Here is a 142,111-nt window from a genome sequence, read left to right as displayed (position 1 = left end):
TTACATATTGAAAGTTAAGTGGAATAATTTGATCCGAACATTTCTGTTGCTCAGGTGCCTCAATTTGTGTGGATGTGAGTACCATGCCTTGTGCTGGACAGTTCAGCATTGTCCAGGGGTCAAGCAATGTGACTCATTACCATCAGGTAAACTGCTAAACTTGAACAGAGAACTGTCCAGAAATGAGGTAGCAAAAGTTTATGGCATGTTGAATTTTTTATTTTTTAACCCTAAAGCATAACACAACTTTTCAGCCATACATAATAAAACTTCATCCAAAAAATCTCAGAAGGACACTGCAGCCAGTCTTGCAATATAAATATTTTTACAGTTCAAAAGAAATTACGGTATGGTAGAAATACACACATATATATATATATACATACATATGTATATTTGTAGAAAAGACAATCTATTCAATCTAGATATAAACACAATTTTGGATAAAAGGCGTTTAAATCTGTATGCACAAAACTAGCTGTACTGCATTGCAGGTGAGGATTAGCAATTACTGGGTTCCAATGGGACTGCTATCCATAAACACAAGAAAGAAAAAAGCCACAGTATTCTGCTTTGCTGTACTCAATCAAATGAAATAAAACAAATGGAGACCCAAGGGTCCTGTGTAGCCTAGTTCTACACTGCAGCAAAGGAAAAATATTGAAAAACCATCTGATAACTCCAGTAGGCCTTTGTGAGTCAAAATACTGAAGCCCAGGTCATTTTTTTGTGCACGAAGACAGCTGGTGAGACTTCTGTCCTGGCAGCATCAATATGTTGCCCTCTGAGCTTAAGAACAAAAAGAGAAGATTCTTAAATATGCACTATTTGATGTTGATAAAGCCATTAAAATACGTATGTAATGACTTATTGATTCAGGGAGCATCCCCTGAATTTTTCTGAATAAGAAAAAACGTTGGACCAGAGCTTTCCTAATTCTAGGATCTGGATAGACCATCGTTCTGCGGTACAGTATGTAGCTGGCTTTAAATAAAAGAGTGTATCTATAGAAAGTGGTCTGGCTGTTAAAGGAGAGAGGAGCTCTCACAGAACTCGGTTGCTGTTGCTGAAGTCACGTTTACAAAGCTTTTCCTTGCAGGGAGGTGGATTCTGCATTTTCCATTCCATAGTATCCACAGCAGGGGTTATGGTGTATGTACTTTCATGCTTTAGGTTTTGAACATGGTTAGTGGTAGCTCTGGCTTTTTGTTTGTGGAATTGTTTTTCATGTGTCTTTCTCTGAGAGACTGAAATGTTATGCCTAAGTGCTCAAACATAATTATGAAGGACTTCTTGCACTTTATGGCAAAACTGCATAATGAAACTGTGACCACCAAAACCCACCCCTTCCTGAATATGCCTCCTGATTGGAACTTTGGACTGGGGAGTTAAGCTGCCTAAGGGAGCATGAGATAAGATAACAGTGACAGTATTGTCCAGTTACCTCAGGGCCAGGGAGAAGTAAACAAGGCCTGGGAAGAAGGCATCCACAAGAAAGCCAGACCCAGTCCTGAGAATGTGCTCTGGCTGTGTTCGGGGTGGGGGAGGCTGTGGCCCCCAGACTCATCTGCAGTTTGCACACACCCTTACCCCAAGTACGGGGAGAGGAGAGTTCAGGGCTGTTGCACCATCTCTGGTCAGAGCGTGTAGCAACGAAAGACAGCCAGGATGATGGATCACATTGAAGGGATTTTTGAATAGATGTGTCTGAGTATACCCTCTGTAAGCGATGTATAATGACTATTCCTAAAGTCTAGGTAGTTGGAAGGGAAGGGAGAATCATTGTAACACTGTTGTAAGTACAACATTGCTGTACTTCTTCAGTAATTAGCTGCTCTTGGTGGTGTTTTAGGAGCCCGTGATGGAGTTCCCTGAAGAATCGTGTTCCCTGGGCTGTTGGGGTCCACTCCGGCTAGCTATGGAGCCTTGCCCACATGATAATTCATAGACCAAGGTAAAAGATTGGGAAGCGCTCTCCTCCACGTGGGAAACGTTCTCCTTTATTCCAAGACACACATTAGGTGGACAAACCATGGGAGAAAAGAGGGCGTTCCCTGGCAGCAGGGAGCTTTTATACCCCCCGGGATGGGGATAGAGAGAGAGGTCCACAGACAATGGATATCAGTGAGGAGTGGCGAGGGGAGGGGTAACCCAGGGGAGAGACCACCGGGGGGTACCGGGACAGGTAAGGGAAAGACCATGAGATGGGGGAAAGGGATAACAAACCATGTGATATAACATAAGCTATACAGTGCAATATAAAATTATTCTGTGCAGATTCCCAATCACCCAGTGCAAGAGAACAACTAAAACTGGTGCACCACAACAGTTTTTGCTATAGAACCCAATATATAATATAATTCTTTTTAAAGCTCTGCCATACGCTTCTTCTAGCTGTTGAAAACAGTAAATTCTTGCACATTTAATTGCGCTTAAACTTTTTCCTCTCCTTATTCCTTAAGCAAACGGCTTGAAAAATATAAAGAACAAACGGCAAACGCTTTCAGGAGTTCCCCCTGACGTCTCCCTGTGACGTTTTCGCTGCGGAGGGCGGCGGGGCAGCGGAGCCGGGCAGCGGAGCCGGGCAGCGGAGCCGGGCAGCGGAGCCGGGCAGCGGAGCCGGGCAGCGGAGCCGGGCAGCGGAGCCGGGAGCGCCGGGCATGAGCGCGGCCGTGCGGAGGGTGCGGGCTGCGGGCGGGGGCCGCCTGGTCTGCGTGCAGTGGGAGGACGGCAGCGAGAGCAGCTACCCCTGCGTGTGGCTGCGGGACAGCTGCCAGTGCCCCCTCTGCTTCCTGCCCTCGGCCGGGGCGCGCAGGCTGCTCCTCGAGCACCTGGATGTGGACATCGTGGTGAAGGAGGTTGCTCTGGCAGGCGGCGAAAAGGTATTTGAAGCAAACTTTCTCGTGGAGCTTGTCTAACAATGCTTATTAATCTAACTTCGAGACAATTCTGAGTTACGCTCTAATCAAGGTTTGCTTGTTTGCAAACCTTACCAGGTATTTGCAAGGCTTTCAGGAAGAATTGCAATTTGGGGAATCCAGATCTTTCCACCTTCATAACATCCAGAGGCTGCATAAACCCAAGCTTCAGCTTTTATCATAGAATAATGCTTTTTAAAATTCTGCCATATGCTTCTTCATCACTAGTTGTTGAAAATAGACATTTATTGCACGTTTAAACACACATTTTTCCTCTCTTTTTACTTTAACTAAATGGCTTGAAAATCTGAAAAACAAATGGCAAGATGATGATGACTTTAATCCATAACAAAAATATCAGCTTTATTAGCAAACTTTTGATGCAAAATAACCTTTATCTTGAATGGACACTCAAACCAAATTTGAATCCAATAATCAGGATTGGAGTAATGTCTGTATCATCCCTGTCTACTTGTTTACATTAACATTTCTTCCTGAAAAATGGAATCTTATTAAGCAAGAGAGGATAGGAGCTGCCCTACTTTTGAATTTCAATCTTTCCTGACATATAAAATCCTAGTATATTATTTAGGTTTTTTATGTTTTATTAAAAGCAGTACATGGCTTCTTTGGCAAACTCGTTTCCTTTGTTTTAGTCTTAAAGGTGTTTTAAACGTATTGAATATGCAGCAGTCAGCCCTGGGTCAGATGGGGCAGCCTTGCTGCAGGGGCAGTTTGCAGAGGCTGACTCACGTGTGAGTGCCTCAGCCACAGGATGAGGGTCTCTGGTGAGGAATTCTGGGCTCCCAAGTTGGTTGTAGACAAAATGAATGCAACGTAAATTCATTGTTTGATCAGGCAAGTTAGGAATTGTCTGCTTCCACTTATACTCAGAAACTGATAAAAGCACAGCACTAATGCTAAAATGATACTGGTAGTGTTTTATCATCATGTGAATGAGCAGAGCCGTGTGAATTGGGAATTGATACATATTCATCCACCTTAAAAATTCAGCTGAGGGTCTGTGCTGGACTGAGCTCTTCCAGTTCATGACAAGCAAAGCCATATGTTTTCTATCCATGTTTTTTTCAGGAATTGAAAAACCCAACACTTTTTAAAAATTTATTTGATAGAGGGAAGACTTCAGAAGTAGGAGATGGATTTCTCCCCTAGCACAAGATCCTTGTCTGTCTTGTTCTTTTTCTTTTCTCCTGACCTCTCAGTGTTTTGCAAGAAATTTTCGCTCTTCTGAGCTGGGGTGAAGTGTATTCCCCAGTGATACGTGCCAGTTTTTACAATTCCCTTCTTTCTGTTAAGTGCAGCTCCCACAGTGGAAACAGTCCACACAAACCAGCAAATTAGGTCATGGGTTGAAATGAAAATGAACATTTATAAAAAGTGTCAGAACTTGAATGATGTTTCAGCTGGGTTTTCATTACTTGTTTGCTATCATGCTTCAGGGAAAGTTTAACTCTGATATTATTGATCTAAGTATCACAATTTCTGTTGTTTCTAAGGGGCTTTGTTGTTCTGGATGATATTTTTCAAATATTTTTTTCCTAAACTCACCTTTTCCTTTGTGTTGAAAGATCTCTATTACATGGCCTGATGAGCACACAAGTGAATATGAAGCTGAGTGGTTGAAGAAACGATGCTTCTCTGAAGAAGCCAGAGCTGTAATGCGAGCAGATTTATTTTTACCAGGTAGGAATTAAATCCATGTCTGCCATGCTTGTGACCAAATGCAAGGGGTTTGACACTGACAGTCCTGGCTAGAGGTGCCTGTGTGGGGACTGGGCTCACCCAGCTGAAGCCGTGGCAGCAGCCCTTGGTGCCCAGTGCCAGGCTGTGCCTGTGTGACAGGGACCTGTGCTTATCTTTTCCCTCTTCTACCTTCTTTACCTGAGAGAAGTACACCTAACTGGGCTGCACTCGCTTTCTTAAAAGCTTTCTCTTTCCAGAAAGTGTTAGTAGCTCTCATAAATAAGCCATGGATCACCAGTGGTCTGTGACTATGCAAGTATGTAAGTGCTGTTTATACTATTTAAATTTTTATAAAAAGAAAGATTATTTGGAATTGCAAGGGAGTTACAACTGAAATATTTTCCCCCCTTTTTCATGGCCTTCTCGTTAAAAAGTAACTGTGTAGCATGGCAGTGTGTAGTGCTGAAGTTCAAGTTGTGTTTGCTTTGCTTCCCGTGCGTATTTTAGCGGTAGACTGTCTTTTGATCACGAAACATTTTGTACAACTGTCTTTGTAACATTTACCCTGTACAAATCACTTACCCTTTAAAGTGAATAATTATAAACCCACGAGGTTTGGCATGATGCATATCATCATTGCTTTGACAGCATTTCAGACTGAGCATGAAAGTGTGAAAGCTTGCAAGATGTCTGCGATTGCTCTTGACAGTGTTCCTGTGAGATCTGCTGCTGCAGAAAGCTGTGCATCTGTGTTCAGTGTTAAGAAACTATCTATTAAAATAGGACATTACTGGTTTAAAAGATAATTAATATCTCCATTCATTGCAGTGGATGCTGTAATAGACTCTTCGTAGTTCAGAATGGAACTATTTCCCCCTGGTAATATAAAAGTTTCTATCTACTTTACTTTTGGCAAAAAAAATGGTCGTGTTTACTATTTTGAAGAGTTTGGCATGCTTTCAGAGTGAATATACAAACCTCATTCAGGGAAACTAGACTTGATTTTTCAGATGGCAAGAACTTTTATTTGTGAAAATTAATATCCTATGAAAGCTAGCAGGATATTTTGTAGTCTTCAAAGGGGTCAATGTAAATTGCTTTAATTAATACCCAGACAAAATAATCTAGATCTCAGGTTGCGTTCATTGGCAAAGGTATTAATTATGGAGATTTCAGTATTTCAGATGTAATACTATGCTTTTCACCTATTATGAAGTCTTAACTGGCTGTGATTTGCCTTCACATGCATGCATTTGCACAGTGGTTACTCTTGGCATCTAAATACAGTGCATGTTTTTGAAGCCAGGTCTCTGCTCTGCCACTGCTCTTCTCCATTGGAGCCATCCAGGTAAAAATACACACGAAAGATCTGTTTCATTCTTTGGGCAATGCTTTTTCAAATTCTGTTTCACGTGGTCAGTCTAAAGAAATTAAGTGTATAAACGTTACACCAATTAACTGGCTTTTTTTTGGTGGTGTCATTCATCTCTTCCTCATGCTCTCATGCCCTGGCTCATTATGATTGACACCTTCTTGCAGTTTTCCCAGGTTTCAGTTGCAAAAAAAGGCTGTGAGTTTGCTGGCTGTTTGAGACCTGTTTTTGTTGTATATTTTGGTAAGTTTAGAACACACTTCCTTGTGGTGAGTGGAGATGCACAGTGCAAATTACATGCCCTTCGGCAGCTAACCATGCCCCAGCAGTATAATGTTACAGAGAGTGGTACGAAATGCCAGCCCTGCATGCTGATTCAACAAAGAGAAATGCAAGCTTGCCAGACTGCTGTAGTTAAATGTTAACCTTCACTGCTGACATTCACAGCTGTGGCTGGGTTTTTTTTTTCTTTTGCAAGTGGTTATTTGCTTTTAGTGCTGCTTTTTAAAAAATTGGTGTTCCATCATAGTTTCTGATTCAAAAAAGTAGATGTCAGACATTGTGTCAAGCCCAAAAAGAAGACTGTCAGATTTTCAGTGCATGATGAAGTGACTATAAATAGCTCTATGGCAGTATGTCAAGATTTCTCTTTTAAAACACTCCCAGATCCTATCCATACAATACACAAAATCAAAATCTGCTATTTGTGTATATCAAGGCTCATTTCAGCCCAGCTTACAGGGTGCTTCCCAAAGAACAGCCAAAGAGCCATATTCTGCTTCTACAGCTGTGATGTCTCAAAGATACTCTTTTTTCTTTCTGTTTACTTGAGTTCTACACAGCAGATGTCACAGGAATGATTTACCATGTCTGTAATTCAGATGCTGGGGGTAGTAGAGGGTGCTTGTGAGAGACACTGAGTAAGCCAGTATCCAGTATCTAACTCCATTGTGTTAGCTGGGGCTCATTTTCCAACATGCTGGCATTCCAATAACAGGATGGGGCTGGTGGGGTTCAAGGGGTGGATTTTGGATAACATCGCAATCATATTTTCCTGTTGGGTGAAAGAGAAGATTCTGCAGAGCTAATCTGTAGTGGTACCTAATATTTTTAACCTTAGGTTAGATTAGGGTTTAAACAGCAGTTTAAAGGTTTCAAATGATAATAATTCTTTAAAATGTGGTAATATGATATGGGATGTTTATATCCTGCACCGTAAAAGTTTGAATCAGGATGTTAACAGCATCAGTGCTGTTTTCAGTTTCTCTACTAGGTTCTGAGAGATGATAATTTTAGGAGGATGAAATTAAAAGTAGTTTTTTTTACTTAAAGTTTGGTAATTTGAATTTATACTTCAGTAATAGCTAATAAGGACTTAATGACGAGTTAGGCTGCCATATACATAACACACAATACAGCAAAAATACACTTGGCTTTCAACAAACATTAAAATACTTGCTGTAGGCAAAATAATTTTAGATGAAGTAATTTACTCTAGCGGGTCTAGACTCTTATATTACTCCAGAAGATTTGATCAGCATTGTCCAAAGTTGTGTAGTGAATGCTGGATAATTCCAGTTGTTGATGCATGCACACCATCTGCAGGTTCTGAATAAAGGGCATCTTCTCATTTTATGCAAACTGTAATGGAGTTAGGACTAACCTGGTATGATCAAGAAATGGGATTTTTGTTTTTTCTGTCTTTTTCCCCCCAGATTACTGTTCTGAAATTATTGAAAGAGGCATCAATTCTTTCAAAAGAGTCTCATTCTTCCCATTTGGAAAATCACTTAAGACTTATTCTATAAGACTTGGTTTTATCCTGCATGAGTTGTTCAGTTACATTTGCAGACAGACCTGGACATATTGGATAAGATGGGCTGAATCCAGCAGGGTGAGGTTTGACAAAACCAGTTGCCAGGTCCTGTGCCACAACAACCCCTGCAGCGCTACAGGCTGGGGACAGAGTGACAGGACAGCAGCCAGGCAGAAAGGAACCTGGGGCTGCTGACTGGAGGCAGGCTGAACGTGAGCCAGCAGTGTAGCTGGGTGACCAAGAAGGCCAATGGCACCTGGCCTGGATCGGGAATAGTGTGGCCAGCAGGAGCAGGGAGGTCATTGCTCCCCTGGGCTCGACACTGGTTGGGCAGCACCTCGAGTGCTGTGTCCAGTGCTGGGCCCTCCCTTTAGGAAGCACATTGAGATGTTGGAGCATGTCCAGAGAAGGGCAACAGGGCTGGTGAAGGGCTTGGAGCACAAGTCCTCTGAAGAGCAGCTCAGCTGTGGAGCCTGGAGAAAAGGGGGCTCAGGGTGACCCCACCACTCTCCACAGCTCCCTGAAAGGAGGTTGTAGCCTGGTGAGGGTCGGGTTCTGCTCCCAGACAACCAGTGACAGAACAAGAGGACACAGACTAAAGAAGGTCCAGATTGGGCATCAGGAAGAATTTCTTCACAGAAAGGGAGGTTGGGCATTGGAACGGGCAGCCCAGGGAGGTGGTGGAGTCACCGTGCTGGAGGTGTTTAAGAAAGGCTGGACGTGGTGCTCAGTGCCATGGTTTAGTTGACCAGGTGGTGCTAGCTCAGAGGGTGGGCCTGAATTTTAAGGGTCTTTCCCAGCCTAGTAGATTCTCTGATTTGCAAGTTGATTGTCTGATTTGCAAGCATAAAGATTTTTAATTTGGCAACTGCAGCTGTGCTGTGCGAGTGAGACCTAAGGCTGTCCAGACACTTCCTATCTTTCTTATCCCTTCAGCTTTCACAGCATATGTTCTAACACTTCTACTGTAGTACAATGGAAGCTGTATTTACTGTCCTAGCAGTGGGAAGAAATTGTTCTGTGATGACACAATAAAACAATGAAGCACTTGAGTGGGGTCAGTTACCACCAGGAAATACTGCCAAAGAGTACAGTCCCTGTGCAGTCCAGTGCAGCTCCTTGACAGATTTTCAGGCTGAGGAGATTTTGTGAATACAAATGGGTAGAAAGTTCCTGTTGTTTGCTATGTGGAAGAATAACATGCCATGGGGAGCATACAGTTTTCTAAGCCTTTCAGGCAGTCTTTTTAAAAAACACTTTTAAATGGAAGAACATAACTCTCTGCATAGTACAAGACCTTTTTTCCATTCTGAGTTTTGCTTTTCTGTCCTTTTCCAATTAATTATGGACCTGGTAATATATCAAATTGTAAATATTGGACAACACAGAGCATTTTCATCTGGAGCCAAGGTAAATGGTGCTTCTTTTAGCACAGACCTATGACTTGTCTCTTAGCTATTGCTGTTGTGCTCGCCTGGCTGTGATGCTCTCTGGGACCAGTCAGGAGAATTCCTTCACTGTTTTGTGTGCAAATATGATTTGTTTAAAAGCAGTTCATGTGTATATCAGACATAAGTGATAGAAATTAGACCTCAGAACTACTGCAGCTACTAGAAGGATCAAAATTGGCACTAGTCTATTTAAATAAAACTCTAAGAGCTCTCTGAAAAAACCCACAATTGCTAATATGTAAAGCAAAAATATTAAGGAGTCTGCAGGAGATTATCTGCTAAAATTGATAATTTACTTTGGGATATTTAGTATTAAATGTTGTGGTCACATTGATGTTACCACTTGGAGCTATATGTAAGGTTTCAGCTTCTAGTGTATTTACCATGGTGTCATTATAGAGTGCACTGGCAAACGTGAAGGGGGAAAGGCTGCTCCTGCAGTAGCTCAAGGGCCAAGCTCTTGACTGCATCAGCATGTCACTGAAGGGCTGGAAACTTGGATTCTTTCTTCTCTGAAATTTGAGGTAGGATTTACATGCATTTGTGTACCAGCTTGCACCTTTAAAAAGAGAGCTAAACCTAAACCATTAAGGATGCTGGCTACACTTGTCATTGGAATGGAATTTATATGAGAAAAGTGAAAGAGTTTATATAGCCTTGCAAGGCAGGATTGAACCATGTTTACTCTCTATCTTTTTTGTTTTGTTGTTCTTTAGGGACTATGTTTGTTTGTTGGTGTTTTTAAAATGCAAAGTGGTGAAACATTAAAGAAAAAAAAGTTCTTCAGCTTTATTAGCTGTTTTGGGAGTATCAGTGTAGAGTTCAGTTTCCTTGACACTTTGCAATTTCCACATTGTAGCAGTACGGTAGAGGTTAAATACCTCTTCAGTCAGCAGGCAATGTTATAGTATTATTCCCAAATAGATTTCAGAGGCTGGCAAAGGCTAAATACCCAGAAAAATTATTTCTCTTCAAGTTAAGTGATATGAGAAACATTTTGAATTTAGCTTTTGCCTCCCTTTGGCTGCATAGCTGTTTGGATGTGGGGCCAGATGACAGTGGCCAGTGCTGCGGGTCTGCTTGGGTGGAGGATGGAGGGTGCTGGTTCCACAGGCCAGCTGCAGGGGCTGGCAGGTCTGTCCTGCCAAAGTCCAAGGCAGTCCCAGCCTGGCATGCTGAGCATGTGCTGTTCTGCAGTGCTGGGACAAAGCACAGGTCTGTAACAAAAGCCAAACCCACCTGAAAACCCAACAACACAGGCAGACCCTGCTGCAGAAGGGTCATCCCAAATCAGGTCAAACTTCCAGCAAGAGCAATAGGCATTGGGAACTTGAACAAGAGGACACTACAGTCCATGTGCCCTTGGAAGCCTGGGACTCCTGGTGCTGCAGTTCAATTCCAGGTGCAGGTATTTATTTTCCGAAATGAAGAAAAATCTGTTGATATATTCCTTGAAATTCTACTTGTTGTTTCTGGAAAATTAGGAAAATATTTATTAGCAAGTCAGTAAGAAAACTGGGATGGGAAAGATGAAACTTAAAAATGTTCTGTTAGTTTTCACATGGTTATTCACCTGCTCTGTCTTTCAGAAGATATTCTTAGAATACTTATACAACATACTTAAGTCTATTTTAATTTCTTAACTTTTGATAAAGGGAAAACATTAATATTTTATTTTTTCACTGTCTTTTAAATGCATGAGAAGATGTATCTTAAGTTAAACACAATGGGGAAGTAAGTAACTGACCATGGAGTGGTATCAAAAAGGAATGTAATTATGTGAGATTATATGTCTCCTCAAGATTTGTGCTTTTTTATTTTGTGAACGTGTTACAAAATTCAACAGATTATTGAATCATAATGCTGCTTTTCTGAAACACAGGTAGACCATAAAAGATGCTCTCTGTGGATAGCTCTTATCTGGGCATGTGTTCTAATTCCTGGACCCTTCATCTCTAACTACCCTTAGCCAGATGAAAGAAGAACCCTTACCCTAACTCTGTAGTGTCTGAGTTCAGGGTTTTTATGAGCACATTGTATTTTGTGCTTCCTACCTATATCTAGAAAGAGGTAAAAAATAAATCCAAGCCTGGCCTTCACATTTGTTTGGACTATAGTATGTCCTTCAGTCACAAGGTAAAATTACCAGAGTTCTCAATTCTGAAAGCTCCTTGGAATTTGTAGTTTTTATTGGTCCTGTCCATTGAAGAGATGGAATAAATAGAGATACAGATGTTTTATAAGTGATGACACCTGCATAATTTTACAAATGTTGATGTGGTCTCATTTCTAGTGTGTGATCTCTGTGATTGATGATTGGGAAAGTTATCTGAATATTAGTTAAAATACCAAGTAAGGTAGTTGTGATTTAAACAAAACAATTATTCTAGATAAAATTTTTTCATGCTTTATAGTATACTGTTCTAAACTTCAGATTCACTGTTCTTAGCTTCAGATTAAATATATAATAGGAAGGAAAAACAAATATGTCTTTACTGTAAAAATAAAAGCCCTGATTCAATATTTAATAGAATGCTTGACTTAAACCAGTAATGTTTCAAGTTTTGCAAAAAACTAGAATCAGTGCTAACTTTATGCAAAAAAAGAAAAAGTTAGAATTAGCATCTTTGTCTTTTTTACCCATTACTATTTGCTATCTGACCGTGTGTATATGTTTATGCATACAAGCCAGTAAACTGAAGAAATTAGAAGATATTACTAAGGGAGAAATTAACCAGAAGGCAGGCAGTCTTACATTTGGGGAGTATCTGAAATAGGTCTTGTATACAGGAGAAAAAGTAATTACCCCACATCAATTTCCATGTGTTAGAGTACCTTCCAAAGGCCCATTTATCTGTCCAAGTGGTCTTTGGTATCTGCTGTCAGCACAGCTTTTCAGATCAAACGAGCAGCTCACACCTCATTTCCTCAGTCTGAAAGCTGACATGTTCCATTATTCATAGCCCACAAAAAGTCTGAAACATGTAAGACCCAAAGTTGGTATGAGAGAGCCTGAAGAGTCATAATCACCAGGATACATCACCAGAGTCAGTAACTTACCACTGAATTGTCAACAGTGTACAGAGTCCTTTCACTCAGCCCTCAAAGAGCAACCACAAAGCAGGCATCCCAAACTTTGGGGGGAAGGCGCCACGCATTTCCAGGGGATGTGCAGAAGACTTCTGCTTTGTGAACGTATGGTGTAGCTTTTAGAGTTTGTAAAGTGGGGTGTCTGTCAATTCCAATTTATCTTTCCACATCCGCTTCCACAGCAAGATGTTTATTGTCAGCTCAGGAATGGGAATCCCATGGTGCCAGAATAACTCATTAACTCAAAACAAGCTGTCCTGAGGGAGTTATTTCACCAGTTAGCAAACTCACGTGAGAGGTGAGATGCCCTTATTGCCCCAGCTGACAAGCTGTTCAGGGCAGGGGCCATGCCCTGCTGCACTCCACATGCCCTTCATGTGTTGGAGACCCCAGAGCTGGATGCAGTACTCCAAGTGGGGTCTCAGCAGAGCAGAGAGGCAGAAAATGAATGGGCATGAAAAGTGTTTCATGGACACAGGCAAGGGAAGCTGAAACGACTGGCTTGGGTTTTGAGAAGCTTCTTCACAGAGCTCTGCATGGACCAGCACAGTCCCAAGCCCCGAGTTTGACCTCGAGTAACTCCTACAGGCTAATTGGCTCAACTCAGGGAATCCCAGCGCAGTCCCAGCCAATGAGTCTGACCTCAAGTGACCCCTATAGGCTAAGTGGTTGACCCCAGCATTGTCCAAATTTATGAATTTGATCTCAAGCAGGCTAATTGGTTGAACGCAGATAGCACTGTCATGGTCCCAAGTGATGTGTCTGAAGTCAAGTAAGCCCTTCGGTTGACCAATGAGGGATGTCTCTGGGTGCTCCTTGATTTTCCCCTTAACAAGAAACTTTCAAAGCAGTCATATTTTCAAATTTTCACTCTTGTGGCTCATCAGTACAGCCAGAAAAATGAATACACACATTTCTGATGCACTGTTAGCAAAAAATGTCCCTTTCAAAATGTCCTTTCATTCAATTTCTGACCTAAAATTCTGATACTGCAGTGTCTTGCTGAATTTCATCATTAGTTTGCTTGTCATCGGTGCAAACTCAGGGACCCCATTTGAGATGGCTTGGAGGATTGAGGAATATTCACAAATCCATAGAAATACCACTAACTTCCTGCTTTGACCGTGTCCTGAGTTTTGATGCTAAAACAGCAAAGAACTTGTTTCTCTATTTCTTCCCTTTCAGAACGTCAGTACTGGGGCTCAGACCTTCAGCTTCCCAAAATACCTTTTGAAGAAGTCATGAGCAATGATGAAAGTGCATACAAGTGGTTGTGCACTCTAAAGAAAGTAGGAATTGTTCTGCTGACGGGAGCTGCTACAAGGCAGGGAGAACTGATTAGACTGGGCAACAGGATTGGGTTCCTGCGTCTCACATTTTATGGGTGAGTTTGTTTTATAAAATTTTTGTTTTGCCAGTGTTGTAATCACCGCTAATGTTCTTCATCTAAGCTTGTTGTATCTCTTTTGTGGATTTATATGTTAAAGCAAAGTGTATGTTTTTTTCTGTATATATTAGAAAATTTGGCATCAGGTTCATATACTGTAAAAGATAATTGCTTTGCTGTTACAGGTAGGGTATTAAAAGAAGAGCAGAAATAACACTAAAACTGCTGAGAGAAGGGCAAGTGCCTGAAAACAAATGTTGTTGAATATAGGGTAACAGTGAGATAGACTTACTTATCTATGCCATGAAACAAAACCAGAAATCCCTAATCCAGTCCTGTTCTGAACAGAGGAAGTTATCTGTTCTGAAACTTTTTCTTAGTTTGATTTTGAGTCATGGATATAGGCAAGACTTAGATGATGGTATCGTGGCCCAGATCACCAAGAAGATGGGCTGAGTACCCATTTTCCTGCTTTCTACAGAATATGCTCTGGAAAGCCATAGCCAATCCCAACAAGCGGAGTGCAGCCGGAGGGAGCACAAGCAGGCACTTGTAAATTATCCTTTTGATGCCAAGAACTGGCAAACTGAAGCTCTAGCTCTGCAAGCATCTACTAAATGAGCAGACAAACCATGACGGCAACTCTCATTTTGCTGAGCTGAATCGGTGACCTCCATCTAACTAAGAAGAAATGTTTGTATCTAATACTCACCATAATTTTCATCTCTGAAACAGAAGTTCAGTTCTTACTGGCATCCAATTCTGGATTGGTTTTTACAACTGTAATAAAATAATAACTCTGGGTTATTATTTCCCTGGTGTTTCACTGGGAGCCAAATACATGGCCTACAAAATATGATAAATAAAAGGATAAACTTGGAATTGGCAAACTTGCCAAATTAAACATTACCTCAACAGAACCCTGAGTTTTAAACTGAAATATAGCAGCAATGAATATAATTCTAATGCATGAAAGAAAAAAAGCCTTTCTTCTTGTTTAGATGTCTGCTTGGTGTGACCTCCCTAAAATGTCATTACTGTAAAAAGTGGAAACATTCTATCAGCCATATAACAACATCAAGAGTGTCCACGTTTTTAAATTAACCTTTTTCTTTCCATTGTGGAAACCCAACTGGATTAATGAAGTCTCCAGTCGTACCACAATTTGTTTCTCCAACTTCTCACGCCCTAGGCCTTGTGTTCCTCCATTCTGAAGCTTTGTTCAGTGCTTAGTGTGGTGTCAAGACCCTCCTTGGTGGCTCCAGCACTGCCATGCAAACAGCCAGTCCATCAGTATCACCTGGAGGTCTTCAGCAGCAGGAGAAGGACATGTGTCCCAAGTCTCATATGTATAAGACATAGACTTTTAATAAAATATAAGACCAAATGATTCAAATGTGGCTTCAGTTCCTAGTGCTGCACTTTGGCAGGACTAAGGAGGTAACATCTTGGTTTTCTACTGATGGAGACTGAACCCATATTGCTATCTAATGCAAAAAAATTGCTACACCTGTTTGGCGCCAATCTTCCTACTCTATCAAGCACCCTGAACAATGGGCTTTGAAATCTGACCCTAATTATTAAACCACAAACCATTCCAACCCACTTTGCTCTCCTTAAGGTCCCAGAGTCCTCTGACATACCCTTACTACCTGTGCACCCAACATGGCCAAGTTGATGCTTCAGCTCAGTTGAGACTTAGACACTAAGTAAGGTTGCTTTTTCCATATTCAGTGCTGAGATCCCCATTAGCCTCTTTGACTTCAAGTCAGTAACTTGGGCTTTGACTAAAGCCCCCTGTGTGGAAGGAAAGCTCCTGGGGAGCAGCTTCCCTTGCAAATCCTGACAGTACAAAAGCAATGATTGCTTTTACAAAAGCTTCTGATGATTCTATACAGTGTTATCACTCCAGTAATTTTATAGATTTTGTATAAATGAGACAGCTAAAATGTGTTAAATTGTTTTAGATCCATCAAGTGACACCATAGCCTATTAAAGATGGAGCAAATCTAGCTGCCTTCAGCACTAATTACAGGAATTATAAAAAGGGGCTATTTTTTAGCTGTCAAACTGTGGAAGTGTGGTTGAAATGATCATATTTGAGTACTGAAGTCATGTGATGGATGAATATGTGTTGTTAAGTAATGTACTGATGAATATGTGCTGTACCAAATAATAAAAACTATTTCTTCTAGGCAGTTAAACACATTTGCAAACACTCAAGAGGGTTTTCCCTCTGGAAACTGCAGAAATCTAATTTTAGCATTTTGCATAATTTCTATACTAAATACCATTCCTAAACCAAAAGCATTTATATACTATATATAAATAATTTTATCTGCATGTTCTTTAGCCTATTTTCTTTTTAAACTGTTATTAAGAAGTAAAACTAGGCGCACACCATCTGGAACATATTTTGTCTATAGTATTCCACAAGGGAAAATGAGTTTCATAATTTCTTTTTGGTCCCTTATGTGCGTGCAATTATACCATCTCTGTATGGTAAATTACACTTTTCCAGACGAACATCTGGATCTATAACGTGCATCTGCTGAGGATTGTCTTCAATCATGTGAACTTTGTGTAAATAAAACCTGTGGTTCTGGGTCTCAAATTCTCCTGCGTGGTGTGTCACTCAAAACACATTTTGTCTGTGCAGCAACATGAGGTATTCATGTCTCAGTCATATAGCTGTGACTTACTTTTTTCACTGCAGTTGTCAGAAATCTTTTTTTACTGAATTGTGCCAAATTCCAAGAGAGAAACTATGTAATAAAATAAACAGAGCTAGTTCTCAACAAGGGTGTCATAGAAAGGGGAGAAGTTTCAAAGCCTTTCATAATGACATTTTTCTCCAGAAGCAAATTTTCAACTTACAGGAAAGATCCCCCAGTAAAGGATACTCTGTATTTTCTAAGATTATGAAGCCTTAAAAATAACTTCTGGGGAAAGTTACATGGCCTTTACAAGTTCTGCATTTCATTGATAATGTGCTCCATGTGACAGAGGGAAAGTGAAAGGTTGATTAAAAAGAAACGAGACAGCTTCTACTCACTTATTTCTGAAGCATCTAGGATGATTTTTACTGCCAGAAGCTCTTGGTTAGTGTCTTCAGCTGGCCTTTGCCACCACTAGAAAGCCATCCTTCTTCTAGGTACTGCCCTGGTGCCAGATGTCCCTGGAAGTTTTATCTAGGACTGCTGAAATAAGCCTCTGTTGGGGTGGAGGGACACTGCTAAATCCTTATTTCATTATAATGTTACAATATTTTCATGTCTAAAGGTGAAGTGACTGTTGTACTGTTATTTCACAGTTTCAGTGTGTACTGTCTGGCATGCGGGCTGGATGTTCTAACATGTTTTCTCTTTTCCCTTTCATTACAAAGACCAACTTGGCAAGTACAAGACAAAGCAGATGCTAACAATGTAGCTTATACAACTGAGAGACTCTGTTTTCACACTGATTACCCTGTTCTGCAGCACCCACCTGGGGTAAGTTGAATTTACTGACTTTTTACTTCACAAAAAGGGAAAGGGAAATGTTCCTGTGGCATGAAATATGGTTGGTGATCAGTGGCTATGAATTTTGTCTTAAAAGAGCAATGTCAAAAATATCAATATGTTAATCTGCATATACTGATCTATGTACACACGGTGTGCAATTTGTACAGTATGATGTAAATTCAGCATGTCTCCCATATAGCCCATAATTTTAAAATTAAATTCACAAAGTGTTGAAAATATTACCATATGAGAAAACTTTCGGGTCCTTTATATGCTTTGAATACTGTTGTCATTATTTCACAAAAGTTTGGTGACTAAATGTTGTAGTCAGGTTGTGGCATTTTAGGACTCATCTCTTCAGCTCAGGAGGGGAACAGAGAAAGAAATACTATTAAGATGGTATATTCTGTTTTCTGTGAGTTGGTGCAAGATAAATACTTGTTTGCCCTTTCATAACAGACAAAAAATCAGGGCCATTCTGTAAAACTGGACAACCACAGAAAAGATGTTTTCACCCAGTTCCTGTCATATAAAACTGTAATCCACATAATTCACATCATTCCAGACAACTGGAAAGTAGTAGGAAGAGAAAGAGGGACTCAAAGGAAAGAAGCCAGACCTCTTTGCCACTGACTAACAGATTGCAAGCATTAGAAGATATCCCAATGTGCTGGATTTATGAACATGCTATTTTAATTTTCTGCCTTTGTGATACTGGTGGCAGAGAGTTGTGAAGCTGCAGTAAATGAGAGCTCAGTCTGTCGCTGGGAAAAAAAAAAATAAACAAACAACCAGGATAAAAGAACCACAGATGTGAGAGAACTGATACCAATAAATTGTTAAATATGCAAGCCAACTATTTTTTTAAAGAGCTCTTAATTCATTCCAGGTTCAGTTCCTTCATTGTATAAAGCAAACAGCTGCAGGAGGGGAAAGTGAAGTTGTAGATGGATTTCATGTGTCCAACAAGCTGAAGAAACAAAATCCTGAGGCATATCAGATCCTGTCCTCTACTGCTGTAGACTACACTGATGTTGGGGTGGATTACTGTGATTTTGCTATGCACTGTAAACAAAGGATTATAGAGTGAGTATTTTCAACAGCACCTGAAAAGAAAATCCCAGTCATCTGGTAGGTGATGTGTTGGTAGGAGAAGGTCTGCTCCTGCCACCTTGTGGGAAAACACTGGTGTAACTTGGCCTGTAGTCCTAGGTTTGGGTGGGGTTGGTTGATTGGGATATTTAGTCTGTTTTTTTTGGCGAATGTGTGACTTGTTCTGTGCATTGTGCTGCTCACTTGGTTTTGCCACACACAAACAAGAAGTGGTGGTAATTAGAGTAACTCCTAGGCACAGGTTAGCAAACAGCCAAATGCCAGCCAATGTACATGCATATATCATGCCAAGGAGAGGTCATAATTTGAAATATTTAAATAAAAAATTATATACTATCAGAAGATGGAATGCAAATTTTAATATACTTTTATGATTTAAAAAATATGATTTATTTTAAAAAGGTTGCAATTAAAGAGTGTATAATATAGACCTTTGATGAAATTAAGTGTCTACTTTTTCCTGCTTCTCCCTTTTCCTAGTTAGTCTTAATTAGCAAAATCCAATCCAATCTGAATTTTACTGTAGAAACATACTGATATTCCAGCAGGAGAATTCAGTTATTGTTTAATCATCTTGAACTGTTTCAGTAACAACAGGATACATTCCTTTTTTTTTTTCCTTTCTTTTTTCTCCCCTTTTCTTTGTTTTATAGCACGGATTCCAGAGGCCAAGCAATTCGCATCAATTTTAATAATGCAACAAGAGACACAGTGTTTGATATACCAACTGAAAAAGTGAGGCCATTTTATGCAGCTCTAAAGGAATTTAATGATTTATTGAACAGCACAGAACACAAGTTTACTTTCAAGATGAAACCAGGTAAGTAAGTTGCTTCTCCTCACAACAATTTTTCACAGGTTTTTCCTGACAGTCAAAATACTTGAACACTGCTAGCACTAGTACTGAGAGGAACTCCAAGTCTTTCTATCTATTTTGTTTCTTACTGCTTTCTTACATTCATCTCATAGATATCTTTTGCCTTTGTTACACTATAAAGAAGAAAAAAGTGGCAGGGGGGAATAGTCTACCTGTAGATTAGTCAAATGTATCTCTAAACTAAATACAAAACAGTATTTTATGCTACAAAGCGTATTGGAAATGGATGTATCAATAGCACCATAGATTGGCAATGCTATGTGTGATAGCATGTGTGGCCTTAATCTCTGTTCTTTCATTCCTCAGCATTAAAATAAATATAAGAATCTCTCAAGAGATGCTACAAAAGTAAATTCATCTTTGTATCTGACTGCCTCATATACTATGGTACTTGTGTCTAAAATGTCTGTGAGGAAATTAATCTCCCTCCATTGGTAACAAACAATAAAATAATGTGTACAATCACATTACTGGAAAAACAAAGTGCCTTATATTACATTAGTGGCATTCAATTTGTTGATTAACGCAAATGGTGGTAGAGGGAATGAGGAGATAAGAAAGATTGTGAGTTTATTTCATTCAAGATTTACCATAATGGTGACACACAAGGGAGAAAAATTAAATTGGTATGCTAGCGTTAATTATGTGATTTCCTAACTTTCAGTGTTTTTACTTTGTTCTCATGAAATTCTTTTAACATTTAATAAATGGGTAAAAGATAATTCTTTTATCTTTTAACAGGGATTATATGTATGTGTATAGTACAAATAGTACTAGACTGGTCAAATAAAATGTACCCTAGTGATTTTCACACATTTTATTTATTTCACCTCTATGGATTTGCATTCTCCTCAAGGCTTGATTTTCTCAGTACGGACTCCTCTACCACCCTGCTTTTTAACTCTTCATTATACAAGAAATGAAAGAGATGTCAAAGGAGAACTGGCCTCTCTGGTTGAGAAAGTTAAAATTACTGTGTTGTTGCTGTGTATCTCCAGCTGGGCTACGTAAAATTATTGCTCGCTAGCTGTTGATATGAATCTACCTCTGTATTTTTTTGAAGGAATCAGCTCTAACATTTGTGCAATCTCTTTACAGGAGACATACTGACGTTTGATAACTGGCGTGTGCTTCATGGTCGCCAAAGCTACCCATCCTGTTCAGAAGTGACACGTCACCTGGAAGGTGCCTACGCAGACTGGGATGTAGTCATGTCAAGGCTCCAGCTCCTTAGGAAAAGAGTCCTGAATAGGGATTGAGCTTTCTTCTAACTAGAATGAGCAAAACGTTGATTATCTAACCTCAATCACAAAAGCAATATTAAAAAAATGAGTCTTCTTTCCAGAAACTGACATCACTTTTGACAAGGGCTTGTCTTGGGACCAGGGTGAAGGTTTTGAGCTGACAGAGGGTAGGTTTTGGTGAGATATTAGGAGGACATTCTTTATTGTGAGGGTGCTGAGGTACTGCAGCACGTTGCTTGGAGAAACTGTGGCTGCCCAGTCCCTGGAAGGGTTCAAGGCCAGGCTGGGGGGGTTGCAGCAGCCTGGGAATAGTGAAAGGTATCCTTATTGCAGAGGGGGTGGAATGAGATGGTCTTTAAAGTCCCTTTCAACCCAAACCATTCTATGAGTCTGTCATAAATATATTTTTGATTTCTATAAGCTAAGAAACATTTTGTTCATAACAATTTAAGGTTTATCTGTGCCTTGGTCTTTGAATCTAGGAAATATATTGCTATGTCTGTAAGTTTATGTGCTTTTATAAAAGCAGTGTGCAAAGTGGCTTGAAAGATGATCACTTCGCTGGCCTGACTGCTGATCACAGTGCCTTCCTTCGCCTCTACATATCTACCTGCCATCTTATAGCAGCAAGAAAAGAATGCGCTGGCAATAAGTGTTTGCAAGACAACACTGAAGAAGCTTTTGGGCTGTAAAGGACATGATTTCACTCAGCTGTTGAAATCCAGAAGTTCTAATGCTGTGTTAGCTTTGTGCTGTTAATGATACATCAGCTAACTGGGCTGTGGTCGACAGGTGAAGAAGCAGAAAAAAAATACATACCCATTTTACTGTTTGAAAATGTTTTTTCTCTGTTGTCCTAGCTTGCTTCTCCTCCTATTGCGTTTTGTAGCAATGGATATTGGATCCAATCCCAAAGCACTGTTTTCATGTATACTTTGTAAAATCTTCTTTTATACAGCAGATTTCCAGCTATTGTTTAAAGTTTACTGAAAGTAGTAGCATCTTGGGTGGATCAGCACACTCACTTCTCTGTGGATCACTTCAGCACAGGCTCCACTCTGCTGCTGTTGAGCCACCTGCTGCATGGACCAACTAATTTTGGCTGGTAAACCAGAGTCCAGAGAAATCTCCAAATGCCTGTTGTGGGAAGAAAACTGGACTAGCTGCCTAGGTGTACAAGTTTAAATATATTTTAATTTTTATCTATATAAATATGTCCAGATACATCTAAATAGTTTTAGTGTATATATTTAGAATCATGTTACCCAGAGGCATGAAAGGAGATGCAGTCCTGTTTCATATTTGGGCTGTCTTGGCTGTGATAAGGTCGCACTTGTAAATTCAAAACAAATCAAATGCAGCTTTCCAGCACATGCCTAGTTTTGGATGAAAAACATGTATTTATTCTGTACTGTATTTTTCTCTGTCACAAATCAGAGAATAGACTTAGTGATCTTTTCTCAAATTCTCCTTAAGGTAAATGAGGTTTTACTTTAATCTACACCCTCATAAAGCCAGCTGTCAGGGCAAGTCCATAGTTAAAATTTTCATGTTGGAAATATGAAATCACTTGTGGTGAAGTCTAACATATTCTAGACACACATTTCAAACTTACAGCAAAACATCCCCCATGCTGATATGCCAGTCCAGTAGGACAAAAAAGATGGTAAAGATGCAGAAAGAACACTAAAATCCCCTTTTAAAGTAAACAAACTTAAACAAAAGTTGAAAGTTTAACGTATTTTTAATGACTAAGGGGCCAATAACTTTAAAGCAAGCAGAAGATTTTCTTTGTTGCTGTACCATTATACAAGTCTTTAGCCATTAGCTCAAGCAAAGTGTAAGGCAGGTCTAAACATTGGATGTGGATTGCAGAAGATGATTTCTCCATTATTCTTCTTTTCCAAGCAGCCATTTAAACCAATATCTATTCATGCTGGCAATAATCAAGCTATGCATCTCTTTCAAATTATTTTTGGATGCATTCAAAGCAGTGGAAATCGCAGAACAACAGACATGGAGAAGACACAGAATTTTTCAGACTATACCCTATCCTTGCCCTGTTTTTATTCAAACAGGAGTGTTGGTATGAAAATGTGCAAGAGGCCATACAATGCCCTTGCAGGGCAGTGGGTGAGAAGCAGCTGCAGCGAGCACTGGGGTAGGTAGGATGCCTGGAAGTGCTGCACATGAGGGAGGAGCTGGTTAACATCCCGCAGCACAGCTGGAAAGCAGCAGGACACAATTCCCCTGCTCCTGGTCACACCAGTCCACAGCTGCCTCCAGTCCTTTGCTGTCTTCAGCACTGTGCTCTCCACTGGGTTTTCCATGCTGCTTCCTGGCAACGTGTCTTTCACTTTGACATGCAAGCACGCAAGAACAGGGCAGGTAGGAGGAACATCCTATCTGTTCGCTTTCTTGGCTTCTCTACAAGATTGCCAAGTAAACCAAATGTTTTACAGTCACCTTGTGACTGGCAGCTGAAATCTTTTTGCATCTCTCACTGTTCATCCAGGGATAGGGACCACATAACTACCTGTGGCTCTACCTCTTCCTCTAGCTTTGTTGAAAGTTAGGAATTCTTTTTCCCCCTTTTTGTTTCCTTTTCTCTCAGGAAATTCTCTCCCATCTGTTGCCTAAGAGGTAGTAGCGACCAGTACTTAAGAGAGAGAAAAAAAGTGGCCAAGGTGGGGGCAAGGGGTGCAGCTGGCCACAGCCTCCTAGCCAGAGGCTTTTCTCCTGGGAAGGGCAGGGATGCCCTGAGGTGTTTGGCTGGGGGCTGAGGTGCTGGGCTCAGCTCCTGGCTCTCTCTCTCACTTTCGGGACAGGAGGGGATCGGTCGAGTTGCTGTTGCCGCGGGGAAAATTCGCCACCACCAGGGACTCCAGCCTGTCACTGACTCTTCTTTACCGCGGGTGAGCCTCTGCTCATAAGAGCAGCCAGTGAACTGGGACCTTATTAACACCCAGTTTAAGTAGAAAGGACTCTCACCATCTACTCCAGTGCCCCAGGGGAAAACCCGGGACCTGACCCCTCCTCCTTCCCAGAGGAACCTATCTCCCTGGCATCCACACCTGTTGCTGCCTCCCCAGTGGGGAGAAGAAACCCATGCTGGCACTTGCTGCCTCTCATTAGAAGTGGATGTTGCTCTGCTCTCAATGGCCTTAGGATGTGCAGAGCTCCACTCCCCTCACATCACTCTGGGCACACCAAAGCCCCAAGATGATGATGGTGCAGCTGACCTAGTGTGGACTAGCTGTGGCTCACATAGGTTAGAAAGGGGCTCTCAAGTCATGGGCTTAACTTGAAAAAGTCATGATAGCTCAGACTAAGGGTTAATAAGAGTTGCCACAGTGCTCTCTGACCTTTTTTACCTTTGTTGGGGTTATGGGCTGACTAAGGGGTTTGATCTGCAGCCAAGACCTCCTGGAGATTAGGCAGCAAACAGGAGTATGGCTCTGCAACTACCTCTCCCCGTCAGATCAAATGCTTCATCTCAGTAAGTGCATTTGTGTTCTATTTACCCATAGGTTTATTTATTCAGAGTAAGGTGAAGAATCATTAATCCTTGAGAAACCTCCTTTTTCCTTCCAAGAATTTTCATTTAGTCCATTTCATTTGGCATATAAATCTGGAAGTGTTTTGGACAGAGGCAATGCTCCAGTCAGCTTTTATGTATTCTGTGTTTCCAGTGAGTGATTTCAGCAGTATTTTTAGGCTCTTGTTTAAGAAAGGAGAGATGAGCTCACATTTTCTGCTGCCATGCACAGCTGTCATTGCTCATAAGCACACACCTTGCTCCTCCTCCTGTAAGGGGAAAAGTGCTCTCTCAGATAAGGTTGTTGAATATAGAAGGGGCATGAGTTCATGGATTCCTTTCCAGGGCATATTTATGATTATTAGGAATTAAAAAAAAATTTAAGAAAGGTCTGAAATAGCAAGTACCTTCCTCTCACCATTCAAGATCCCTCACGTTGCCCTTGCTTACAGAGCCAAGGACTTGTACAAGGATCACAACACTGCTCAGTAAATGGCAGGAGAAACACCATAAAACATCACAGTATTAAGCATAGATATTAAATCAGGAATGAAAAATCCTGTCTTCAAAACTCAACATGGCTGCAGCAGCCCTATTAATTTGGATATATCAGAGAGCTGGATGTAGAGGAGTCTCTATCTGTTCCAGTTCCTTTCTAGGTCAACATAACCTTTGGCATCAGGGTCCCAGCACAACCCTGAAGCTGGCTAGATGTACAAATAAGTACTCACAAAAACTTGCTTAAACTTCACTGAACCCAGTTATCACCACTGCAGGGAATATACACACAGTATATTTAAGGAATCTGCAGTACTCTGTTGCTGTTTCAACAATGGATGTATCTGTGAGAGGACATCACTCTCCTTGGGCAGTGGATGCTGGAGGACAAGCCCTTAGCTTAGCATTGTTGCAACCAAACAAGGCAAAGAGTCATGGGTTTTTTCCTCATTTTATTTCTTCACCCATTTGTCATTCAGACTGCCAAATGAAGACCTGTAAAATCCTAGCTCTGCCTTGTGTTTAATGTGTTTTTATTTCATATTTATGTTATCACAGAAAGCAAGGAAGGAAGAAATGTGACTGGTTCTCTCTATTGCTGTGTGAAGGCTTTTTTTAAGGGCTGGTGTACTTATGTCCTCTTTTTCCATTCTGAGCTTGACTTTCTCCCCTCCTTTTCTGAGGTCTGCTGCACTGGGTATCCCAAGGAGGGCTGGGTTCCTCAGCAGGGGTCTCAGGAGTTGGTGCTGATTCTGCTTTTTCTGAGTGTGTATCAAAGTGTGCTACCAAAGACTGTTTTCTCCACTGGAAAGCTTTCCCTCAATGACCATCAATGCATGTACGTGCTTTAATCGTGTAACCAGATGGACTAAGAAAAGTCAACACCCACAGGGGATTTCTCTTTGTTTTGTGTCTCTGGGAGGTGGGCTGTGTTCTGGAGAGGGAGGGGTGCTGTTGGTGCGTGGCAACAACCCCAGGTGTGAGCTGTGAGGATGATGAGGGCTGTAAGCAGCCCCAGATGTGAGCTGTGAGGATGGTGGCTCCTGCTGGAGGCTATTTTAGGGGGGAGAGTTTGCCTCAGCTCCTTTTTGCATGGAGCTGCTGGAGAAGAGGGGTCTGTGGGGGGCTCCCGGAGCTGCCTCATGGAAGGACCTTGAGAGCTTCTCACGGAGTCTGGGGGAACACCTGGATACGCACTTGGATGCTTGGAGCATTGCTTAAAGGAGGTGCCAAAGGACAAAGCTTCGTGCTGGGAAGCAGCAGCGGAACAGGTGAGCCGGTGTGGACTTGTAGCGGGGACTTTTGTCCTTTCCCTTTTCAATTTCATCTTGGCGATGCCTCCCCGGTGTCCCAGGGAAAGAAAAAAAAAAAAAAAAAAGGGGAGGGCGGTTATGAGGGCAGAAGAAATTAAAAAGAAGGAAGCGACTCTTCTTCCGTTATTGTCTGTGTGTGAACGGGGGTGGGGGTACCCCTTCATTTGTGGTTTTAAAGGTATTGATTTGGAGGAAAACCTGGCTTTTCTAGGGTGTTAGGGGTATCACAGGGGTGATAGGGAGTGCCTGTGTTCTATTTTAAATGGAAGGGTAAAAATGTTGTCATATTATGGTTTGATTTGAAGGTAGCCCCACCATTTTCATCATCCTAAGGTTTAAATTGAGGGGGCAGCCCTGTTGTCCCTCCTTTTAAAGGGTTTGAATTGAGGTAAAAATCCCTCTTTTACCATAATTTGAGGAAAACCTCTTTTTCTGCTATTATAGGGGATGAAATCAAAGGGGAGAGCACATTTATTTGCCCTTGTTGAAGCGAGGTGAGCACCATTTATGTCAATGTCATTTTTTGTTGTTATCAGCTTATGTGTTGTAGATTGGTGAAGGATTGTTTTTGTTTTATGGGAGGCAAAGAAGGATGCTCCACATGTTATTTCAGCAGCAGAGTATTTACTGGTGTGGCATTGGCAAAGGGATGCCAATGAAAAGCTGCAAAGAGAAGAAGCAGGTACTTCTTTATATCTTCCACAGACATACAGATTTTTTTGATTAGCAAGAGATGTCTGGAAATGAACTTTCCCCTTAAAGGCTAATGATTGGCACATGAATTTAAAACAAGGAATGAAGCTGCCTTCCTTCAAAGACTCATTTTCGTCCTTTGTCTCTCATGATTTTGCACTGATGATAAATTTCTGCTGTCCCCTGTGCAAAACTTTTTGCCATTGTAACTGCAAAAGTAGGAGCAATGCCACCAATGAACAAGGTAGCTGCAAAAGTTTCGGGGGTGCAGTCGAAGGAAGCTCCAGCTCTCGCAGTGTTAGCAGGGTAGAAATCGGGCTGTGCCGCTGCCTTTGAGGCGCTTCTTCTGCCCGTGGCCCGGCACCAAACGCTCCCATGCGGGAGCGCTCCTGGCATCGCCGGGAGAGATGTTGAGGTGGAAGGGGAATTTGGCTGGGCTGACGATGGGAGCCGTGCGGAGCCGTGCCGGGCCGGAGAGGCGGCGCGGGCTCTGCGCTGCTCCTGGCAGCTCCGTCCGTTCCCGGTGCGGGGCTTGGAGGAGCCGCTTTCCTGCCGGGAGCGCGGGTTTTAATTGTTGAAAGTCCTTTCATGTTGTGGTTTTGAGGTGGTTTTGAGGAATTTGTTGTATCGTTTCATTTTGTTTGTAGTTGATGTATGCTAAGTTATATGGTGACTTCTTGAATGTTATGGTTCTTGGTTCAGGTGCTGATGATAAGGTTTTTTTCGACTTGAGTTTTGTTGTCAGATTTTTTTTTTTTTTTTGGTGGGGCATTATGTTTTTAAAATGGGTTTTTTTAAGATATGTTTTTTAAGGTGTACTATGGTTTTTATGGATCATAGCACGAAGTAGAAGGTAGGTTTTAAATTCCGTTGCGGTGGCTTTCATTGTGGTGAGTTGAGTATGTAGCATTTGTTTCGGTTGGTTTGAGGTAGCGCCGTGTAGTTTATTTGTGAGGTTTAAAATATATTTATAATTGCATTATTGCTTAGCATATTATCGGGGTTTTATTTATTTGGTTTGTTAGATTGTAGCGTATGTTTTATGGTTACAGATAATTAGGGAGGTATTGTTTATGCTTACATTTATCTTTAGGCTTCGTGTTTATTTCTAGGTGGTATTTTTGTTTTATTGGATAGAGGCATTTTGGGTTTATTGAGTTAGGAATAATTTTTTTTTTTGTTAATTCTAGTTTATTTGTTGAGTTTTTTTGTAGTTTGATGTATTTTGTTTTTTATGAGCTTTATTTTTGGGGACGGGGTATTTATATGGTGGATTTTGTTAGGTAGTTATTTTGAGTAGTTATTTTTTAATTGTTGTTGATTTTTTAAATATTGGTAATTTGTTTGTTTTTTAAGTTAATTTTATAGAGTATTGGTTCCTCTTTGAGTTAGTGCAGAAGTAGAGTTTTGGTTATTTTTTTTAATAACACATGGGGTCTGTTGTACAATTTGGAGTTTAGTAAGTTGGTTGGATTTCTTTTTTTTTTTGTGGTTTCTGACATTTGCTCTGTGGGTTTCTATAGGGTTGGTTTTGAATTTTGTTTCATTTTTGTGATGTGATAAGAATTGTTAGTGAAAAGAGCATAGTGTGGGTTTTTTGTTTTATATTTTGTGATAAGGGTAGCATGTAATGGTGTTCACTAAGGTTTTATATTTTTATGGGTCTGAACTGTTAGGTTCATGAATTTATACAGTTTACAAGACATGGGTTTTTTGATTTTATTTGGTTAGAAGCAGGGCTTTTTTAGATTTAAGGGTATTTTTTTGCATAGATTTTAAAGGTTTTTTTAAGTGTATTGGACATGGGGTCTTTGTAATTGCATTTGGTAGTTTGGTTATGGGAAAATGGAGTTGACTTTTTTTGGTGGAATTTTTAGGTATTGTTCTTTTTTAAATTTATATATGTGTTCTTGATTGTAGCTGACCAAGGGACCACAGCGGTGACTGCAGGAAATTCCTAGTGAGAGAAGTGGCCTTCCTTCCCACCAGATGATGTGGATTCTCATCCCTGGACATCCGAGAGATAAGTCGAGGGCTATGACACCCAGAGGAATGAAGGCAAGGTGCTGGGAGGGCCTTTTCAGTAGCAGCTTAGGAGGCGGGGATATGCAAGAGGTGGTCCCTTAGGCCACATGAAGGAAAAGTCTCACAGTGCTGAGGTGCTCAGGGCACAGCAGTCCCGGTGCATGTCACTTGTGTCACTTGTCTGTCATGCCTTCTGTGTCTTTTGGGTGTCTCCTGTTGCATGTCTTTTGCTTTAGTCCTTTGAGAGGCTTATCAGAAATCCAGGTGTCCGTCTTTGCATCTAACATCTCTGTGCTACTCGGCCCAGTGCTGAGTTCTTCAAACTCTTGACTTGGGAACCTGGACAGTCATTGGCGTAGCATCTCTCTTTAGAAGCATCCAGTCAGATGTCTTTAAAGGTCTTGTTCTGAGCTCTTCTCGACAGCTGTGCATGGCAACGATCCATTCTAGTGCATTAGGTCTTGTGCAAATGCAAAGATAAAGCATTCTGACCGTAGGATTCTCAGGCATCCATCTTTGTGGTGCTTGGAGTAAGTCATTCAATTAGGATCTTGTTCCTCCAGGGTTCTCTGAGCCTCATTGGCTCGCCGTCAGTCTTACCTAGGTCATGTTGTTCCGCTTTGTCTCGTTCGTTGCGGGCCTTCTCGCCGAGAGCTTTCTTTCCCTCTTGTGTCCCCTCGTTTGTCTTGTTCTGTGTCATGGGTGTCTGGGTATTTGGGCTGAAGCTGCTCTGCCCTGCTGCATAGCCTGGTGTAGGTATAATGGGACAAGTCCCAGGGCCTGGAAATTTGTAATGCAGGGTGTAGATGGCCTCCAGATGAGATTTGTAGAATGACTGTAGATGTCTGGAGCTGTTGAGTTATCCTGCAGCACTCTGACTTCTGTCCTAACCTTCTTTCAGATGCAGCCAGATGACATACGTGGCAGAGCGCCCCACGCTGGGTGAGTGGGTTCCCCCAAGAAGTTCAGTCAGCGTTTGTTGTTGCAGGTTAAGCGTAAGTGGTGACTCTGTTTCACAGCATTGTTCTTTGTCTTTATTTTCAGGAAGTAAAGCCAGATGCCAGCAGTCAAGGTAAGTGGGCAAGGTGCACAGTGGCAGGTGGACAGAAGCAGTTGCTATTGTTCAGGTCTTAATTACTGGTGCAACTCTTAGCCTCCATTCTGCTTTGTGTGCTTTAGGTGGTCCACTGGCATTATGCCGAGACCCTCTCAGCAACTGGCCAACAGGCCCGGTTTGTTGCTCTTGTGAGAATTTGGGAAGTAGTACAGGGCTCCGTGATGAAGCCTTGACCATTTGACGGTGTCACCCAGGGAGCCTTGAGGAATGGCTGAGGAGTTGTGGAAGTTGTGAGGAGGAGCCAGGGTCCACTCAAGCTTCAGCAATGCCAAAACACCTTGTCTGTTCTTAACCCAGGCTGTCCCCCGGGACAACAGCGTCACCCTCTGAGCACGGCCAAAGCGTGCGGCCCGAGGAGCCAGGCATTGTTAGGAGAATGGCTAGTAGCAGAATTGTTGGGTTTCGGCCGCTGTGCAGCTAAGATGGTGCAGTGATGTTTGGTGTTCTCAGTTGTAGCTGACCAAGGGACAACAGCCCGGCGACTGCAGGAAATTGCCTGTGGGCAAGGCGGCCTTCCTTTGCACCCGAAGCGGAGACTCATTAGCATTCTCGTAGTGCATTATGACTTGCATAAATGTGATGACAGCTAGAGGTTTCTTACCTGTGAGTGGGCGGCTGCCTCCTCATATTCTGAAGTGTATCGCATGTCTCCCTGTCCCAACCACAAACAACCTCCAATGTGTGCTGCCCCGCACCTGTTGCAAACTTGAATCAGCAGTCTGGGCTGGAGATTTTTGCCGCCATGGGAAAAGGCCAGCATTTGTATTTGAGGGTCTGTGGCTCTGAGTGGCTGTCTACCTGCTCAGGTTCTGCATGGGGCAGGATGTCTCCCAGTTCTAAGCTGCCACCCCGGGAAACTAAGGCTGCTTTGAGAGTCCCAAGCGCCTTCTGCAAATTGACTCCACAAACCTGGGCCTTCCCAGGTCAGTCCTGTTAACGAAGGAAATAGCCGGCATTTTTATGCAGAGGAACGTGGCCCCGAGTAGCTGACTGCCTGCAGAGGTTCCACAGGGTGCAGGATGCCACCTCGTTCGAAGCAGACACCACGACAATCTCAGGCTGCTATCAGAGTACCAAGCACCTCGTGCAAAATGACAGCAAGAACCAGGGCGAATGAGTTTTGTTAAACAAATGGAATGCTGGGGTTTCTATTCAGGGAACTGTGGATCAGAGTGGAAAAATAAATCCTAAGGATGTGCAGGGTGCATGATGTATGTTTGTTTGAATATTGCAACACAGAAAAATAAGGCCACTATCGGAGACAAAAGTGACTCCTGCAAACTGACATAAGGAACCTGGGCTGCTGAGTTTTCTTTCCCTGTGAAAAGCCCCGGCGTTCGTGTCCTGGGGCCAGTGGCCGGGACTGTCCGGCTGCCTGCAGAAATTCCGAACGTCTCAGGATTCCTCCCAGACTCAGCCTTCCACTACTGTGTTTGGTTTGACGTCAGACAAAGGAAGGAAGTATGAATTTCACTGCGTGTTCTCATACGTCTAATTTATTATTTTAATTTACTATATTTTATTAAAATATACTAAACTAAACTGTACTAAAGAATAGAGAAAGGATATGTTCACAATTTTAAAAAGATAAAATGAAAGTTCATGCTTTTTTCTAGAGTTCAGACACACCTTGGCACTGATTGGCCAGTGAGTGGATCACTCACACCAGAAACCAGTGAAAAAATCACCTGTTCGTAAATGATCTCCAAACACATTCCACATGAGCAAAACAGAGGAGAAACAAATGAGACAATTGTTGTTTTCCTTTTTCTCTGAGGGTTCTCAGCTTCCCAGGAGAAAAATCCTGGGCAAAGGATGAATGTGAATGCCACACAGCCCCACACAGCTCTTCGCTCCCTCCCCCACAGTGGGATGGGTAAGGGAATCAGGAAAGGGAAAGAATTCACGGGTTGAGATAAACACGGTTTAATAGGTAAAGGAAAAACTGCACACAAACAAAGCAAAATAAGGGATCTACTCCCCACCTGCCATCTTCAGGTAGATGTTCAGACATCTCCAGGATTGCAGGGCTCCATAACATGTAATGGTGACTTGAAATGACAATTACCATCACTCCTGACATCCCTCACTCCCTTCTTCCTCCAGCTTTTTGTGCTGAGCACAATGCCATGTGGCCTGGGATATTCCTTGGGTTAGTTGGCGTCAGCTGTCCTGCCCATGTCCCCTCCCAGCTCCTTGTGCTCACCCAGCCCACTACCTGGCGGGTGGGGTGAGATGCAAAAAAAGCCTAGATGCTGTGTAAACACTGCTCAAGAATAGTGACAACATCCCTGTGTTACCAACATTGTCTCAGCTCAAATCCAAAACTATGCCCACACCAGCTTCTAGGAAAAAAGTAACTCTACTCCAGCCCAAGCAGCTCAGCTCAGTAGCTTCACAAAGTCTGGTTTCAGTAGCAAAATAATACTCAGTTGATCATGTTCCCTATTGTCAGGTGCTGAAAATTGCACTAATTTATGACAGTTTTCACTTTTGTTTTAGATTATAACAATTATTTCAGACCAATTTCTTCAGTTCAGTATTTCCACTGTTCATCTCTTGACAAGCAACCAACAACCAAACCTCCTTTGCAGCTGTTCTCAATTGTAGGTTCTGATGGCCACCAGCAGCTGCATCAGAAAACTTTTTTCCTAAAGAGATGACAGAACTCTTTTTGTCTCTCCTGAAGCACTGCAAACTGCTTCCAGAGCCTTGCTACCATCAAGGGTAAGGCCACCTCCCAGCTTTGGGATTTCTCAGGAGTCTCAATACACGCATCTTTTCTTAAACTCCAAGTTAATTTGGAAATGGGGTGATTCAGAGGGGTATTCCAATTAAGAGTCTTTTTAAAAAATGGGGCAGTTCAGCGCCTCACTTCAGTTACTTTAATCATGCTATGTCCTCACGTTTCTTCTTTTTTCTTTCCCCTGTATTAGCCTTAAAATATCCCAGGTAGAAGCCGGTAGGGCACTACAGCAGTGTAGCACTTCCAGTCCTTCCCATACTTGCTGCTGCAACGGTGCTCATCCCTAATGCAGCGGTGGGTCAGCAGAATGGTCATGTAAATGATGTAGAAGTAAGGCAGCATGTGCTCAAAGCCACAAGCCAGGCAATAGGCCAGTGAGCCCATCAGGTCCCCTGTGTAGTTGAAATGACGTGCCCAGCCCCAAAATCCTGAGGTCATCAGCTTGCTGTAGTACTTGGTGCCATCCACAGACATGTAGGAGCACTCAATGTACTCTGGCTTCTTCCCCCAGATCCTGCAGTTGCCATTGGTGCGACGGAACAGGTCCTTCTGGTGGTTGGTCATTCTGAAGATGTAATAACCCAGCAAGCCCAACATCAAGACCCCCATGGCATAAGCTGTGCACAGCTGGACGGGATGGTAAACCAAGTACAAACCCTGGGGAGCACAAAAACAATCAGCCATTTACTTCCAACAGAGGCTCAGCATGCCAGACTACTTCCTTGACTACAGTGATCCTCAACAGACTAGAAGAAGGAAGTAGAAAAATCTACTGCAATAGTAAAACTGCACAAAACTTTCAGAAAACTCTGCATCCTAGAGTGTCCTGCTTTCTTTCTCTCTCCAAAATTGCACTTCTTCGTTAAACAAGAAGAGAAAAGTTGCAAGGACGCAAACTGGACAGAAGGAAAAACCCAAGGAACAAAACCCAAACAAACCACCACTAACCAAAAGACCCCCAAGAAGCAGGAATAAAAAGAAAGGAAACTCAAAGGATGTAGAAAAGTATGTAGACACAATTGTCAATGACAGAAACAGGCACAAAAAAAAGGCAGGAGAGGAAAAGATGTCAAATCCATGCAGGGACAGGAAGCCTTCCTACAGAATTGTTACAAAGAATGTTGCTATAATTTCTCAACAGTGGGACTACATAGAAACATTTCAGGTACAAATTGAACTGCTAGAAAGAATGTTTCTGGAAAGCTTCACTCCTGTTAGCCCAAATACACAGTGTACACATATTTACCTGCAAAGTATAGAGGTAAGGCAACCAAACACAGTCACCCCAGCCCAAATACCATCCAAAATGATCATGGCAGATATCAATGGTTTTCAAGTACCAGGCTTCATTCCAAAAGAAGTCCAGAACATAAATACCCTGCAACAGAATAATTTCACATTAATAACGGAGCACTGTCACCAGTTACCCTGTTTAACAACATCAGCTTAATGTCTGTGCTGGCTTGTGATATGACCTCAAAATTCATTGGTGTTTTCACGTTAGCACTTCAAAACCAGACATTTCTGAACTCGGTTAAGAACTATCACATAAATAAAACCCACCTGGATACACAATTATCTATCTCTCTAGACCGATAAAGCAATAATGGGATGACTGAGGCAAGTATACAACTCAAGGACAAACACTTGGGAAGTGAGCTCACAACTGACCGTGATCTCTCTTCAGCTTACATTCACAAGGTTACAAAGAGGAGGGACAGAGTTCTCTTGAGCAGGCTTCCATTTACACAGATCAGGGAATAAATGCAAAGAAGTCCCATCACTGAATGAGCTTGTTTCAGGCCAGGAAAAAATGCCTCAGTTTCATTTCCATGGAAGTAGGTTTTTTTTTCTTACTTTCATACCAGCTTATTTCCAAACTTGTTTCTTAATTTCCTCCTCAGAATTTACCTGGAGGACATTGACAAGGATCATGGAGTTTGTCACTTCACCGTACAGCTCCTGTTGTTTGGCAGCAAAGGAAAGGTTGATTAGAGTCCAGGCCACAATCCCAGGGCGCCCATTGAAGAACAGCTTGAAATCAAACCACTTCCCTATTCGAGGGTTAAATTCAATCCCCATCATGTAGTCATAAAAGAAGTTGCCAGTAATTTTGCTGTAAAAAAAAATTAGAAATGCGTACAGTTACATACAAATACAGGTAATTGCTACTCTGTCTACACAATTCAGATTAATTTGATGCACTGATAATAAAAACCATAAAACCATGTAACATTGTGCAAGGTAACACAAACTGACCCAACCAAAGCATTGCATTAATAGACATAAATTGTAGAATTTCAGAGGTGCCTGAGTTTACTCTTGGTAACACTTCTGAACAGTCTAACTATTTTTAGGATGGGTGTATCTGTGACATTGAGGCTGCCAGACCCATGGTGTGCAGCATGAAACATAGGGGATGGTGCTGGTGAAGCAATCAATCACTGCCATAGGCTGGCTTAGCTCTCTGTGCCAGTGAAATATACTCTTTCATACAATTTATATACCTGATTTTTATTTAACAATTTTAATCTCCGTTACCTACTATTCTCTCACTCCTAAAATCCACATACCAGTCTTTTGCATTGGTAGGGAAAAAGTAGCCTTTGATCATTGCAAAGGTGGACACTGCATATCCCAAGATATTGGCACACCACAGGAGAGGAATCCAGTTGTCAAAAATGATGGTAGGTGAGAAGAAGTGGAAGCAAGAAGCATTGGCAAACCAAAGCACATGGGTAATGACCCAGGCCTGAAGTCCATTTATTTCATATTTATTCACGACACCTAAAATATGAAGAAAAAATGGAGTGTTAGTGACCCTGCATTAATAGAGCTTTTAATTAATATGGGTATGTGCAGAATATACAGAAGCTCAAACAAGTGCTCATGAAATGACCTCTCTCTCCTCATCGCCCAATTAAATACCTCGAGGCAATTTCCTGAAAGTTCCATTAGACTCTACTGCACCCATTAGGCTTTGTTATGCTGAGTTTTTCTCCTCACAAAGCTGAATTTAGACTTTTCCCACAAGTGACTAGAGTAACAAGCCACCAGTAACACTTCACATCACTTGGACACATTTTGTCCAAGTCCCTTGGGTTAATGGAGCTTGAGCAGGTAAAACTATCTTGTTAAATACCAGCAATAGTCCACTGACAATTTTAAGTGCCAAAACTATCAACAAGTACTTTTCCATTGCTGGTGTGGTGCCTACATATCAACAGTTTTATTAATTATAAGAGAGAGAAATGCTATAAGTTATTCTAAAAGATGACCTAGATTGCTTTCTAGTTTTGTTTGAACTGAACATGTGAGGAAGGCTAAAGCATTTATGTCCACGTTTCCTCTGGTTACACGTGGGTCATTAAAGATTCTAAGAACAGAAATAGTATAATTTCAGAAGATTGCATGGTGTGCATGTATTCCAAGGAAGACCTTACCAGCAGGGGTGACAGCACCTTCTTGTACACCTCCCACATATCCAGGGAGAAATTTATGGCAGAAATCAGGAATGGACATGTACAAAAACACCTAAAAGAGAGAGAATGTATTCACGGTAAACACAGACAAGACAAAACCCCTCAAAACACTATCCTTCACATACATATACCAAATATAACATTTATCTTAATATAAATCTTAATATAAAATGTTATTATATAACATTTATGCCAATACTAGTAAGTATTGGGTAAGCCAAAAAAGGAAAAGCTGTTGTGCTTTTAGACTAGTAATACATCTAAGCTACTCTACAGCTCTAAAGATGTATTTCATGTAAGGCTGTCATCCTTTTTTGGTGGGGAGGCAGGACAGTTGGTAACTACATTCAGATCCTTGTCCTTTTATTTTGATTTATTTCTTGTGTATTAATTTAAAACAAATGGGTATTGTTGTTATATAGCTGCTTTTTCTTAAAAACCTCATTAAGGAATATGTCACACAAGGAATATTTCTGTATATTCCCATTATACTTATTTTCCAAGTACATAGGCTTCATTTGGATTCCAAAACGCCTTGGAAATTGTGAAGCACCAAAGAGTAAATGCCAGTGGAACATTCCACCATCCTTTGTGTAAAAGGATTCATCCAAGAGCTGTGGGAGAAACCAGACACTGCATCCAGATCACAACTCAATAACGTACCTGGAAAGCGACCCAAAGGGAATAAATGGCAGCAGCCCTATAGGTCAGCATGGGAGTCCTGTTCCAGATGTCAGACAGATGCTTATTCCCTGTCAGCAAGTCCAGGAGAGGATCAGTCAGAGAGCACTGGTACTGGGCACAGGACATGATGAAGTAATACACAATCAGTGGTGCAAACATCAGCAGGAAAAGGATGCTTGCCAAGGAAAACCAGTCCACCTCCCTGTAATCCAAAACAGAGCATTTTGTCTCCCCGGGTTTCAGACAGATGAGTTACATCAGGCAACTTTTTCAGTGCACCTTCTAGATTTAACTGGATGAAAACTGAACATGTGTTCAGGACACAGACATGTCTGGGGAGTCAAACAGCCATGAAAAACTCAGCAAGGACCATTCTTTGCCACAAACTGTTCTAAAACTATGCTAGTTAATCAGAGCAAGAGATTAAATAAAATCTCCCCTCCAAAAACCAGATTATTATTACAGACTTCACATTTTTTGATGGCAATCACATCTCTAACTGGTGCCATTCAGTTGGAAGTGATAATGGAATCCCAAGAACATCAAGCAAAGCTTGGAAACTTGGAAAAGACAGACCTTGGACAGCCATACGTTGAATTTTCTGTGCCACTGTTGCTGTTCCCAGCTGCAGGACAATGCCCTACTCATACCTGCCCAACTCTTAGGTAACTGGGACATGAGTCATAAATATTGCTACAGCAGAACTTGTCAACTGGGAATGCCACAGATGCCAGAATGCCTGTTTTCCAAACCTCAGAAAATATTTATTTCCTTGAAGAAACCAGAAATTTTACCATTTTTTATGATCTGCTTTTCTTTTTTCCAAGGAGTGTGTTTTAACCCAAACTGTCTGGCAAACTCTCTGCCTTAAAAAACTTGAAGAACTCTTCTTCAGCACCTGTTGCTACGGCAAATTACCCATGAACTTTCCAGAGCAGGGTAACACAAAAATCTGTTATTAACAGAAGGAAGTTTAAAAGAAATACAGAATCTCTAAGAGTAAGAATGAAGCAGTTGGAAGTACAAGGACTACTTGGGGTCACTGGCTTCTCTCACCATGCTCTTCCCCACTGGCCTTGAGATGCTTTAGTATCATTTTGCATGTTTTGGTGTTTTCTTTCTTCAGCAAGTTTCTTCTCCTGATGGGCTGCCATTATGTCCTGTAGGAAAGAAAATATGAATCCTACTGAATCCTATGAATCCTTACTCCAGCTGGTTCTCAACAATTATTATGCCTCCACAAGAGAATCACAAATAAAAGTTACTGAAATCCATTATATAGACTTCAGACACAAAATTTATGGGTGGAAGATGGGAAGCAAAAAATGTTCACCAATTAATTCAATATGAACTTACATTCAGCAAAACATAATCAAAACACTGATATCAAAGTAATCCATTAAACTTCTTGCTAACTGGAAATTTCTTTTAAGATGCATAGATACTAAATTGCTTATTACTTACATGTAGATGTTAAAGGGAAAAAAAAAAGGTTCACCACATAATCCTAAACCTTTGTAACTTAACTGTCTATTTTAATTTGAGGAATTGATACTGCTGTAACATTATCAGTACGGGACCTTGTCAACTGGATACTTCTGCCCAGAGTCCTTGCTCCATATATGTCATTTACACCATAGAAAACAAGATAAAATCCCATCTAAGTAAAAAAATCAGTGGGAATGGAGAATTATTTACTCAGCACCACATAACTCTCTCTGTGGAACGTGCACTGTAGCTTTCTTTCATTCTGATCAAACACTTCTTAGGCTAAAGATCATCATCCTACAATCGGAACTGTGGACCGACGGCCCGGCTCTGTGTGCCTCACCACGGCGAACCCGATCCATTATCTGGGCACGGACTGAGCCTGGCCGTACCCTCTGCATCCACCTCCTCCTGGGCAACCTGTCCCAACGCCCTGACCACGCCAACAGCAAAAAACAAAAAATCTCTCGCATCAAATCCGAATGTCCACTATCCCGCCTTTAGGCCATCTCCTTTAGTCCACCCCCGGAGGTTTCTTTTCAGAAGCGATGTGGGGGGAAGACGGCTCGTCGCTCCCCTTTGCACACACGGCTGGCTCCCTTCCAGGCCTGGTCCCAGACACGGTAAGGAAGGAACGCACTCACCTGCGGGGCCGGGGCCGCTCTCTCACCGGGATCACTTTCACCGGGACCACCCTCACACCGCTCCCCGCGGTCACCCCGGCCGCCACCGCTCCGACTCAGCCGCACCGGCGGCCCCTCAGGCGGCACCGGCACCTCCTGGCCCCGCCCCCGCCCCACGGCCTCAGCCAATCCCTGCCCCGCCCCGCCCATTCCGCGGCTCCCCATTGGTGGCGCGCGCTCGTCCCATGGGCCGAGGAGCGCGGGCTCCGCCCCCTGCCCTGGGACCTGCGCTCCGCCGGGAACGGTGAATGAACGAACCCCAGCGTGCTGCTGGAGTGGGAATGGTGGCCAAGGGAAGAGGTTACATCTGCACTTGGGTCACAACGTGGAGCCCCTAAAGCAGACTGGGCCGCCTTGAGTCGTTATTAAACTCTCCACATTCCACTGACCGTTCTGTGCAATTTCCAATGGTCCCGCAGAAAAAGACCTGGGGGTTCTGGCCGAGAGCTTCTGAACACGAGCCTAGGTGTGCCCAGGTAGCCAAGAAGGACAATGGCATCCTGGCATGTGTCAGCAGTAGTGTGGCCAGCAGGACCAGCGCAGTGACCATCCCCCTCTTCTGGGCACCTCTGAGACCTTGAATTGTGGGGTCAGTTTTGGGCACCTTAATCCAAGACAGAGTTGCTGGAGTGTGTCCAGAGAAGGGAATGGATCTGGGGCAGGATCTGGGGAAATGGAGGTCTCAGCCTGGAGAAAAGAAGGCTCGAGGAGGGGCTCTTAATCCCCGCCCCGCCCCGCCCATTCCGCGGCTCCCCATTGGTGGCGCGCGCTCGTCCCATGGGCCGAGGAGCGCGGGCTCCGCCCCCTGCCCTGGGACCTGCGCTCCGCCGGGAACGGTGAATGAACCCCAGCGCGCTGCTGGAGTGGGAATGGTGGCCAAGGGAAGAGGTTACATCTGCACTTGGGTCACAACGTGGAGCCCCTAAAGCAGACTGGGCCGCCTTGAGTCGTTATTAAACTCTCCACATTCCACTGACCGTTCTGTGCAATTTCCAATGGTCCCGCAGAAAAAGACCTGGGGGTTCTGGCCGAGAGCTTCTGAACACGAGCCTAGGTGTGCCCAGGTAGCCAAGAAGGACAATGGCATCCTGGCATGTGTCAGCAGTAGTGTGGCCAGCAGGACCAGCGCAGTGACCATCCCCCTCTTCTGGGCACCTCTGAGACCTTGAATTGTGGGGTCAGTTTTGGGCACCTTAATCCAAGACAGAGTTGCTGGAGTGTGTCCAGAGAAGGGAATGGATCTGGGGCAGGATCTGGGGAAATGGAGGTCTCAGCCTGGAGAAAAGAAGGCTCAAGGAGGGGCTCTTACACTCTACAACTCCCTGAAGGGAGGCCATAGCCTGTATGCTCTCCCCCAAATGACAAGTGACAAGAGAAGAGGAAATGGCCTCTAATTGTGCCAAGGCTTGTTTAGATTGGACATTAAAGGTTTCTTCATGGAAAGTGTTGGCAGGCATTGGAACAGCCTGCCCAGAGTGGTGGTGGAGTCACCATTGCTGGAGGTAAAAGCCGTGTGCATGTGGCACTTGGGGACATGCTTTAGTGGTGTGCTTGGCAGTGCTGGATTAGTGGTTGGACTCAGTGATCTTGCAGGCCTTTTCCAACCTAAATAATTCTGATTCTAGTACAGAAAGGAGTTAAAATGTATAAGGTGGCACACAGCAGCCAAATATGTGATGAGGGACATAAGAGAGGAGATTGGACTTTGAAGAAGTCAGCCTCTCTGGGGTCAGCACCCTGAAGGCTGCCGGGATGATGCTGAAATGAGACACACAGAAGGTCGCACCCTGTTCCAGTTACCTTGAGCACTCTGAACTCGGCTTGAGGGACACTTCTTAAAAGAAGCTGCAGGGGTTAGAAACGGGCTAAGGCTGCGCTCCCGTTACTCAGGGCTCTGGGGAGATAAAACTGCGGGAAGGGCGTAAAGCTGTGCAGCAGCGCACGGCGCCGGAGGAGCCACAGCGCGGCTGGACACCGGCTGAAGCCGGGGCTGGAAGCACTGACGGTACAGGCGCTGCTTCGGGGACAGGATGAGGGACCGGGAGGAGTGGCGCAGCAGGGTCCGGAGGAGGGACCGGGAGGAGTGCCGGAGGAGGGACCGGCAGCGCGGCCCGGCGCCGCCCCGGAAGCAGCGGGGAAAGCGGCAGGGCCGCCATGGGCCGGGCAGTGACCGTGGCCACCTGCGCCCTCAACCAGTGGGCTCTGGACTTTGAGGGCAACCTGGAGAGGATTTTCAGAAGTGAGTGCCGAGATGGCTGGCTGCCCCCGGCCATCAGGAAGCCTCTTCCGCTCCCCCCTTCCTTCCCTGCTTCCCTCCTGCGGCGAGCGGGGCGGCGCAGACCGTGCCTGTTTCACGCACTGCGCTCCCAACTCTTCCAGGTATCGACATCGCCAAGAGCAAAGGAGCCCGGTACCGGCTTGGGCCAGAGCTCGAAATCTGGTAAGGGCGCTTTGCTGGCGCTGGGTTTGCTGCGATTCCCGTTAACTGTGGAAGAACAGTCAGGAAGAGCATCAGCCCCGAGGTGCTGCAGTGCCCAGAGCCGTACTTGGAGCATGCCGCCGTCGGTGCAAAGAAAAGCACTGTAGTTGTGAGCACAGGATTGGGTCTCTTGTCTTGGAAACCTGACTGGTAGCGATAATTTTTAACCTATTTCAGTGAGTTTTCCTTCAGGGGAACTGTAGTGCGTTGATTTCTGCTTGGGCCCAGGGTGCTGTCCTGGAAGGAATATCATGGAGTGATATAGAACGCTGTAAATAGGGATGGTATTGGCAGCACTGCTTCTTTTCTATATAAATTACTTGTGTGGGTGAAATGCTCCCTGTCTGAAGTAGTTTTGGTTCTATGGCTCTGGTGCTAATCTGGCTGGATTTTTGATTTCTCCTTGTTTCTATACACAGTGGTTATGGCTGCTCAGATCACTATTATGAGTCAGACACACTCTTGCATTCGTTTCAAGTTCTGGAAAAGCTCTTGGAGTCTCCAGCTACTCAAGATATTATCTGTGATGTGGGAATGTAAGGTTTTTTTTTGTTTATTTTTTTTTTTTTTTTGCAAACCTGTGATCAAGGGATAAGTCCTTAGGGAATGCTGCTTGTGCCATGCTCTGGATAACGAGGGCTCTGCACCAAACTGTCAGACATATATTGGGAACTGCACTGCTCACTGAAGCCATTGTAAGCCTTGTGCTGACACAGAAAGGTGATAAATTATACCTGTAAAATTAACATGTTAGTATTGATATAATTGTGTAAAGCTAGTTTAATTTTGAACTGGGTTGGCAGTATCACAGGAGGTCACATTTCATTAAGTAACCTGGCCCAGCCATGGGGAATCAGCTCATGTTCCTAAAGCTCAGGTAGTAGTTGATATATGTGAGATTGACAGCACAGTCAGTAACTCAGATTTTTTCAAACTGTTACTTTAACTAAAAAATTAGAAGCTAAAACTTCATATATTGTTTTGCTTGATTCCCTCCAGTGAGGTGTTATGAATAGTTTTTGCAGTGAAGTGAAGTAGATTCTGTAGCTTTTTATAATTTCATTTAGCAAGTGTAGTCACTGCTAATTTTGGTTCTTATTTTCACAGGCCTGTTCTGCACAGAAACGTTCGCTACAATTGTCGAGTGATCTTTTTAAATAAGTAAGTAGTTCTTGATGTGTTTTGTGAGGTAACACATTATCTTTTTAGACACCAGTTCAGCTTCCAAGCAAGATTCTTCAGTGCTGCTTAGAGTAATGGATTTATCTTCCTATTTGCTAAATTTGAGAGAGACAGCTAAGGTTTCTCATTATCTATTTTTTCTTTTCTGATTTGTGGAAACTAAATTCCCACTGCTTTCTGGAAAAGTTCTGAAAACTCCTTGAGCTGCAAGAAACTTTAAAAATGTTACATTATAAAAGGAAAAAAGAAGTTGTTCTTAATCAGTGTTCATATATAGTTTGTTTGGCTGTACATCATGTGTTAACTCAGTTTTTCTGTTTTATTTAAGGAAGATTCTTCTGATCAGACCAAAAATATCACTGGCAAATGCAGGAAACTACAGGGAACTTAGATGGTTCACCCCATGGAGCAAAGGAAGGTATTCTGGCAACTCTAGGAATTGTGTTAAAAAACACAGCTTGCTGTTTGCAGCCATGGCTATTCTTAAAATGCTAGCATTTCTGATTAATTCCACAGAGAGTATGAGGGTTTTTTTATTTTTTAAACACATACAGCCCTGTACAACTTCAATATGGTTCTTTAACTAGTGTTAGAAGGTGAGACGAGAACCAGTTTTTATGCTGTGATTTATGTAATGATGTATTCACAATCTGTAAACTTGATTTAGGCATGTGGAGGAATATTTTCTGCCCAGGATAATTCAGGAAGTGACTGGACAGGTAAGCTGTTTTGTTGTTTTTTTTTTTTTAATTTAGCATCTTCCAAGTTCAGCAATTAAAAACTGTAGTCTCCAAAATTCTGCTGCCAGTCCTGTTGTAGATTCATTTGTTTCAGTGGTGGTTCTAAGTTGTATTAAATGAGAGCATAATTTAGCATTATTTATGTTAGTATGTGGCAGCAAAACAAGTAAATTTTGAATCTGCGTCAGTTATTTGTATATACAGAACCTTGATTGCCATATTTTGCACAATTTTAGTACTGAGTTTATCTGTCATTGAGACTAGAACTGAGTATGTGTTTTTAGGTTAAAAAAAATTAAATTAAAAATCATTTAAGCCTTCTTTGTTCAGAAGAATCTATAATTTTTGTTAATTCACACTAAAGCATGAGTGTGATTCCTAGCAACAGACAGTCTCTGTTTTGTAGATGAAATCCTGTTCTTAAGCAAAGCATTAGATCTGAATACTACTGAAATTAAAATACAAAATTTCAATCTGTCCAGAAATTTGCATTTCAGAATTTTGACTTGTATAAAATGTAAGAAGGTATAATGTGATTGATACTGTGTCACTAATTTCACATAAGTAAGCATTCAATTTTTATATTTTCTTAAGATTTGTAGTTCAAGTTTGTGAATTGAACAGCTTGTTCTACTGCGTGTGTGTAAGAATGCTCTTGTTTTTCCTCAGGAAACTGTTCCTTTTGGGGATGCAGTGCTAGCAACCAAAGATACCTGCCTAGGGGCAGAAATATGTGAAGAACTCTGGGCACCAAACAGGTAAAGGAGAAGTAATCTAAAACATACCCTGGAGCTGCCAGAAATATAAATGTTTGAAGAGATCTGCTTATTATTCTTCTGTGTAGTTTATCTTTCAGAAAGTGCCAGTAAGATAAAATATAATTAGGAGCAATAAATGCATCATGGGAAAGACCTCATTAGGCTAGGTGCAGGTTGACAAAGAAATGTTGGTTGTTAAACTAAATCAACTTGAAACAAGAAGGTAGGGGAGAAATACCAGAAAGAAGCAGAATTAAAAGAGTGATCCAAGGAAATAAATGACAGGTAACTCTAGTGCTCACATTCCTGATACTTTTCCAAATCTCCTGGTTACATTAATTTCCTTGTAACTGTAGACGATGTGGTGTGTTGAAAATGTGATTTTTAATTTTTTTTTTTAGTATTTCTTTCTTATTACACTGGAAAAAGAAAAAAAGCAGTAAAAATCTTCTCCTTGTTGTTCTGTTTTTGGATTTACTAAGAGACAAGGAAAATGGGACAACTGACTTTGCAGTCTATATCCATGTTGCCCTTTCAGACCAAGGTGATGGTGTTCTCTCTTCCTTTGAGATCTGGCCTTCTATAGAGCAAAAGGCATTTTATTTAGAGCAGACTGAGCAAAAGCCCTCCTGATCTCTGCTGCCACTGCTGGTCTTTGACAGAAGAGTTGGGCAATGCAAGGAAACAGATATTTTTGAAAGCCCTATCCTTGTTTGAGCTAAGACATGCAGAAAACTGACAGTGACACAAATGTTCGTGTTTGTCAGTGATTTTTAATGACATTTGCAGTTTCCACAGCACACTAGTGATTTATTTTTGTGCCTTTTGCTTTGACAGCCCTCACATTGAGATGGGACTTGATGGCGTGGAAATTTTCACCAACTCTTCTGGGAGTCACCACGTGCTGCGGAAGGCTCATGCCCGGGTGGATCTGGTGAATTCTGCCACAGCAAAGGTGTGTGCTTTTCTATTGGAAAGTTCTGTGTGTTTGAAAAACGAGAAGACACTTATTATTTGGTCTGTAATCCTATCTAACAGTGATGGGGACAAAAATAAAGCAGTGAGTGTACATTACACTGTGAAAAAGCTGCTTTGTCATTGTAATTTAACATGCTTTGCTTATATTTAACAGTATCTGCTCTCTCCTCTGATATCCAAACACAGCTTCTGTCGTCACCTTCCTGCTTTTCCCAACCTCAGTCTGAACTCAGAATTTCAATTTAGAAGCGCAGCTCTCTTTGTTTGGGTTGAGGGAATGACTCTTGCTATTAAGAGAGTCCTGTCAAGAGGGAATCCCAGTCATAAATCATTCACAATGTAAAGGGAGAGGAAATTTGTAAGAAGGGCAGGAGCAGAGAAACATTTTGATTTTTAACATCCTGTCAGGTGCTACATTCTGAACAGCTTTTTGGTTTTTTTTTTTTCTCTTCCCTGCATGTTTGTTTCCCTGGCAGAATGGTGGAATATATATTTTAGCAAACCAGAAGGGCTGTGATGGTGATCGTCTGTATTATGACGGCTGTGCAATGATTTCCATGAATGGAGAAACAGTTGCGCAAGGATCCCAGTTCTCACTCGATGATGTGGTAATGTATTCACCCCATAGCTGCTGGGACACTTATGCTCAACACTTCCCAAACATTCCAGATCTAGGTCCACATCTCTAGACTAAAAAGGGTGTATTTTGATTATGTTATTCACACTAGATCCAGGTGTTTTCCTAGTCAGATTACGTAGCTCTCCTGCTTTTGTGATGAAGGAAGAACTGTCACAGCGGAAGAACTTCATGAAAACATTTCTGTATGTAATCACCATGAGGAAGAGAGACTCTGTTAATTGAGATTCCCTTATTTAAAGGAAGAGAGGGCAAATACTGCAATGTGCTAATTATGACCCAGTTTTGTGGACACAAGACTTCACTTTGATTTCAGAAAATAGTAGATTTGTCATCTAGCTTTTCTTACGTTATGTGCAAGCTCCAACTCTTTCCCCAGTAATATTTCTTACCTTTTCCTTTGCCACAGCTGATGCTGAATCTTTTGCCAAGCATTGTTTATCTGTTTGTGTAGAGTGATCTAATGTTAAAAACCTTTCCACAGGAGGTGCTGGTTGCCACTCTGGACCTGGAGGATGTTCGAAGTTACAGAGCAGAGATTTCATCTCGTAACTTGGCGGTAAGAACTCTTTGTGTTTGTAAACTGTGCCAAGTTTGAATAGTTATTGGATGTAAGAAGTATTTGCATGTCTTGATTTTCACAGTGTCTTAGAGAGCTGATTTTTTTTTTAAACTATGTTAAAATTGGCGTCTTCTGAATTCTTCTGTACTATTGCTTAGGCAAGTAAAGTGAATCCTTATCCCAGGGTAAAAGTGAACTTTGCTCTGTCGTGTCCTGGTGATTTAGCTGTTCCTACTTGTATGCCAATCCAGTGGAGACACCACAGTCCTGAAGAGGAGATCAGGTAATCAAATGCTGAATCTCTTGCTTGAAAATTATTTTGATTTAAAAAAAAAAAAACACCAAAACTCAAAGACATAAACATATGATGTTGTTCAGATTTAAGTTAAAGAAATCTCTCATTGGAAGACCACAGTAAATATATTGACTTCCTTAGGTGTTATTCCCTAACCTTCTTAAAACAATCACGTTCTGTAATTTCAGTCTTGGACCTGCATGTTGGCTCTGGGACTATTTAAGGCGCAGCAAACAGGTAAGAACAACTGGGTTTGTTTTTCCCTTGGCATACACAGCTTCTTTTGTGCCACAGGCACAATCCAAATTGTTTTCCTCTGCTGCTGGTAACCCAAACTGATGTTAGTCCAAGGTGCAAAGTTTGAGTTTTTCACTGGTAGCTCATTCAGACTTAAAAACTGTATTCCCAGTGTGACTTCAGTATGCTCTGTGCTCCCTCTTCTTAGGAATTGTGCTTTCTTGAGTGCAGCAGAGTGACATGAAGTAGTCAATCAGTGTAATAGTAAAGTATATATGAAAAATGTAATCCTTTTTATTAGCATTTCTATCTTACTAGAGGGTAAAGACAACTGGAATTCTTCCTAGGCAAAGGGTTTTACACTGACTACTTGTTAGGTTACCCAGTTGATGAGAGTTTCACATTATTTGCTCTGGGTGGTTTGTTCTCTTTTTCCCCAGTAGAATATAAACCTTGAACAATATGAAGCCTTGAAAATGCCTGTCATTCTTCTACAGGAGTGTGTTCTGAGTGGTACAATACGTATTTTTTTCCTAATTTTGCTATGTGGAACCTCTTCCTTGCTCTGTTTTCAAGGCAGGATTTCTCCTACCTCTGAGTGGTGGAATTGACAGCTCTGCTACAGCTTGCATAGTGTATTCCATGTGTCACCAGGTTTGCCTGGCAGTCAAGAATGGCAGTAAGTAGACCTGTGTGTCTGGCCAACTGTGTTTACTAATGGTTATGGATAAGTTAATATTAGCTGGGTGCAGTAGCTGCAAGAGCTTATTAATGGCAGACGTTTTTTGTGTCGCTCTAATGTAGTCCTCTGTATCTCTTCAGAAATTCCAGTGAAAATGTGTGTCTAAATTCAGATTCTCTGAATTGGCATAATAGTTTCACTTTTGGGTTTGAGAATTGGATGTGGAACTCAGACTAGTTTCTGTCTAGACTCTTGTTCAAACGATGGCTGATGTAGTCTTCAGTTTATTCTGAGAGTTTTCCCCTTCTATTAAAAGTAGCACTACAAAGCATGGTTAGGAATGATTTAAGTTCTTTAAGTTCTGGCTTTAAGCAGACTTCATGCTTTTAGCTAAGTCTTTGTACATGCTGGATTGTGTTTTCTATGAAAATTCTTCAGTAGACCTAAAGGATTTAAAATTTCTATGCTCAAAATCAGAAGCAAAATCAGTAATTCTTTCATTTGATAGGTGAAAATTTTTTTGGGAAATAAGATGTAGTCGTCTTATTGTCATGGGCACTCTAAAGCTTAATTGGAATACGAGGGATGTACAAGATTGTTGCAGTGTGCTTTTATACTTTGTAATAGTTCTGATTTTGTATCCCCTTATTCTCCCCAGATGATGTACCCCTTTTTGTACCCCCTTCCTCTACCTGTGTAACCATTCTCCTGTGTTGAGATCATCCCCCAAATCCCCGCCCTGGCTCTCTGTCAGTCACTCAGCATCCCATCCCTTCTATCTAGATCTTTCGGTCAAAGCTGTCGAGTGATTAGCCCAAAACCAGGGGGCAGCCCCCCAAGGATGATGTTATACGCTATCCCAAATGTCCATCCCCTAAGGCTGTATCCCTGGAGGGTCTTTATTGGTCAGCAAATGTATCTCCCCTCGGTTTCCTCCCCCCCTTTAAATGTAACCTCGAGACTCCTTTGTCTCGCTCTGAGCACGGTGCCCGCCTGAGGAGTGGGGCTCTCTGGGGAGCTCCGAATAAACCTTGGACTGGCCCCCTGTTCAGAGTCGGCCTTTACCCTGCTCTGATGTCTCCAGTGTCTCTTCTGCTGCAAAGGCGACTAGCCTAGCTGCCCTCAGTACCCTCGGGGCACCAGAGAGTGTCCCCCCGTTGTCGGTCACTTCGGGGCTGCCCCCCCGCTGTTTGCCGACCCGGGGCTGGCCGGGGTTCACTGGGAGGCACCCAGAGAGACGGAGGCACAAGATATTTGCATATCCTGCAAAGGGAGGAGCAAAATAATTTCCACTCCTGTTCTGTTTCTTCTACTCTGTCCTCAGATGCAGATGTGCTGGCTGATGCACGTAGGATTGTGAACGATGAGACCTACATCCCTGAGGATCCTCGGGAGTTCTGCAAGCGTATCCTCACCACGTGCTACATGGCTAGTGAGAACTCTTCCCAGGATTCCTGCAACAGGGCCAAACTGCTGGCTGAGCAAATAGGCAGGTACAGGCTCAGAAGTGGTGGGAAAAAACATCATGTTCTGGCAAAGACTTACATCATAAACATTCAGACTCAAAAAGGAGAAAAAATAAGAGAGGAATAGGAGGTGGGTTAAGTAGGAATGCTACAGATGTTATTACTAAAATGTTAAAGTGATGCAAACTTAGAAGTGTTTGGCAGAGGACATGGAATTTTGGAAAAAGACTCTGAAAAGTGTTATTTTTTCCTAAGTTTCTTCCTACCAGATCTGAGATTTTAGCAGCTTTAAAACATCATTTGATGGGTGGTTTTTTGGTGGTTTTTTTCTGTTTTGTATGGTCAGATTGTGCTGGCTGAGTCACTTGTGCTTGAATTCTTCTCAGCTACCACATCAACCTGAACATCGACGCGGCTGTGAAAGCTGTTGTGGGGATCTTCAGTGTGGTGACAGGTCGAACTCCCCAGTTTTCTGTCTATGGAGGGAGCAGCAGAGAGAGCCTGGCACTCCAGAATGTGCAGGTGTGTGTCCTGTAGGCTGAATGAGGTCACACTCTTTTGGTTCTGTCGGTTTGGGTTTGATTTTTTTTTGGTTTTCCAACCTAACCAGCAACTCTGCTTTAGTTCTGAGTGTTTGTTATCCTGTTTGATAGTTTTTCTTAATTTGAGGACTTGATCTTTCTCTCTCTGTGACTGGAGAAATCCAGCTGTTTGCTCTGCAAGCAAACATTAACTTCTTTGTCAGCTTTTTGGCAACAGGAGAGGTTTAAGTCACAGAGGAGTGTGGATACTTGCTTAGTATCCCAAACAATTGCTGCTGGAGCTGGAGGCTGGATCCCAGGGTGGTTTGGCATTGCTGCCATCCTTAGAAAAAGATGAGTTTCAGAATGGGCACAAAAGCAATGTAAACTTTTTACAAATGTTTTCTGTTATACTAGAGGGGTTTACTTACTCTATAAAAGGATATGGTTTATTTGCATGCTTCATCCATCATGGATCCTTGTTAGTGCTAACAGAGTAGCAAATGGCAACTACTCCCCAGTTTGCAGTTGGCCAGGAGAAACTTCCTCAGTCTGTGGCAGTAGCAGATACTGAACCTGAATTTCCTGACTGTGTTCAGCAATTTCTCCACAAGACTATCCTTCTTGCAGTCACGTTTACTCTGCCCACGTTTTTTCTTCATGAGCTTGTTTAGACAATTGATTAATAAAAGTGACTGGGGAGAAGTCACTCTGCTATGTAAATTTTGCTTTCCTTTTAACTTTGATTTGCAGGCTAGAATAAGAATGGTCCTTGCCTACCTGTTTGCTCAGCTCACACTGTGGGTTCGTGGGATGCCAGGGGGACTGCTAGTGCTGGGATCAGCCAATGTGGATGAAAGGTTGGTGAAAATTGGGAATCCGCACCCATGTGGAGCAGGTCGCTGTTGTTTCCTGTAACTCTATCAAATATCTCTGCAGATTATTACTCAGAAGAGGTAACAACCTAAGAATGCACAGGTAACAGTGAAATTAATGAAAATAGGTAAATCAGCTTGAATGGGGAATTGTGTATTTTTCAGAGGTTTAGCCAAAGTATTGCTATAGCTTTCCCATAAAATGCTGTTTTCAGTAGAGCTTACCTGTGCATTCACTAGTCTAACTTCCCAATTTGTTGAATTTTCAATTACTTCAATTGTATTAGGAATGAAGATGTGAACTTTGAGCTGAAAAAGCAGACCTTAAAATCTGGGGTACTGTTACTAGAGCTAATATTTGAAGATTAAAGCAATCCCTTTAAGACTGTGGGAGTAGTAACCTCTAAAGCTGTGAGAGTACTGTGTGCTGGTTGTGTGGGTGTTTTGAGATTTATTGTTTTAATTAGCATAGTATTTTAATTGTTTTGCATATATTGCCTCAGCATGGATAGTTTTGCAGTGCTTTGTGATTGTTTAAAGTATCATCTTCTGGAAATTTCGGGGCTTTAGGATAGCCCTGCTGCAGTTAAATATGTTGCCCTTTAGGTATAAATATGTTACTAATCTGCAGTCTGTTTCTCCCTTTCTTCATGCTACATATAAATTATCTATAGTGTCAAGGGTTATATATTATGCTGCAGTAACATTATTATTAACTGTTGCTGTATAAAATTTCCTGTTTCGCTCAGTCTCCGTGGTTACTTGACCAAGTACGACTGCTCCAGTGCTGATATCAACCCCATTGGTGGCATCAGCAAGACTGATTTGAAGAATTTCATTCAGTACTGCATTGAAAACTTCCAGCTCATGGCCCTCAGGAGGTGAGCAGTGATTCAGTGACTGTGTTTGTTCATTCCACTGGAGGAACTGTCTGAGCCAGGTGCTTCATTTTTTGTATGAAGCACTTTTTTAACAAACCAACACTCATGAGACTGCATGGAATCCATGTTTTTCCTTTTCCCTCTCCCTTACAGTATAATGTCAGCTCCACCCACTGCAGAGTTGGAGCCCCTGGTGGATGGACAAGTGGCTCAGACTGATGAGGTAATAATGGGCAGTGCCTTTAAAATGCTTTAAGCCTTACCCCAAAATCTGGGGTTTGTTCCATAGCTGTTGTTTACTCTTATATGTAACCATGCTTACTGATAGGCATGTTTATAACCAGTCTTAAAGATGCCCACAAGGCATTAGTTCCTCACACCTGCCCTATCTGTGTTGACAATAGTTTCCAAAACAGCAAATTAACATTTTTTAATTATTTTAGATTTTTGGACACTTAGGAGGATGGGTGTTGTAAAATGCAGTTTGTTTTATGGTGTTTTTTTAATAACAAGAGAAAGTCAGGGCCTTACTGCTATGAAATTGACTGGTGGCAAAGCACTCTTCTCCCCACATCCTTCTTTTTGCAAAGGAGAGGACTGATAAAACTACATCTGTGGCCTCCAATCCCCCAATTTGGAGAGATTCCAGTGGGTTTTTTTATTTCTGCTGATATTATTACTATGTCTTTTTGACATTGACAGTATAATTTTGGTATTTCTTTGATTTAACTGGGTTATTTTAATTGCTCCATGAAAGTATTAATTAAAATTTGCATATTTAAGATTTTCTTTGACTTTCTGTGTGTGTTTTCAGGCAGATATGGGGATGACATATGCAGAGCTCTCAATCTATGGGAAATTAAGGAAAATTGCAAAGGCTGGACCATACAGTATGTTCTGTAAGCTGCTTAATATATGGAAGGAAATTTGTACTCCAAGAGAGGTAATATACCAAAGAGAAAAAAAATCAAATACTTTAATGCTTTTGCCAAAATAGAGTATGTTTGGAGAAAGGCCAGGTTCCTTTTAACTGAAAGTAATAGTTTCATTATTTTGTGTTTAGAGATTTCTCTACAGGTGCAGCAGAATATGCTACAAAAGCTGGCTTGCATCTCTTAAATGGAGCTTGTTGTCTTGTGCTGCAAATTCTTAAAACAATTGTTAACTGGGTAATTTGAAAACAATTACTTCAGAATTATACCTCAGGGAAAATTGTTCTCTGAAATACAGATGACCAACTACTCTTGAAGCCTTTGTTTATGTGTTCTGAGACAAAAAAATGGCTCTTGCTTTGAAAGAATACCTAGACCATGTAAAAGTAGAAAACTGTCTCCAAAATACTGTGCTCCTCTCAATTTTTAAATTAAAATACTAAGAAACTTCATCTGGTTAAAAGCTACATTCTTTGTACACCAGGTGGCATCCAAGGTTAAGCACTTCTTCAGGATGTATTCAGTCAACAGGCACAAAATGACCACCCTCACTCCTTCCTACCACGCTGAAAACTACAGTCCAGATGACAACCGCTTTGACCTGAGGCCTTTCCTCTACAACACCTCGTGGTCCTGGCAGTTCAGGTGTATAGACAAACAGGTAAATGCCTTCTGCTTCTGGAAGGATTTTGTATTGAAATTATTCAAAGCCTGGTTCCAGTGAATCTCCAGTAAAAGAAAACTAACATTTAGGGTAGCAGTTATTACAGAAATAACTGTGATTGTTCTTTTCACACAGCTGTGAGGTTAAATCCCCTGATTTCAGTGTAGGCTGTTTAGGTTCTTTTTTGTCATACTGCTATGAAAACAAGAACAAGAAAAATAAAAGAATACATGTACTGAGGAGGGTAAGTAATAGGTGTACCCAGACTCATGAAGTTCTATGCTAATGGGAGAAACAAGCTTTTGTGTTTTGGTTTCAGTGCAGGACCTGTCTGAAGGGATCTGCTTAATTGCAGAATTAAGACTTGACCTACATCAGCATGGGGAAAGCCAGTGTAAGAGGCAGTAATTCACTGTGAGTGCTTCTCCCAGCTGCTTCTGCAACAATTCCTTTTTTGAATCTCAAGTTAGCTGACTCACAAATTCAGGTTTGCTCAAACACAGCAGCAGTAATGGTACCATGCTCAGTTTGAGCACTGAGATGGGGAGGGGCCCAGGCAATTATTGGAAGCATGCTTAACTTTTTATAGTTTTTAGCCACCCCTTCAAGCTTATTTTTAATGCCTCTTTTATGGCACAAATGCTGGGGTGAAGAATTTTAGCACCTTGAAGTTTTTTCTGCCAGAGATTTTATACCCCAGTTGCTTTTAAGAATATGTTTATACATGTAATAAAAAACTAATTCCTTCATCTGTGAAATGCCAGACATGTTGTAATAGTATTTTACTACCTTGAAACCTGGGATAAAAGCTACCATGTGCAGTACTTTATTGTAAAATATGTGTAGTGGGGAATTTTTTACATCAAATTGGACTTTTTTCCACTGAAGTCCAGGACAAAAGTTATTTTGGTCTCAGTGGGAGTCAGGCAAGATGTTTGTAGGGTCTGGACCAAAATGTAATTATTTTATGCTTACAGTAAATGTGATTAAGATCTTTTAATGATGCAGGTATTGTTACATTCTCTAACTAGATTTGTTGTGCTCTCAGAGCAGTTGTGTTCTGCAAGGGTAGTGGCCATTGCAACTTATTCCTGGAAACTGGGAGGCAAGTTTGGGGAAAATTTTACCGTGTAGATAAGAGTAACCTGAACTGATAACTCTTTGTAAGACTGGAAAACAATAACTTGCAGTGGTTTGAGTCAAATCTGCCCTATTCAAAAAAAGGAATACAGGAAGAGTTTCTTCTTGCTGTAGATGTTCAGCACAATTGTAATTCTGAAGAGAATCAGTCTCTAGGACAGAGTCCCACTGATGATTCTGCTTCTGGGACTCAATCTGCACTTAAGATTTTTCTGGCCTAGTAGCAAGACTCTGAAAATATGGCCTAAACTTGACATAAAACCCACCTTTATTTAGGCAATGCCAGGTTTTCCTGTAGGAGAGTCATGTTACAGCTCAAGCTCATTTGTGAAGTAATTTGGAGGGCTAATGATAGAGAAATCTGTTGGATTTGTAGTAAGTACTTTTCTGCTTTGGATGTCTGTAGTGTAGTCAAGCCAGTTTAGTTATCCACTCACTTTTAGTGCAAAATTCCCTTTGCATTTGCTGCAGAAGGAACAGGGGTAAAAGGAATTTAAGATCATAGCATTTGCTGGGAATTACCAGATTTGCTCTTGGAGTCTTCACGTCATTCAGCTTTACCTGGCTGAGGGGGTCCCTAGGAGCTCTGGCAGTGCTGTCTGTAGCTTCTGCCTTAGAGCTGAATAAAGGGTTTGTGGTCAGAGCACAAATGATGCACTTCCAGGTGCCAAAATATTCACCGGGATTTTAATAGCTGCCATAATTGGAAGGAACTGTGATGCAGCTCAGAAGAAAGCTGGCACATCTGCCTGCAAGGACGAGATATCTGCAGGCTGTCTTCTGCTTTTTCAAGTGTTACACCACAAGATTAGCTGCATTTGGTCAAACCAAAAGATTTATCCACTTCATAAAAACCTTATCTTTGTGTGTCTCTTTTACAACAGGCAGGAGATGTTGATGGAAGAAGCAGCTTATTTTTGCTACTGAATTGGTTTCTTTTTTACTTGCAGGTGTCCAAGCTAGAAAAAAAGGAAGGAATTTCTGTAGCTGAAGATACGGACTGACTTCCTGTCTTGTTTAATTGGTAATTAATTAGCCAAACAGAATATTCAAAACTGGATTATACTGTGATAATGAGCAGCGATGACCTGCTTAACAGTTCTTGAGCTGATCTTTGTAATCAATTTTTTTAATTGACTCCCTGTTTTACTCCCATATACTTAAACTGTAGTTTGGCTAAGAGATCATTTATTAAGGATTTTCTTCAACTTCTTGAGTGAATTGCCTTTAATTTAAAAACTCACCTTACTTTGCAGTGAACTTGTAATTTTGTCATGCTAATTGACACAGTTCTTATTCTGCATGGTTTTTTTATTTACCTGGCACTGCTTTGGAGACTGGTCCAGTGTTTTGAGTGACCACAAAGTCAAACTCAGCAAGGTGTTGGAAGCATGTCTGTCTTGAAGCAGATGAGTAATCTTCAGAATAGTGGGGTCAAATTCAGAGTTTGGCTTCTTGTTTCATTTGAATATTGCAGAATGAAGTATAAAACCAATGTCCTCTGAGCTCAATTAGAGTGTTATCCACATCCCACCTACAGTTTGCAAAAACTTAATTTTTAACTTCATGTCTTCAAACTGATCTTTTAAATTTGTTCAGTGCTGTGCAGCAATAAAAAAGGATGGGCTTGTTCCTCTGTCTGAGGCCCTTTTCTGCCTTTTCATTTAATGTTTAGCTGTTCCCATTTCTTTTTTAAACTTTGATTTGAAAGGGGTGCTCTTCTAATAGGGAAAACAAGAAGTGCATTTCTGGATTTCTGGGCAAACAATATTCTCAGGTGCAACAACAGGAGAGCTCAGGCCCAGTGAGACTTCTGTTAAAATAGATTTACATTGTGCTATTAGAAAATGTCTGCTAAAAAGGGCACATTCTCCACATTTGTTTTCCACAACTTGGGACTTGATTCACCTGGAGTTAAAGATGATGCAGGAAGAATGGAAAACCCCAGCTGCGATTTGCCTTCCTTCACAGTTAGTTGGGCACTTCCACTTCCAATTCCAGCTAGAGGGAGTGGATGAATTCTAAAGAGAAGTTCAAAAGTGCGTTGTATATTTGAAGACTTATTTCTTTGTTTCCTCTGGAAGTTACTGGTTTCTCTTTCTGGACAATTACAGAAGAGGAAAGAAGAGACATTTCCTTTCATTCAAATAAAAAATAATAGTACAAAACCACAATATTTACATAGGTCTCCTGTGTTGTTACAGTTAGTGTTGTTACCCTATTTCAGATGCTTTTTTAGCAATGGCATTTACAGCATGTGTACAAATTGTATTTTATTTCTTGCCTGCTAATGCTGACTACAGACTGTACCAGGTCACTCCTATTTTCCTTTTACTATCCAGAAATTTTCACTGGGTCTGTTCCATCTGATGCCTCTAGTTCGACTGTTATCAACACTTAACTCCAGTGTTATCAGTGCGTTGTTGCCTACTGAGAATGGGAAATAATTCTAATGTCTAGCTGATGATGTTCACTTTTTACTGGATACAACTTGTATTGGGTTTGTGTGGCTGGGTTTTAGTGGTGGGGGGCGGGGGGGGGCTAGAGAAGCGGCTTCTTTGAGAAGCTCCCTGCATTCTGGCAGAGCCGATCCCAGCTGGCTCCAGGATGGACCAAGGCCAAGCCAGCCAGCGATGTGAGTAATGCCTCTGATAACAGATTTAAGAAGGAGGAGAAGGTGTTGTGCAGAAGTAATTGCAGCCAAAGAAGAGCAGGGTGAGAACATGTGAGGGGAACAGCCTTGCAGATGCCCAGGTCAGGGCAGGAGCTTCTCCAGGCGCTGGAGCTGAGATTCCCCTGCAGCCCCTGGTGAGGCAGCTGTGTCCCTGCACCCATGGAGGGCACAGGGATGCACAGATCCTCCTGCAACCCGTGGAGGGCACAGGGATGCACAGATCCTCCTGCAACCCATGGAGGGCACAGGGATGCACAGATCCACCTGCAGCCCGTGGAGGGCACAGGGATGCACAGATCCTCCTGCAACCCGTGGAGGGCACAGGGATGCACAGATCCACCTGCAGCCCATGGAGAAGCCCACACCAGAGCAGGGGGATGCCCAAAGGAGGCTGTGAACCTGTGGGAAGCCCATGCTGGAGCAGGTGTCCTGGTAGGACTTGTGGCACTGCAGGAAACCCACAACAGGCTCTTCCTGAAGAACTGCAGCCTGTGGGAAGGACTCATGTTGGAATAGTTTGTGGAGGACTGTTCTCTGTGAGAGGGAAACCCCCACACTGAAGGAGGGGAAGGACTCATTGCTCTGAAGACGGAGCAGTGGCAAAAGCAATGAGAAATGACCATAACCCCATACCCTGCCTCACTACACCAGTGAGGGAGAGGAGTAGAAAATCAGGTACAAGTTTAAGCCCAGGAAGGAGGGAGGGTGGGCTGGGTTGTCTTTAGGATTAGCTTTATTTCTCATTATCCTGTTTTGTTATGATTGGTAGTAAATTCAAATAATTTTGCTATGTAGATTCTGTTTTGCCTATGATGGTATTCAGTGAGTGATCTCTCCCTGCCCTTATTTCATATTTTCTCTCCATGTCCAGCTGAGGAGGGGAGTGATGGAGCAGCCCAGGCCAAATCCATTGCACAACCATTATGGTAAAGATAACATCAAAGACTCTTCATTTTTATCTTCAGCTAGATTTTACCCTGCCTTATTTGGAAGTCAGTGTTAAACATATTTTTTTACTAAACAGATGAAAGCAAAAGCTACCCCATCGCTATTCATCAAACATATATAAAATTATACATGCTCCTCTCAGATTTTAATAAAGGTGGCCCTTAGAGACCAACCAAATTTTTGTCATTTGGCTGAATTTGACACATCATGACTATGTTGTTGTTATCCCTACATACCAGGTCCCTGAAGGAGAGCTGGCCTATCTAACACCATTGTCCATAGTGAACACTGCTCCCTAGTCCATGATTTTATTTGCAATTCAGCTAGTTTTTACAACTAAGAGTCACCTTATAGCAGTCGTGACTAGTAAATGTGTAAAATATTCACTGAAGTAGAGAGCACCCCATTTGATAAACAACATGTAGCTTTCAATTAAATAGCACAGGGTTGGGTCTATTTTTACTTCCTAGGCTGGAATACTAAAACGAAGGGTTGATACACTCGTGTTCATCGTTATGCTGCCACAGGTCCCAGTATGCGGCAGAACAGCGTTGGCAAATTGTCCTGACGCCTCTTTTGAAATTGCAGCTGTATGAAATTGACCAGTGGAAGGGCGTGTGAAGGGGAGCGTGAGAAAAGCGGGCAAGTAGCACAAGTGAAGCATATTTAACAGTGAAAGCAACATGAGTGAAGTTCACGGCTGCTTATTCAATGCCTAGGTGATTAAATACAAATTAAGTACTTTCTGCGACCAGGGATGTGAATGGTTATTTAAGACTGTGATATATGCGGGAAGCGGCCCCGCAGCTGCCCTGAGCCACGCAGCCAGGAGCCTGCAACTAGCTGTGGCAAAAAAAAAAAAATGCACCTCCTTATCAAGGATGTATTTTTTAAATCCATAAATGACGTGTGGGGTGTGAAAACCCGACACTTTTCTCCCCCACACCCCGCCTGCTCCAGCACCTCAGCTCGCCAGGGGCGGGCGGCAAATGGCGCCCAGGGGGCGAACGCCGGCTCTCCGCGCCGGCCGCGCTCTCCCTCGCAGCCGGTCACATGCGGCGGGCGGAGCCGCCCGGGGCGGGCCGAGCTCCGCTCCCCTCCCGCCCCGTCCTGCCCCATCGCAACCCGGCGGCGGCGCGGTCGGTGGTGCCCATGGAGGCCGGTGCTGAGGCGGAGCCGCTGCTGCCCCCACGGCGCTGGCGGGCGGGCCGGGGGCTGTGGCGGGAGCGCGGCGGTGCCCGCTCGGCCGCCGAGGACGGTGAGTGCCCGGGGCGGGGGGGTGCCCGGGGCGCTGGAGCGGGTGGAGCTCTTGCCTTTCCCTCAGAGCTGGGAGGGGCAGGAAGCCCCCCGAGCTGCTGCGGGGCTCGGCCGCCCTGCCCGGGCTGCTCCCGGCAGCTCCGGCGGGGACGGCTCTCAGGGAGCCGCCAGCGCTAGGGCTGCTGCAGCCCCAGGCTGCTTTGGTTCCTTATGTAATTTTAGGGTTTTCCTCTAAAGTGCTGACAAGGTTTTCTTGGACCCGGTGACTGTCGTAGGTCTGACATGTCAATTCTCCCAGGATGGAATCCTTTTGAGACTTCAGGTTCTCTCTTTTCACGATGCTGCATCACCTAAGGGAGCCTTCACTTTTTGTTGCTCTTTTGTGCTGTTCCAGAAGTGCAGCGGGATGGATTCTGTGTGCCCAAAGCGAGCAGTGCTTTAATCATCACTTGTGACTAAGTGTCACTTACTGTGACTAAGAGTTGCAGAATAAGTTTGATATCCATGGTAGAATGCATGGAAAAATTACTATAGTAAACATTTTTGGCTAATTTCCCTGTTTTATTTTGATACTGTGAACAGTCATTTAGATTCTGCCCTTCCAAAATCCTTGGCATCAACACTGGTGGCTTGCTGTGCGCTTCAAGTACCTAAAGCTTTTGCTGTCCTTGCAATCCTTTTAGCTAATGGTTCCTTTAAGCAACGTATGTTTTTATCTCACTAGTGTGAGATGTTATGGAAAAAGTCGTGTCTTTACTGCATGGGCCTGGCTTGTCTCCTGTTTATGTTCAGATCTTTCTGTTGTCATGGTTCGTATCAGGATCAGTACAAATCTGTTGTTGCTGATGCTCAGATAAAGGGTGACATTTAAAAACCGTTTGCAGTCTCTGTAGGAAGTTGATGCTGTTGAATCATGTGGGACATAAAATTGTCTGTGACTCTCATCAGTGGTGCTTCTGGCATTGCTTGGTGTGTGGGGGAGGGCATGGTGCTGCTGCTGGGAGGGACTCTGGTGTTGTATCCCCGGTTGTGATTGCTGTCTCCTGGGTGGAGATGGTATGAAGTGCTCCTTGGGACTCTTCCCCTCCGTTACACTACCATATGTTTTTCATATCTGGAGTTCTCCTCAGTTTTTTTATATCTTTTTATATCTCTCTTGGTTTTTTCCTTCCTTATTTTGACCTTAACTACCTTTATTTCTCTTTCTGCCTTAATTGCCAGGTTAGTTCCTGAAAGGTCTTCAAGTAAACACAAGTGGCTGCCCTTTATTTTTTATGTGTCTATCTTCACAGAGACTTCTTAATTACGGGTTTTGAAAAGTGTCATAGTAACTAATTCAGTGGTATTTTATTTCAAATTGTGTTCTTTCGCCCCTTGCTGTGTCTTGAGCTCTGATCTGTTTGGTATGGTAATAGTAACTCTCAGAACAAATTTAAAAAGCACTAAATTTAGTTCTCATATGACTATAGATTTCTCCTGGTTTTGGAGGAACAAGATCACTCCAGACCGCAGTATCTTTATTAAACAAAAATAAAAATTGCTACAATAGTAGTGCCTGATTTTCATGGCTTTGCTTGACTGTATACTCTGTCAAAGAACAATTTGAATCTCCATTATTTTGTCTGTTAGGACTTGTCTCTGTGCAGTCTTGTGATACATAACTACCAGTGTACTCTGGCTACTTAAACCTAAAAGAGAACCTTTTAACAAAGCACAGGTGCATGACGTGTTTGATATTATTATTACTTATTTAATGTAATGCACGGTGCTGCTGGCAGAGCAGATGTGGCAGGAACACTTTTTTTTTGTGTGTGTACGGTGCCCTTTGTCATGAAAACCATGATTGTGCACCTTCTGTTAACTGATAAGCAGTTTTATCCAAAGTTGGTTTATCCAAAACACAGCAAGCGATTCTTATTTCTTTTTTACTTCATAGGTGCTGGAGCTGATAATGACCTTTATATAAACCAAGCTATAGTATTTATTGAAGATGCAATACAAGTAAGTAACAATTTTTTGTTAGCTTTTTGTTAGCATGCTTCCCATGCTGGACGCTTGTCACACACTCTGCCAGTTTTTAAGTTCTTCTGTGTTCAGACAACATTGGCAAACCACCATCTCAATTCACAAAGCAGAATCAGAATTCCAGATTCCTGTAGTATGCAAGTCTCAGTGAACTTCTGCCTAGGAGAAATATATTTTCCCCCACAATGAAGTAATCTCTTTAAGGGTTTCAGAAGACATGCTGGTTTGTGGAGTGATTTTCATGGTGGTTTTTTGTTTGTTTATTTCTTTGGGTTGGTTTGATTGTGGATGTTTTGCTAGTGACTAACCTACTGCTGAGAGAAATTATTTGAGCAAGCCCTGTAATTTGCCTCTCAATCTGACTACTTGCACATCTTAAGAGCTGGTAAAAGCTCAAGAGTTTAAGGCTGGCTTCAAGTGTGAAGCTGGAACTCTTCAGCTTCAGCTGAACTTGATGCCTTTGGAAGTCTTGATTCCTTCTTTGTCGCTCCTTTACTGGCCATTAACTGCAGGTTCCTAGATCCTGTTTTCTTCCAGGCAGTGGGAATGCTGAAGGGCAGTTCTTGAGCTCTCTTGGCTTTTGGTTGGGAGACTTCTGGGGGTCAGATGTATTTAAGGTGTGGCCACCTTTCTGGAAGCTTCTGCTCAGCAGGGGCAGAGTAAGAACAGCCCAGGAGCTGTCACAGAGGAGGGACATATTTTGTGGATTCCTTAAGAATCACAGGCACTTCCTGATCTGGAAGCATATTTATTCAAAAGCATAGGTTGAGGTCTCTTCTATTCAGAATTAATTTGTTTGCATCTTATGGCCTGTTGGAAGAGAAAGACAAAAGAAGAGGCATGTGGAATGAATGCTAGAGAGGGGAATTAAGCGGGTGGACCATTTTGGTGAGTACTTAGAATAGTCACTGAATTATTACAAATGCTGTTATTTGAAATTATGATAGTGCTTGCTTGAGATGACTGGCACACAGTTTAATTATCTGAGCAGCTCTGTGGTCTTTAGATAGCAGAACTTCTTTACAATCTTGCCCTTTTCACACATGTGGAGTACCTCTGTGGTCATGGGTGACCTAATACTTTAATAATTAATAACATGTACTAATTTGGTTTGCTTTGGTCACTTGATCTTTGCTTTTGAGACAGACTGAATGTAATGTTTGAATTAGCCATTTTGCTTCCTGCCTTCAGTACCGATCTATAAATCACCGTGTGGACTCCAAATCCCTGTGGCTTTATCGATGGTACTATTCCAGGACTTGCCAGTGGTAAGAACTTGGTTATTCTCTTTGCTTTTTTTGTTTAGGAGTTAGTCTTCCTGAAGAACTACTCTTCCTCTTTCCTACTTGTTAGATAATTAGGTAATTGTGTTTTGATGTTTATAAGAACTTATTCTGGGAAGCACGTAAGTTCTTATGACCACATGTGAAAATGGTAGAAGTGGAAAGTAGAAAATTTTATGAAAGTGTGATGACATAGATGGCTCTTTGGAAACAGCCACAGGATTATTGCATGAGTGGACTAATTAGCATGATTTAAAGCACTGTGCCTTAAGAGTTTTCAAAGTGTCTGTTTCTAAACATATTGGATACCAGCAAGATTGTTTGCTGCTGTTAGTTTCCAAAGGACACCACCTCAGGTTATTTGGTGGTCAGCAGTTGCATCTCCAGTACAGGCAACAACACGCTAGTCAAGTGTTGCCTTGTGGTCTAACCCATTTGAGTGAAATATAGTATCCTAAAGCTTGGTTTACTTCAAAGGGTATTGCTTTACTGTAAGTATTTTGTTATTATTTTGACTCATTTTGTGACTGTTTTATGGGGTTTGTTTTGGGGTGGTGCTGTTTTGTACCTTTATTTTTTTTGGTTTTGTTGGTTTTATTTTTGATTTAATCTCTGTCCAAACAGGATTTTGAGCTTAACCATTACTGTAATCTTGACTTTGGCTTTCGTTGAAGAGCCTTCCTCACTCACCATCACGTCTGATGTGCGCTACCGCCTTCCCGCCTGGAATCCTCCCTGTGGCCTCACGGAGAGCATGGAGCTGCTCTGCTTCCTGGTGTTCGTGGTTGATGTGTCTGTGAAGGTGAGCACCTCCTTCATCTGGTACTGAATGAAGCAGTAGGTGTGTGGTAGAATTGTTTTTCAAATCTTGAGTTTGCAGGGTGAAATTGCCGTGCTTTATTAGAGCCTCATTTCAGAAGAAATTAGCAAGTGTGTATTTACTTAATTAAGACATTTATTCCCTTTTTTTTTTAAACCTAATTTTCCTAATTGAGTGAAATAAAATTAAATAAATTTTGCTGAGAGTGCAAGTGTTTTGGCTTAGCTGCTTGTATTAGGTTATAAAATCTAGGTATATAATAAATATTTGTCAGTTCATTTACACAAAATAAAAGTTGTCAGAAACTGACCTTTCTTAGGGTACTTATTTCTGGAAAATCCCTTTTTTATGTTTATTAAGTGGAGAATTTACTTGCATTCAAAGGATTTCTCTTGCGTGACCATTGTGCAGCTTTTACTTTTGCTGACCTTTATTTATTCTTGTAGAAAAAAAATCTCTCAACAAGGTATTTTTGTTTGGATTTTGGAGAGCTTTTTAAGAGCACTAATGTCAAATTGCAGATACTTGGGAAAAAAATGGTGTTGACTTATTACGGTATTGGATTTTATTATTAAAGTAAGTTATGGTTATTCTTTTTTTTCCCTTGTCCAGAGTTACTTAATTGGATGGAAAGAATTTTGGAAAAATAAATGGCTAATGGCTTATATACTGACATTAATTGTTTCCCTTACTGACTGGATTGTGTCACTGAGTTTTTTCTGCAAAGAGGTAAGAACAGCTTTACTTTGGTCTTTTACGGCTGGATAATTCACTGAAGCAGCGAAAAAGTTTGGTGTAATGTAGCTTAGTAAAGAATTCTGTTTGATTCTTAATGTAAATTTTTATGTTTGTTGGTAAAATTAAATAGCACTCATTGCTTTAGTTTGTCAGCAGTTGAAGAGTGCAGGGAGAACTTACTGCCTGGCACCAATTTTGTCATGCAGTTGAAGAATTATGTGCTTAACTTGGCTGAATGACAAAACCTCTGAAGTAAAGTATAAGAAAAAGGTAATTAAAAAGGTAATTAGGTAGTTTAACATGTGCTTTCTAACCTGAAGCTGTGCTCTGTTCAAAACAGTTGTGTCCTGAGAGGAATATCAAGTTTGGAAATGGTTCTAAAAGTGCATTCCTTGATGTTATACTGCACTCTCCAGTTGGTTTTGTCTGCCACAGATTTACATTAAATTAGTTGTTGTGCACTTGCAGTCCTTGTTAAGAAAACACTAGTGTGGTAAAAATGCTGGGAAGTCAATGAGAGAGACATGATCTTAAAATGTGAAATCTTGAGGTGTGATAGTGGACAGGGAGTTTGAACAGGAGTTTCCCAACACAAAGCAGTGGCAGAAGGAGCAGTCGAACTGCTGGGATGGATGAACAAGAGAATAGAAATAAAGTAAGTAATTTTTATGGATTTTTGTGCTGCTAAGTGTGGCCCACAGAAGACTGACCCTAAAATGCAAGATGCTGAAACACTTGAAGTAGCAAAAAGTGACAGGAGTAACTTGAAGACTTGCAAATACCTTGACTGCAAGAATCAAAAAGATTATTTACTGCAGTGTTATGGGGAAAAAAAGCACTTACAACTTGAGTCTTGTCAGAGACAGAAACTGCTAAGTAATTGCCAGGCCCTTTAGTTACAAAAGAGTCTGAAAATTGAAGTTAAGCACTTATTTTTAGAATATATATTTGTTTTTATGGACAGTAGCTCTCTATTAATCGCTTTCTTGATATGGCCCTTGGCAGAAAATACAAAAATACCATCTCTTGTGAGATTGTTATGTCTACTGAGCAGTAAATTTAGATTGTTTCCAATTAGTGGCCTGATGAAACTATTGAAATGTCAGTGTGTGTTTTTAAAGCAATCTCTCCTCATTTTAATGAGGCGTGGAATCTTTTTTGGTGTTTTGTGAGCTCAGAAGAGCAGAGCTCAGTTCTTTTTCTGTTCCGCTGTTGGCTTAGTCAATGTGTGTGTCCAGTGCTTTCTGACAAACTTGCTTTCAAAATATTTGAGCTGCCAGTCTTGCAGCAACTCAGTGTCTGATCCCTTGTTTTTTGCAGAGCATGAGAATAAGAAGAATCCTTCGCCCATTCTTTCTCCTCCAGAATTCTTCTATGATGAAGAAAACGTTAAAAAGTATCAACAGCACGCTGCCTGAAATGGCGAGGTGGGTTGTAGCCCAGAAAACATCCTTTCACAGGATGGCTGGTAGCAGGCAGGTTGTTATCCTTTGAGTTCTGGTGTGGGACATCTGAGCAGCTTCCTCCTGGATCAGGTAGCTAAGTGCTCAGTGAGATCAGGTCACAGAGGGTGAAGGTTGTGGTAACTTTCTGATTCCCCTTAGTCTGTACAGGATTTCTAGACTTTGACACGAACTGTGTGTGTGACATAAGGTTTTTTTCATGCTAGTCGAGAGGGAGGTTTTGATTCTGCTTTTCTAAGCCCTTTTGTAAGGGAAGAACTGAGACACCTAAGTGTGATTTTTATTTTGTATCAAAACTCACATCTCCTCCTGTTACCTCCATCTAACTTCTTAAAAACACCCCTGGTTTTCTTTATATGGCATAATTTTGCATTTTTAGCAGAGGATATTAAGAGTAAGATAAAATTACTGTTAATACTTTGATATATTTGCTTTCCAACAGTGTTCTTCTACTACTGGCTGTTCATCTGTCTCTCTTCACCATGTTTGCCATGCTGCTCTTTGCTCGAACAAAGGTAATCAGTTCTCTGGCTGCTTTGGTAGATCTGGGTGCCTTTTTTCTGTACTTGCACAGCTGCTTCTTGTCTAGTTTTATAGTCGAACTAGTGAAACTTGTTTTCCCTGAAAAAGGTCATGTTGTCAGATGTGCTGAGATGAGTTTGAAGTCCATTTGGAGAGCTTTAACATGTGCATAGTATCATGTATGCAGGAGACTTCCTTATACATTTACCCAGTTTGATCCCTTGAGTTACTTTCACTGCTTTTGTTGAAACCCTTCGTGCTGTTCTGTCTCCAAAGCTCTTGTCACTCTTTCATTTATATTATCACTCATTTTTTTTTTCCCTATCTAGCTTTTTGCTAACTTTAGTTTCTTCTGTGTTTTCTTGCTTTTCAATACTGTTATTCCTACCAGGCCATGCCCTAGTAGGTTTTTGCGTGTACTAGTTTTGGTTTCTGATCCCTTTGGGTTTTCCTCTTGTTTTTCTCTTCCTGCTTCTGAAAAGCAAAATTGAAATTTTGTGGTTAAAATAATTTTTGTGTTCTGGTAATCTTGATATGTTCCTTCTCTTCTAGACTTCCTGTATTTTAATTTATCACAGATTATTTGGGGCTTTTTAAACTTACTTTTTAAGGCCTTCCATAAATATGTTAGTGTAAACACAACGACTTCTTGCATACTTCTCCCAGTAATTTTGGTCCCATCCTTAATCTCAGTTTTGCACCTTCATTTCTGCTGTAATTTGCACTCGAGCCAGCTTCTAGTCTTCCTCATGATCAGCAAATTCCCTGAATTCCCATGTTATAGAATCTTGGGAATTAGAAGCAGAGGTGTGTTTTCCCACTGTTTGTTGCCTTCTGGACGTTTGTATTATCTCTGTTTGTCACATCTAATTTCAGCTATGAGCTTCCCCAGCAGATGTATATTTATAACTTGTATACCTAAACTAATCACTTGTGTGTACATTGAGGTAAAAAATAACAAGTTAGAGAGCGGACTTTCCTATTTTGGTGTGCTGCTCTGACATCCATACAAACTAATTTTATCTAACATGGCAAAATACTGCAGGCAAGTTCTAAAGGTAGGTTTATTAATTAAATTAATGACTCTTTGCATTGTCTTGTGTGTGTCCTCTAGGGTTGCATATTCCAGTCTTTGCAGCAGATTCAAGAGCTGTTTGTCCTGTGCTGCCTGACTCATGTTTGTGGTGTTTGCACTCTGCATCTTTTTTTATCTGTCTCTTCTTGACCTCCAGAAAGAAAAATATATGTGGAGGATCCAAGGATCCAAAATCAGCCTACCAGTGTGTTTTTGATGAAGGTTCTGAGTCCCATACTGTCAGTTTGTGGCGTGATTGTTCTTCCTGAGTCTGAGGTGCTAACTAGACATAACTTCACATGGGCCTTCCTGTTCTTACTTGTGCTTTTTTATTGCTATTAATAAGTGATGTGATTGCTCTGTGTACATACACATTATCTTAATTTTTATCTTTGGCTTTTGCTTTTTCCATGGGGTAGATTTGATTACGTGTGTAAGAAATTGATCATTGACTGATATTAATTGTTAAAAAAAAATTAAAACTTTTTTTCCCCCTTCCTTGCTAAGAGAGAGTGATTCCTTGGTATTTCTCTTAACAATGAACTCATCTTTGCCTAGGATAACCAGCAGGATAAGGAGTGGGTGGTGTATTTCCGGAATTTGCCGGATTCTCTGACGTCACTGCTGGTCCTGCTGACTACTGCAAATAATCCTGATGGTGAGCAGTCTTTCAGAAATAACACTCATCTCTCCTTTTGAAGAACAACAGAGTGAGATTGCTCTGTTCAGACTACTACAGACTACATTCTTTCAGCTCCTGGTTCTTAGTGCAGCCAGAGGAAGGTTGTGTAAAGGTTCATCATGCCTTTAGTAACTTGATTTTTGCCTTTCTGTCGTGTAATTATAAGTGCCACTCTAAAATCCAGCTGTATGAGAGCTTTTACAAATTACCAAAAGTTCGTAGATGTCTCTACTGTGCATCTCAAGCATTAAAATGTTATTTTCTATTTTTGTTAAATTTGATTCAGTGATGATACCTGCATATTCTAAGAATCGAGCATATTCAGTCTTCTTCATCCTCTTCACTGTATTAGGTAAGTTACCTCTTGTCTTCAATGCACTTCAACTTCGACACTTGTGCATACCATCTACGCTGTTTTAGTTTTTTAGGAACATTTAATCATTAATTTCTCACTTGTGTGATTCTTCCAGTTATTGCAAAGTGTCTGTGAGATCATTTTCATGGAAGGTTCTTATGGTTTGGAGTTTCTTGGTAACATGTCACAGGGGAATGGATACATTACAGTATCCAAACATTAAAAACGTTTTGGAAATCAAATGCAAGAAAACTAACCTTCTTTAAGTTTTACTTTTGATTTACTGCATATGTTGAAACTTCTTTGAGAAACAGATATTTTTCAGTAAATTTTACTGCTTCTTTTTCTCCAATAGGCAACTTGTTTTTGATGAATTTGCTTACAGCAATAATATACAACCAGTTTCGAGGGTACCTTCTGGTGAGTAAAGCATTCCTAATTCCTATGTTCTGCCATAACCTTGAACCCTGGAAGAATTAAGTTTCATCTGTGTATTAAAGGAGCCTTCCCACTCTGGTTGCAGATACATTTTTAAGGTACTAAATCTTCTTTGATGCAGATACTTTTCCCTTTATGTGCTGTTACAGCTTGATCCCCTCTGGTGACAAAACCTGCTTGCATATTTTCAAGTATGCTGTGGATCTGCTATTTTGACTATTTGTAGGGGAAAATAAAAAGGAACTGTTGTATGACTGAACAAGGACAAGTGGCTGAGGAGCTTAAACTGTGTGAAGGAAAGCTGCCGAAGTGTTTGTATAGCTGCTGTTGCAGATCATAGAATATTAAGGGATTGGAAGGGACCTTAGAGATGATTCATGGGCAGGGACACCTCCCACTAGACCAAGCCTTACCCAGACTGGCCCAGTAGCTTTTCTGGAAGAGTTCCAGAGAGAAGGTGAAGTTTGTTGGATAATAAGCTCGAGGCAATATTACTCAGAATGAATGGCCCCCACCCTCTTGTGGCAGAGGAGTGCGTAAACAGAAAGGACTTTTGGTAATCCTTTCCTCCTCCTCTGTTTCATCCCTTCTTTCTCAATTTTCTTCTTTCTTACATGATAGCATGACATCATCTGACTATTAATAAAGTAACTGAGTTTGCAAGTGATTACTGTAATTAAAAAACCCATGAAAAACCATAGCTCTGGATTTGTGCTTTTAGGCAAGAAGCTGGAATAGGACTAGCTCTCTAACTCTTCTCTCTGCATGCTAGTGTGAATTTCTGTGAATGCTTGAGCTTTGCTCTTGCCAGTGTCTCTGGAAGAGGCATATGCCTGTGCACTCCAGAACAGAAAATAAACCATAACCTGCATGTTTACTTGAATTCCAGGGACTTGTTTGCTTACTTGTTTCCTTCCTCCTTGTACAAGGAGTTCTTGGAAGGAGTGAGGCCTAGGGCAGTCTCCTGTTCCGTTCTCTAATTGCAAATCTGGGATGTGTGCCCGAGGATCAGTATATTATTTGGCCATAGGACACAGTAGTGCCTGAAGTGTGAGTAAATTGTTTCCTCTGTGGTGTTTTTGCTGCTCAGAAATCAGTTCAGTCCTCCCTCTTCAGGAGGCGGCTGGGAATCCGGGCTGCGTTTGAAGTGCTGTCTTCCCTGAAAGAGACTCCTGCTAGTGCACAACAGTAAGTGAAGGATCTTGAAACAGTAGATTATCTTAAAAAAAAACAAACAAAAAAAAAAGTAGATTTTTGGTCATCTTGTTTTGTTTTAATATATTTACTGAGGATGCGTTCTCAAAAATGGCAGTTTGTTGCTCATCTAATTTTTATTTTTTTTTTTCTGAAACTGGGTGTTCCTAACACACTGTTTGTGACTCTTATGGGGTCTGTTTCCTTCTTTCCTACTTCTAGTTTCATTTGCTTTTCAAAACAAGAAAGAGGCAGGAACACATTTGGACCGGCTCATTTTGCCTTCTATGAAGTTACCTGTAGCAGGGCTCATTCTGTTTTCTTTTAAATAGGTCCTGTGTCAGTGTTGGGGCCTTACTACAGGTGCTGCAGAAAGCTGAGATGGATTCTCGCTGCAAGCAAGCCATCATGGGGGTAGGAACTGGATTTTCTTAGCCTTTACGTTGGTGACTATCAGTCCTGACTAGCAAATGCAAAGGTCTGCTTTCTGTTGCAGCATTCCTTGGATCATAACAGAATAGTGGCGCTACTACATGGTACTAAAATTTAAGTTAGTCAAAAGAGCATGTGATCCCAGAGAGGGAAAATAGAAAAGGCCAGACATGTCCTCCAGTCACTTGGAGTGTTGTATTAAAGCAGAGCAATATTGAACCTTACTCAAACAGCTTGAATTACATCTTTATTCCTAGATTTCCAAGGTAGTCTGAGGGGTTTTGGCAGACTTTGCTCATGTTCCTATTGCAAATGTTGATCTGAATGTTTCTCTTTCATGTGAAGTCGCTCAAAATGTGCTCCTGTGACCAGCTGTCAGCTGCCCAGTTCCAGAAGCTCTTTGAAGAACTAGACAAAGATGCCATTAAGCAAGTATGTATGTGATCGTCATTTATAAATCATCAGAAGTTGTCTGGCCTTGTGCAAAAATAAGTGAGAGTACTCTAGTATAAAGTGTATAAACAAACTTAGCAGCATGTGAACACAAGGTGTGATCACGTTGATTTTTAAGCTTTTTGTGAGCAGCTTTTATAGCCACAGACAAAATTGCTCTGGGGGCTTTTACAGCATTAGTGTGGGATTGCTAGATGGTGTTAAATGTACAAAATACAGCTTTGTTTATTCTGTCAGCATTTGAAAGTGAGTTGTTCAGGCAAAATAGTTCAAAGTCTTTTTCCTCCAATCTCTGAATGAAGAACAAAACGTGGATTCTCTCAGTGTTCTGGTGAAGATGGGCAGAAAGCAGTTTTCTCTACTTGGAGAGGGAAAGAAAAAACAAAACACTAAATTATTTGAGGGTTAGGAAATATTCTCTTCTGTGTTTGCATGTATCTAAGACTTCTGAATTAATGTTGGGAAATGGGGAAGGGATGTATACAAATAGTAGCTTGGTGTTTAGTTTGTCTGCTTGGGGCATTGGAGAGAGGTTGGATTATATTCCTTCTTTGCCATTACCTTGTGCTGTGCCATAACCAGAAATACTTTCTTGCCACATCTGGAAAACATTTTCCTGACGAAATGTCAAAATTAGCCTGTGGCCCTGAAGATTTGCTTTGAAACTGTCTGGGGTTTTTTAAATCTGAGATGGGGTGTTTTTTTTTAAATTATTGTATTATTTTTAAAATGCTTATTCTTTGTGACTCAGCAAATCCTTTGTGTTCTTTTCAGCACCCTCCAAGTCCAGAGTACCAATCACATTTTATGCAGAAAATGCAGTTTGCCTTTGGCCATCCCTACTTTGGCTACTTGGGGAATGTGGTAGCCCTGGCAAACATTATTTCTATTTGTGTAAGTAAAGGGGTTTTTTTTGTTGTGGGGCAGTGGTTTTCTTTCTTTTTCTTTTTATCATTGTTTTTTGGCTTTTCTCTGCTGCAAATTTAATTTCTGCTTTTATTCTTTAATTTTCTTTAAATAACTGCTTTTTCTAGCAGTTGGGTTTTTGGCATGCTTTAGTTATGCAAAGTGTTAAGAGGGAATACGTGCAGTTAAAAATGTATTTTCAGCTGCTTGAAAAGGTCTATGCAAAACATGAAAGACTGTTCTTGTGCTTAAAAATCTGTTTAATGTAGCAGTAAAGCTACATTAAAGATTCATAAAATATTTTTTGTTTAAGGTGGTTTTGGTGATGGATGCAGATAAACAGCCATCTGAAAGAGATGACTTCTTCCTAGGGGTAAGATGCAACAATATTCCATGCAGTTATTGCTGTTCCCTGAGATGTCAGGAATTCTAATGGTTGTTTTTCTTTTGGGGGGTGAAGGCTATCAACTGCTTCTTCATCCTGTACTATCTGCTGGAAATGTTGCTGAAAATCTTAGCAATGGGCTTGAAAAGATACTTGTCTTACCCAAGCAATAGATTTGATGGACTTCTGACTGTAATTTTGCTGGTAAGTGCTTTGTTAGCTTACACATTCTTGGGTTTGTTGGCTAGGGAGATTAGGGAACTACAAGAGCTGGTGGGATTGCTTTTATTTAGCACTGATCTGTTGAGCTGAACAACAGGAGCCAGTGTTGTGGCTTTCTGTGGCTGGAAAGTTTACATGGTGGTACATGGTTCTGTTAGGGTCTGTGTTCTGAAGATAGGCTTATTTAAATCCATGGAAAAGGTGCTTATTTAAATCCATGGAAAAGGCTGATTAGAAGCCTTTTAAATTTTATTTGGAAAAATTTAGCTCCTGGAATAATTGCATGAGGAATTCTGTTTCATAGTTTAAAATCACTTTTCTCTTCAAATTTAAAAACAATTGTCACATTATTATAATTATTATTTGGTCAGAGCCTGACACCCCTGTGGCAGATGAGGTCAAATTCGTGGTTAATGGTATTCACTGCATATCCTTTTGTGAGTCACTGTTGGATGCTCTGTGTACATTTGGTTAGTTTGGAGAATAACGAGGCAAATATGACAATTCAGAGCTGTAAAGTGAGTTGAATTAGTGGCTTAAAGCTCTTGAAAATGTTTCTTGTCAAGAAGCTTACAAAATTTCTGGAACTCAGATTTATAAAGTAAAGTTTTGATTTTTTTGTTTTTGTTTTTGTTTTTTTTTGTTTTTTTGGTTTTTGTTTGGTTTTTCTTTCTGAACTGAAGATTCTGGAGGTTGCAACTTTTGCTGTGTATGGATTTCCTCATCCTGGCTGGTGAGTAACCTCTGTGACCTGCTGCCCTTTGCTCAGTGGCTGGAGTGGGTCAGGGGAACACACACATTGTCATGTATACATGTCATGATGCTGTGATTGTCAGCCCAGTCTTTAATTTACCAAATTTGGTAGAATTTTGCACCCTTGCAGTCACTAGAGGCCATGCAATATGGATAAGTGAAATTTTCTTTTTTCCTAGTGTTTTAGAGTTCTGTGTGGCTCTTCTGAGAAGGATGCATTTGTTTTAATTGTAATCTGATTTAAAATAATATCTTGGCAGGTCTGTGCTTATCAGGGGTGCAGGAGTGGGAATATGGTACTGCATACACAACCTAATATGTTTCAGTACCAGATTGCCCATAAATCCAGTTATATGAACTGCTGATGAAACCTCTTCACACCTGTATGTAGATTGAAGGCTGAGGTATTTTCATGCTATAAAATGTTGTAAGAAAATTCCCATGGACTTAACACTATTTGTTGGTATTGTAATAGTAAGCAGTTGTTTTTTGATTTTCTTGAGTTCAAACAGCTTTTGGATAACTATCCTGATTTCTTTTTTGTTGTAAAAAACATAAAAATCATTGCTTCATCTTAAAATCTGAAAACCATCTCCACAAGAAGAGAGGAAAGCAGAGGAATTCTGGAAGATTTCCTGAATCTTCAGGAGTGATTCATAACACATTCTGTTACTTTGTGTCTTCATGCAAGCTCACACTTAAGACACTGACACTCCCTGGTTTTTCAGGATATTTATTATGTTGCCATCAAGAAGTTCTCTTAATTTACACTAGAATCTCTGCTCAGAGTTAGACAAGTCAGTCCTTATGGTTGTAGAAGGGTTTATATTTGAATACTACTTGTATTCCTGTCACCTAGAAGTGATAGTTGCCAGAAAAGCAATTGCTACAGACTAATTATGTTAATTATTGATGTTATCATTATGTTTGTGTTTGATTCTGCCCTTTGATTCTTAAATGTGGGCAATTGCTTGCTCTGTCATCTTGGAGCACCAGTAATTCTTGTTAGGTCTTTGTGCCAGTCACTGCAAGCAGGTTACAATCCAGATTAATCCCTCTGAGTCCTGATGTGTGCTGCTGTCACATCCACAGACCAAGCAACCACCACCTTCAGGGCAGGACAATGATGTTGCTGTTATCTAGACTATGCCTTCTATGCAGTGTTAAATGAAATTATTTCGTTCATTATTGGGGTTGAATATATTGGAGGTACAAATCGTGATTTAGCATCAGTGTTACCAAGTCATTGGCAGCTTTAGATCCCCACCACCTGCCCTCCTTTCCAGCCAAGAAGCATTTAGCATGCTCATGTAAAAGCCAAAATTCAGGGCTGGTTTTTGAAGTGTATGCCCATCTCCCATGGAATGTTAACACATAAGGAAGAAGGTTGACAAGACAATCCTTTAACCTAGTGCTGTTTTCAAAGCCCTTCTTCAGCCAGGCATGCCCTGAAAGATTAATGCCCATCTTTGTGCACATTCCTGAAGTATCTCCCTCTAGCAATCCTTTTGATTCACTTGGTTTTCTGAAAGGACCTCCTTTGGTGCCTCCTCCCCAGCAGAAGGCACAAACATGCACTTCAAAGAGCTCTCTGTACATATTTAAGAGCCCAGCTAAAGGGATTCCTTCCTTCATCAGATACTAGTTCACTGTAGCTGAGATTCCTGCTAAGTAAATCAATGTACTTGCCTGTAGCCCAGTAGATTTAACTGTGTTGTTCTGTCATGGGCTGTTCCTCTGATTTGTTACTTTTTCTGCCCTTCCTAGGAGGCCTGAGTTCATGGGTTTGTTGTCCCTGTGGGATATGGTGCGGCTGGTGAACATGTTAATTGTCTTCAGGTTCCTGCGGATTATTCCCAACATGAAGGTGATTGCTCTTCCCTCTGCAACTCGGGTTTCTTTGTTGGTCAAGCTATAAATTTTGTTAGAGCCTTTCAGGGTAGGTTGCAATTCTCTTGCACATGAGTGGAATAGCTCAGCTCTAACTGTCCTGACTTTTGCACAGCCCCTCACAAAATCACTGACTCTTGCCTGCTCCCTCACCAGAGAAAACCAGCTCAAGTTCTCTTGATGTGATTCTTTGTCCTTTTAGTAAAAATTCGATATGGATTGGAAGTGTGGTGAATGTCATAGGTACAAAATTCTGCTCTGTTCTAGTTCATGGCTTTGGTTGTTACTACACTGCTGGATCTGGTGAAAAACTTGAGAGCCTTTGCAGGAATCCTTGTGGTAAGTCACAATGCAAGATTGTAATTTCCTTTGTTATAGTTTAACAAGGGTATGTCACCAACAAAGTTAACAAGGTTCTTATACAATCACCATGAGCAGTAACATTTCACTTTAACCAGCCACTTCTTCTTCAGGGCTTGTCTTGGAAAGCCACAATAAACTGCTTGTTTGTGACAGCCAGCACAAAGTGGCAGTGCCTCCTTTGAGAGGAGTATCTTTAAAAGATTAATTAAAGCTCCCTTTGAGTGTTTGTCTTAGCTTGAGTAGTGCGGATTCAAATTAAAAATTAATCCATGCTAAAAGTAGACCAATTTTCCTTACCCTGGTTTGCATATGTTAAATTAAATAGCAAAACAACTTTAAAATTGTTTTTGGCTGAGAAGATGTTGAGATGGCATGTTTGGACATGGTTTTTTAAGAGCCTCTGCCATCCTGTTTTATGTGTGTCTGTGTAGAACAGACTCAACAAATGTGATTAAAGGGTGGATCACAATGTGTGATGTCCATTACATGAATTCTCCCAACTCTTGAGTTTCTGGCTTTGCAACCATGTCTTCCTGGCAGGGCAAAGAAGTGCCTGGGTAGGTTTGGTTTTGCTATTGTTCTTGGGTTTTTGTAGGATACCTTAATTTGAATGGTCAAAGATCAATGATTTGTTGTTCTAGTCTATATACCTAGCATGCAATTTAACAGAATACCTATTTTTGTCACTAATAATCGATAGGCCTTAAATTGGCTTGTGTTGCACTTTGAAATAAAGATACTGGTTGGGGCAAATCTAAGGTGGTAAAAACCTTGCTGTGCTGTACAGCTCAGACTTCTGAGACAAGTCTGCCACAGTGTTTGCCTCTTCCATTAATTTCATTTGCTTTTACTTGAGGATACGTGAAAGCTCTCACTGAGCTTCTGCTGTAGTGAAATCTGACTCCATTGCCAGCTGATGCTAAATATCTTTCCTAATGTTAGCCTGGAACACACGTGCAGATAAAATAATGTAACTGATTAGCTAATTTCTCAGGCAGCGAGTGTTTTAAATATGTGTTTTTTTCAAAGAATAAAATTAATTTTATTGCCCAGCGGATACCCCATCTTCTGGCAGGCTATGAAATGTCAGCTTCAGCTTAGTCCAGTGGTGTTCAGAGTTTGTAGGCCAGGGCAGCTCTCTTCTGTTCCTTCCAGACTTCCCATTCTTGGGTTTGTTTTGTAGCAAAATACAAAAAAAAAAAAAAAACCAAAAACCAAAAAACTAACCAAACAAAAAAACCCCACACCAGATTTTTTTGTTTGAAGACTCAGCTTGCTTCAAGCTTTCCTGGGATAAATGGCTCCTTCTCAGAGAAGCAAAGCAGAGCTGTAGGTTATTTCTAGAACAAATCTTTTTAAAGTAAAAATTGCAATGTCACCTAGGAAATTGCTAAAGACTGAAAGGTGTCTCTTTAAAAAGAAGTTTGCATTTCTAACAATTAGAAGACAGACGTTCCCAAATCCTTTGTGTTATTCAAAACTTTATTTTTAGACTAATTAGCATTTTTTAAGGAAGTTGCTGATGGAATATAAAATAATGACATAGTTTTGTCTTTCAGGCAAGCTCACTAAAAGTTTATTTTCATTGACTTTAGCAGAAAACTCAGATATTGAGGTTGTTCTTTGTAAATACTGGTACTGAGTTTCGGTTTTAAGTCACTATTCTGCAATGTTTATAGTTAAAAATCAGCATTCTGAGACACAGAAGTAAAATAGATGATAAAATTATTTAATGCATTTTAATAACTGAAAATTAGGTAGAATATTAAAAAGTAAGAGCAGGCAGTTGAGAAGTATTTTCACTTTAAAAGCTTCAGGCACTGTTCCTGATGCAGTTGCCTCAACGGTGGTACTAATATGAATTCTGTGTTAATTGCATTTTGCTTTATTATTTTGTGACAGAAATATTCAAAGCTAATAGTTGGTTGTGTTCCTTCCAGGTGGTTTTCTATGCATTTGCTATAACTGGCATAATGCTGTTTAAAGGTGCTGTTGTTCCCTTGGGAAATACCAGGTAAGATTCTAAAACATCACCGCTCCGAAAGAATCTGTTTTTCAAAAGCCTTTTTACTTCTGAGCTGTTTGTGGTTGGTTTTGTGCAGTTTTGGTTTGTTTTTTTTTTCTCTCATTCTTGGAGCCACCCTGCTTTTAATGTTAAATCACACAGCTTCATTATCTGTTACTCCTTCTGTTTCTTCTTGCTGTATTAAAATTGCAGAAATGCTTATCTGTAGTTTTACCCTGCTTTATCTGAAATACATTTTTTGACCTGTTTCCCTTATTTTCTGCCCGTGTGAGATAATCTAACTTTCTCCAAGGGGCTCAGAAGAGCTCTAAAGCAGAGTTCACAGGGAGCTATGTTCACATCATCCTGTAATCTCTTGCAGTGCTGCCAACACCACACATGACAATGGCACTCTGCAGTGTGGAACATATGAACAGCTGGAATATTGGCCCAACAACTTCGATGACTTCGCTGTGAGTGTGATCATGGATGAAATCCCTGTTCTTCCACTCTCTGCTTGTCTTTCCTCCTCATTTTCTGAGGCTTGGATCTGTGGTACAGCCACTTAAACGCTGTTCTACTCCTGGTTTTTTAGGCAGCAGTGGTGACCCTCTGGGATGTGATGGTGGTGAACAACTGGCAAGTCTTTTTGGATGCATTTTCAAGATATTCAAGTCCGTAAGTAGCTGTAGTAATACTGAAAAAGTCCCATATAAATCCAGCTTATAATGTACCTGAACAGGAAGTATACACATAGCACAGTTCCTACCATCTGCTCAGAGGGGTGCTGCTTACCTTTCTTTTGGACCATTTCTGATATATAGGAAATAAATCTAATGCTTCTGTGTTTTCCATGTGGATGAACAATTTTTTCTAGACTTAAAACCTTGGACATACCTTTCACTTGTATTTACTGACTTAATAGGGAATGATGGAAGGAACTGGACAGCGCCTGGGTTGAGCTGTTCCAGTGACCCTTGGCTGGTTAACCCAGGAGATTTAGTCTGTTTAGCTAATGTAATGAAAAGCAAACATTTTTTGTTTTTAATTTTTTGATTCAGGCCCCCTTTTCCCTTAAGAAAGTAGTAGTATTATATTTCAAGGAAAAAATGTGATTTCATGGTGCTCGGCTCAGGCTGAGGTTTTTTACTGCTTCCTTTATGTATTCTCTGTTCATCTGATCTGCAGGTGGGCAAAGATCTATTTTGTAGCTTGGTGGTTGATCTCCTCTGTCATCTGGGTTAATCTCTTCGTAGCTTTACTTCTGGAGGTAAGGAAGTGTGTTTATTTGGTGTGAGATGCTGAAAACGGGTTCTGATTTGTGCAGGAAATGAAAAGCACCCAGACAACTTTATGTTGGGTTTGTGTGTGTGCTTACTTTACCTTTCTTGCTGCCCTATGCCCAAGGAGCTGGGGAATTGTTTTCTTTTTCCTAGAGAATTATATATTTTATTTGCAATTTTGTCACAAAACTGGTTGTGTCTCATTGGGTATGTACATTTCATTGTAACACTCTCCTTATTATAAAGATGAGAAGTATTTAAAATATTATAAAATTGCTTGTCTCTTAAAACAATACCATTTAAATTCAGCATTAATTATTCAGGCTGTAGGCTTTTTTGCATTTTAATTTGTCAGCAAATGAAGTGAGCAATTTAAATTTAAAATTTTTATTTTATTTGGTTCTCTTGTGTTTCTTCCCACCCCAGTTTGAATTACCACCATTATTCAGTGCTGCTCTAGAGAAGTGGAACTGATTACTTATTTTCAAGAGATCATGTTCTAGAGTTTTTCAGAGAAACTGTGGGAGTGCAGTTGCCTGAGCAATGCCATGAAGAACACGTGGTTCTGCTAGTTACTCATGGCATACTTTCCTGCAAATCCAACATTTCTGATGGAGAAGGGAATGCTAACTGTCTCCTCCAGGTTCCTCATTGTAGACTTCTCCTATAGGTAGTGGAAGGAACTGAGAGCACTTCACCCCATCTCAAACCCTTCTAGTTTCTTTTGGAGATGTTCTTGACATTGCTGAGTGTACTGAGAATTAAAATTTACTACAGTAGGAAGAAGGGCAAGCTTTCAGTCTGGGACATCTTCTACCTGCTTGTTTCTGCAGGGCTGTGGCCAAATGTTGCTGTCAGAGCCAAGATGCAGCATTCCATAGCAGGAGAGCAGGATGTCACTATTTTTCTCTCTCTCGGTTTTTTTTCCTTTTTTTTTTTCCCTGAGCTGTGTGTATACACCCTAGGTATTCATCTGTCAGGATCATTCAAAATGGGTAAGGGAACGTGGCAAAACCTGAACTAGCAGTATGTTTATATGTTGTTGGGTTTTTAAAGAGGAAGAAATTCATATCAGGTAGTCTTGTGAGTAGTTCACATGGTTGTCTTGGGGAGGCAGTCCTTGCTAGGAGCTGAAGGCAGCAGGGCTGTCTCCTGCTCTGCTCTTTCAGTTCGTGATGAGAAAGTTATTCCATTGCTGAACAAAGGCCTGAGTAAAGTAGTGACCTGCAGCACTAAATAAGCTGATGCCTAAATGTTCACCATGTAAAATCAAACCTCACTCACCTCCCAAATCTTATCTGCAAACATAGTGACCAGATATAACCTCTTCTCTGCTGCAATCAGAAGAAGCCTTTGTATCTTTTGCTGTTCCTTCTATATTTCAGAACTTCATTCACAAGTGGGACCGTCGCTGCCAGCGAGAGTCTCTTTCAGATATTGAATACCAGAGGACAGTTGAACTCATGTTCAGGTGAGTTGGGCTGGACTTGATAATCAGTGTAATTTTTTTTTTCTTTGTCTGTTTTAAAGAATGTGTGCTGGCTGCAAGATGTCTTCCGTTTCCTCCCTCTGAAGCAAACTGTTCCATCTGTTAGTTTGGAGAAATCCAGCAAGTGCTTGAGTTGGGCCTGCTTTAAGCTGACTTGGTAGCCTAACCTTTATATGCTTTGTGCTCATGGTAGGATGGGAGAAGAGGTGCTGGGGATGAGGGGAAAAACTGCCGAGGGAGGAAAACACAAGGGAAAGAATAAAAGGGAAGATGAGGGAAGTGATGCATGTTCTTGGCTTATTATGAAATTGTGGGTGGTGAGTTAATGCTTGATGATCATGCATTAGTGGAACTTGTAGTGCATGTTAGATACTCAATAGTAGCATTGGGAGCATGTTCTCATTTGGGAGTTTTTTTTCAGGAAAACAAACCTACTGACCTTCAGTTGTATTGTACTGTGTGCAGGAAATTGCTTCCCTGCTTCTTATGGGAAAACAGCTGCTGGTTTCCATGACACATCTGTAGAGGATGGATCACTTGCAACTAGATGCATCTTTAGGGAGCATCAGCTTATTGTAATTTTAATTCCTTGTTTCATTCCTGAAACAAGCAAACGTTACATCTCAGTATAAGCATTACAAAAACCAGTGCTGGGAAGCTCTCTTTGCTGCCCCTAACAACTCATGCTTTTTCTTTGTAGAGATGTTTTGGAAGAACCTACAGAGGAGGAGTTGATGGAAAAACTGCATCAGCACCCACACCTGCACTTATGTAGGTGACTGGTGGGAAGGACTGATTTATTTAGACCTCTGTTTTCTTGAGGTTGTCAGCTGGAAGAAACTGAATGGATTTTCTGTGAGATGCTCTTAGGAGAGGGGCTTGTAGGACACTATGTGAGATTTTGCTTGGGAATTCTCTGCAGAAAGGGTTTTTTATTTTGGGTTCATATCTTTTTTTGAAAAAGATTTGAATCCTGCTAACTTGATTTTAAGTTGCAATTTTAGAACGAGTATTGCAGCTGTTATTTTTATAGGGTGTTGATATCAGAAGGTTTTATTTCCTTTTTTTTAATAGGGAAAGTCTCTTTAAAATGACAGTGCACTTTAAAACGTGAACTTTATAACCACTAAGCCTGCTTCTTTTTTCAGCACAAGAAAATGAAGCTGCCTTTTTTGGCAGGCAAGTGTGGCAAGGGCTGCGCCCTGCAATTCAGGAATGGATTAGGCAGGACCAGAACAAAATCCTTAATCTTCTTCTAGTGAGAGCTAAAACACTATTTTTATTGTAATGTGACACCAGCATATCTTACCAAATTTTCGGGAGTTAATCACGTCAGAGCACAATCAATTCCAGCTTAGTAACAGGGGCTGCCTGCTTTGCACATCCTCTGTTTTTCTTTGCTTTCCATAGGGGGTTCATGCTGGTTGTGCCATTCAGGTCACTGAGAGCAGTTAGAACTTGGACTGGAGCAATTGCACTTGTGGTTTTCAATGTGGTAAAAGTAAGCTCTCTTTCAGAGTCAATATTCTCATGTTGCTCTTCACTGAACCTCTTCCTTTTACTTTCTTCCAAGTCTTGTTTTACACTGTGTTGTATTTCATGAAAAAGCTAAGCTTTGGCTGGAATGTTGTACCATGATCACTGGAGTCGCCCACTCAGAGGGGGAAGGGGAAAAAAAGAAAGGTTGAATGGGATAATCAAAGTGCTTAAAAGTTGAAGTTTTAATTCAAGCCTGTGGGAATTGAAGGTGCTCAACCAGTATTGCAGGATCACATTCTTTTATGGCTTAATAACCTCATGCTGTGTACCACTAAGTTTCACCAGGGTAAAACTTCTTGGATAAATAAGTTTCTCAGCAAATCCAAAGTGGAGGATTCACGGTAAGCTGTGTCCAGATGCTTTTTGTTATCCCTTAGTGTTCCTCTAAAAAGGGGGTTTTTGTTTGAATCTCTTGCCACATAACTAGTAAACTGCTATGAAGAATAGAATCTACCACAAATACTGTTTTTATATGTGTAAATGAAACTGCCCTTTGGGCACTGCCTTCTCATTGAGACACTTGTCACCAAAATACACATTGTTGTGGTCATCTCTGTATTGACAAAGGCTTGGAGGAGGTAAATGGCTACTATTTATAAGTGCCTTGATTATTTTTTTAGTTAAAAAATGTTTTTCAGAAGTGTCAAGCAGTCATCCTCTGTACCTTTCCTCATCTTTTTTCATCATTTGCCATTTCTCTTTGTCCTGCATGAAAGAGAGCAAAATATCCAGAATGATGGTGCTGGTTTTTTTTGTTTTTTTTTTTTTTTTAAGATCAAAACCATATTTTTGCCTTGTTGTCTCACTGATCAGAAACTACTTCATGATCCTTGTCTGTTTCTTTACCTTTCTGCTTGTATTTTCTTTGTGCTGTGGAGCAAAATACATTGTAGCTTTCATATGTGTGGACAAATGTGAGCTGAGTTCTGAGCTACTTCTCAGTTTTTCTCAGTTTATGTAATCCTGCCTCTTAAGCCATGCCCTTGTCTGTGTGCAGTCTCTTGTGTCTGTTCCAGGTTAAGCCACCCAGTAACTCACTTGCACTGGTTTCAGTGGCATCATCATGGTTATTTTCAGTCATGCACTTAAAACACTCATCATGGCAAGCTGATAAAGGCATCAGCACATGGTTTTCCTAGTTTTGAGTTTGTTCTGTTCAGTATGGCTTCATGTCAGGATGGTTTCTGTTCCTTCTAGTGTGATGTATAATCACTGCCACCAATGTATTGGGACTTATTACACAGTGGTTAAACACTCTTATTTTATCTTTCTATTGAAAAAAAATTGTTTTCCACTTTTCTGGATACTTGAAGTAGCTTTGCCTTGCCAAAAAGGAAGTGTCCGGTTCTTATCAGCCTACAAGTTTGATTATTTTTTCTGGCCTCTTAAGGTTCCTTGGGGTTTTGTGGTTGATTTTTTTTCTTTTTTTTTTCTTTTTTTTGCCATTGCATTACAACATTACACTACAATCTACCAAAGCAACATAAATTGGTGTGGGAGTACCATAAACATCACAACTGTCTCCATTATGCCATCTTTACATCTGGACAAATGTGGAGAAGGTGTTCTAAAGGGAATAGTCTGTCTTGTTCTTGTTTCACACTTGTGTAATTGACTGAGAGTGTAACTAGAATTTAATACAAAATTGTACTACCTAATGTCACTTGAACTGGAAGATGTAAATGACCACAAATCTTATGCAATAATTGTATAAATCATGGAAATGAATGTGCGTCATTAGGTAAAATTTGAGGTTTGCATTATTAAAAAAAGTTTTTTCTTCTTGAACCATGAAAATAATTGGGGTGTTGAAATGATTCCTGTGGTTTGTTTGTTCCTTTCCGTTGCTACTGATTTCTGCAGTGCCAGACATTTCTGTTCCCATTGTTTTTGCCAGTTAAAGGCTGGGCCCATGGAGGAGGTTACGTGCAAGTGAGATATAAGTGCTTGGTTTCAAAGTGCAGACCTAAAGGATGCTGCTCTGTTATTTTGCAATTCTGGAGGCACATAGCATCCTCTGTAGGTACTTGGCACACCCAGTTTTAAGGTGACACCTCATTGGAACTGAGTATTAATGCTTTTGAGCAGGTTGATCTTCATTTGCATTTCCATCTCTACAAACCAGGTATTTCTTCATCTCTCTTTTCCCCAAGAGAGTGGTGGAAAAACATTCTCACAGCATTTCAGCTGGGGCACATTGTGCATGTAATTTAGCAGAGTCTGTGGTATTCTTTGGTAACGTGGTTTAGAAGATGGTGGGGTTTTATTAAAGACAGAACAAAATCAGTTGTGTAACAGATGTGTCTGGCAATGGTTGTTGCAGGTGTGGAGCAGGTGAAAGCCAAAGCAAAGAGAAGATCACCTTGTGTTATTAAATCAGGATCAGATTTTTCTAGCTTCTGAAGGAAGATCTTAATCACTTAATGTCATGGATTGACCCTGGCACAGTGCCAGTGCCCCCATGAAAGGTATATTTTTAAAATGGTTACTGTGAGATGTGACCTGGAAACAGAACAAAGCAGGCTCCAACTTGGGAATGGAGGGGAAAAAAACAACACTTTATTAATCGACAACATAGACACAAAAGGGAAAAGAAAGAAAAAACACACACAACAATCCACAATGGAACACCTCCAAAACACTCCTCCTCCCCCCACTCTTCTAACACTCAGTCCCTTCTAACACTCAATTCTCAGTCCAATACCCTCCTTCACACAAGCTCCCCCCAGTTCATCAGGAGAGAGGAGTCTCCCTCTTGCACCATGGGCCTCCCCAGGAAACACAGTTGGAACCTCCTGTGCTTCCATGTCACACGTGGCACCCGCCTGAAGAGAATCTGCCGTGGTGACCATCTTCCTTCCATGTCCAGTGCTTTCACCACTGTCCATGGATCCAAACTACTCCTTAGGTCCTTTTAAGAATGCCTTGCCCAGTTCCAAGAAGTGGCCGCCTCTCACCCTTTGGGACACCTGTCCCCCGCCACATATTCACTCCCCTGGGGCCTGGGGCTCTCAGGAACAGAGATCCTTCGCTGAAGGCCGAGGGCTCCACCACCCCCTCCCCATCAGTCTCTGTTCCTTCTACTTCTCCTCGCGGCCTTGTCACTCCTGGCTCCTGGCCAGCCACCTCCCCCAAGGTGCAGTCTCTGCATTACAGGAAGAAATTGGTTTCGTCCTGTGGCCATGTAAGAGAAAAGGCCAGCCCAAAAAGCTACTCCCTCATCTCCTCCATCCAAGACTGATTGGTTTGACCATAACTTTCCCAGAACCTCACTTCCTGGTCAAACCACGACACTTAACTAAGGCTAATTTAAGATTCCTTGTGTATTTTTTTTCCTTCCTGATTTGCTATGAATTTTTAATGCTTAAAGATTTAGGAGTGGAGGGAGAGGAAGGATTCAACTGAAGTGTTTTTGATTCTTGTGGTAAAAATACAGAAATAGAGTGATGAACCTCACAGGCACACTCAGGTATGAACTTGACACATTTTGGGGAATATTGGTTTGCATCCCTCCAACACTTCTTACAGTGCAGAAAAAAATTAGAAAGGACATACAAAGCTAGAATAAAAAAGAGGGCCTATAGGAAAAAGGTGCAGGGTATAGATAGTTACCTTCACCTCATGTATCAGAGCTATCTCTTACCTTGCTAGATGGTTTATCTTTTTACCTGCCTGTATAACAGGAGTAATACGGGGTGTTACCCCAGCTTTTGTAGTTTAACATTGTGCTTTCATCAGATCCAGTCATTCCACTGCTCTGCCTTGGGGTTTTATTGAAAACAGAATAAAAATAGCTGTTTGCCTATATTTTCCATGTTAATGATTTTTTTTCTTCCACTAGATTTTTTGTCTCATTAAAAGTGTATATAACTCTTGGGAGCTTTCCAGAAATCAGCTGATTTTGACTTAATCTGAAGTTGTTATAAATACACAGAACCATTTGTTGTCTGAATTCCAGGTAGGAATAATTTGGGGTTCAAGGGTTGAGGGGTAAAATTGGCTTTGTAGTCCATCTCTAAGCAATACACTCTATTTGACACTGTTTCAAAATGACCTTGATAAACTGGGGGAAATCACCAAAATTAGTGAAGTAAAATTTGAGATAAATATGCACTGTTACAATTTACTAGTACATGGCAGGGGAAAAGTAGTATTAGGAGACAAATATTACGGGCCTGATAGTGTAATGCAGATTGAATGAGCTAACAGCATCTGAAAAACATCAAAAGATAATTGCCTTGCTGTAACTTTTAATAGTACTTCCCTTTGTATCTCTCTCTGTCCATTTTGAGCCCTGCATTTTAAAATAAATTGTTGGGGAAAGGTGTTCATTACAGGACAATAACAGAGGTTTAAGACATATGGAAGATGTGAGTGTAGAAGAACTTTAGAGTAAACAATTTGTTCAGATCAACAAGAGACAGACGAATACTTTTAAAAACAATACTCAAATATGTAAATGGCTGAGAGGAGTGAAGTGTTGATGCTTTGTAATTGCTGTGTGCTGGTTGTAGGAGAAGCTGCAGTTTGGATTTGAGGCTGCTCCCTAGTTCTGAGTACTCTATCTGGGAGGGAGCAGACTCCTCTTTGCTCAAGCGCTGTTTCAGGAAGGATTTGGCAGTCGCCTGCTACAGCTTTGTCTGGATGTTTGTGAACCTGCCCCTGCGTGGTGGTGGCTCAGCTGCTCCAGAGATCCTGTCCCGCCCACCTCTCTGTGCTTTCACTGGGAAGAATTCCCCCGGCTGTAAGAAACCTAGCTTTTGTTGTTACAGCATGTTCTGCTGGGTCTAATGGCTTACAAATATTTACAGTGTGCAAGTGTTGTACGAGTAGGGATAGCAAAAACAAACTTATGCTCCTGCAACTTCCCATTATACACAGAAAGATGAGCTTGAGCTGTGTGTGCTGCATTGCTGATACTTGACCTTGCACTAGCTCCCTGTAGTTCTCCATGCAATTCACTCTGCTGGGTTCCCTTTAATCTCATTTCTAAATCCTTTAGCTCTTTGGGCAAGAAGAAGGCATGTGTTGCCCTTCTCCCAGTTTGTGTTGGCTCACTGACAAGCCAGGTAGGTCGGGTAACTTGATTTTTCCCTTGATGAGGACACTTAGTTCGGGCATTCTGCTCTGCCTGCTACCAGATGTCACAAAATGCCTAACATTCATACCTCACACTTCAACTCTTCTTTCAGACAGTTGGTTTGGTGAATGAATTCAGGGGACTGATGCAGCATTAGAAAACCTTGCAAAAAGCAACGATGTAGTAATTGACCTTAATATTACAGAATCTTACCTTACCAAAGGTAATGATGATTAAAAATTAATGTTGTTAATTGAAATGGGTCTGATGTTTCCCTGGATCCAAGGCAGAGTAGAATCCAAAGCCTTTCTTTATTTTCCTTTCTGCACCCTCCAGACATACACTCTCTTTTTTTAAAAGATGGAATAGATCATGAAGCATCTAAGTGATGAAGTTAAGGTCACAGGAAATCTTGCAAATTCAGGATTGAACACCAGATCATCAGACTTCCTTAATCTTAAAGTTCATATTTCATTATGAACTCAAAACCTCTTCTATATTTGTAGAGCTACAATTTTCCCAGCATAAAGTGAAAGAAGATGGTCAGGAAAAAAAAAAAAGAAAAACCTCTCAAGGCTGAGCTGGCATTTTTCAAATACCAAGTACATGGGGATATGTCCAGCAAGCCACTGGAAAAGCCACCTATCAGTGTGTCCCACAGAGAATATGAGAGAGCTTCAACACTATAAAATGGAGTCACAAGGCATAATAAATGCTTTTCAAAAGTGTCCTAATTAACTAAAATTGTTGCAATCTTTGAGGAAAAACTGTGCATTTACCTCCATCACCTATGAACTTGTTTGTCAAAGGAAGCAAAAGGATATTTTTGTCATGAACGATGTATGTTGCCCACTATAAGAGAAAACTTAGATGTTGCCTTTGATACGGCATTCCAGCCATTGAAGTAGTTTATTTACATTATTTTCTTGTCTAGTCCTATACTTAAATTTTTCCATAGTAATTGTATAAAAGAATGGTTCACTGATGCTGAATTTCTTAACTGTAAGCCAGAGGCAATTGTAGCTTGTCCTGTAATACTAGAAATTCCTTGTAACAGTCTGTCATCTTTTTCCCATTAACCAGTGGAGCAGGTGTTGTCTTTGTTCTGTGCAGAGACTTTCACGGACCCCATCACTGCACTGAGTACCTCCCAAGCACTCTTCTGAAAACATCCTGCTGGGATAGGAAAATATTGCTATCCTTATTTTGTAGATGATCAGCTGAGATATTTGGTGATCTGCCCACAGCCGAGCTCTTGAAATCCGTGGGAGAGTTAAGAATAAAACCTGCAGTCCCTGCTCACTGCCTTTGCTAGCACACAATGCTGCCTTCTTTTTTTTCTTTTTTTTTTTTCTTTTTTTTTACCAGATGTGAGCTTCAGTTGCATGTTTTTAGGGATGATGTTGACTTTTCTACATCAATTGGTTTATAATTTTGTTGCTGCCTATTCTTGTATATAACTTTTTTACTTTGTTTAAAAGTTAAAAAAAAAAATCCTGGAACCTCTAAACTTCTACATCTACTTATTTCCTATCTTATCCAAAGAGGAGGGAGGACTATTGCTGGTTTGCCATCTTATTTATAAATATTTAGTAGGGATGAGCTGAAGCTAGCACATGTGCTGGAAGTTTGGTAAGTGTAAGGAAACTGATAAATTCTAGTTATTAAGTCACTACTTCAGCTGTACAAACCAGAGGAAAAATAGAGGATGACCATCCTAAGCAGCAGCTCCAGCCTTCTGTCAGACCTGAAACACACGTCAAAAATGCTTTTAGCCCCATCTTCCTTTGTAGTTCTTGTATTTGTTCTTGGAGGTGAGTAAACAGTCTTTTTCAGAGCTGGTGAAGTGCTTGTAGCACAATACTGAATTTGGAAAACTGCCCAGGAGGCCAACTGCCCTGCAGAGTCTCACTGGCAAAGGATCATCAGCATTTAAGAGGGTGGAGATTCATGTCAAAAGAGAAAATTGAGTGCATTTTTAAGACCAAGTTCTGCTGTGTATCAGGTGTGTGTGTCTGTGTAAGGTGAAATACAGCCTCTAGCACAACCACAGGTTGCTGGGCTGGATGCAGAAATTACAATTTGATTGTAAGGACTGTGTTACACAGCCTGTCACATTAGGTAAGACCAGAAGGGATTTTGATTTTTATGCTTAAAATTAGGGTTATTGTGTAGGTTTCTGGCTAAAAGCAGACTGGATTTGTTAGCTCCCAGGAAAGAACTGCTGTTTTGTGTCTGCTGCAAAACTAACACTGTCACGTTGAGCTGGGTGGTGGTGGTGGTGTAACAATGGCCTTGTACAAGGATCATCCTTCTAGAGTGAGCTGGCAAGCCAGTCTGGCCCCTACTGTGTTATTAGGTTAGGTCTCCTTGCCTTTAGGAGTGAATTGGTTTCTCACATGATGTGCTGAGCCGCTGACAGTGCTCTTTTTTTTTCTTTTTTTTCTTTTTTTTTTTTTTTTTAATAAGTACTGCTCTTAGAAAGTAAAACTTTAGTCTTCCCATACCTGTTCAATACCAGTGAGAGTAATCTTGTATTTCACCAAAACTACAAATGTCCAGTTCCCAGCATCCTGCATAATTGGTGGTTTCTCTGAAAAGACGTGGATAATTGCAATAGGAAAATGCCTCCAAAGAAGTTCCCTGTGAAATCAAAGGTGAAGGTGTTAAGCTCAGAGAATAAAACTTAGATCAAAGTAGCCAGCAGAAAGGGCCATAGAGGAACAGGTTGTCCTTTAAGCTTCAATGCATTGTGTGAGGTGTCACCCCTCTCTTTCTGTAGTCAGATTTCAAAAAGGAAACAAAGCTATTCTTTCCTGATATAATTCAATCAGAGCCCTCAGCTAGATGATCAGCAGGAAACGCACCTGCCTTCCTGCTTTAGATTTGGTGATAGACCCCAGTTTTTGATAGGAGTTGGTTAATCCGTAATCCAAGCATGTGGCCCACAGCAACACCTGCCACGCAGGTGAGCTTTTAATCTTGTTAATATACAAATATAATATAGATTTTTGTATTAACCTCACATACATACACACCCCATAGTAAATAGCATGAGTAGGAAAATTTAATAAAATGAGATTATAAATGTCTAATGGACTTTTTGTTGGGCAATAAAGTTGCCCACATGTTGTAATTGAGGTCTGAAGTTAACTTGCTTGCTGAGGCCTCTGGGGTAGATTACACAGACTAAGACAGCATGTGAAAAAATGTTTCTCATGCTCTGCTTTTCTTCCTGTTTTGTCCACTAGCCTTTCCTCCTTAGCTGTGTCTTGGGTTGGTGCCCACTGTAATATCTACTGCCATCAAACTCAGCACTTTAAAATCAGGCACATGTTTGAAACATCTGCTTATTTGAGACCCTCCACAGTGACTATTAACTTTTGCCTCTGACATTTTCTAAAGCCCTTGGTTCTCTTCTCATCTCCTGAATGACCCTGATGCAGTCCTCCAGAGATATGTAAAGCAGGATCCTCTACTTCCTAATTGTGTAGACATTGGAAAGTGAGGTATTGTCACTCTAGGACACAAAGTACAACAACGGGGACACTGGAATCTCCAAGGTAAAAAAGAGGGGAAGTTTAATTCTGACTCCCAACATTTACAGGTTTACAAAAGTGACAGTGGATTGGAGGGTGACAGTGCCACCTCTCCAATGACACTGGACAAACCAACAGTCTGTCAAATTTCTCCTCCTCCATAAAAGAATGCAAAACAATTAATTATTTACATAAAGTCCGTGAGAAAGTTTGTTACAAGAATGTAAACATCAGAAGGCTCAAAAGAACAGGGTGACAAAGTATGAGGAAAGTTTGGGTTCAGGCTTAAATATTCTAGGGGTCATATGTGTTGGATACCCTGGGGGGGCATCCCCTCAGTTAGGGAGACACAAGAAGCTCCCTTCAAAGCTGCTTGACCCCATTGGCTCCTGTCCCTGTTCCATGTCCCTGAGCCAGTCCCTCCCATTTCCTGACTGACCCTCATCTTGGTACTGCCCTGAGACCAGGTTCACCACCCAAACCCTCGGGAGAGAGAAGCGTGGACCATCCATGTGTGTGTGCCTTGGACCTGAACATCTTACGAGGCAGCTGAATAAAACATCTGTGCCTGCCATGCAAAGGCCCTTTTTGCTTCTTTACCCTGGACTCTACCAGCTGCTCCTCAGGCTGCAAGACACCTGCATTGTGTAGGTGGACCTTGTGAAATGTAGGTCTGAGGCACCTCACGTGCACTTCTGCACTGAATTTTCATGTGTGTTGTTTCTGATCTGCACAGAGAGGTGCTACCTGGCTTTTCACCAGACGCTCATGACCAGGTGTTTGGGGGAGGACCACATCTAGCTCATTAAATGAGGAAAAGCCGAATTAAATCCCAATCCCACACAGATAAAATGGGGGTTGGTTAAAATGGATTGAAAGGTTTGTGACCCATCAATGCATGTCTGGATCCCACTTGTGGTGGTGTTCAGGCTTAAGTAGAGTATGTGTTAAGTACTGCCATTTGAGCTGGGCTTACCAGTGGAGTCAATGGAGCCCTCTTACCAGCAAAGGCTGCTTTGCCATTTATGCTTCAGGTCATTTTATAGGGTTGCTGTTACAGTCCTTCTGACTGTACAATATCTTCTTGGCTGCTTAATTGTGATGTAGAAATGAATACTCCCATGCAAGGAAGTGGTAGGTCAGACACAATGCTCTCGAAATAATTTTGGAGGAACTTAAAAAAACTGGATTATCTGACCTATTACAGAAGACACAGAATTTGCTCTGTAGGCTCTTTGGGGCAGAAATCCTCTCTCTGGAAATTGAGATAGATAAAGAGAAGGAACACTTTCCAGGGAAGAAACTGAGCCAAAATGACTTGGAGCACAAAAAATTCTCCTAGAACTGGGGACTGAACCCCATTTTCCACTCCGTTACCTCTAGTAGACCTTTCTCAGTAAATTTGACCTAAAGTTGTAATTTTGGTCCTTCTCAAAATGCATCTTAATTTGCTACTCTGATGGTGGATTTTTTCTAGAAGTTCTCTTTTTAGTGCAGACTGATTAGTATTTGATCACAGTTGCTGTCCTCTTTGTGATCTGTTGGCAGTGCTTAAGAAGGAAATTGTGCAGGACTCATCTGCAGAGCTTCCCAGGCACAGACCAGTGTTTCATGGGAGCAACAAACAATGGAGGTCAGGAGTTTTCCTTTCAGGTACTGCAAGATCGCTTTGAGATGCCAACAACTAAAAAGATGAAAATCTCTAAAGAAGAGGTAAAGATTATTTTATTTCTTAAAAGTTTTTTATGTACTTTTTTTGGACATGAGAGGTTTTTTAACTCTTTAGCTGTGGCTTTAGCCAGCAGAGGGAGTTCAAGCCCCCATCTTAGACTGACGGTGGAGGCTGGGCTGTGTGATCAGCACTTCTGGATGTACTTAATGGAACATTCTCAGCATAGTTAAGTGCTGGGGCCTGAATCAAGGGGGTTGGAATACAGTCAGGTTTTGTTTTTTAATGGCAAAACATAAAAAGGTATGTTTTGAGGCAGTGAGTTATCAGTAATACATATCTGTTTGTACCAAGATGTTTCTATCTGTAACACTTCTGCACTGTGCTTGGAGTATGAAAATGTAAGGGTAAGAAAGTGGTACTTCTTATAAAGTGCCACATTCAGGGGTTTTTTGTCTCATAGGTAAATACCATTAACTGTTAATGAGCCTCAAAACCATCTCTGATCTTTGAGAATCCCAGAGAGCTGCAGTGGACAGAATGTTTTGGAAATAACTTCTATCTTTTAATGCAGTGATCAAATATTCTTGTAGATGCTTACTGGGAAAGAAGTTAGTTCTTCCTTCCTTTCAGTTTTTAGTGTATTATTCTGCAACCTGTATGTTCTGGTGAGAGGAACATCCTACTACATCTTGTGTGCCAAAACAAGAAGAGTAATGAAATAGATGAAAATAAACCAAGCACTGCTGGGCTTCCTTTAACCTGTACTTGTTGTTCCTCTGTGACAATAAACTCTTAACTGAGTGTTCACCCCTGAGCAGTCAGGGTCTTTTATATCAGCTCAAGTTGATAACTGAAAATGTAAACTACATTTTAAAGTAACTCATTGTATACTCTGGGCTGACAAATGTTAAATTACACTAATTTGAGCAGATGCACATGTTGCCTAGAATTCCAGACAGGTTCTTCAGAACTGAGCAGCTTGTTCTTGTGTGCAAATACATATTGACAAAAATTCTTGCCTAGTTTCTTGGATTTCCTTAAACTAGCACTATACAAATGTCTATTTTTACTGCAAGGAAAGCTGAAGTGCTCAAACTTTTGAGGACTTAATTATAGGTGGGGCGACCCTAAAGACCCACATTATAGCATTTCCCCTTTTTCACTTAAACCTGACAGGCTACCACTTGTGTTTATATAGCATAGCAACCTAAATTTAGACGTAGTAGTGAGGACTAAAACAAATTGCGCTTTGTCAGGAGGGTGAAGAAAGGAACTGAGCAATGAAAACAGTGCGGGGAGTCAGCGTGTCTGGCATTGACACAGCGCTGCGAAATCAATGCTTTGATGGCCTATAAAGCGTAATAATAGCTGTGTGAAAGGTCTGCTGTGCTTAGCTAGAATTATCTCTTGTGCACAGGAAAGTACATTGTAAACCAGTAAAAATTAACTGCCACGGCACAACGATGGTTTTGTGACTGGGAATTCAGATAAAGTTTTGCCGCTGTTGGCGGAATGATGAAAAGGACTGGGGCCATTTGCATACAGGTGAGGAGAGGTGGTGATGTCCTGTGTTCCCAGAGGCCAAGGCACCACAGGTATGCAAAGTGCTCCAGCTCTAAGTGCTGCCTTTAATTTAACCTGTTTTTTGGGTTTTTTTTGGTTTTTTTTTTTTTTTTAACCTGGTTGTAGAGTTGGAGAAAAGGGTCTTGGGAAAGGAACAATTCCAGGAAACGTCATTGGGTGGCAGCAGAGCATTTACCACTTGTCATGGCATCCCGGCAAAATAAAGCCAGAAAGACCTGCAGTTCTGCATGTCTGTGATAGAGGCAACTACAGATGAGATCTCAGAATGGTATTTATGGTGAGACAGCCTTTTGTGTTTGAGACACAAAATTTCTCTCTAAAAGTGTGTTTGCATGTGTCTATGTGTCTGTGTATATATACAAAAAATATATATTTATATATAAACATGCATATGCATGTAAACATAAAAGCTATGTGTCTGCAGGTGAGGTTTGCTCTGTGATAGTGAGTGAGGAGCTTTAATGTGATGACTGCAACTACGAGCTCCCAGATTAGATCCTATATCCCCGGCAGACCAAGCTTGTTCCCAAGAGATACTTCCTGGAGCTGGTGTGAATGAAAGCATATAAAAGTTCTTAAGTAATTTTTGTGCTGGAAAGAATCAAGTGGGTCTGTGAATGTTGCCAGAAAAAGTGATAGTTTTTATTAGTAATTTTTGGTTTTCTGTAGTAAAAATATTACAAACAGGACAGTATTTGTTATCCTTTTGGGAAGAAGCTAACCTCTCCATATTTATTCTTCAGCATGAGTTTGCCTTTTTCGATAATGTAGATAGTGCTTGAAAGGCTTCTAAAATCTGTCTTATATTTGGATCTAGGAGCTAAGAGTGTTTTGGGTGTGTTCATTTTGGTGAAGAGGTAGAGCATTTGGTTTTCTTCGTTTTGTGTTTTCTTTAATGCCTCACCATGTAGCTCACACAAAGGATTGTGTCATAGCCTTAAGAGAACACAAACTGCAGCAGGCATACATACAAGCGTGCCTGTTTCCTTTATGGGCTAACATCTTTGTTTGCTAGCTTTTTGAAAATTGTTTGTGAGTTGCTGCTATTGTAAGTAAATCTCTTACTTTCCAACTGCCCATTCTGCTGTCACCACCATGGAAATGCCATCAATCTCCTACTTTATGGGCAACGTCGCTGCAAATGTGGAAACTCAGTGACTAGAAGGAATTTGACATCTTTCTTTTGCTACTTCTCCTGGGAATAAGAAAGTTAAAACTGTCCCCATGGACTTCCTTCAGGCATCACAGACAGGCTGGCTTTGGGAATTGTTTGTCCCTGAAATAGGGAGGGACCTGTGTGGTTCACTGCTCCTACTGAGCACTGAATGTCAGGTACCAATCCTTGTCTGGCCTGAAGATCTTGCCTTAGTAATGCTGAGGTTTTTCTGAACTACACTGATTTTCGTTTGGTTCAGTCGCAAGACCCACAATCCACAGAAACAAGAACAAGCTCTGAACAAGAGCTGCCCTGTTTTGAAGCTCTCACCAAGCTCAGGATTCAGTGCTTTCTTCTGTATCTCTAAAAGTTATGATCTTGCATGAATAAGAGGCAGGTTTTCTGGATCCCAGCTCCCTGGGAGCCCTAAACCTCTGTTTGCTGGTGGCATATGGCCTCTTCAAGGAATAAAGGCTTTTGGCTCCTGCAGAGCTTAATAAAGCCTATTTTTATACCACATGTGAGTACTGTTGGGAACTCTCTGAAGAAAGGAATGTCTAAAATTATATTGCTATTTTGATTGTTCCGATTACTGCAAGAGGTCCTCGACTGACGTCTCAACTTGTAGTGACTAAGACATCAGATGTCCCTTGTCTTGAAAAGTTTGGAAAATTAGGCAAGAATCAATGTGAGAAAAGAAACCTGTTCTGTCATAGGAAGGTTCTTTGTATTTGGACCGGATGTAATGAGATTATTACATTAGGTCATCTTGGTTCTATCTGCAGTGATTTAACTACAGTGAATTGACTTAATTCCTGAATTTTTCTCTTATTAGTTATTCCCTTGTTAGTTATTGCACCCACACAGCTCTGGGATTGTCTTTATTTGCTTATACATGGGTGAAATGTCCCTTTATGCAGTGTTCCATTATTTGCTTCTGTGCTTTGTGTACCTTTTGCAGAACTTTAAGGTGGTAGACAGGAAATGACAGGAATTGTGGTACTGAAGGTCAAATGTACAAACTCTTAGGATACCACACTTTGGCACTAATGTCTAACCTAGGAATGCAGTCATCAGTGATAGTGAGATGGTAGAAATAACATCTGAGCTTTTTATCTGTAGGGAATTGATTAGAAGCCACTTTGGCATTATGGTGGGGTAAAATGTTGGTGACTAATAGGAATGTTCTCATTTTTTCATCTGCAGTATATGTAGCAGAATTCTCTTATTTTCTTTTGGACAAAGATACTGCTTGAGAAAAGATGCTGATACCGGAAAAACTTATTTTATTAGAGAAATCCTTTATATCTGTTCTAATGCTGAATTTTCATGTTCAAGGCTCTGTGCTGCTTCTGTCTCTTTGAGGAGTCAGCTCTCTAAATCTCAGCTTTATAACCCTTAGTTAATTAATAGTTCCTTGGAACACACTGAAATGTGTGAAAGCCTCTGGCTTTCATTTTCTTCACATTCAGATTTGCCAACCTGACTGCAGAAAAATCATGGTGCTTGTTGTCCTGTGCCTATTTTGCATGCTGACAATGGTTTTCCCACAAGTTTGCAATGACATCCTCATCTTCTCTAGAGGTTACTTCAAGAGGATAGCCACCATTTCCTCCCAGTTCAGCTTCCCCATGTCAAAGATACTTGATCATTTCCAGTGGGTGGAGAAGGGCAGTTTGCAGGCTGATAATTCCACATGTACCTGTTTCAAAGGATGGATCTTAGGGCGAATCTCCAAGAGGCACGAAACCATCATGTTAACAAAATAACACGAGGATCTGTAAGGTCAGCACTGACTGTACAGCCCTTACAGCCTCAGTGACTGCAACCAAAAGCCATTTCTGCTAGTAACACTGGCGGGAGTTTCTGGAGGTGTCTTTAGATCTGCTGTGGATTTGGCAAAAGTGCATCCAAATCTTGTTGTGATAAGGCACGAAATGATGACACAGACACTGCTGCTCTCGAGGGGAACAAAAAAGAACTTTATTTTCCGACTCCACCATTTATAGTTTTCCAAAGGTGACAGTGGATTGGAGGGTGACAGTGCCACCTCTCCAATGCCACTGGACAGACCAAGGGTCCATCAATTCTCTCCACCTCCATGAAAGAATGCAAAACATAGGTTATTTACAGAACTGTGTGTGAGAAAGTTTGTTGAAAGAATCTAAACATCAGAAGGCTTAACAAAGTCTTACAAAATCAGGGCGACAAAATCTCACATGTTTAAAAGGCTGAATTTTGGGTTCAATGACTTGCCCATTTTAATGAAAGTTTGTTTTAGCTAGAAAGCTTCAGAATGTGCAATTAGGAAAGACCCTATACAAATTCTTGAGCAAAGAGGAGAGAAGGTACCGCCATTGTGAAGGAGGGCACCTGAAATCATCACAACCTTCAATGCATTTTTTTGGGACACTTTGTTACAAATTAGGGGTTTACCCTCATTTCCAGTGTGCCATAGACCTCTGGAATTTCATGTAGCCCTACATAAAAGGAAATCATTATGTATTGTTCGTAAAATAGTGTTTCAATCATTTTGTCTGTTTCCCTCAATTCACCAGCAGAGGGCTGAAGGATTGATCACCTACTTAATTTAGCTTGAATTCACAGCTGAAGTACTCAAACTATGCTGTTCCTGCCACAAACCAGAGTTTGTCACACTGTGCTATCTGAATGCATGTTATGGGCTGCAAGCCTTGCAGAGCCTGGAGGTCCATCCTCTCCAGAGCTGAGTAATGTTCACAGCAAAACTGTCAGATGTCCCTTCTCAAGGAAGTGTGGCATTTTGAGGCATTACTGTTTTACTGCAGAGCTGCCAAGTGGATGCCTTTCTGGAATGTGCAGTTTTGAGCTTTTTAGATCTGCCTAATGGTTTCTGATCTGTGTGAGGGATGATGATTAGATAAGGTGGCTGTAATGGCTCATCTTGATCTGAAACTGATGTCTCCACAGAAGCCTTGGCTGACTGCTCAGTACACATTCAGGAAAGTTCTCCCACTCTCCTTGTTGCATGCCCTGCTGAGTTGGGTTAAAGATGGAACTTTGTGTTCTGACAACATAGCCAAAGGTGGAAACCTGAGCTTCATGGGAAAGAAAATATATCCTTTTGGCATGTCAGAATGGGTTAGTTCTTGCAATACCCCCATGCTTTCCCCCTAATGGAAAGACTGAAATTCTGAGTTCCCATTTTCTTAGGAGTGGTAGAAATTCAGCTCCTACCCTGCAGAATTTGTGGTTAAGCTGCCTTTGCGCTGTTCTGCAGAAGAGTGAATTACTTCTTCATTCTGACTCCACTTAAACGTCTAAAAGATTTCTTCTGGTTTCAGTGGCCTCTGGTCAGGCCTGGGATGTGCTCTGTAAACAACAGGGACTGTCACTGTGGCTTTTATTGACCCTAAAGCAAATTTTCAGGTGACACCAAACTCAGGGTAGTGACACACCTGAGGGATGGGGTACTATCCAGAGGAACCTGGATAGGCTCAAGAAGTGGGCTCATGGGAATCTCATGAGGTTTAACAAGACCAAGTGCAGGTGCTGTACCTACCTGGTTCAGGTTAGCCCTTGATATCAATCCAGGCTGAGGATGAACAGATCCAGAACAGCCCTGTGAGAAGGATTTGGGGGTGCTGGTGGGTGAGAGGCTGGACAGGAGCCAGGAATGTGTAATAGCAGCCCAGAAAGCCACCTGTGTCCTGGGCTGCATCCAAAGCACTGTGGGCAGTGGGAGAGGGAGGGAGGGAGGGGATTCTGCCCCTCCCCTCTGGTGAGATCCCACCTGCAGTGCTGCATCCAGTTTTTCGGTCCCAGCACAGGAAGGAGATGGAGCTGTTGGAGTGGGGTCCAGAGGAGTCCACCAAGGTAAAGCAGCACCTCTCCTGTGAGGTAAAGCTGAGAGAATTGGGATTGGCCAGTCTGGAAAAGAGAAGGCTTTGGGGTGACCTAATGGTGGCCTCCAGTACCTGCAAGAAAGATGGAGAGAGACTTTTCCCAAGAGCATGGAGTGACAGGACAAGGGGGAATGGATTCAAACTGCGAGTAGATTTAGATTAGATATTTTTTAAAAGTTCTTTATTGTAAGTTGGCAAGACCCTGGCACAGGCTGTCCAGAGAAACTCTGGCTGCCCCGTCCCTGGAATTGTTCAAGGCCAGGTTGGATGGGGCTCTGAGCAACCTGGGACAGTGAAAGGTGTCCCTGCTCGGAGCAGGGAGATTGGAATGAGATGATTTTTAAGGTGCCTTCCAACCCAAACTATTCTGGGATTCTATGATAAACACAGATTGGCAACATACCTATAGCCTAACCTCTTGGATTTTCCAAGAGCATTGCCACTGAGAAAATGAAGTACGTGGTTGCTGTAAAATTATCAGTAAAAAAATATTTAGATGCTAAACATGTTCAGAATAATTTTTTTTATGTTTTTGTGAGTGTTTTCCTGAGTATTTTGAAATATTTCTATATCCAATTATGGTCTTTCATAGGAATTTTTTTGCAATTTGAATGTTCTTCTAATTGTATTCAGGTAGCTCAATAAAAATAAATGGGTAATTCTGAACAGGTAAAATTTACTCCTAAGTACCCTGAAAAGATACATGAACAACACTCAAAAATAAAATTTCCACCTTGGTTTAATATTTCAGAGATGCACAGAATAAATGTATTTTCAATTCATACTATAGTAATTGTTTAAAATACATATTTTTCAAAAGAACTGGGGATTTAGGTTCTATAATGTTTGGCATGTTTGTTATGTGCTTTCTGGGGTTCCTTTTGCAAAGATGGGAAAATATGTTTGATATCACTCTGGAGAGCATTTACCTGGTCTCTTTTTATTCTCAATTTCTTATGGTAGTGCCTTGAGGCTGGTTAAGATCCAGCCTGTGGTGTGTGAGTACACAGAACAGTAACTAATCCCTGTCATAAAGAAACTTTAACCTAAAAAGGCAGCATGAGGAGAGAGACATAGAGAGAAGTAAAGATATAATAAAATAACATTAATTCCAGTGGGTTTTTTTTTCCCCTGTTGAGATAAGGTATGTTCTGGGGGAAACTAAGAGGATTGGTGGAGGAAAGGAGCTGGCTGAACCTTCACAGGAGCTAAAGGATGTTGGAAGGAAGCTGAGGTAAATGACTGAGAAAGGAGGGGAGAAAGGTGGCTCTAAACTGGATGCACAGGGATGAGTCACAGCCTCTGGATAAGCCCTGATCAGGAATGATTTCCTTCCTGTTGAGAAGCATAGGATGTTTTACACATATGTTTATATGTACTCAAGAGCAGACATCTGCATGAGCTTCACTTGTGGTTTCTCAGGAAGAATACCTGTTTAAATATTTAGCAACGTTCTTATCACTAGGTTTTGATGCAAAGGTTATAAAGCCTCTTCAGGTTTTCTCTGTTCCACAGAGCATAAGGACACATAGGAACATAAGGAAATATTTGGGCATTAAGCATTTTTCCCACAGCAATGAAACAATGTACATTTCCCTGCCAAAGATCACATTCACTTATATCCTCTTCACTCCTGTAGCTGGAAGGTGAAGCTTGGAATTTTTCCAGTAGCCCAGCTGCCAATTTGCCACCATTGATCATTAGCAGGAGCCATTTGGCTGGGCTGTCTCAGGTATAGCAAAGCGTGTTCTTGCTGTGTGTGATGTATTTATTACCTGGGTCAGGTCTTGGGGTCCTGCTTGTACTGGTTTTTGGAAGGCTTTTTCACTCCATACCTGGGTGTAGTTTGCTAAGAGGTGGCTCCTATGAAATAATTAAGTCCTAGTGCAATGACTGATTAGGGGGGTGTGTGTGATGAAGCAGAAGAGTTTGCTGGCACCCACACCATGAGCAGACCTAATTCGATCCCTTGGCACTCCGTGGAAGTTCAGCTGTTGAATTCAATGAGAGGAGGTGCCTGCTCAGTCTCTTCTGACTTAATATTCGGTTCTGCGCCCCCAAAATGTTGCAATGTCTATTAAGGAAGTGATGAGATTGTCATTCACATAGATTCGGTATAATCCTCAGTTAAGTAGGAACAAAAAAAAAAAAAGGGAGGGAGGTGAGAGTAGAAGAAAGAAAAGCCTATCAGCAGCTATAACTTCAGTTGCAGAGAAATCAGATTTTTGTCAAGTGAAGGTACCTGGCAGTATTTACTGCTTTAGGGTTTACCAGTAAGTGACACTGCAAGAGCTCATCATATCTTGATATTACAAAAAATGCTGTAAATGCTTTGCATGATGATTTATTTCTAAACCCAAAATATCATCCCAAGTGGGATTTAATTTTTTTTTCTGTGACAAAACACAGACTCAGCATCATTCTTTTCATCAGTGCCTTGTTTTAGCAGTGTAGCTATTAAGCTGAGATACAGGAAAAGAAGGAGTTTTAAAAAGTCAATTGATCTTCATACTTTGTGAGCCATCTATTGATGCTTGTTGCATGCATTTTAAATTTTTCAATTCTGTGTTATTAGCATTACCTATAACATATGAGAAATTGTGTAAAGATCATTTTTATTGAAAGTAAAATAAAAACTGGAAATGTTTCTATTTCTAAGGTTTTATAACAGCTTGTTTATTCAAAGTATAAATTCAGAGACAGATTTGTCTTGTACTTTAATAATAGCCTGAGAATACTGCTAATAAGTGCTGGAGAACTTGTCAATGCTCAAACAAGCTTGAAGATATTTGAATTATCTGCCAGACTTGGCCTTCACACTGATGGAGTTTGGGTTAGAATGTATGTTCTAGATGGCTGATCAGTTAGTATTGAGTGTCAAACAGCTATTCTTAGTGTTTATAGTTGTCTATGCTTCTTTGACATTTTCTAATGTCAAATTAGAAAATTTTCATAATCTATTAATCATTATTAATCCTTTATAAACCATTTATAAACATACCCTGAATTAAAAAGTGTGACCATTCAGGATTTTTTTTTCTCAAGTTTAATATTAAAGGCAAGTCCAAGGTCAAGATGGGCACAGGGAGGCTTTAGGGAGCTGGTGTAGTTTATATTTTGGCCAGTCAGCTGAGGAACCACGTGGAACTAAAATTAGTAAAGTGCGGGCAGTGAAGAAAGTTCACACGGTGTAATATGCTGTGGGCAGTATTAATGTTGATTTACCCAATCTGTTAATGGCATGGTCTGTCTAGACCTTTGGAACATTCCTCGGCTCCTTATTTAATGTAGGAGGAATCATTTCTGAAATTAGCATGTAAATTGTCCAGAGTCAGCAGCCCTTTAAAGCAGTGTTCTACCCTTGTGTCATGGCACAGTAACTGTTCTGAAAAAAAAATAAGTTTCCCAGTCAGGCATGTTCTCATGAAGAAGCTCTTGACTTTACATTGCATGCTGAAAAAATGCATAAATCTGAGAAAGTTCATTAAGTATAAAATGGGGAAATGGTCGGGATTTGATTGGGATAAGTTGTATTTATTTAGTCACGTTAACAAGGGGAAGTGGATTATGATAAGGAAACACCTGGCAAGGTTTGTCCATGTAGAAACCTATGTGTGTGTAGTTGAAACTGGAGGCTTTTCTGACTTTGACATGAATTTTTTTTTCCTTTCCTTGGTCTTCCACATGACTTATATACAAGCCGTGCTGTAGGGTGCACTCATCCCAGGGTTCACTCTGACTGGCACTCGTGTGAGAACAAGTCTGCTCCTGGTGCCTGCCACTGGGATGCTGCCAAAATAAGGTGCCAGGAACCTGATGGAGGCAAAGCCTCCTCCCTGGCTCTTGTTCTTTTGTTCCATCTTCTGAAATCCTGTATTTACTCCTTTCCACTTCAGTTGCCAAGAGTAACATGCAGCACTGCCTTCTAGGTTGTAATTTTCAAGGGAAGATAGTAAAACATGCATTCAGCCTGGGAAATCCCGCAGGAGCTGGGAACTTGATTTTTAGAAAGGGTAGGTGTAGCCAGAGATGAAAAATAAAATGTCAATATGATGTGGAAGGTTTATTTGGCATGAATCTGAGATGATCACACTGAGCAGTGAAGCCAATAAATCCTTGTACTAGGAAATCATGTGTTCTGAACATGCCATGCACTTTACAGAAGAACTATTCCAGGAATGTTGCTTGAGATTTTTTTATGTTTATTTGGTACTTATTTTTTGTCTCACTTGCTCCAAAATCCAGGTGCTTTAATCACAATGACATTTACTGCCCAGGTGATGGGGAAAAAAAAAAAAAAAAAAAAAAAAAAAAGGAAAATAATGCAATTACAGCAAGTCCTAAAAATGATCTAAAATAACATCTTTATATGCAACAGAATAATAACTTTAGGTTGGAGTATTTCCTTACCTCCCCAGGGTTAAATGGTGAATTTCTTACTGAAAATGCCTTATTAAAAAGCTTTTTTCCATTCCAGAAAAGTATGGCTTGTGGCCAGGAAAGCCTCCAAGATGCTGGATCTTAAATTTGTCATGGTCCCAGTGTCCATCCTGCATGCTGCCCTAGTATTCTGAAGAAAACATGTATCAGAGGAGAGAGGGTGAGAAGTGGGGTTTTTTTCCTGATTGAATAGTGAAGAACTGTTCAAGAAGGTTAAAAAAGCCCAACAAAACAACAAACATCGGCTCCCTCAAACAGTTTAAAAAAAATTTATTTTAGAAAAGCAAAGCTCATGTGGGTAAACACAGGAGTACCGATAGATACATACTACGTGCAGCCAGCAGGGTTTGTGCTCTGTGCTAGAACAGGGAGGCCTTGGCTGGTGCGTGTGGGCCCTGAGCTTGACACAAAGCAAAAATCACAGTACAAGGTGACAGGCAGAGGGTATGGCTTGAGGGGAACACGGGCGTTGTGTCCTGTGTGTGGGTGTTCCAGCTGGGGTGGGATGGGCACGCGGAGCCTTCCCTCCAGAGCGAGTGATAGCAGCTATTTTGTGGTGCGAGCTTAGCAGCCTGAGGTTTGCGTGCGTTTCGCAGGCCTCGGGGTGTCTGACCCAAAGATAACCATGCTCAAAGGTGTCAGAATGTACCAGAAGAACCAGTGCAGGCTCCTGGGGGTAGTGCTTGGGACAGGCAGGGATTTGGGGAGGCGCTCTGCGACATCTCAATGCGCTTCCCTGCTGCAGCTCCCGGGAGCTGCCTGTGCCAAGCTTGGGGTGGGAGCTGTGCTTTTCACCAGTACCTCTGAGGGACCAGACTTGGGAGTATTTCAATAAATTTGTGCCCAAGTCAGCCCCAATTCTGTGACACAAAAACGTGGTGTTTGTTGGGTACAGTGTCACATTCTTATGGTCTGCATTTGTTTGAATGTCCCCAGAGGAAAAAGGGTTTTGAATTTTATCTGTGCTCCTCTGATATTTTGTAGTTTGTGGTAAAGCATGTATGATTGTTTTTATGTTTTCCCCTAAAAATATTTCTGCTTCAGTGGCACTTTAAATGTTTGAAGGGTTTCCCCCTCCCTTATTACTCAATTTAATTGGAATTATGGTGCCTATCAAAAAGTATTACTGCAAGGTGACCTGGAAATAATAATTTCCTTTCATCTATACCAAACATTTGAAGATCATTAAAATGTCACGAATAAAAAGAGTCTTAGTCACAAAGAAATGGTTTTATATGAGCACAGTAAAATATGAGATTTCATTATATACAAAAGGGCTATGTTTTGTATTCCTTGTTCACAGAGGAAACCTCCAACATGTGTGGAATGCATGGCAGGATGTAGGACCCCTCTAAGGGCTGTACACAGATATGTGAAGGCAAAGAGGAGGGGGAGAAAGGGGAGAAAAAAAAAGCCCAACAAAAAAAAAGAAGGCACAGTGGTTCTGAGGAAACGATCCCTTCCAGTAAAAAATGGAGCATGTGCTCTGGGTCTGCAGGAGGATTTGTGCAGGGATCTCACTTTGCATGTGCGCACATTCCTCTGAATCAGACAGGTGTTAAAGTGAAATGGTGCCCAGGGGACGCAGCACCCTCCCATGCTATCAGCAGCCCAAGCACATGACGGATCCAAAGGCAGCCAAGCACAACTGCTGAGGCCTTTGCCAAGGGGTTTAGATGCCAAATGCTGAGAGAGAGTATCCTTGCCAGCCTGCCACCTTTAGGCCATGTGGCTGCTGCTGGCGTGGAGTTGTCATTGTAATGTGCTGGAAGGAATGGAACCAGAAACTGTCTTAATAGTTCCGTGTGAATGAAGCTCTCTTATTGTTGTGAATATAAAATATTAATTACCTTACAAATGTGTTTGAGTGGTTGTACATGACTTTGGCACCTGGCCAGACTGGCAGTGGTGAAATCAGAGGATTGCCTCCTGGCAGCCAAATTTATTTATCCCCCCTGCCCCTCCCCAGCATCACACTGTAAATAAGAGGGGAACTATTTGAAAACAGTTGACATCTGGGGGAAGATGTTCATTGACTCCTGGGATTTGGATCAGTCCCTGAGCTGGTTCCTGAAGAGTGGTTTTAACCCATGCTGTAATCTTCTGGCACCTGTTGCAGTTTTTGGCAGTGGCACAGGACAGCTTTGATTGCACTGAGACTGAAGTAGTGAACATATGCCTAATGCCCATCCCAGAAAGAATGACTTAGTGCCCTTAATGCCTTTCCTATTGTTTTCTTTTCCACTTTCTCTTCTCTTATTCATCAAGCTGCTGTTAATAGTTATCATTACATGCAGGCAAGCACCCACCAGCATCTTCAATCAAATCAAGGATAAAGCAAGAGGCAAACAGGAGCAGGAAGAGTTCTGTCTTATCAGAATCCAGCTACTTTCTGCATTTGATTTTCAGTTGTTTGTCTGGCCTTGAATCTTTAAGAAGCATGGTAAATTAAGAACTCCAGGAAAAGTTACACATATGCCAGTGTCTGAGATGTAATCAGAAGAGTATTTGGTTTTCTAAACATGCTAATTGAAATAACCAAGTATGTGTCTTCAGGAAGAGAATTCAGAGGACCCATGAAAGGAAGTCTCTGCCTCCATGTTTCTGTACTGATTGTACATCTGTAAATGGCTGCCATCCAGCAAAGCTCTTAAGTGCATGCTTAGCTCCAGCACAGCTTGGCTACGGCAGTGTTGCTAGCTTTGGCATGTTTGGGACATTCACATGCCTGGTGAGAGGCACATGCTTGTGTGCCCTTCTTCCTTGTGTCCTACAGGCCTGTGGCCAGGAGTGTGGGTCTGGTGTCCAGTTCCCATAGGAGGTATTGAAGATGGCAATAAGGTTGCACTTCATCTGCAGCTCCAGGGTTTTTATCCTTATCTTGGACAACACTGGAATACAGAGGTAGAGTGCTGAAAAATGGTCCGAAGCCTACCAGCAACATGTGTAACTTTACCTTGCCTGGTGCTTGTGCAGAATTTAGTGGTGTTTATTTAAAGTGACTTCATACAAAGTTGTGGCAAAGACTGAGAGCACAGAGGAAAAACGTCACACTAAGATATCAGACAGTTAATTAAAATCCACGCTGCTGCATCACAGTTGTGGGTGTTTGTACAGAGGGATAGCTCAAGGGGTGTGTGTGTTAAAATTTATCACTGTGTTTGGTATCTTGTGAAAAGTCAGTCTTGAGAGCTGGGGTGATTGATTAGGTTTGAAGAGAAAGTCCTTGTATACTTATGGTGGTTCTTGGAATTACAACATGGCTTGTTTATCTAGGGAGCCAACAGAAGACCTTGGGCTTCTTATCTGCCCCCAGAAAAACACTGGTAAAGGCTCTTGAGTTATAATAAATGCAGATGATTTATTTAAATATAATCTAACCACTCACTGAGTACCTCTGAGTACATCTCATTAAGTACCTCTGTCAAAATACCTGATTTAGGGGAAAAATATAAAGGGACAGGGAAAAACTCCATCAGTAACAACTGTACCCATAAAGTGCAACTCATACAGTAAAGTCCAAGCAAGCAAACTCAGTGAAATAGTCTTGCGTGTGCAGTTCATAGTCCACTCAGATATTTTCCAGACCATCATCTGCATCAGAAATTTGCTGGACAAATAACTCTGATTCTCTCCAGTAGCTTCTTGGTATGCCTGAGGTGGAATTCCAAAAGAGGAATAGCTGGCAAGTTGTGTTTTGTTTTTACCTTCACCAAAGCCTGTTTGAATTACAGGGATCATAGTGCATCTCTGGTCGTTGGAACCTGCACTCATTTATTTTAAGAAAGTTAATTTCTTCTGATCAAAAAAAACCCAGATGGGGAGAAGCTATCCTGTTGTGGGAAAGTTCTTATCTGCTTCATTGCAATAATTGAAAATGGCTTTTTAAATAGTCTAAAGAAATTCACTTATGACTAAGACCCAGATTTCTTGGGGGAAAGAAAAAGAAGCAAATATGTGAAATATTTTACTATATCTTAGTCCAACTTTTTGCCCCTGGAGGGGGGGAGATATTGAGAAAGCTGCACATGTGACAGATGCTGCTCAAGATGCTCAGCACATTACTTAAAGATGCTCTGTGACCATCATGTTGTGAGTACTAAAAGAATGTGGGATGGAACAGTCCACATGTACTGTAACCACATCTGTAGCCTCGCCACTCTCACGTGGTGGCCAACAAATTCCTGCCAGTTCCTGGAGTATCCCTAAACACATCTGGGCAGTGCAAAGCAGCACTGGGTCGGGGAGCCCTCTGGTTACCTCCAAGTGAGCTGGCATGTCTGTAGCAGTTTGCCACACAGGGACGGCAGCGTCAGAGCCAGAAACAGTAAAGCTCTGTTACTGCCATACATAGTTAATTAGCTCGGGTGTCACAGCAAACAAACACGGCTATATTGCTCCTGGTTCTGCAGCAAAGTTAATTGAGACTGGCTTGGGGAACTTTGCCCCAATGTGTGGTGCAGACATACCCAGGAACGCACTCCTCTTGTTGACTGAATACTGTATTTTCACATAAATGTGGCAGGAATATAATTGCAGGGTGTAAAGAGAAGACCAGTATACATTCACTTCACTTTAGGAACCAAATTAAACCTTTGACTTAACTCACTTCTATACCAGCTCCCTGCAGGCATTTCTACAGGCTTTGTTAGAGCCAACCTAGAGGCCATGGAAAAGGTCTTACAAAAGACTAGCCAGGAAGCCAGTCACAGACCCAGATCCTGCTGCTACAGAACACAATCTGCCTCTTGGCACCTCAGGCTTGCAGCTGCCAGGCACTCTCCTTATGTGGTCACTGGTGTTGGCTCAGAGGCTGGGGCAGATAGATGAGGAGAGCTGAAGGGGAAACACATTCATCACTGCCAGCAGCGAGTGGAGGCAGTGCCAAGTCACTATGTAACCAGGCACATGTGCCAATTTGCTCAGTAATTGGATTGCTATTTGAAAAATTAAAGCGGTGTCTAGAAAATTCTAACCTCTGCATTTATGAAGCTCGCGACTGAGAGGCTGAACAGGAAGAGTGGAGGGGATCAAGCAGAGGTGTTTAAGGAGAGCAAATGTAGGAAGTAATTTGATTGCTTTCCAAAGTGTTGCAGCAGCATCAGAAGCAGCCTGTCTCTACCAGAGAGACAAAGAGCAAGACACAGTGCAGTGGAAAGCTGTGACATTATGGACAAGCTGTAACCCATTGCTGACTGTGGAAAATCAGTGAAGACTTGTCAGCTGAAATTGATTTTTATAAAGAACACATCATTGGAAGGCAAGGCTTGATACACTTCTGTCACTAATCACTAATTTCTCCTTAAAAAGAAAAGAGTTCTTAAAGGGGATTATTTTATATTTTCAGGGTTTTCTCAGAGCCTGTGAATTTCTCAGCCCACTTCTGTCTACTGTATACCTTGCTCTCAAATACATTTGGTGAAAAAATTCCATTAATCATAAATGATACTGAATTATCCAGCTACAGGGAGAAATTGTGATTCAGAAATATACCTCTGCCATGAATTATTTCTGCTCTCATTGCACTCAAATTCAGACTTTGCTTTGACTCCAGCAGAAGCACAATTACAAAAACATGGTTACACAAGTAGTCCTTCAAGCATTTCAGTATTCTTTTTAGTTGAGCTCACTGGCCACCCTTATTCAGCTGAAAACTTCGAGCATAATGGGGATGATGGATTATAAATTGTTCCTAAGATAATATTTGTAGTTTAAAGTATAGTCCAGTTGCTAGTAGGTGTATAAAAGTGGTGCCTGTGTTCTTCATCACTGTTTAGCGGAAACTCAAGCTGGAAGCTCTGTATTTAAAATAATAAAAAAGTAAAAATCTATGGACTCATACTGAGGAAGAGCTATTTGGAACCTCTGTGAAATGTCTGAGTATTTCTCATGCACTCAGACCTGGTACAATGAGGTTAACACATGTCAAAGCAAAGGCTAAGGAAATTTTGAGTCACATTTCTGCCCCTAGATGGAGTATTCTGCACAGTGGGTTGGTTTTTTTATATATATATTGGGAGAATGGAGCTGTGTTAGAAGACTTGAAATGCCTCTTGTTCTGAATTCCCTTTACAGTGTATCAAGTGCTGCCCGTTGGGACTAGACTAACTGGGTCCCAGAGACCATTTAGAAGAGAAAAATCAAAATAAGGTTTGTTTGTATAATTGATTGAACACTATAAAGGCCACTGCGCTTTCTTAGTGTCTCCTATTTGTAGGTGATATGTGTGTTAAAATGCAAGAAGCCTCTGCTTTACAAAGTGTCACTAATTACTATGAAACATCTGATATTTGCAGCTTGCAGTGCTGGATGTTTCCGTGATTTTCATGGTATTGCCTTCTAGGAGTACACTGTGAATGCCATGGTAACCTTAGCTGCTTGTAAAACATTTTAATAGTGACCACTGTAATACAGTGGTTGTGTGCAAACAGCATGCACCACTGCTTCGGAGGTGTTTGGAACACTTTGTTTTGGTCACAATTGGAGTAAAATGTTGCCAGACTTCAAGAACTGAATCCTAAACTTGCCAAACAGGGAGCTGCAAGTAAGGTCTCCTGTTCTCCAGCTCCTGTCTTTGATAATCTCTGGAGTTTCATTGATACATTCCTGCCCAGCACTCACATGCTTAGTGAACCATGGCTCCAGAAAACTCAGAGTTGCTTGGGAAAAGCACTTGGCTGCAGGCACTGGACTTGAAGGGGGTGGGTGTCAGATTAGAAGCCAGCTTTTAAAAAACCTCGCTTGTTTTGTGTGTGTGTGAGTGAGAATTCAGCTGCAGGCTCCTAGTTCAGGTATGTTCTCATTTGGGCTTCTGGTTTAGGCCACTCTTAACAGGGGGGACCAGAGTTTGTCCGTGGGAGCTGAATTCCTGCAGAATCTGAGATTTTCATTTGGGCCTTTTGAGATATGATGTAAATGCCAGCAGCTTCCTAACAACTGTTCTTGAAGCTCAGAGCAGAATTTAGAACAGACCCTTGTGAGTTAGGGAATTGCACAAGATATCCCTTCTCAGAAGGGAAAGAAAAGGCCCAACAAAACCTAAGCCATCTGACTGGAGTCCTGAGAAATGCTTTCCAGCTTTCAAAGAAAGAAAGGGTCTTAATTCAGAATGCCAGAATTGTCTAATTAGTCCCTTTAATGCCATGCACCTTTATAGTCTGTGCCACCGGATTCGTCCTATAAATGAGACGATGGGCTAATTCATCTTGGCAGCAGTAAACAGACCTTGTGATTGTCCTCCTTACAAACACCGGCCTGATTTTAGGAAAACGCTTTGACCAAGCCTGTGTCCCTGCTCCCTCCCCCTCTTTTTCTGAGTGCTGCCTGTGCTTCTTGCCCTCCTTCTTCGCCAGCAGCCCGGCCCAGCCCGTCTCACACACAGTGACATACCTCACACATTTGCCACTGCTAACAACAACCTGTCAACTCTTTCTTTGCACCGTGCTAGGCGCCTTTTGTTTCTGCAGCCCAGCAAGCCTTGCAGCTGTTGTCCAAGGCCTGCTCCGACAGCCTGTGATCAGTCAGCTGCAAAATCCTCCCTGAACAACTCGGTATTCACAGCTCTAATCGGGCCAGCGGACTGTTTCCTCCTCTCTCGCAGTAAATCTTTATCACTTGCGCTCTGCTCGTCAGTTCGTGGCGCCAGCTCTTTGGGCTGGCTGTTCGATCCCTTTCCCATACTCTGCTGGGCTGTGTGCTCTGAATGCTAACTCCAGCCTTGTTTAGGCTCGGGGCTGCCTCAGTGCTGCAATCCACATGTTGGGAAGGTCCGACTTCCAGCTCCCCCCACCTCCCGGCTTTTAAGCTGCTTGTGCATTAGGTTTGTGTCGCTGCAAAGGTGAAGCTGTCAAAGGCTCCCTTCCTCTTTCCCCTCCCTCGGCCCGTTTCATACTTTGTCCATATAAGTTAGTTGTGTGATTATCTTTCTGTTTCCTCCCAGCAGACTGTCGTGCTTCTGTTTAAGAGCTGTCTTTGGGGAGGAGATGGGGGCGAGCTGCCCAGCCTGGGGAAGCTGCTGATGGCAAGGGAAAGCCCGGGGGAACTGGCACAAACCTTAATTTGCTCGCATGCCCAGGGCTATTAACCCTCCTCCTAATGGTCCCCCCACAGAGGAGTCACGTTTTCCTTCATCCTGTTCCTTACTTGATGCCATCACAGTCTTTTTTTAAAAGATTTACATCAAAGATGTTGAATTGTGAAGCAGATTTGTAGGGAAAAAAAGAGGATCAGAGTTTGCTTCCTTAGTATCCTCAGCTGAGCTGAGGAAAGTCCTTGGGGAGTTTAGGGTGGAGGTTTCTGTCAACGTGGAGTTCCTGAGGATTTATTCTGGTGGAGCTGAAAGCACCACTTTATCTGTGCCGGTTGCCTCTTAGGATACAGCGTGTGAACTCCTTCTGCCTCCTTTGGGAAAACATTGTGGGTTTTATTTTCTTGTATTTGGGCGTGGGATTGCAGATGATAGTCAAGTTAAACCTCAGTTAAACAGCACATTTTGCAAGGAGACTCAACTAGCACTTAGGTAAAGCTTGCTGGAGACCATTTTTGAAAAAAAAAAATATTCAGGAGGGTTATTTCAGTTTATAAGGAACCTAGGAAAATTTTGTCTGAGCACTTTCATGAGGGACAAAAACTGATAGGTTTTAATCTTCTCTCTGAAACTGAGTCCATCTTTGGCACTGAAAAACCCATTTCTCTTTCTTCACCAGTTTTCCCCACATTTAAGTCTTTGTTTTAGCCATTCCAGGTGTGTGCATGTGCACGTGTAGGCAGGGGTGAAAATTAACCAAATACAGAAATTCCTTCAAGATACAACATGAACTGGCTTTAAAAATGTTGTTTCTCTTAGGCAGCTGTAAAATAGATGCCCCTTGGAAAATCTGGGTTCATTTCTGTTCAGACTTTCCATGCCTCAATTTCTCATCAGTACAATTTTTGCTTGGTCAAAGATAAGCACGTGGTTATGGGATCCTTACAATTTTGGCATTGGTGGTCAGTTTGAGTCAGTAGAGAGATGCCGTCGTTGTAGGGATCTGTTGGCTCCCACTGATGCTTCCAGGTGGGACGTGTTTTGTCTCTGTGTAAACAAACAGACCTGTAAACACCCTTTGGGCTTAATTTGGGAAAATGGCTCAGATTTTGCTGGTATTTGCTATCAAAGTGCCCTTCTCAGTGTGTTCTTTGGTGAAACCGAATGTGTGTGAACAGAATCTGAATATTGGCTCTTTTTCTGTAGGCTGTCCCCAAGGGCAGCAGTAGAAATCTTCAATACTATGGAGAGTCCTACAAATAAGCTGATTGTACCAGTTCATAGAATGGAATCATAAAGTAGATTGCAAGGGATTTTTAAAGTAATTTTTTTCTGTTGAATAGGAAGCTACTGGACATAGTTATTTTGTGATATGATTGATTTCTATTTTGTGAAACACTGGTGCTTCACCATGCTTGGGGAGAGTGGGATGGGCAATCCACTTGCTGTCCCCTGCACAAAAAGCAGTTGATTTTTAATTGTTCTGAAAGAACTTGATATCCTTTAAACATCCTTGTATATCCTAATTTTTTATTTATTTGTTTACTTTTCAGAAAACTCATTGATAGCTAGAATTTACATGTTGCCTGATAAAGTGGAAGGAAATATTTTGGCTTTAAGCTACAACGGAAGATTCTGGGAGTCTGAATTGAAAGTGAATGGAACAGGGGGAGAGAAGACTTTCTCAAAATTATTATTATTTTTTTTTAAATGAAAGCAACTCAAAACACAAAATACAAACAGTATTTTGAGTATCTTCATGCAGAAGTAAGCAAGGATGTGCATGGCTTGTCCCAACTTTCCATAGTAGGTTGCCACTGTCCACGTGCCCTGATTCTCCTCACCTACTGATGTTTGTGTCCTGAAGTGAGGAGTTTTTCTGAAGGATGCAGTGGGTGCTCACCTTGATATGGTTGTAATTCTGTGGTGGTTGGTGATGTGGGCTTAGAGTGGTTAATTGGAAAAATGTCTGGAAGCTGTGACGTGAAGTTTTTTTCTGTTCTTTTCCTCAGAGCTTTTTACCATAGGGGAAGACTCACAGGAGGCAAATATTCCTAGTGGGGGAATGTATTGCTCTTTTGAGAGGTAAGTTCAATCCTCATTTTTACGCAGACCACAATGAAGGCTCTGTACCTTTTTCTGTTGCGTGGCTGCTAGAAGAGGGCTCGTTCATGGCTCTGGGATGAACAGGAATTTGAGAACAGCTTGTCTGTTCCCTCTTCCACATTGAAACTGGACTTGACTCACTTTTCCTAATGCATCTGGATGCATATATTGGAGCAGGAGATTTTATTGCTCTGCTGCTTTATTTTTAAGGAGCAATGTCAACTGTTTTTTCCTAGCTCCTCCCATATCTGTCTTCTAAGAAAATCTCAGATGCCAACAACTTTGATTTTTTTTACAGAGTTGTTGATAGTATACTTGCAAAGTAATTCCATTTGAAAATAGTATTTTAGACTAGGAATTTTCTTGTCTGATTTGCCTCAGACTTTCCAGAAAAATTCTCTCTTGACATAAAGTTTGCACCTGTGGAAGTTCCAGGAAATCTGTTTACCTTTTGCTTTGTGAGGGAGGGATTCTGCCAAAATTGAGTTTCTGATGAAAGACTAGTGTAAGCATGGATAGACTGCTTCCTTAATTATTAGGTAATATTAATGTATAATCAGTCTCATCAAGAAAAAATATGACTGAGTGGATTTTATATTCCTTATAAAAATGATTTTTTTGTTTCTTCTTTGGCTACTCAAGATAAAATATTTACAACTAACCTATCATGTTTAATTTTGTGAGTCGCTTTTAGTGTGCACATTTCCTGTACATCTTGAACAAAACCGTGCAAAAGATGAGCAGGGAATAAGGGGAAAAATTATAAATGGATCCATGTGACTGCCTCTTCTACAGACATTTTTTTCTCCCCTTACATGAGAAGTTAAGAGGGAATGCAGGGCCATGCAGTGTTTGTTAATGCTGATGGAATATCTTTTTCCCTCTGGGTATCTCTTTAATCAATGTTTCTTTATATGATTAGGTCATATCCTCTTTTTCCATGGCTTTTTTTTTTTTAATTCTGAAGAAGCCTTGTTTTGTACATTTCCGTACATCTTGACGTTTATTCTAAGAATTATGGCCTGATCACTTCCTCTCTTTTCCTCAAAATTTCTGCCATTTAATCTATTTTAAGTGCCAGAGCACAAAGATAACCCCATCATAGTTCTCTCATTTTCCCCAGCAGCTCCCCCCCCACTGTCCCTCCCTGCAATCAAAAAATGAAAGGTCTCATGGTCTTACAGATTTTCTTTATGCTTACTTTGGCCCACTTGCAACCCAAATACATCATCACGCTATAAGACGGCTCTCTAAGGCTCTTGGATCAATTAAAGTTAGCCCTATTCATTGCCAGTACAAACCTTTGCCTATTAACTCTTTCAAAGGGCATTTGTCATCACAAAAAGCTGTGGAAGCTGTCTGGGTACATTGATAAAAAAAGGTATTGTTTTAAGGCTGCTGAATATCTTAATTAGTTGTAATCAGAGGGGAGCTTGTGTCTGTAAAGTGATACAGTTACCTTTCACCTACTTGCTTTATTTTCTGAGTTTTTTTTTAAAAAAAATCTTAGATGTACCTCAAGCATGCTGTTTTCAGGGTACAAGAGAAGTGCACTTGCTGATCAAGTTGTAACTTACGACATTGTTTTGTAAAGCCAAATATTTAGCGTGGTAACCCAGAATGCATCTCTTTGGCCTGCGATCAGCCAGGAGAGTCCGTGGAGAAGCATTGCCCCTTGCCAGCAGCCATCCTCCTTCTCTTCCCTCAGAAATCCTGGGTCTGTATCCTGGAAATGCAGAAATACACCCCAAAACCTTCAAGCACTTGCACGTGTGCTCAGCTCAAGCCCAGAAATGTCCCTTAATGTGTCCCATACACAATTTGGCAGGTCAAGGTAGAACAAGGTAATATTTTTTAGACCAGTAGTTCATTTGCCGCAATTGTTGTCTCAAATGACTTGAAACAGTTTATTGATGTGCTCTAAATCTCTGAGAAAATGTCTTTTTCTGCTGTTCCCTGAATCAAAACTTTTCTTCCAGTAGTTAATCATAAAAATTTGGTTTTTATTCAAGGAGACCCTTTTGAAAGTGAAAATCAGCACTTTCCCTTGGTATTCATGAAAAGTTTTTCTTTGTGCTTATTGTTTTCTTGGTTTATTTTTCTGAGCAAACAACATAGTTTAAATAATTAAATAATTTAATATAATTAAATTATTTAATTTAAATTATTTTGTGCAAATCAAACATTTTTTTAATGTGCATTTAATGGAGGCATTGAGATATAGACAGAACCCTTCCAGTCACATGGCTTGATGGTACAGCAATTGCTTTCATCACCTGACCCTCACTCACTGGAAGTGCAATTCCAGAGAAGAGGATTTGGGAATATATTCTTTTCTTTCCATATTTATGCAAATATCTTCTTACAGGGAGGAGGAAACACTTGACAAAAAATTAAATGTACGTCACACTTGATAAAACACATGCTTTTTTGCTTTAATAAAATACTAGATATAGTGGTGGTAATAAAAAGAACATTTAATTTGTTTCATCATGGGAAGGGGAGGGGATGCAACTAACAGGGACTCCCCCTTTTCTGGGACAAAAATTTTGTAGAAAATACCTGGTATACCAACCATGGATATGAAATGGCTCATACAATTTGATCATTTGGAAAGCAGGACAGTGCCATGGCTGGGAACCACCAGGCAAATGAATCCCCAACACTCACACTCAGCTGGTGGTTTGTTTGATGAATTTTTCTATAGGAAATGCCTGCATGCACAGATTCTCAGGGAAATATGGCAGAGTCATGTAAATGCAAGTGGTACTGTCCTCAGTCTCTTATTTTCCAGTGAATAAGTGTACTGGACAATGTATGGCTTGAAGTGAGAATATGTTTATGATTTACCTAATTTTCTCAGAATCCAAGATGGTACATGCATCTCTATCACAGGAAGATATTTCTCTATGTGTCTAGATCCTGCATGAAGTACTTCTTGTGAGTATTTTATCTCCTTTTTAAAATTTTATTGTTACAAAAATGCTTCAAAAATTTAGTTCTGTCTGTCTCCAAACTGCTGTGCAATAGGATCCTAATATAATCTCCATTTCACAGATGAGGAAAGCCAGCCTGAAAAAGATTAAAGTTCCAATTCAAGGAGAAGCAGAAGCTTAAGCACATCTTTTAATGTTCCTGTGATTTTGGCATAAGCTATTATGAAGAGTTTCTCTGGGATGCTGTCAAAGGTGAAAACAGCAAATGCTCTGAGTTGCAGACAGTACTTCAGCCACAGTACTGCAAATTTTCCTTGTTATACTTGATAAAAAACGTGATGCAATAGGATTGTCATAGAGGAGAGAGATTTATTTTTGTAGTTAGTTATTCAATATATATATACTATGGTATTGAACCTCATTTTAGCATGGAGGTCAGTGAAGTTCTAACCTTTTCCTTCAGCTTTGTAGATTGTCACAGAAGTGTGTAGCATCTTTTCTTTGGTCGGGTGCCTCAGAAGTCTGAGAAATAAATCTGCACATTTCTCCTGTGGCTGTGATAAGCATATGTATTTATATAGAATGGTATTGTGTGTCTTGCTCTCTGTAACATTTTTAGGTGTCTGTACAAGTGGGAGATTTATGAAGTGTAACTCATTTTTCCTTCTTCACACTGTTCCACTGGAAGAGCTCAGACTGCGATGAGAAAAAGTAGTACACATTATTAAGAATTCTGATAAAGTAGGCTGAATAAATTTGTTTTCTTTGTCAGCCTTAATCCTGTGTTGTATTGGCTTCTTGGACATGGCTAATTTATTTGGAATTCCATTCTGTTCCCGACAGCATTCCTGATTAGCAGTTTGATCACCCGGAGCAAAGTTACATACCAGCTTTCAACTCTTGTAATCTAGCAGTGTAATTTTTTCAAATGGACTCTTTTCTTTCCTTCTTTGCCCCAGCTCCCCTTTTTTTTGTGTGCAAAGAGACTTTAAAAGTAAGTAGGATAACCTGTTAGTAGAATGAAAAACTTCTTCAAAACACAATGTAGTTTGCTGAAAGCCCGACTTTCATTTTTGAATAGAAAAAATGAGGTTTGAAGCAGTGTCAGTGCAGCATGTGAAATGTTTGCCTTCCATCACTTATAAAGGGTAACAGTTCTTTTCAATAACTGCATTTTTTGAGTGGGTGATATAATCTTCAAGTTGTTTCCAAGATCTGTAGTTCGCCAAAGCACATTTTGCTTACGGTTAGTTTTAGAAAGTTTGAATTTTTCTTTAGTCGTTAAGTTTGTCACATGGTGGACCTTGAAGGAAAATGGCAGCTTGTGGAGGCCCAGGGGCCTGCCATCGGAACTGTAACCTCAGGGCAAAGGTGACCAAGGTCAAAGAGAGACACGCCTCTGAATGCAGTGGGCATTTGCAGGCTCATGTTAATGCAGCGGGTTTTGTTGGTATCCCCCACTCCCACTGCTGCTTTTTCCTTTTATGTACTCCCCCTAGAATGTTCTCCCCTCTCTTGTCCCCTGTTGGTCCTGGCTTACCGCTCCACCCCTCTTTCCCCTCATATAAAACCCTGTGTCCTCAGCCCCGTTTTGTCTCTGTCCCTGCACCCTCTTCAGCGCGATAAACCGCGTTTGGAGGTTTTCCACACAAAGACCCATCCCTCGCCTCGTTCATCAGCAGTTTAAGCAAGCTTTAAGCAAGCGTGCTCTGGGCTCTGGGAATGCAGGTCATCGTGTGTCACTGTTTGCTTCTATCTGTACTGGCTCGTGCAGTCAAGCAAAGGATGACCAGGACACCCAAATTTAATTGTAAACCAGAGGCAGGTTTGGGTCTGAGCTGTTTTTGGTACAGCACAGGCAGAGCATAATCCAAGTGATCTGGTCTGCCAAAGACATGGAGTTGCAGGTGAGAGGGAAGTGAGTTTTCCATCCTGTGACATTTCTGAAAGTCCCAGTCCGGTTTTTGCGCAGTGAAAAGGAAACCAGGATCTTAAGTGAAGGGAGGCTTGGAAATAGCCCAGAGACAGGTGACCACAGCACTCGTCAAAAGGCTCAAACTGTGTTTTTGTGCATGAGTGCCTTGACTGCATAATGGTTGAAGACTGTGATCTGTCTGGTTTGTACTGATCTTGAGTTGTAGGGCTCTGGAAAGCAGCTCTTGGCAAATACTTTGTCGAAACTGAAGCATGTTACGCCAGTTTTCTGTGTTTGAAAAACTGGCATTTTGTTGAAACACTGTTTTGTCAAAAATAGTACTCATTAAATTGTCTGCTGTATTGTTGTGAATTCTGTTAATTCAGTGGGGGGGGAAAAAAAATCTACTGATGGAAGGAGAGCACCAGAAAAGGTTGGTTTAGGGCTAGATCATTGTGCCTGGTGAAATTTGGTGATAATTCCTTAATTTCCTCAGCAAAAATCCCTGAGGTTCTTTCTACCCCAAAAATTAGGCATCTAGCTCAGTGTGAAAACTTAGCAAATTCTCTGATCACTAAGGAAATAATAATTACTTGATAACATGCTGCTCTGAACTTCATAGTGTAAAGTTAAATATGTATCCCTGTTTTTTTTTCTGGTGAGTCACCAAGTATTTTTGTATTTTTTATATTTATTCACAATTAGGTGGATGTTTTGGTCATTGCTAATCTTTTAATTGTTTGGTGCCATTAAGTATCATGGCCTGTATTTGATCTATTCTGCTACTGCTGGGTCATGTTCTGATCACATTCCTAGTAAGAAATTCCCGTAAATGATGGGGAACCAAGATGTCTCCTGCTGACCATTGCCCCATCGAGCAGCACATGGAGGTGGTCATGGAATGACAGCAGAGGTCTCATCAAGTCTTTTTGGAAATACAGACGTCTTCGTATAATCACTTTAAAGACTGATTTACAAGGTTTTGTTTCATTTCCTTCTAGTCCTTTCCCTTCACTTTTTATTGCTGTTTACTGTGATTTGTGCTCTTTTGCTGCATTCGCTTTTGACACCTTTGAGGATAAGCTCAGGTTTTACTAGTACTTCTGATTTTATGGAGGCTGAAGTTAGTTTTAGGGGATGAAACATGTAATAAAGGAAGTATCTTCTGTCTGTCCTTGTTCTTGACCATGGAAATGGGCATACCAAGCTGACTGCAGTGGGAGGAGTGTGTTTGCTGGGGATTGTCCCCAGCAAACCCATGGGGCAGGTGTTGACTTTGCTTTGACTCAATACAGGATTTAATGGTTTTGATATGTGCATGTTATCACAACTTAGGTGGAGCAATAATTGACTCTGAATGTCAGATTTTGTCCTCTAAAGCGGTGACGTCTTGATCTGGCTCTTTTTAAGTGGTATTTTGTTTTCAGTGTGATGTGGAGTGCTTGCTCAGGAGGTTTCACATATGTAACCTGGAGCAAGGTGCCTTTTTGACTCTGATAACTGTAGCAGGAACGTGATTCTGACAGATAAGTGTTGGTCTTGAATTTTTCCATTTTTTTTTTTTTTTAACAGACTCAGAACTTATTAGCCTTGCCAACACCTGCAAGTCTTTGCTGCTTCCTTTGGTAGATATCCTGATTTTTGAATGTGTGGAAAATGCAGTAAGTCATCCTACTTTTTAATTCTAATATACTTATATTTTGGGATATATTTCAAACCAATGATAACAGTGGGTGTTTTAGGATTATTGTTGTGTTGTCTGCTTTGCCACTTCTAAGTTGACTTGATATTTTAAAATTTTGGGAAGGTAGTGATATTTTAGGAGATTGCTTTATTAGAGAAATGGAAAATGAGATGTGAAATCTGTTGCCTTACATTTCAAAAGTCAACAAAACTGCGTAATATGTACTTTTTTCCCCCCTAAACTACCCTTCAATGGGCATTTACCAGGACAATTAATTATGTGATAATTTCAAAGCAAAATGTGAAATTTGTCTTGGAAATAGTTTCACATTAGAGGATTTTAATAAATATTTATAGCAGAATAGTGTAGTAATGTTGGTTGTGTGAAGAAAACACATGTTAGTAATAAAATACCACCCATCAGAAATACTGTTCTATCATGTCATTGTTCCCCAGAGAGATGACTAGTTGAAAAATGGTTTTTAAAAAATAAGCTTTGAACAGAGAAGATGCTTTTATGGGTGATACAGAACACATTCTTCAAAAAAGGCACGTCATTAAAAATGGTACCAGACATTAGGAACATCTGTTGTGTGAAAAAGGAAATTTGGGAAAATCCAAATAATAATGCTCAATGTATAGGCTTTACATAGTGCTTTTTCTCACTTGTTCTCAAAATACTTTGCGAAGGGGAAGAACAACTACCCATGTTAAACTTCATTTTCTAAAATCCAGCCACACCAGTTTTCATCTGGCATTTAAATTCGCCTTGCTCATGCTGTGCCATTAATTTTCCGTGGGAGGAAATCTGTCCCAAGGAGTGAAATACAAGCAGGAAAGCATGTCCTTCCATTTCGGGCAGCATTCCTGTGTGTGAATAAAAGCAGGGTGCCAAGCTGACAGCCGTGGCATGTGGAGCCAGGGAGCTGCCATTGCCCAGGCAGCTGGCGTGGAAGCTGCCCTGGCTTTGTGTCAGCCTGTCCCGGGCACATCCTGGTGCCAGGCGCCAGGGATGTGCCGCCTCTGTTCCAGCTTTGACACCTCGCAGGGACCGCCGGAGCCGCCAGAGCTGAGAACCGCTTGTGAGCCCAGGCAGGAGGAGGCACCTGTTCCTTGGCACTGGAATGAGCCCCCAGTTCATCCCTGGGGTGTGCCCTTAAGTAGCCACCAGGCTCCTCAGTGCTAGCAGAGTGGGCTGGAGCTGGGGGCCAAGGCATGGGATGTGCTAGATTGCAGCTAATACTGAAGTTGGTGGTTTTCAGCAATGCTGCTGGACTGCAGACAGCTGCATTGCACCACGCTGGAGGAAGAGGGTTGTCACAAAAGATGCACCTTCCTTGGAGCCATCCAGATGGGCTGGTACAAAGATACTGCTTCTCTAAAAAAAAAATCAGGTATCATCACCTCAATCAATAATTAATTGTACAGCTACCAAATGAGCCGGTTGCCCAAGTGAGTGCATACTGTGGAGCCCCTGTCTTGCAGGGGTTGTGTTGCAACACCTAGAGACACTGAACAGTTTGTCAAACTGTTTTTCTTGCTGAAATCCCTTTCAGAGGAGATGATGATTTCCTTTCTTCTCGTCTGTGTGTGTGTGTAGGTCTCTTAAAAGAAAAGAGCAGGTTAGAGAAACAGCTGTCAGGAATGATGTAGTTGATTTTGCTTTAGGGCAAGCTGGTAGACCTTTTGGGCCCCTTTTATCCTTTTTCCTGTAGCTGTAGGTGACCCTAGTAACATATGCATGTGTATTTATCTGTTCTCTCCAGCCTGCTGCATTTTTTTCAGCAAAGTCTTTGCTAGTTGAAAGGAGCAGTCCCTTTAAACTCAGCAGCTTTTGGAATCTGTCGGTATAAAAAGACATTGTTTGGTGTGCCTCCTCAAAGATTCCTCCTTAATCCTGATTTTGTGTACTCATCCCTTGGTTGAGCCTTCCTGTCCAGAGGAATTTGAGTTGATTCCCACTCCTTCACAAATGCATGCAGGACAATATGTCAGACTTTCTTGCCTTTTAAGCAATCTGATCAGTTCTGACACTTTCCACCTCCATTAAAGAATCCATGTGGTAGTTGAGAACACCCATTAGTGTGAACCAACTCCTGAAACCCCTGAAAGTATTTGCTTTGCTCTGCCATTTAACTGTTTACAAAGCCTAGGGCTTTCCTTCGGATACACATTCAATAGAAGGGAGCAGAGTATTTTATTTTTTTTTTTTTCATTGCAGTGTAAATGTGGTTTTGTTGGCTGTGTAGTAGGCAACATGCTGACTTTCATGAGGTTACCCCAATCAAGGACGAATTTGACCAGAAAGTGATACTTTGAGAGGATACAGACAGTCAGAATTTTGGTATAACATTTGGTTTAATGCACAATTTTTAAAAATCAAGGAAGCAGCTCTCACACAGGGCTATTACTCAAACCATATCCAAGTCATTTCACTTACTGCTGATCCTTCCCAGTTTTGCCTTCATAACTCCACATGTCCAGGCCCAGGCAATGAATTGCTTAGACATCAATAAAAGTTCCTTGTTTTCTTCTGAAGTGGGTCCTGGAGTTTGTGCTAGTTTTAATGAAGACTTGTCATCTCCAAGGATATTATTGTATCCTCTAATCTCAAGGTATTACTGTACCCTGAATTTAAGGGCAAAAGAATGTAGAATTCCAAAAGCCTTATGTCTCTGGATCAGGCTTTAATTTCTTTTTAGACAGAAAGTGTGATTTCTGGGGAAAGGGACTTGCTAGTTAGTAAGTCTGAAAAGATCTTAACAGTTCCAGTAATTACTCGTTTCATCAATCCATCTATATTTAAAGTGAGCTAAACCGAGTTCTTTCCTATAGTGTCTACTTCAAATAATGCTGCTTTACATTTGGAGAGCCAAATAAGGAAACAGAGCATAATCTTACAGGAGTTTCATTCCCTTTCATTTTGTATGGCTCAGACTTGCTGTAACAAGAGCACTTCTTTCTATGAAACCTTTTTAACATATTCGACTAAACAAACTATCTCCTAAAGAAAGTAGGAGCTTTTTTTTTGTGTTTGTGTGTGTGTACGCTTTGCTCTAGCCTTGGCTCTCGAGGACATTTCTGCGTTTGTCGATGTACTAAATGAGCGATGCATTTTGGACAGCTTCTGTGTTCTGATTTGTTTTCTTGTGCTTTTTTTGTGTCCCACTCTTCCCCCTCCCCTTCTTCCCCTTTTCATTTGTCTAGGGGAAAAGAAAAAAGCTCCTCCAGTGTTGTTTCCTGCAAAGACCATTCTTAAGAGCTCGTTGGACAGCGCAGGACTCTTGAAGTGATAGCTAATTGGTGAAAGAAAGGCCTTGATTGTCTTGAGGGAGCTGGAAAGTGCTGCGTGTGCTGCTGAAAGGGACTAGGAAGAAGGTGCCTGGTTTCGCTGAGCAGCTGCTGCTGGAGATGTTTGGAGATTACATCAGCATTGGAAAAGAGGGGCCAAAAAAAAAAAAGTCCAACTTCACAGAGATCGAGTTTATGGAGGTTTTTTTTCCCCCTTCCAAAGGTCTTCTGACAATACTGTCATTGTCAATATAAGAGTTGTTAATTCTTTATGAATAGCACATGGGGCCTCTTGACTAAATAGTACATTACATGTCCCAAATCTGTCAGCTGGACTCTTCTCTCACATGCTAGTGAGATCACTTTGATTGGAATGTTAGAGGAATTGCTGGGCTGGCCGTGCAGAACTGAATACTGCATTATATAATTAGATCTCCCAGAGTTGTTTTTTTTTTTGCATTACCTCATTATTCTAGCTTAAATATGGAATCAGTCCTTTTGATGGTTTTACTGGTTGTAATTATATTAATACGATTCATTTTGTGGTCCTGTCTTAGTGCTTATATAGATTATAAACTGTCCCAAAGGTTTCCTGACACAAAAAAAGAGGACTGAGAGACTTCAAAAGGTTCATTCAGGTTTGAATTGACAATGGGGAGAGCTGGGTAAGGTAAATGGAGCTAGAGCAGCTTTTACCTTGGGATCTGATGAGAGAGAAATGACCTGTTGAGACTGCAGCTGAGTGAAGATCCTTCAGAAAGCCTCATGCTGACAACTGATTGAGTCAGATGACTTCCTGTCCAACTTGGGCATGAATTTGCTGTTGGGAACAGACTTGTGGACTTCTGCCAATTAAATGATGTGGATAATCTGGAAGGAACCCTCCTGCTGGGCAGTCCAAGAGTGCTCAATGTCCACATGCCACGCTGTGGGCTGGCAGGAGTAGATTTTTACCTGACTGGTTGATTTGTTACCAAATTACTCATGGCTCTTCCCAGCCAGTCAGATCTAAAACTGAATGAATGATTTTAGCTGACCATAACCTGCCAAATATTCACATTTCTTAGCAACTGATGTATATGAGTACCAGTACAAGGTGGATACCACTGGAATAATCTCTTCCATGGAAGACAGATTTGTGTCTCAGGGATTGTCTGATGGACCCTGGCTGTGCTTCAGCACGAACAACAGGCGGGGTGACACCACAAGTGAGTTTTGATACCAAAGCCCTGCAAGTGACCTTCATGTCTAGCCTGAAACAAGCACCCTACTAGGACACTGGAGGATTTGACTACTTGCCCAAGGACAAAGTGACTTGGGATTTCTTGGTTAATTTACCTGGCAAAAGGAAGTAATTTTTTTCAAATTAGTTGTCTTCTTTAAAATAGGTGTTGTATTAAGTCAAACAACCTAAATCTTACTGAAACTCAGTGTAATACTGTCTTTTAAGAACTGAATTTTTCTACAGTAAAGATAGGAAAATTGTATCACCTTGCCCAAGAAATGCACTATCCTTGGCCTAGTCACTCTTTAAAAAAAGTTTTTTTAAAAATCCTTTTTTTTTTGTTTCATCATTTTCTATCTCATGTGAAAGAGAAGGTTACCACTTCATATACTTATTTTTATATCTCTTGGTAGCTCACATAATGATATCAGAGTCCAGCTAGGTAAAAGCCTACATTATTCCCATACAGTTTCTGGCCCATTCATGACTCACACACTCCTACTCCTACAGGCTTGTCATTAGTAACTGCTCATCAGCCCTTGTAATGTTGTCTTTTAGAGCCTCCTAAAAGTCAGACATGAGAGCTGGTATGTGCTTAGGCAGGGAAGCAGGGTAAATGTCAGGTCAATTGATTTCAGCATCAGATTTTATTTATGGTGGATGACCAATCTACAAAACAGCCTGTAATGCTTGAAGGTGCATGTCATGGGCTTGAAATCCTGCCAGACAGCAATAAATTATATGCAGATGTAACTAACTCCTTGTCTGTTTCTCTGATTCTTAATTTTAATGATAGTTCTGTCCTTTTTTTGTTTTCCCAACCCCAGCAAACCACAAAAGGAAAGTGAAATGTTGTCCACTTGATGTGCAGACATACCTTTTATAATGAGTAACTGGCAAAATAGTGACAGTGATCCATTTTTCTTCTTTCAGTTAATCATCACTATTCTGAGCTGTTGTGTGCAAAACAAAGCTTGTGGAAAAATTGATAGTGCCTTTAAGAAATAAATCTTCTAATTCTTTATTTCAGTCCTATTGAAATTGCATTTGACAGTGTACTGTTTGTATTAATTGTTTAAAAGTGTGGATGTAATGAGAAGACATACAGGTGAAGTTGTGGTTTACTGCCTTTAACGTTTGGGGATATTGGAACTGACACCAGTGCGGAATTCACAACTTTCATTTTTTTATCCCTGCAGGGCAGCATTTCAAGTTTTCCCTGTAAATCAGAGCTTGTAGTCTTGTTATGGACCATACCCTCTGGACTGGATCCCTTGGTATTTATGTACCTAAAACATTTGATTTGGACCTTTTTTTAGTCACGTGAGTTGCACTCTGATTATAAGAGTGGTCTGGCCAAATAATATTTGGCATAATATTGCTCTGTGTCCTACAATGGTAAAACTGGCTGTAAAACCAAGCAGTTTGTTAGAACATCCATGTTTTGAGACACATTTAATTAACTTAATAATCATAAAAATTTTGACTGAAGAGTTAATTTAGATCTTGTTGTCTACTAAAGTTCTTATGCATGCAAAGTGGTTTTAACAGCAACTGGGTTAATTTCTCATTGCATTCATGTTGTTGTTATCCAATCCTGCAGGATGTGGGAAGCCATGCTGTTTATCCTGCAATACAAAATTAGGACTATCACACTTTCAGGAGTACAAAATATAAAGGAGATTGAGATCTTCCTCTTTGCCTCCATAGGTATTTTCCCTCTCTCTTTTCATGGAGATAAGAAAAATCTAAGCCCCTTAAATGTGATATGATGTGAAAGTCTCCACTAGTACTTCCTGGTATTTCCTATGGAGCAGTGATATTTAGATATTTAAAATATATTTATATCCTCTTGATTTTTTTTTTGCATTTAAGGATGTATTTAAAATTAAACAAGTGCTTAATGTCAATTTTGAACTGTGGACAGAGTTAATGAAGATTAGCCCCCTTTCAAGACATGAAGTGGAGCCCCCTTTCAAGACATGAAACAAAGGTGTGTGTAAAGAAAGAGAAAAATAAAAGTGAAATATGGTGATATTAATATCCTTGCTAATGTAAAATCATTTGTATTTTTATATATTGATTAAAATCTACTGTATATAAATATATTTGGTACTAATTTATATAATTTACATGCTAAGCAGTGGCCAAAATTAACATGTAACCTACTGAGAAGAAACCCCACTCTTTGCCTGAAGACATTATTGTAAAGAACCTCTAAGATGGGGGGAGATATCTATATCTATATCTAATCTATATCTGTCTATATCTATATCTATATGAATATCTAGATTAAATAGATCCTATTTATACATCTAAACCAAAAATAAAACTGTATGACATTTGGATGCAAAACTGGTCTGTGTTAGGACTGTGCTAATTTATGGTGACCTTTTTTGTGGTACCAATGGTACCAATAAAACCAAATTTACTCCCAAAACAAATAGCCATTTTCAAGTTCTACAACTGACACTTTTTTTTTTTTTTTTTTTTTTTTTTTTTTTTTTTTTTTAAACCAGGGATAAAATCTCTTCTGAGCTGTAAAAACTCAATTGCTTAGAAATATCCCTATCACCTGCAAATGCAATTCCCATCCCACATCATGTAACGTGCAAAAAGCTGGCATTTTACGGACTCCGTTATGGTATGGAGAACTAATTACAACAACTCACAGTCATCTGAACATATCATTATTTATTGATTAAAATAATGCCACGATTTCACTTTGCACTGGTACCCACTTAAACAATTCCTGTCAAACCATGTAAACCGGAGTGCTGAACAACTCCCTTAAACGGATCTGGCGATGCAACAGGTGGCCTAATTACTTTAGGTAGGTCCATTACAGCCAAATTCGGGGAGGAGAAGCTGAAGACACAAGTAGGGCTACGACTGATTCTTGCAGAGGGAATCTGGACAGCTGGGGGCCCAGTCCCCAGCTGTTTGCCATGAACTGCCTCCCCATAAACTGGCGCTCGGGGGAAATCTCACAACGCGCGTTCCTGTTCTGTGTCACAGCCCTGGAGAGTGGGGAAGTGTTGAGAGGGTCACGCTGTCAGGATTCACATAGGCACTAAATTGTTGGGCAATTAAATGGCAGAAGTGCTGTCTTGGTTGGTTATCAGGGACAGGGAGTTACTCTGGAAATGCGGTTGGGTTGTGCTTGGTTGTCACCAAAGCGGGTGACCTGATAGGGTGGCCCTTTCACTGTGGGCAGGGCTTGTAACAGCATCTACTGCTGAGGCTGCCAGGCACTTCGAGCCCTTAAGGCCTGTTTTCAGCTGTTCACAACTTTGTCAAAGTAGCTTTTCAAAGTAAATTTTTCCATGTTTCATTTGGTGTCTGCCTCCGTCTGAATTCTCTTCAGAAGGTTCCAGCCAGAACAGTTTAATGTCTTCCAAGAACAAGACTAGAAAAAAATACATTGTTTTTCCCATATTACAAAAATGTTGGATTTTTTTTTTTTTTTTTCTGAAAAGATGTAGTTGTCCCACTCTGGGAGATAATTTTTACTCAGCCCTGTCAGGGATATGTAACTTTTGTTCACATCAAGAAAATCATGTAGCTACCTACCACAGATTCAAGGGGTACAAGATCAGATATGATGTGAGGAAATGAGGATAAGGAAACGGTCAGGGAAATAAAAGAAATTATGGTGAGGTTTTAGCTAAAGAGGATAAGTGGGCCATGCATAGTTAATGAAAGGCAAGCTGGACTGCACCACGTAGGAGAGAGAACTGGCTCCAGGAGTGAGAGAGAGTGGCGACACTGATGAAATTAGGATGGTTTGGACTATCAGCAGACAGGACAAAATGGAGTTGGAAATATATGACCTACAACATTCTATGATTCTGTGACTCAGGAGGCTAAGACTTATTTAGCAAACTGCTTTGAACTTGGAATAAAGAGTCCAGGGAACTGTCAAAGGGATAAGAACTGGATAAAACATTTGCTGGATCACTATCCCTTTAGAATATTGGTATAAATCCTGGAACCTAAGTAACATCCTTTTTTTTGGCTGTCAGCAAATTTCTGGTGGAGCATTGCAGGCTGAGCATTTACTGGGCTGTTTTAACCGGATGTGACAAAGTTAATACATTAAGAAAGTAATGGAATCAAGGATTTATATGCAATTTTTGCTCTGTTCACTGAGTATCATGACAGCTTCTTTTGCTCATTTGTTGCACAGGACAAGGTGCTCTGGTACTGAAGCTTGCAGGAGCAATGCTTTAAACATCCCAGAAACTGAGTGATAGTCTATGAAATGCAGAGCTCCAGGAAGACTCAAGTTTTGAGTGCAGTGATGAGGAAATTAATTCTTTGTCAGTCATGGAGTTCTAAGTGAAAACATGTAGAGATACTTATTCCTCGCTTTGTGGCTGTCTACCTGAAGATCCTGGGCCTAATTTGCTCATTTGCTAAATTTGCTATTTGCCTTTGCCAATCACCATAAACTCCAGATTGTCAGTTTAACAAATAAATTAGTACCAGTTTAACAAACTAACAAGTACACTGAAAAATCAAATTCTAAGAATCTGAAGTAAGATGTGTAAAATAACTAGATTCAAAAGGACGAATTCTTCTATAGTTTGGTTTTTTTTATTGCAAAATGAGATAATGCGGGTATATGCAAAAGTGTTAATCAACATCTGCAAAACACACACATTATGGAGGAAAATTAGGAGAAAATTAAAAATTCCTACAATGCAGACAAAGTGCTGGTAATGAAGAAAACATGAAAATTTATAAAGCAAGCACTGTCCATCCTGTCTAGCAAATGTGGCAGGAACATCTGGGAAAAATAATCTGCTTGGCAAATGAGTATAAAAAAATGGAGGAAAAGTACCTTTACCTCCCCACATGAATGAGAAGAAACCAATAGTTCCTTCTCTCTAAGGTGCTGATGAGTGCCCAGATATGTGTAATTAATGTCCAAGCCCTTTTCACAGTTGACTGTCCCACAGATGTGGAGCTTCCAGCTATGAGATGTGAATGCTCTGGTGTATGAAATATATATATAAAAAAAAAAAATTAGAATGAAAACATTCACAGCATTTAGCTATGCGTGGGAGACTTTTAATTTTGCATGTTGACCTTAGATCCCCAGACTGCATATCAATGGTACATGTCTAATGAAGAAAACATGAGAATTTATAAAGCAAGCACTGTCCATCCTGTCTAGCAAATGTGGCAGGAACATCTGGGAAAAATAATCTGCTTGGCAAATGAGTATAAAAAAATGGAGGAAAAGTACCTTTACCTCCCCACATGAATGAGAAGAAACCAATAGTTCCTTCTCTCTAAGGTGCTGATGAGTGCCCAGATATGTGTAATTAATGTCCAAGCCCTTTTCACAGTTGACTGTCCCACAGATGTGGAGCTTCCAGCTATGAGATGTGAATGCTCTGGTGTATGAAGAAATATATATATAAAAAAAAAATTAGAATGAAAACATTCACAGCATTTAGCTATGTGTGGGAGACTTTTAATTTTGCATGTTGACCTTAGATCCCCAGACTGCATATCAGTGGTAAATGTCTAATTTTTTTTTTTTTTTTGAATGGCCCAGGTGAGTTTGAAACGTGGATCCTGTGTTTAAAGGAATACTTGAACCTACATCTATAGCACGTGAGTTTAGACCCATTTCCTAAGTGCCTCCCCTTTGAGAATTGGCAGCCTTAAAACTCTTCTTCCAAGTTTCTAACTGATACTTATGAGATGGAGAGTCCCTATTTTGCTCTTTCAAGAATACCTTTTTCTTTGCCATAGGTTTTTATAAAACTCCATATAATTGGTGCTCTTTTCTGGGAATTATTACCAAATAATAAAATACAGAATTAGTTGTTTCTCCTCCCTAGTCATTGTATGAAGAAAAATTCATGGAAGAAGGCTTCATCAAGGGCTATAAAGTGCAGGAAATCCTTGTGCTTTAGAGAGCTGAGAGCTGAAAAGAATATTAAAGAAGCATCACTAAATGCTTGTCCTAATCTTAGTCTCTTTGAAGACATCCCCTGTCATTTCGATGGGAAAAGGTGCAGAGTTAGCTGATTCTGCAGGGACTGGTCCAGGACACAGTATTTCTCTTTGCATTTGAAAAATAAGAATCTGTCCATGATGGTACTTAGAAGAGATCACTGGGACAGATGTTTTGAGAGGGTTGGAAGAACTGGCTTCAACTGTGTGTGTCCTGGACAAAGCAGTGCCATACAGAAAGGGTGGAGGGGATTACGGCAGGGAGAACTGGGAGCTGCCTGCAGACACGTGACTTCCACACTGTCTGTGCAGATCCCAGAGCAGGTACTTCCAGGAGCATCCCTGGTGGTGAGATATCTGGTTTTGTGTCTTGCTCCCTTGTCTCTTTCCTTAGATGTGCTTTCCTTGGCGGGCACCTCAAACTGAACACAGCGACTTCCAGTTTTTCATTCCCTGCAAAATGTCTCCCACCACGCCTACATTTAAAAGGGCACAAGATCCAGCCAGATAATTTGTTCCTAGGCAGTTAAACTACTTCACATGAGCTCCAGACCCTGGCCCTTAACATACTATTTAAAGATTATGTGAGCAGTGCTGTGTATGGGGACGGATCTGTATCTGTCTTAGAGCGATAATCTAATTGGGGGTAGTCCTTTGTGTAACCCTGTTAACGTTTTAGACTATTCTGGGAAACCCCATGGCCCAAGTACTATGGAATGTAGTTAGGAAAAACAGTGTTTTCTCAAATATTTCAGATGTGGAATATTTATTTTGTAGCCAGAGAAACTTGTCACCAAGCAACTGACCTTGAGTAGGATCTACTGCCAGCTTGAAAAAAAAAAAGGAAAAAAGCCCTGCTTGCCTCTCCTCAGGTTGCATGTAAAAATTACAATGCAAGGAGGAGAAATTTATTACAAAATACCCATCTGATAATGACAGGATTCATCATTAGTGGTCTCAGATCAGGTCTTTTCCCTTCACCTGCGCCTGAGTCATATAATTGACAGAAGCCACTAGTGAAGGTATTGGTGCAGGAAACCAGTGATTTCAAATCCATCCCATTTTGAAGACTGTGTTTTCAAAGCCCTGCATATTGGGGTTTGATTGTGCATTCTTTGCTGGTCCAAAATCAGACAAGGACACAGCTCGGAATTCTGCTGAGATTATTTTATTAACTGAATATATTTGCTTGAGCAGGCTTCCAGAAGCTCAGGTATTATTTATTTTTAGAGTTCAGGTACCCAAGCTATTTTTTAGGAGGAGCTAAAGGTGCTCCGCCTGCACACAGTGGATGAAGCCCAAAATGGGACATAAATTGCTTTGAAGGAGACTTGGAGCAATGTGGTTTTCAGTGCTCCACACAAGCAAAGCATTCCCTACTGCATGTATTTGTTGAATGGGGAGGGTCTGACTGGGGAGATCTTGGTAACAAAGCTGCCCATTTCACTGGATGCACCTGGAGCAAAAAGCCATTCTGGACTAATTCTGATGTCATGGAGATTCATTCTCTGCAGTGGGAAGGGCTGTGATCAGTGCTTCCACCTCTGCTTCTGGACTGAGACCTTGCCAGCCATACTAATGGGGAGAATGTTCATTAACTGCTCTTTTGAAAGATGAATGGCCTGTTTTGCCACAAGTGGGCACAACAGAAAATATAAAGGAGAGGATATAAAGAAGAAGAGGAGAACATTGGTGTTGCTTGATACAAGAAGCAGGCTTGTAGTGAATTCTTATGGAGAAGTGAGTCACAAAACTCTAAAAAGAACTGTGAATTTGGAGGGTTTTAAAGCAATCTCTGTGACGTCTCAGAACTTTTCACAAGATATCTGAGCACTGCTTTTCAAAGCATGGCTCTTCAGGGGTTTCCCAGAGACACCCAGGAAGCCCCTGTTTATCTGTTTATCCAGTGTGTCTTGGTTTATCTGCTCTTTGTTGTTGGACAGTGCACTTCCATGCTTCACTGCCTACTCTGGAGATGCCGCTTGGGTTTTTCTCCTAGGAGAGGTCAGATATCAAATTCTTTCTGTTTCTGAGCACAATAGGAGCTTGCCTGTGAGGCTGCTGCTCAGCCTCCCAAGGCTTCCTCTCCAGCCTTGGCTCTTCTTTCCATGTTGTCCCCCTCCTTCAGAATAGTGCCTGTCAGTTGACCTCATTTAGCAGCCATGGCCTCACATTGTGGCATCACCTGTTCTGCAGCTTGGTCTTCAGCCGCTGGTGGGGACTGTGTGCACACAGGGTGGCTCAGCCAGCTTCAGTGACCACAGATGATTTTAAAATTGCAGTGTTGCATCAGGCATTTTCGTGGCTCCCGGGAATTAATTGGAAAGTTCAAGCTATCTAAAATATATTTCCGTCACGCAAGAGTGATTGTTCTTCAGTAAGACAGGAAAAGATTTACTGGATGTGAAGATAAAGATGCTTACCAATTTGCTGGTGTGCTTGGGGGAAATTAGTCTCCCCCAAATTCTACTAATGATATTTTTCTCCAGCTAAGAGTATGTGTAACTTCTGTGCTGATTAGTTTGAGATTTTTATTAACATAGTTGTATTTTGGGAAAAAATTTGAGGTTTCAGGCTGGATTCCAAAAATGTAGAATTAATCAGAGTGTTGTTCTCTATCTTAAATCCAGATAAGTTTACCTTTTATTTAGGTGCAAAATAGTGCATGATTATTAGTGATTAATTCAGTTTCTGTCATCTGCATATTACAGTAATATTATTAACAATAAAATAGACTCTACTGATATACATACTGAAATGTATAACCATTTTGATATAATTATATGTAGAAATGGATATGTTCTGAGCAATCTGTGTCTCTATCAGTGTCTCTAGATCAAGACTGTAAAGACGTGTTTGGGAAGTAAAAGAAAATTTTTTCCTCATAAATGTTAACATTTTTTCAGCAGAACTGGGGTCATTGTTCTTTCCAAGTTCTCCCTCAGCCCACTACCTGGGAATTTTGTCTCCCAGAAATTCCTCACTGGCTAGGATCAATGCTGCTTGTGTTGTGTGTGAAAGGGAGAAACCTTTCCTGGATGTATTTGTTTCCCTGTCTTCAGATCACCCTGATTTAATTTATAGGAGAGCTGGAAATCCTGACAGTTCTTACTCAGCTCACAGCTCGCTGCAATCCATAGGAGAGCAAAATTACTAAAATATGTGGTCTCCTCAGTTGTCAGTTACTTCTCAATATTTACTTCCACCAGTGGAAAGCGTAATTTTTTTGTTTGTTTGTTGGCTTTGTTCTGTTTTGTAGTACAGTAATTTCCCAGATTTAGTCAGGTGTTGACATGCCTATGGTTTGTACTAAGGATCAGAATTTCAGCTTAGCCATTTAGCACCTTGACCTCAACAGAGTGGATGCCACTTTGCACTTGATATCTGTTAATTAATGAACCTGCTTTCTCCTTTTGCATAGAATTTAAAGTTAAATGAATGCTAAAGAACACAAAAACAATTTTTTGATGACACAGGATTTCCTGCAAACATTTTTTTTTAATCACTAAGAACGGCAGAAATCAAAAATAATCTTCAGATTTTTCCTGCTTAAAGATCCACCGTGGAAATACTGTTCTGTCATCTTGTTGGCATCACAGAATAGTGTGAGGAGGGAGCAGAGGCAATAGGATCTGGTTTTGCTGTCTAGTCATAAACAAGGGTAACAGCTGATGAAAGTACAACCCCGTCCAGTGCTTTGCCCATTCCATGGTCAGAAACACAGTTGCAAGTTTGTTTTATTTTAACAGATAATTTTGAATAGCAGATAGGACAGGTTTTTGTAAGACTGGGAGCTGCACATTCCCTCTTTTGATCCCAACAGCTACTGCAAACAGTGCCAGCTGAAGCTTTCCCAGCTCCAACACAGGCACAGTGGCCGTGGTCCTTTGTGCATTATTTTGTTTGCAAACCCTGTGTACTTTGTGCTCTCACTACGTGCAGTGGCTGCACAGAAGGTCCTCATTACTCATCCTGGCCGGGGCTCCTGGCTGTGCTGTCGGAGATTTTGCTCTGGATTTGCACCACACAGAAGTCACTCTGGGAGGGAGGCAATCCTCTGCTGCTCTCTTCCCGTGCTCCACAGGCTGCAAAGCCATAAGCGTGGTCGAAACATCCCAACAATGCCTGAAACCTGGGCCAGCTCTGGGCCCCTGACAGCTGATGGGAAGCAGAGCAGCCCTGAAGATGCTCTGCTCTCCCCTGGGGTGTGACCTGGAGGAGCCTGGCAGTGTGTACCTGCCCTGCCTCCACTCTGGGATATTTTTGGGTGGCTTGAATGCTGCTCAGAGCCTTGGCTCAGTGGGTGTGTGCTGCCTGTGGCAAGGCTCATGTTGTCTGAGTGCTTTCTGAGTGCTGGATGCACTTTGCCTGTGACTGGGGCTGCGGTGGATGTATGTATAAGCCACAGCTGGTAAACAGAAAAAATAGAAGCAACTCAATTAGCAGAAATGTCTTTTCATGCTTCTCATGATTTGCAGTTAAATTTTATTTATTTGCAGTAAAATGCCTTGATGCACCTAATGCAAAACCAATATATACTGCTGAAATGTTGCTTCTGCTTTTTCCAGGATCAGAAAGCACTGGAGTATTTTTTATTTTTCACAAAAGATAGTGTTTGAGGGTGGTGCTAGGTCATTGCCAGATACTTTTATTTACTTTTTTTGTCTCATTTTTACTTTTTCTGTCTTTCTTGAAAAAATGTGCTGTGCAGCCTTTGGTCACCTGTGGAATATTCAGAGCAAAACGTTATATTCTAAGGCTCCACTTTCCCAAGTTTTCCTGAAGTTTCTCATTCAGCCTGCAGTGCCTGTATTGGGTTATGCCAGGAATGTGGAAAGCTATATGGGAAAATCTGTCAGGCTGTGAAAGGGTCTCAGTCTTTGAAATTTTATGGAGCATGCTGGCTAATGCACATTCCATATTTCAGGGTGTCTGGCTCCCCTTGCTCCGGGTAAGGATGTGACGTGGAATATATGGGCATGTTTTGTTACAAGCACTGCTGAGATAATAAACAAGGCCACGGAGCTGGGGAAGTACCAGAGAGGAAATCCCATGAGGGAATAAATTACAGTGACACCTACTAGTGCTGGTACAGCTAAAGGTCAGTCCCCATTTACAAAACATGATCTCTAATACAGCAAGGAACAGTGGTCTAACTCCTGTTCCACCACAGCTTTCCAGTAAAATCCCAGTTTAGGAGTGGGACCCACATTTTTTTCCTATAAACAAATATTTGAGAGACTCATCTACAGCTTAGAACTTTAGCTGCTGTAAATCAAAATCATGCTCACAAGAGGGTTTCCTTTCAGATATTTCAGCAGGACCTAAATTTGTAAATTACCAAGTGTAGTAAATGGGACTTGGATCAAGTGCCCTGAGCTGTGCATGTGTCAAGTACAGTGTAAATTTCGTGTGCTTTGTAAAATAAAATAAAAAGAAAATTCTTTACCCTTTGCACACATAGTTTCAAGAGTTTAAAACTGTGGATTGTACTGAAGTGACTTTTCCCTGATTTTTAACTTCTAATTGCCTTGTAAGGTTACCTGTGAACCCTGATATGATAACTTAAAAATAAGACAAAAAAGCTGAAATCTTGGGAAATGGAAGGAGTTTCCAAATTAAAAAGCTGCAGTGAAAAACATTTAAACACTCTATTACTTTCCCCTCTCTGCTGAATGTAGTCGCCAAGCAAATCAACCCTCCTGACTACCTCTTAAAAAAGGTAGAAAGTTAAGGAAAAATCTGTTGGTGTGTGGTTGACAGACTGAATTTTCTCTGTGCATGGACTTAGAGAAAGTGAGGCACAAATTCCAAAACTACAGGAGTTTGGCTACACAACCACATCCAATACTGGTTCTATAAAAAAACAAGTCTAGGTTTAGAGGTGTGACATGCAGTCAAAGCCAGTCCCCCAAGCGGTGTATCCGAAACCATTTGAGTATTTTATACATCAAATCAAAGATGGCAAATCTGGCTTAAAAGGTAGCAGACACCCCATTCACATCCAAGCAGTCCTGTAGGTTCAGGGAGAGACTCTAGGTAAAAAATACTCCTCCTTACATGCACACAAAGAAAAAAAAAAAAAATCAGTTTGTCTGCTGGATGGAATTCTGTGGCCTAGTTTATGCAAATGAGACCACAATGTTGTAATTTGACTGTAGAATGACTTGATACATTTTTTTGAGTAGCTCTGTCTTCTTTGTCCAGCAGCTCCCTATTTCAAATAGCAGTATTTGTTTAGAAGCTACTGTGGCTTTATTCACAAAAAAAAAAAAAAAAAAAAAGAAAAGAAAAGAAAAAAGGGCTAGTCTGGGCAACCACTGCTTGCTTGGGAAGACCATCCTTTAGAAGACATGGCCTGGGTTAAACTTGATGAGGGTCATGAATCTGTGCTGCATCTGGATGATTGTTGGCCAGACTGAATCCCTACCCACACCTAAGCTTGTGCATGTGGATCCATGGATGCACTAAGGGTGATGGGTTATAGACATCTTCCCCTAATATTTGTATTGTTTTGTCAGGCTTAGGTCCAGACTTAGCAATATTCAGAACTCATGCTTTTTTGTTTAAAATAAGAAGCAGATGCATTGTGAAACTGATGTATTTGCAAATAATTTTGTCACCAGGCAATTAAAATATCATGTGCTATAAACATCTCTAAGACGTTATGGATGGGAAAGTTGCCAGTTTCACAAGTCACATTGCTTTCAAATGTAAAATGAATGTACAGTTCTCTGAACAGTCTGGAAAGAAAAGTCATTTTCCAGCTCTTAAAATCCTTTTATAGCTTTTTGCAGTGCTCTGAAGTCAAATTATGATGATTTTAAAGACAGAGCTGTTAAGTGCCAATGATTTGTCAGTACTGGCACACTTAAATTCATAACATGGTTGGGCCCATGCTTAATATCTTAATTGTGCATATGAAATTCCTTTAAAGTGAAGCTGGCCAGAAAATGCATGCTTCTTATATTAAAAAAATAATAATTCACTTTTTTATATTAGAAAAAAACCCCTTCAAATAGCTTACACCTTTTTATTTCAGTGTTGCTGTTTCTGCTTAAGAAATATGATTGTTTAGACTAGGAGTTTAAAGAGGAGTCTGTAAGGGTTGACTCTTCTGCCATGATTAGGAACCAGACTGTTTTCCTGGACTTTGAAAATTGCATTTCTCGTGGCTTGATCAAATTGACTTCAATTTATAGAATGTGAAAAAGCATCTCTTGAAATTTTTAGCTTTAATATAATATGCTGTGAACCTGATGGCTTGGAAATATAGTTGGAGTTCTGAATGTGATGTTGTTAACCAAGTTTGTTAAGCGAAATGTCATGAGCTAATTAATTGTAATCTTCACGCAGTCAGGAAGATCTTAAGTGCAATGTACTGGGGAAAAAAAAAAAAAAAATAATAACACTTCACACCCTGTAATTGCCACCTGAAAAGAAGGAAAAACAATGTAACAGCCGTAATGACCAGTCCCAGAGTAATACAATTTGCTCTAGTCTATTGTTGGTCATTAGGAACAAGAATTCCAATGGAATACCCCATTGGAGGAGTGCTAACAATTGGAAAAATTTACCTAAACAATTAAAAAGACTGTCCTGAGTAACGGGGTTACTTAGGAAGTGCAGCAGGCTGTGGATGCTGTAGGTTGGTGCTCTGAAGACACACACTGGACAATGTGCCCATGTCCAGTGGCCTCTGAGGTGTCTGTCTCAGCCCAGGAAAGGGGAATAATTTCTTTCCCTTCTTCTCTACTGATGTACGAACAGCAGAGCAGACATTCAGGCTGAGTTTGCAATCCTGACTCGACTTCAGCCACAATCTCACCTGATGGGGCTGATTTGGGGCAGTAGGTGGAGCAGGAAGTTGCCTCGGGAGAGGCAGGGGCACAGTGAAAAGATCCAGCAATGGGCATCCCTCCTCCCAGCCCTTGGTCCATACAGCCATGCAGCATAACTGACTTTCAAGGTGAATTTTGAATGTTTTCACAGTAAAATGTATGTATATAAAATGAGAGTATTTTCAGACATGGGAAAGACAGCTCCAAAGTTTTTGACAAGGAGATGCCTTCTGAAGAGATGCCTGCTTGAAAACAGAGACTTTGTCTCCTTTATCTTACCTAACCTCTCATTTTACTCTGCTTTGCCAGTGAGAAAGGAATGTCACAGTGAGGATGTGCTGTTTAATTTAATTTAATTTAATGCTGCTGCTCCTGGTACTACGTTGCGCTTCAGGAATGATGTCAGGAGAAATAATAAAACTGAGAATCATGTAGGTATGGATGCATGCTGGAGGAGATAATTGCATCCTGATCTGCAGTATTTTTGGAAAATTCTCTCTCAAATCTTTGTTGAAAATTATATGTGGAAAAAACCCAAAGGAGCTATTTCTTCTTTTCTGATGCTTGGTAATGTGGTATATAAATATGACCAAAGCATGTGATTTCACTGCAAGTGCTGAAGGAGTAATAGATGGGAATTAGCAAAAGAATAGGAGGAATGAATGGGGATATGCACTGAGAGTTTATTCTCTTTGAAAGATGATCTCTTCCTGAATTACTGAATAGCTAATGGCTCATACAAATGGTTGCAGGTATAATAGATTGCCTCAAGATTGATGGCTGACTGTTGTTGGTCTATGTTTTTAATCCAGGCTTCTGCTGAAATGCAAAGTTCCTAGCTCAAGATCAATTATCCAAGGACATCAAGAAGAAAAAGACAGTCACAGTATTTGTCTGCTTCTCAAACTACCCAAGAGGTGAAACTGCTTTTGCTTGCAGTGACATGCCTGGTAATGCAATGTAATACCTTCTTATTACAGCCCTGTGCTTGCAGTAAAAGGTTAAAAAAAAAACCAGTTTCTGAAACACAGCACCTTCCTTGCACTTTTTGATGCTTTTGGTGATGGTGTTGTCTACAAAGATAAATCCTGGGGGCCTAAGAGGTCACAGCAACAAAGCTGAATGTGCCTGAGTCACTCGGGGTGTAGCTGTGCTCTTCATCTGAATTCATTTCATCACGCTGCAGAAAGGCCGGGGTACAGCAGGGGACAAAGGAATTGTACAGTAAGCAGAGATGGGCCTGAGTAGCTGTGAAGGAGGCACTGCCATAGTTTGTCTGAAACATATGCCTGGTCTCCACTGGCATTAATAACACAGGCTGGGGCAGGGAATGGAGCTGGGTAAGAAGTCCAAACGTTCCAGTGTGGCTCCAGCCCGCAAGCCAGATAATGACCATGAAGCTGTTCTCTCAAGTGTAAGTGGTTCCTTACAACAACACCCGTTAAATTTCCTTTGATTTTCCATTAACTAAATACCAACCTGGAGGTACACGCATAAGCAAGGCTGGGAAAAAGATAGATATAACATTTTATGGGGAATTTTAAAAAAATGGCAACTCCAAAAGAATGCATGCTATTATTTCTATCTGCTTTTAGGTTCTCATTATTCCTCTAGTATACAGAGCATGAAAATTAGATAAATGCTTCGTGCACAATTGTATGCATCAAATTTTGAAAATGTTTGCTCATTTTTCTTCTGCGAAGAAGAAAACATTTCTACTTGGATCAAGTGAGACACAGAAGAAAGTTGATGCTGATAATATTGTTTAAAATTATAAAATCAGCAATAGATACAAAACAGATTAAATTTCCACACAAAATAAGGACATTAATTTAATAACTTCCTGCCAATGATGAAAGTCAAAAGTAATTGAATCAGAGAAGGGAACCAGATTAATTGAGCACATAAATTCTTAACTTCTGGGCTAGTTTTAATTGAAATACATGACAATGGTGGTTATGAATTTTAAATGAAAGCTTACATCCAAATATCAAGAGCTGTGACTTCCTGTACTTTCTTAGACAGCCAGTTGTGTTCAGAATTCTGTACAAGTGGGGAACTGAGTTTTTAGAGATGAAAGTGAAAGGATTTTAAAAATTTGTGTTTCTTATTTGTGGCTACTGAAGAATTCTCTAATACAGCTTATAGTGTTGATGCTTTTTCTGTTTTTCTAGTTCACATTATGCCCAAATAAGCCACCATAATAATCTTCTATGCAACATCTGGCCGTTGGACTTGGAGGTGATGTGCAAAACTTTGGAGGCTATCCCTGCTCTCTTCTTGGAAATAAAAGGAACCACTAAAATAAAACCCACTTCCTCTGCTCTGTCTGCCCCACGGAGGTTCCTTGACTCATGAGTTTGGCCTATGAGACAGGACATCCTGTGTGATTTCAGCAGGTCCATATGGTTCTCCAGAGCTTTTCCCAAGGTGAGCATTAGAGAACATCAAATGCTGCTCGAGAGAGAGAGGAAATCTTGCGTAATGCTTTTGTTCTGCTAACATCTATGTAAAGAGCTGCCTGGGAGTTTTGGAATGGAATCTGTCATCGCTGTAATCCTGTTCTGGAAAATTGTGATGGAGACAGCACAGGCAGTGATGCCATTGGTTGTCTGACACAGTCACTGCCACAGCAAACTCATCTCCTCCCCAAACTTTCCTTTGTCTCCGACTTTTGAGTGCCCAATTGGCAAAGCTTATTGGTGGGGCTTTTTTTTTTTCTTTCACAGCTGTGTTAAAATTCAAAACACAGATATGTGAGAAAAAGGCTAATACAGAGGAGGGTCTGTTCAACATTCTCTGCAGACTTCAGAGGAATTTTTGTGCACTCTGCCTTCAGTGTCATATGGCGGAAATTCTTCGGTTCATACAGTGCAATAAACAAGTCTCCTGTGTATTAGTGTTTTAATACTTCTACTCACAGTCTATGGCAAGTGGTAGAACTACAAGAAAGAAGCAATTTGCTTTGTAAGGGCTCTGGCCTGCCCCTCATTGTCACAGACACCTATTTATTAAGGACCTGTTGCCATGTAGGGCAGTGGTAGTTGTGTGACATCATGCAAAAATGCTATTTATACACCGTGTGCTAGTAATTGTGTTGGACAATCATTATTATCATTCCATGCTAAGAGTTGCTAAAGCTGTACATAAAATCAGGCAGTTGATTTCTCAGTTTTTCTGAGAAATCAGAAAAACTGATATTTCTCAGTTCTCACAGCAGTGTGTGTTCCCTGGCTCCATTGCAACTCCATGCCAGGATGAGACCTGTACCTCTCCATCCACATTGTTCCCACTTGTCACCCTGCTTTCCATAAGCATGAGAGCTGGTTGGGAATGGAGAAGGGATGTGCTGAAGCTGTGTCCTTGACCTGGGCAACAGGAGGCCTCCCATGCATCCCTCCAGGATACTTACTTGGCTGATGAGTTGGATTTTTTTGCCTTTTGGACTTTATTTTCTGTGTCACTGAGTGGTATCACTTTATTTTGTTTTTAAGCCTGCTTCTTCTGTTGCTGGCATGATGTGTGTTTGATTAGACCATTGAGTGACAGTAGAGGTGTGAGGGAGAGAAGCAGGAGTGAAAGTGACCCATTTGTTCAAAGGGCCTGCCTTTTTTCCACTGAAACAAATACTAGTAAATGGTCAAACTCTGTTCAGTGGCTGAAATTATGCGGCTCCTGTGCACAATGGGTAATTTAATTGTGTTCAGAACCCACATATAGTGGGTCTACTGTTTTGTTTTGTTTTGTTTTGTTTTGTTTTGTTTTGTTTTAGAGAAAAAGTAACTGGGGGGATTGTTTGGATCCACCAGAGCTCCAACACAGAAGAGAGGGACAAATATTATCCTCATGACTGCCAGCACCACCACCTGCAGGGGTTATTGCCAGAATCTGAGATACAGGCATGAGGACTTCGTATCACCGTTACTGCCCAGTGAGTCTGATCAAGTAAAGGAAGATTATCTGTTCCTGGGAGATGTGTAGGTCAGTTCCAGAGCCTTTTTGCTGGGGACTAGGAAAGCGTGGCTTTAACCCAGGTTCAGACAGCATCCCACATTGTGAATTTGGAAGTCCTCTTGGCTTTGGAATGAAGGTGCAGGAAACTTTGCGGACGTGTGGATGAAAAATGCTGCATCAGTGTTTCCTGTGAGACAAATCTTGGTTATGTGCTCAGACCAGAAAATACCACATCACGTGCTGGCACTCTGTAAGTGATGGAATTTTTCCTGTCCACAGTTTTTCTGTTCATGATAAAGTGTTGAAGCAAGTTCCACAGAAGCAGCTGGAGGCTGAAAACTAAGGTGAATCTCATAGCAAGGATTTATCAAAAGCGGGACTGACCATGTTTCCAAATGGAATGTGCAGAGAGCAACAGACAGCCATGTAGTCTGCTGGAAACACTCTACAAGATTTCAAGTCTTTAACTTTTTAACCTTTGCATAATTCCTAATATCTTTTACGGTTTCATTAATTATTTGCTATAAGTGTCTGTGGGTAACAAATAGTTTTCTTAAACAGCTTTAACTCTGCTTCCACATGGACAGGGTGTTTTCCTGCTTGGGTTTTGGTGCTTTTGGGTAATACTTCATAGTGGGGGAGAAGGGGACTGGAGCTCCCAACTGGGAATCTTCAACACCAAAACTGTTAAGGGTTGATAAATCATTGGAGGCCCAGCATGTGATTCAAAGCTGTGGCCACCAGCAGTGACCCATGGGGCTGGAGATATCCGTGACAGAGGGCAGGGGGAGGTGTTTGGCATTCCTGATCAGAGGCCCAACCAGGTTTGTTTATGTTTCTG

General features: G+C 41.1%; 5 protein-coding genes across 10 annotated transcripts; 4 read left to right on the top strand and 1 right to left on the bottom strand.

Moving 5' to 3' along the window:
* The first annotated feature begins 2,565 nt into the window (after positions 1-2,565).
* Positions 2,566-21,313, top strand: BBOX1 (gamma-butyrobetaine hydroxylase 1). Its single transcript, XM_041412872.1, has 7 exons — positions 2,566-2,882; positions 4,508-4,622; positions 13,537-13,735; positions 17,124-17,229; positions 18,131-18,327; positions 19,008-19,174; positions 20,330-21,313. The coding sequence occupies exons 1-7, from the start codon at positions 2,661-2,663 to the stop codon at positions 20,488-20,490; spliced, it is 1,167 nt and encodes a 388-aa protein (XP_041268806.1). The 5' UTR covers positions 2,566-2,660; the 3' UTR covers positions 20,491-21,313.
* A 10,256-nt stretch (positions 21,314-31,569) lies between these two features.
* Positions 31,570-38,839, bottom strand: DHCR7 (7-dehydrocholesterol reductase). Of its 2 annotated transcripts, none has more exons than XM_041412824.1 (8): positions 38,704-38,839; positions 37,628-37,731; positions 36,551-36,639; positions 35,849-35,939; positions 34,979-35,192; positions 34,317-34,521; positions 33,652-33,783; positions 31,570-33,062 (listed from the first exon to the last, which is right to left on the bottom strand). In XM_041412824.1, exons 2-8 carry the CDS (start codon positions 37,665-37,667, stop codon positions 32,598-32,600), a joined length of 1,236 nt encoding a protein of 411 aa, XP_041268758.1. In that variant the 5' UTR covers positions 37,668-37,731; positions 38,704-38,839; the 3' UTR covers positions 31,570-32,597. The 2 variants fall into 2 exon arrangements, with proteins under 2 accessions (XP_041268758.1, XP_041268749.1); XM_041412815.1 differs by having other exon boundaries at positions 36,551-36,773; positions 38,704-38,833.
* A 2,008-nt stretch (positions 38,840-40,847) lies between these two features.
* NADSYN1 (NAD synthetase 1) lies at positions 40,848-55,404 on the top strand. Its single transcript, XM_041412171.1, has 21 exons — positions 40,848-40,981; positions 41,122-41,182; positions 41,641-41,757; positions 42,329-42,382; positions 42,732-42,821; positions 43,071-43,122; positions 43,813-43,901; positions 44,739-44,856; positions 45,356-45,487; positions 46,001-46,075; positions 46,237-46,361; positions 46,562-46,610; positions 47,187-47,289; positions 48,617-48,785; positions 49,145-49,280; positions 50,033-50,139; positions 50,904-51,035; positions 51,189-51,258; positions 51,850-51,978; positions 52,452-52,628; positions 54,722-55,404. Exons 1-21 carry the CDS (start codon positions 40,897-40,899, stop codon positions 54,773-54,775), a joined length of 2,124 nt encoding a protein of 707 aa, XP_041268105.1. The 5' UTR covers positions 40,848-40,896; the 3' UTR covers positions 54,776-55,404.
* A 3,114-nt stretch (positions 55,405-58,518) lies between these two features.
* On the top strand, positions 58,519-82,782 carry TPCN2 (two pore segment channel 2). Of its 5 annotated transcripts, none has more exons than XM_041411380.1 (26): positions 58,519-58,651; positions 60,587-60,651; positions 61,867-61,943; positions 62,583-62,760; positions 63,391-63,507; positions 64,837-64,943; positions 65,422-65,494; positions 67,135-67,234; positions 67,545-67,610; positions 67,969-68,033; positions 68,114-68,149; positions 69,142-69,239; positions 69,578-69,659; positions 70,023-70,109; positions 70,905-71,024; positions 71,350-71,409; positions 71,497-71,625; positions 72,327-72,376; positions 74,164-74,263; positions 74,554-74,625; positions 76,590-76,663; positions 77,037-77,127; positions 77,250-77,332; positions 77,843-77,924; positions 79,323-79,408; positions 80,127-82,782. In XM_041411380.1, the coding sequence occupies exons 1-26, from the start codon at positions 58,546-58,548 to the stop codon at positions 80,203-80,205; spliced, it is 2,283 nt and encodes a 760-aa protein (XP_041267314.1). In that variant the 5' UTR covers positions 58,519-58,545; the 3' UTR covers positions 80,206-82,782. The 5 variants fall into 5 exon arrangements, with proteins under 5 accessions (XP_041267314.1, XP_041267322.1, XP_041267350.1 ...); XM_041411397.1 differs by having other exon boundaries at positions 58,620-58,651; positions 61,845-61,943; XM_041411388.1 differs by lacking the exon at positions 68,114-68,149.
* Positions 82,783-122,289: 39,507 nt separating this feature from the next.
* SMIM38 (small integral membrane protein 38) lies at positions 122,290-122,921 on the top strand. The gene has a single exon (XM_041412765.1). The coding sequence runs from the start codon at positions 122,761-122,763 to the stop codon at positions 122,890-122,892; it is 132 nt and encodes a 43-aa protein (XP_041268699.1). The 5' UTR covers positions 122,290-122,760; the 3' UTR covers positions 122,893-122,921.
* The last annotated feature ends 19,190 nt before the right edge of the window (positions 122,922-142,111 follow it).

Source organism: Onychostruthus taczanowskii, unplaced genomic scaffold, assembly GCF_017590055.1.
Source record: "Onychostruthus taczanowskii isolate IOZ18803 unplaced genomic scaffold, ASM1759005v1 scaffold101, whole genome shotgun sequence".
In the NCBI taxonomy this organism is placed as follows: domain Eukaryota; kingdom Metazoa; phylum Chordata; class Aves; order Passeriformes; family Passeridae; genus Onychostruthus; species Onychostruthus taczanowskii.
The sequence above is the reverse complement of the archived record's forward strand: the minus strand, read 5'-3'. Positions and strand labels throughout refer to the sequence as shown.

Coding starts and splice junctions, on each gene's coding strand:
- BBOX1 (XM_041412872.1), top strand. CDS start 2,661: ATGAGCGCGGCCGTGCGGAGGGTGCGGGCTGCGGGCGGGGGCCGCCTG. Junction 4,623..13,536: donor AGCAGATTTATTTTTACCAG/GTAGGAATTAAA, acceptor CTTCCCTTTCAG/AACGTCAGTACTGGGGCTCA. Junction 17,230..18,130: donor TTCTGCAGCACCCACCTGGG/GTAAGTTGAATT, acceptor AATTCATTCCAG/GTTCAGTTCCTTCATTGTAT.
- DHCR7 (XM_041412815.1), bottom strand. CDS start 37,725: ATGGCAGCCCATCAGGAGAAGAAACTTGCTGAAGAAAGAAAACACCAA. Junction 35,193..35,848: donor AGGTGCTGTCACCCCTGCTG/GTAAGGTCTTCC, acceptor TTCATATTTTAG/GTGTCGTGAATAAATATGAA. Junction 33,784..34,316: donor TCCTTGTCAATGTCCTCCAG/GTAAATTCTGAG, acceptor ATTCTGTTGCAG/GGTATTTATGTTCTGGACTT.
- NADSYN1 (XM_041412171.1), top strand. CDS start 40,897: ATGGGCCGGGCAGTGACCGTGGCCACCTGCGCCCTCAACCAGTGGGCT. Junction 40,982..41,121: donor CCTGGAGAGGATTTTCAGAA/GTGAGTGCCGAG, acceptor CAACTCTTCCAG/GTATCGACATCGCCAAGAGC. Junction 47,290..48,616: donor CCTGGCAGTCAAGAATGGCA/GTAAGTAGACCT, acceptor CTCTGTCCTCAG/ATGCAGATGTGCTGGCTGAT.
- TPCN2 (XM_041411380.1), top strand. CDS start 58,546: ATGGAGGCCGGTGCTGAGGCGGAGCCGCTGCTGCCCCCACGGCGCTGG. Junction 67,611..67,968: donor CATCCTCTTCACTGTATTAG/GTAAGTTACCTC, acceptor TTTCTCCAATAG/GCAACTTGTTTTTGATGAAT. Junction 77,333..77,842: donor TTTTCAAGATATTCAAGTCC/GTAAGTAGCTGT, acceptor TCTGATCTGCAG/GTGGGCAAAGATCTATTTTG.
- SMIM38 (XM_041412765.1), top strand. CDS start 122,761: ATGGAATCAGTCCTTTTGATGGTTTTACTGGTTGTAATTATATTAATA.